General features: G+C 41.0%; 6 protein-coding genes and 1 long non-coding RNA gene across 11 annotated transcripts; 4 read left to right on the forward strand and 3 right to left on the reverse strand.

Moving 5' to 3' along the window:
- Positions 1-28,783: 28,783 nt before the first annotated feature.
- Positions 28,784-49,065, reverse strand: ndufa9 (NADH:ubiquinone oxidoreductase subunit A9). The gene is made up of 11 exons (NM_001011432.1): positions 49,006-49,065; positions 47,423-47,593; positions 46,077-46,174; positions 44,555-44,646; positions 42,596-42,737; positions 42,002-42,104; positions 33,380-33,447; positions 32,620-32,696; positions 31,287-31,382; positions 29,903-29,969; positions 28,784-29,070 (listed from the first exon to the last, which is right to left on the reverse strand). The coding sequence occupies exons 1-11, from the start codon at positions 49,052-49,054 to the stop codon at positions 28,900-28,902; spliced, it is 1,134 nt and encodes a 377-aa protein (NP_001011432.1). The 5' UTR covers positions 49,055-49,065; the 3' UTR covers positions 28,784-28,899.
- A 2,993-nt stretch (positions 49,066-52,058) lies between these two features.
- On the reverse strand, positions 52,059-59,281 carry armt1 (acidic residue methyltransferase 1). Of its 3 annotated transcripts, none has more exons than XM_031897811.1 (6): positions 59,221-59,281; positions 57,840-58,102; positions 57,624-57,729; positions 55,938-56,179; positions 55,526-55,691; positions 52,059-55,118 (listed from the first exon to the last, which is right to left on the reverse strand). In XM_031897811.1, coding segments are annotated over exons 2-6 (1,287 nt in total). In that variant the 5' UTR covers positions 57,842-58,102; positions 59,221-59,281; the 3' UTR covers positions 52,059-54,347.
- A 185-nt stretch (positions 59,282-59,466) lies between these two features.
- Positions 59,467-72,624, forward strand: rmnd1 (required for meiotic nuclear division 1 homolog). Of its 3 annotated transcripts, none has more exons than XM_004912806.4 (12): positions 59,467-59,538; positions 60,425-60,847; positions 61,715-61,823; positions 61,957-62,032; positions 63,158-63,197; positions 64,030-64,130; positions 64,850-64,956; positions 65,977-66,041; positions 66,865-66,941; positions 69,607-69,727; positions 70,392-70,508; positions 71,111-72,624. In XM_004912806.4, the coding sequence occupies exons 2-12, from the start codon at positions 60,440-60,442 to the stop codon at positions 71,141-71,143; spliced, it is 1,254 nt and encodes a 417-aa protein (XP_004912863.1). In that variant the 5' UTR covers positions 59,467-59,538; positions 60,425-60,439; the 3' UTR covers positions 71,144-72,624. The 3 variants fall into 3 exon arrangements, with proteins under 3 accessions (XP_004912863.1, XP_004912862.1, XP_012815190.1); XM_004912805.4 differs by lacking the exon at positions 59,467-59,538 and adding an exon at positions 59,547-59,646; XM_012959736.3 differs by lacking the exon at positions 59,467-59,538 and adding an exon at positions 59,680-59,829.
- An 11,867-nt stretch (positions 72,625-84,491) lies between these two features.
- Positions 84,492-86,034, forward strand: LOC116409699. Its single transcript, XR_004221929.1, has 3 exons — positions 84,492-84,723; positions 85,332-85,366; positions 85,891-86,034. It is a non-coding gene; the product is annotated as an uncharacterized LOC116409699 (long non-coding RNA).
- Positions 86,035-89,642: 3,608 nt separating this feature from the next.
- LOC116409698 (myosin-binding protein H-like) lies at positions 89,643-91,164 on the forward strand. The gene is made up of 2 exons (XM_031898713.1): positions 89,643-90,140; positions 90,446-91,164. The coding sequence occupies exons 1-2, from the start codon at positions 89,832-89,834 to the stop codon at positions 90,512-90,514; spliced, it is 378 nt and encodes a 125-aa protein (XP_031754573.1). The 5' UTR covers positions 89,643-89,831; the 3' UTR covers positions 90,515-91,164.
- Positions 91,165-99,622: 8,458 nt separating this feature from the next.
- LOC100486078 (polypeptide N-acetylgalactosaminyltransferase 10) lies at positions 99,623-100,822 on the reverse strand. The gene is made up of 3 exons (XM_002945191.5): positions 100,710-100,822; positions 100,482-100,631; positions 99,623-99,841 (listed from the first exon to the last, which is right to left on the reverse strand). The coding sequence occupies exons 1-3, from the start codon at positions 100,809-100,811 to the stop codon at positions 99,674-99,676; spliced, it is 420 nt and encodes a 139-aa protein (XP_002945237.1). The 5' UTR covers positions 100,812-100,822; the 3' UTR covers positions 99,623-99,673.
- A 17,152-nt stretch (positions 100,823-117,974) lies between these two features.
- On the forward strand, positions 117,975-126,093 carry LOC116409473. Its single transcript, XM_031898127.1, has 11 exons — positions 117,975-118,011; positions 119,420-119,557; positions 120,166-120,200; positions 120,731-120,800; positions 121,347-121,386; positions 122,360-122,447; positions 122,658-122,720; positions 122,944-123,003; positions 123,698-123,816; positions 124,667-125,069; positions 125,375-126,093. The coding sequence occupies exons 1-11, from the start codon at positions 117,975-117,977 to the stop codon at positions 125,441-125,443; spliced, it is 1,122 nt and encodes a 373-aa protein (XP_031753987.1). The 3' UTR covers positions 125,444-126,093.
- The last annotated feature ends 6,449 nt before the right edge of the window (positions 126,094-132,542 follow it).

Below are 132,542 nucleotides of genomic sequence, written 5' to 3' on the forward strand. Positions count from 1 at the left end.
AGAGGAAAGGAGCTTCCATTTGAAGCAGCGTAGGTGGTTTTTCACGGTGAGGGCAGTGAGGTTATGGAATGCTCTTCCTAGTGTTGTGGTAATGGCAGATTCTGTTAATGCCTTTAAGAGGGGCCTGGATGAGTTCTTGATCAATCAGAATATCCAAGGCTATTGTGATACTAATATCTACAGTTAGTACTAGTGGTTGTATATATAGTGTATGTATGTGAGTGTATAGATTGGTAGGTGTGGGTTAAGTGTGCTGGGTTTACTTGGATGGGTTGAACTTGATGGACACTGGTCTTTTTTCAACCCTATGTAACTATGTAACTATGTAACTATACAAGCGCCTATGGGAGACAGACCATTCTACGCTTCTCTTTCCAAAAGTAAACATTACCATTCACGTAGCCTATTCCATCTGCTCACATTCACTGAATTCCTCCCTTTTGTTCCCTTTGACATCATCCCCAGTCCAACGAGGACATAAAATGCGCAATTCCAGCTTGAGAACAAATAGCATTAACCGCTGGATTACAAAAATGTATCTTCATCTGCTCATTATCCCAAAGGAATCCAGGTCATCGGGAGAAATCTCACTATAATTACGCATAGCAATGCAGCTTAGCCACTGCCTGGAAAGTTAATTATTTGGGAAAAACCTGAGATGTTACACTGGGATAACACTGGGGCTGGCAATCTGGGTGCTATGGCAAATGCCACAGGGCTGCTGTAAGATGTCATAGATTGTGGCCTATGGCGGCTGCTGTTCCTCAGAACGAATGCCAGGACATACTTAAATCTCAGTCCAGGAATGGTGACAACTGCTGGTTTTTCATAAATGCGCTCCCTTATATAAACAGACCTTCATCACATTCCTTCCCCTCGACAGTCTGTGAGAATTCTTTGATCTCCTAACTTATGGGCAAAAAAAGCAGTAAATTAGGCGTGTAGAAGAAAAAATAAACTTTCAGCTTGCCAAATGGCAGCAATATGATTGTTGCCCACCCCTCTGCCAACAATTGGACTCCCCCCATTCAATCCAACATAGAAATGGCTAAATAAGTCAGAAATCTGACCTTACCAAACATGCACATATGTAGTTCTATTTGCTTTTGTTTCTGTGATAGAATAGCATATTTTCAGGATATCAGTGCCATAAGGAAACAGCTTGTGCCTGCCATACATTAATGACTTCCCTGTGGCCTATATTTTTGGGCCTCTGGTGAGTTGCTTTACAGCTTTGCATCCTTTGTTAAATGTAGCACAGTGCCGAGCAGTGACAGAAGCAATTCTTGGTGTGCCATGAGCCTATACAGGGTGGGACTTGGCCACTGAGAAAAATCCTGGTGAGCAGTGGCATTTCTGGCACTGCAGCTGCCTGATGCAGCAGCTCTGATGCTGCCCCCTCTCCAGCTCCAAGCTAACAACTTTAGCATCAGAGCGGGTCCAGTTAAGGCCACACTGCTAGTGCAGAGACTGCTAATGCACTTTTGTTTTAAAAGACGGAAATTTCACTTTTAAAGTTACCAGAGGCGGCATTTTGCCATCCCTGCTAACTGACCACTTACTGCCGTCTGAGGCAAGTTTCTCTGTTGGACCCGTGCCACCTGCCCGCAAGTTAGCCCCAGCCACCACTGCTACCCACTTCGCTGCTATGTGTTCTACGCATGGCTATCTTAATTTTTTAACAGCAAGTAAGTAGCGCAGAGGAATGGGAGCGGCAGTGGCTGGAGGTGAAGCAGGAGTGGGGAGTGGCAGTGGCTGGAGTGGAGCAGGAGTGGGGAGTGGCAGTGGATGGAGGTGGAGCAGGAGTGGGGAGTGGCTGGAGGTGGAGCAGGAGTGGGGAGTGGCAGTGGATGGAGGTGGAGCAGGAGTAATTGAGTGGCAGTGGCTGGAGGTGGAGCAGGAGTGGGGAGTGGCAGTGGCTGGAGTGGAGCAGGAGTGGGGAGTGGCAGTGGCTGGAAGTGGAGCAGGAGTAGTTGAGTGGCAGTGGCTGGAGGTGGAGCGGGAGTGGGGAGTGGCAGTGGCTGGAGTGGAGCAGGAGTGGGGAGTGGCAGTGGCTGGAGTGGAGCAGGAGTGGGGAGTGGCAGTGGATGGAGGTGGAGCAGGAGTGGGGAGTGGCTGGAGGTGGAGCAGGTGTGGGGAGTGGCAGTGGCTGGAGTGGAGCAGGAGTGGGGAGTGGCAGTGGATGGAGGTGGAGCAGGAGTGGGGAGTGGCTGGAGGTGGAGCAGGAGTGGGGAGTGGCAGTGGATGGAGGTGGAGCAGGAGTGGGGAGTGGCAGTGGCTGGAGTGGAGCAGGAGTGGGGAGTGGCAGTGGCTGGAAGTGGAGCAGGAGTAGTTGAGTGGCAGTGGCTGGAGGTGGAGCAGGAGTGGGGAGTGGCAGTGGCTGGAGTGGAGCAGGAGTGGGGAGTGGCAGTGGATGGAGGTGGAGCAGGAGTGGGGAGTGGCTGGAGGTTGAGCAGGAGTGGGGAGTGGCAGTGGATGGAGGTGGAGCAGGAGTGGGGAGTGGCAGTGGATGGAGGTGGAGCAGGAGTGGGGAGTGGCAGTGGATGGAGGTGGAGCAGTAGTGGGGAGTGGCAGTGGCTGGGTGGTGGGCCCTTTGGTAGCTGGGTGGTAGGTCCTTGAATCGGGTATCCAGTGGGCTCAAGGTACCCTAGTCTGACCCTAGTGAGCACCATTATTTTGATACCAATCTAGGCCTGGTATAACCCATTAAAGGCAATGCGATGGATTCAGATTACAAGATTATACACAATGTACACACTCCCCAAGAATAATTGCACATCTTTATAAATATGCCTCAAGGGGCTTAGATTCAGTCCAGCTGAACATTAAGGGGGGCATTTACTAACCGGCTGATTTTTTTTTCCGATTCTGATTTTTAGCACTAAAAGTCACAAAGTTTAACTTTAAGTGTGAATGAATTTTTGAATGAATAGAACATGGGTGAGGCTTTATGTATTAAGTTGTATTTTTTAGCCTTTGTTAAAACCATTCTCTTTGTGTTAATAATTAAATTATGGGAAACATTGCAGCAACGCGCATGCCATCCCACCGGCGATTTACATTCTAACTGGTGGGATGGCATTGCGGGGAGATTAGTCGCCCGATTTGTTGTAGGGTGACTAATCTCCCCGTGTGCCACTGCCCTTAAACTCCCATTGTTAGTAGTTTTTGAGATACAGTTTTAGGCTACTCATACCAAGTTTTAAGCTCAGCAGCTAGAGGGACATTTATAAACTCTGGGCAAATTTATACTTTGCAACCAATCAGATGGTTGCTTTCATTTTCTACCTGCAGTAAAAAAAATTAATCCCTGATTGGTTGCTATGAGGCCACTGCCCAGGTGCATATTTGCCCAGTGTTTACAAAAAAAGTTCCAGTAAGCAACCCTAGGGTCACTGACACTCTGACCTTGAGAGAGAGCTGAGCTGAAATCCTGCTATAAAACTGCTAATATCTCAGAAACTGCAAAAAACAGGAACTTTACCCAAAAACTGTGTTTTGCATGATGAATGTGAATGTAATTCTGAGCAACTTTTCAATATTTAATGCTTGAATGGTAACTGTAAATGTAACTGCTATTAAAATCAGTATCTGGCTGGCTGTTTACATTCTCTACACTGCTGACTCTGACTCCTGAAAGCATGTAGAAGAAGCAGGCAATTGAAAGACATGGAGGAGAGCTGACTTCTGCTGCTTTTTTTAAAGGTATATAGTAGCTAACCCTAAACGAATTAAAGGCAAGGCAATGGGTGCTTTCAAACGCCAAATGCATAGAAAAATTGGACGTCCAAGCACCCGTGCTCTTGTCTTTATGGGAAAATGTATCGAAGATTGAAGATAAAACAGGGTGGCTTTTGATTTAGGAACCAACACATAAAACACATTGAAATGAAGGTCTGATTTACATTAAGTTGGTGCACATGAAAGGGGCACAGGGAAAAGCTGCAGTGAATAGAAATGGCAACTAGAAAGACATTCTTGGGCTGTAAACAAGAGAGGGGGCAGCGGTATAATGACAGTGACGTGTAAGGAGGAGCAGAGGAGTGCAGAGCAGTGAATAATTGAGAGGCAGGAGAAGGGTATTTAGGAGAAAAAGAAATAGTTTCAGCTGCAGCTCTCAGAGAAGAAGGAGGGAAAGATCTGCAGCAGATGAAACAAAAGAAATCTATGGCAAGTGACAATGATCTTTCCAGGTGCCGCCATAGGCCTATCATTTCCATAGTGATTTCTCATTGCCCATTGTTCTCTGAGCTGCTTCACATGTCAGAAGGATGCAAAACCTAAAGTAGAAATAAAGTCCACGTGCAAATAATTCACATGAAAAAAAGCCCTTCCAAGTCCCCCCACCACGCAATGCATGCACATTACTGGAAGCTGATAGCATGTCCATGTATACTGCAAGTATGGCTGAGTGACAAAATCCAAGATGGCCTTGACCAAATCGGTCTCCTAAGTGATGGTCAAAATGGGGGTTCAACTTTTCCTTTGCTCAGTGAGGGCAACGATTCGATTACGGTACTTCCCCAGTGATGATGTCTGCAGCTCATGGCAAAGGCCCTCCTCCTTTTCAATAAGTTGCAGATATCATCCATGGGCAGTTGGATTTTTTTAGCCTGCAAAAATGGGACAGATTTTAGTTGGAGAGTCAGCAACCTATTGGTGGCAACCTATTGGCCTGTATATTAAATGGACCAATTAAATGGACCAATTAGGTTCCAGCTCACTCAAGAGTTACACCTGTCTTTCAAATAAATGAAAGGTCTTCATGCAGGGAGCATTATGATTGGCCAAGTCAGTAATTTTCAACAGAATTGGGCCAACACAATTTTGTGTATAGAGTCCATCAAGAGTTGGACAAAAAACATGCTGTTGGCAGACTTTGAACAATGACATCTCATAATTCATAATTCAGCTGCTCCCCAGGCACAAACATGGGATCATGGTAGGATACTGACTGATGGACCCTTGTGCATTAAGTGGGCAACTGGAGAGCCTAGAGACTTGGTAAAAAATTATTGATCAGTCAGAATCAATCCTTTATGTTGTTGGAATACAGGCTGTAAAAAAATTGTACACCTTCAAATTAAGTTTTAGTATAATGTAGAGAATGCTATTCTGAGACTATGCAATTGATCTTAAGGGGCGGTTCACCTTTAAGTTAACCTTTAGTTATAGAATGTCCTATTCCTAGAAACTTTGCAATTTGTCTTCAATATTTGTTTTTTTTTTTATAGTTTTTGCATTATTTCCTCTTGTACAGCTTTCTGGTTTTCCAATGGAAGTCACTGACCCCGGCAGCCAAAAACTATTGCTTTGAGAGCTTAAGATTTCATTATTATTGTTACTTTTTAATTTTTATCTTTCATTTCAGTCCCTCTGCTGTTCATATCCCAGTCTCTCATTCAAACCACTGCTTGTTTCTAAGGTAAACAAGACCCTAACAACCAGATAGCTCCTGAAATTCCAAACAGTAAAGCTGCTAAAGGAAACGTTAAATAACTGGAAAATCACAAAAAATAAAAAATGAAAACCAATTGCAGTTGGTCTCAGAAACTGAATGTCTATGTCAATTTTGGCTGCTGAGGACAGTGATCCCTTTTGAAACTTGGAAAGAGTTAGAAGAGGAAGGCAAATAATTGACTATAAAAATTAAAGAATAATTGAAAAGATGCTAAGATGTAACATACTATGATATAACACGCTAAAACTGAACCTGAATGTAAACCACCCCTTTATATCCTTGATAATTAGTTGAAGTATTCTGGGAGTTGTAGTCTGGAAGCCATACATTAATACCTAATATCATAATCAAAACTGTAATATCAAATATCATGAAGAATCAATGTACACTGAGCAGCCCCAGTCTCTCAGGTTTAGCCCCGACCCTTTTGCAGCTCATCTTTCCTACTGTCTTTTTTTGAGCTTATCTTTTTCTTCTCTAAATTTATAGGGAGATAGATTTCTCCTTCCTCTATAATTAATGCATTCCTTTAGCCTTGCGTTTGGCATTCTTAGACATGCAAAGCAGCATATAAAATGAGATGTGTGGGATTTTTATGGGTTTCTAAGAGCTTATAGATTGCCACATAAGGCATAAGGCTTACATGTAGATAGAATTAAGGTTATACAGAAAGGTGAAGGGGAAGAGTGGGCTAGAAAGATAGGATACGGAGGGATAAACAGAAAGGAATAGATACATAGATAGACAAAACAGGAAAATAATTTTAAATCAATATATAAACTTGTGCCTTTCCAATGTCATGATGAATATACCAGGACAAGGTGTGATAAGAAAACAACTATAGTATATGTCCAGGACTGAAAAGCAGGCAATAACCCAACAATTTTCCCTTTTTTCAATCCCTATATAATAGCCCCCTATCCAGTGCTAGGAATCACTATTTCTGCAAGAGAAATAAAAGCTGAGCAGGCAGTAACCCTTCCAACACTTTCCCCTTGTCTTCATCACTCTATAATAGGCCCCTGTCTAGTGCTACCAATCCCTTTTGTCTGCAGGGGAAATTTAATTTAAGCAGAGCAAGCACTAACACATTCAGCACTTGCTATTTCTCCCAGGCTCAAAGGACCATAACAAGGAGTAGGTAGCCATGCACTTGCGGGGAGGGGTGTGCAGGGCCAAGATGGCTCGCCAGGTTGCCTAGGACCAGTGTCTGAGTGGCATAGGGAAAAAAACCCCTTCCATATATAATACCCCAAAACACATGCCCCATAAATACAGCGCCAGTTCCACATGTAATGCTCCAGAAGACATGGCAGGATAAATACAGTGTCGGTTTCCAGTCAGATCCAACTCTAAGGGGCACATTTACTAACCCACAAACGGGCCGAATGCGTCCGATTGCGTTTTTTTCGTAATGATCGGTATTTCGCGATTTTTTCTGAAAATTTTCGCGACTTTTTCGTTACCAATACGATTTGTGCGAAAAAAACGCGAGTTTTTCGTAGCCATTCCGAAAGTTGCGCAAAATCTTGTGATTTTTCGTAGCGTTAAAACTTGCGCGAAAAGTCACGATTTTTTCGTAGCGTTAAAACTTGCACGAAACATCGCGCCTTTTACGTTTTACCGCTACGGAAAAGGCGCGACTTTTCGCACAAGTTTTACCGCTACGAAAAAATCGCAAGATTTTGCGCAACTTTCGGAATGGCTACGAAAAACTCGTATTGGTAACGAAAAAGTCGCGATAATTTCCGAAAAGTCGTAAAGTCGCCGAAAAAATCGCAAAAAATACGAAAAAGTCGCAAAATGTTCGTTTTCCAATCGGAATTTTTCCAATTCGAATTCGTGTCTTAGTAAATCAGCCCCTAAGTCATATGTCAAAATTTGCGACCGATGGTTGGATGATCCTTAGAATTCGGAATAATGTCTGGCAGTTTAAAACTGTTTCCCACATTTATTTTTCATTGCTTGACATTACCTGACTTGACTTGCCTTTGAATATATCCATATACACACATGCACATAATACTTTTGTGCCATTTCATTCATTCATTCATTACCCAGCACTGTCATATTATATTTACTAAAGCCTTTTGATTACATGTTAGATGCAGCTGTGAGGCACATCTGTATGTCCATAAGGAAAGCCAGAAATGGAACTAAAGCAGAGTGCACAAGTTTCTTTACCCGTTGAGTTATGCCCCTTGGCACTCTGCTTCTGCACAGCTTCAGTCTTAAGGAATTCCCATTCTATGTTCCCACGCTGTCAGACCCTTAGCCAAGCTGAATATAAAATCATGTCTTTGCATTGTCAATCTCTGGTTAGATCCTTCTTTCTAAAGGGGAACTCAACTCACATTGCATTTGTATACTGAAATAATTCACTAAAATATAAAAGAATTTCTTTTCATTATATATTAATATATTTTGGGATGAGTTCCCATTTAAGTGAAAATATTCTTGGGAAAGTTGGCCTTCTCAGATCTTTTATAGGCTCAACAGGCTCCCAGAGACATAGCACACAGAAAGCATCTTCCTCCCATAGGCTGGAAATCGTTCACCCATAAAGATCACTGGGCGGTTGTTTATCCTCATCCTCTCTCAGAGTAGTACAATTCAGCTAACTCACTGTCAGTAGGTGGTATGTGCCTCAGTTTTCCTAAAACACACTGATGGAAAAAAAACTTAAGAGGTAAAGAGAATGTACTAGTGTAACATCTTTAGGATTTTGGAAAAATATATTTACTTTGGGTTTAATTAAGAAGTTACAGTCGCCCCTTTCTTGCATTGAAAAATGTATTTCATTAAATATCATTATTATTAGGGCATTCAAGTTAGCTGGGACAGCAGAAACTTTCATCAGGTACAAGGAAGCAAATAAAGCATGCAAAAAAACTATCAGGCAAGCTAAAATAGAGATGGAAAGGGATATTGCTGCTAGGAGTAAAAAGAATCCAAAATTATTTTTTAATTATGTGAATAGTAAAAAAATGAAGCAAGAAGGGGTGGGAACTTTATTATCACGGGGGGGTACGTTGGTTGATGAAAACGGGGAAAAAGCTGAAATTTTGAACTCTTATTTTTCATCTGTCTATACATCTGAGGAGCCAGATAATGAAGGCTTCCCTTGTAATATGCCCAGTTCTAGTAATTTAGCTACTGACGCATGGGTCACTCGGGAGGAAATTCAAAAGAGACTTGAACATGTAAAGGTAAACAAAGGTCCAGGGCCGGATGGGATTCATCCCAGGGTATTAAATGAGCTGAGCGCTGTGATTGCCAAACCTCTTCACTTAATTTTTCAGGATTCATTGAGGTCTGGCATGGTGCCAAGAGACTGGCGGATTGCTAATGTGGTGCCGTTATTTAAACAGGGATCCCGTTCTCAGCCTGAAAACTATAGGCCTGTTAGTCTTACATCAGTAGTAGGAAAACTTTTGGAAGGGGTAATAAGGGATAGGGTACTTGAATACATTGCAGTTCACAATACTATTAGTTTGTGCCAGCATGGTTTTATGCGTAACAGATCTTGCCAGACTAATTTAGTTGCCTTTTATGAGGAGGTGAGCAGGAACCTTGATGCTGGAATGGCAGTTGATGTCATCTACTTGGACTTTGCTAAAGCGTTTGATACAGTACCTCACAGAAGGTTAATGATCAAATTAAGGAATATTGGCCTAGAACATAATATTTGTAATTGGATAGAGAACTGGCTGAAGGATAGAGTACAAAGAGTGGTTGTAAATGGAACATTTTCTAATTGGACCAGTGTGGTTAGTGGAGTACCGCAGGGGTCAGTCCTTGGGCCTTTGCTGTTTAACTTGTTTATTAATGACCTGGAGGTGGGCATAGACAGTATTGTTTCTATTTTTGCTGATGACACTAAATTGTGCAAAACTATAAGTTCCATGCAGGATGCTGCCGCTTTGCAGAGCGATTGACAAAATTAGATAACTGGGCAGCAAACTGGAAAATGAGGTTCAATGTTGATAAGTGCAAAGTTATGCACTTTGGTAGAAATAATATAAACGCAAACTATCTACTGAATGGTAGTGTGTTGGGGGTATCCTTAATGGAGAAGGATCTAGGGGTTTTTGTTGATAACAAGTTGTCTAATTCCAGGCAGTGTCATTCTGTGGCTACTAAAGCAAATAAAGTGCTGTCTTGTATAAAAAAGGGCATTGACTCAAGGGATGAGAACATAATTTTGCCCCTTTATAGGTCCCTGGTAAGGCCTCACCTTGAGTATGCAGTGCAGTTTTGGGCTCCTGTCCTTAAGAAGGATATTAATGAGCTGGAGAGAGTGCAGAGACGTGCAACTAAACTGGTTAAGGGGATGGAAGATTTAAACTATGAGGTTAGACTGTCGAGGTTGGGGTTGTTTTCTCTGGAAAAGAGGCGCTTGCGAGGGGACATGATTACTCTGTACAAGTACATTAGAGGGGATTATAGGCAGTTGGGGGATGTTCTTTTTTCCCATAAAAACAATCAACGCACCAGAGGTCACCCCTTTAGATTAGAGGAACGGAGCTTCCATTTGAAGCAGCGTAGGTGGTTTTTCACGGTGAGGGCAGTGAGGTTATGGAATGCCCTTCCTAGTGATGTGGTAATGGCAGATTCTGTTAATGCCTTTAAGAGGGGCCTGGATGAGTTCTTGATCAATCAGAATATCCAAGGCTATTGTGATACTAATATCTACAGTTAGTACTAGTGGTTGTATTTATAGTTTATGTATGTGAGTGTATAGATTGGTAGGTGTGGGTTAGGTGTGCTGGGTTTACTTGGATGGGTTGAACTTGATGGACACAGGTCTTTTTTCAACCCTATGTAACTATGTAACTATGTAACTATGTAATTATACACATGAAGAGAAAGAAAGATTGCCAGCGCTTAGTTTGCCTTTAAAAATAATTTTTACAAAAAATGAGGTGTTAGTACCACACTTTGGCCAAAATATGTAAGCTCACGTGCCACGTCAAGGCCCCTCATTGTACGTGAGTCCTACACTGTCTAATGACTTTGAGTCTGTGATGACACATGAAAGGGTCTTACTACTCAGTCACATTGTTTGCTGGGGGACTTTTTTTTTTTTAATTGCATCACAGACTCAATGTCATTAGACAGTGTAGGACTCACATACAATGAGGGGTCTTGACGTGGCACGTGAGCTTACATATTTTGGCCAAAGTGTGGTACTAACACCTCATTTTTTGTAAAAATTATTTTTAAAGGCAAACTACCGTATATACTCGAGTATAAGCCGAGTTTTTCAGCACACAAAATGTGCTGAAAAATTAACCCTCGGCTTATACTCGAGACCCTCCTGACCCCCTGCTGGTAATTCCCGCTGCCCCGGCCAACACGACCTACCCTCAACCAACTCTAAAGCCCCACATGCACACACGCTGCACGGACAAAAACTCCTGCAAACTAAGTTGCAGTTTTACATACCGGCACTTAAAGTTCCCTCAGTCCTGCTCTCTGCCTATGTCAGCTTCCCAGAACCACCATCCTCCTAACTGTGCGCTCTTCTGCTCTGCTCGGCGCTCTTCCGCTGTGCGCGCTTCTGCTCTGCTGGGCGCCGCAGTCGCGCCAGTGACGTCACGCGCCCCCTTCAGTTACCTATACCTTGTAAGATGAGGCCATGAGTAACTGAAGGGGGCGCGTGACGTCACTGGCGCGACTGCGGCGCCCAGCAGAGCAGAAGCGCGCACAGCGGAAGAGCGCCGAGCAGAGCAGAAGAGCGCACAGTTAGGAGGATGGTGGTTCTGGGAAGCTGATTTTGGCTACACTGCCTGACCACCTTGGCATGTATGGAAAGTTGGCTTTACAACAGATAATTCTGTGATCCCGTTAATAGAGGTTTTATCTGTCATGATGGAAATTTTTAATCGGTTTGTAATGGAACTGCCCATAACTGGTAGATCCTCAATAAGTAAAAGGGGACTAGGAAGGCCTTTACTGCAAGAAGAAGGTATGTAGCAAGTCAATGTGAGGAACCAAGGCAGAATTTATTGAGAGCTTCTCAAAGTTGTAGCAAACATGCTGCAGTACTGGTTGCTGGCTCCCCTATATCTCTGTCATGACCAGCATGCAGTGCATAAGCCTCTGAACTGTCACTATAGCTCCACTAGGTTCCCAATAATTTAATCCTAAACACTCTAGTTCCCTAACTGGCACTCAACTGCCTTGGGTCTCTTCCCCAAATAATCCCTCTTCGATGGGACAAACTGTCCTTATACCCTGGCTATCTTGCACCCCTAGAGTGACATAACATAAATCTCCTAACCCACTTCCTAGAACTAACATGGTACTGCCTCCCACCTGGTCTGGCTCTGTGGACATCTGTCGTTTTGCTTGACGTTCCTAGGCCAAAGAGGAAGTCTCTAGCTACTGAACTTTCTTATATACATGTAAGTTCATGTAGAGGAATTCCCCACAGGCCAACTTGTTACACTCTTGTCTAACTATTGCCTATTATACACTCTTGCATCTCTATTTAAGTGTGGACTTTGTGAAAACTCGGGTATATAGGCAGCAGCAATAGGTTAATGTCAATATGCTTTCTGCTGAGAATGGGGGGATCTATGCCAGTTATCTATTATCAGTTCTCAAGCAATATCGTGTAACAAGATTATCCTGCTGTACTTCTTGTGCTTCGTGTGCTGGCTCGCTCGCACCAGCCCTACTGGTGACACCCTAGGCTTATACTCGAGTCAATAAGTTTTTCCAGTTTTCTTAGGTAAAATTAGGTACCTCGGCTTATACTCGGATCGGCTTATACTCGAGTATATACGGTAAGCACTGGCAATCTTTCTTTCTCTTTGTGTATAAATAATGGCTTTTTATCATTTCTAGCAGCTGGTCAACTGCAGAATGTGGGTTGGACCGAGCACTGGCACAAGCCTCATGATACACATGAGACTGCCTCTGCTTCCTATCACTAAAAAAGACAGCAGCCCTATACACCAGAGGTAGTAGCTATAGATTTAGCAGGAATGTGCACTTACATTTGCAGCTTTGCTGGCTGGAGTGGCCTGTGAGGCTGGGTTGAAACCAAATGCACATTTCTATTGCTGACTGCAGACAGTAGTTACTGTATATGACAGAGAATACCTGAAAGTTCAGCGGTGATACCCCTACTTACCCCTGATTTACAAAGTTTGATTTTTTTTGGCTCCCCCTTCAAATCCAATTCCACAAATAAATTTACCTTTTTTCTTGTTCTTCACTTTTCCATGCTTTCTTTCAGGTTTTCTTCCCCTCTTCAATTTTACTCTTTACCATCTTTATTTTACCTCTTTCTCATAGGTTTTACCTTCTATTTTTCTGATCCCCAATCTTCACTCCCTTTTTCCAATAATTCTACTCTCCTCTTTTCTCCACTTTTCTTTTTTTTTCCTCTGCTTTTCTCTCTCCATTTTTTATTTCTCTTCCACCATTCTCCAGTTCACTTAACCTTTAAGCTTCTGCCTCCAGTTTTCTTTCTCCTTTCCCAACTGCAAGCCTCTTTTGTACTTTGGTTAACATTATATGCCCTTCCCTAACTTTCCTTCTTTGTTCTGCTATTTTCTCTACCCATTGCCTTTCTTTCCTGTTCTTCCCCTTTCTCCCCTTACCTTCACATCACATGCCTTTTCTTCTGTTTTTCTTTCCATTTTATCTTCCATTTTATACTCTCAATTTTCATTATTCTGCTGGCACATGTCCTTCAAGGGCAGCCACCTGAAGCCTGTAGTTGCTAGGGGGCATAATACAGCAGAGAGGGGTTGGAGCTAGGGCCGGGTAAGGGAAGGGCTAGGGCACTGCCCAGTGCCTATACCAGTATAGGCTTTGATCCCTGTCTACTCTCTCCTTTAAGTTTGTCACTCAATTGGCGCTGGCACCAAACATAGTTTGGAAGCTCTACAAGGCATGTATGTATGTATGTGTGTATAACTTTATTTATAAAGCAATCCAAGGACACGCAGCGCTGTACAATCTTGCAATATATACAAAATTACACGCAGAGAGGACAAGTTTTATAATAAATACAATAAATAAGTATAAATACACCGAGATTAAGTGCCATGTGATATGAGACACAGTAGGAAGGAGGTCCCTGTCCCATAGACCTTACAAGTTTTTTTGTGTTTTAGTATGTTCACTGGGTATGTCCAACATGCAGCCCTCTGGCTGCTGTTGAACTGTAACCTTCAGCATCCCATAAATAGGCAGTGTGGCTTTCCTGTTGATTGCTCAGTCGACATGGTGTCATCGCTGACCCCTCCTTGTGTGTCTTGATCCACTGGGGACAATTTGTTACAGCGTGACAGCGTCACAGTGTGACTTCCCTTAATCGGAGCTGGGAAGTGGCCAAGTCTGATGGATTTAGCAGAGTGGAAAATGACTGAATAATAAACACAAATAAACAAAGACAGAATACAGTATTAAGAAGCAAGGGTGTAACACTGAACCCTTACAATCTCCACTATTGTTAGGGTAGCTACTGTACAGCTGCCTATGAACACCAGCCCTGTTCAGCTTACATCCTAAAGATAATAATAATAATAATGATACCAAGAAAGAAGGTATGGTGAATAAGGTATAACATGAGTAAATGTTCTATGCCCTAGCAATAAGACTATTACAATAACAGAAGCACCAGTTTCCCCTAGCTCAGCTACAGATTCAGGGAAACCTGGTTACTTCTTTTTATTAAGGGTGTGTTGGCTTTTTTATTAACATACAGTATTGTGTCTCCTTTTGTCAACAGCAAGATGGCTGACATCACTGGTAGGCATGTGGTTATTAGAAATAATTTGGCCACTACATGTAAAAACACTGTTGGTTCCCCTCAGGCAAAACAGTATGAGTGCATAGCTATTATATACGACATATAGAACATTATTGGTCTGTACATTTGCATTTATACAGGACCAATATAGGTGGTCATCTGAGATCCATAGAGCAAAGGGAGAACAGCGTCTGTAGGGTGAAGTTTCAGTGACCTGAGGTGGAGCTTGAGTGGGCTGGGGGGGAACTGGGGAGGCAGCAGCCATTTTCCTCAAATCTCAGTGAACAAAAATAGATTGTACAGTTTTACTGAAATCCATGGGAGATACAATGGCTTGCAAAAGTATTCAGCCCCCTTGAACTTTTCCACATTTTGTCACATTACAGCCACAAACATGAATCAATTTTATTGGAATTCCACGTGAAAGACCAATACAAAGTGGTGTACACGTGAGAAGTGGATCCGGTAATGTTTGGCCAACTTGAGTCCAACAATCAGGCAAGCAAATCCCCATTATGTCAGTTCTGGCAGGCTCATAGTAATTGGCTGTTTCAGCTTATCTGGCAATGGTTGTAATAAGCCACCAGCAGGAAGGGAATTTCTTAAAGTAAATTACTATATCAGGAGTACTAAACTAACCATAGTAAATGAGTGCATAAAGAAACACCTAGAATCAAACCAAGGGGAAAAAATGGAGACTGAGTATCCCATTCAATAGTTAAAAATGTTCTAAAGTCCCTGGATAGGGTCTTTTTCCTCCATGAGGTAATATGGGCTTGTTGCCCTCTGGACCTTCTGGAAACTATTAGTCCATCTGGCATCCCCAGGGGAATGTCTATCTCCATGAACTGTTCTGGAATGTCTCAATATTTCTTCATTTCCCATGAATATATTACACTGAGTCAGGCCATTGTTCCTAAAGGACCATATACCTCTGCCCTAATGATGGGCAAAACCATAGCAACCAATATATATTAACCAATTAGCGCTGCAAGAAACCAAACAGAATACTGGCAATTTACTTTCTGCCATGGAAAGAAGGACATATGAGGTGACCCAGTTTCTAAGAATCTAGCTGTATTTAGTGGCATGTGGTTTGGCATGACAAGCTGGATATTAATAATGTTAGGTGGTGACCATGGTAGCATTACCAAAGGAATGGGAAAATGGCAGCAATTTGTAGCCTGCTCACAGAGATATAAAGGTAAAGTTAGACATTCAAGCAAGACTCCATTGGTTGTAGGCTGGATGGTGCTCTACAAGAGATTTCTTAGCCTATTGCACAACCCAAAGACTCCATAGACTTCTTTGATTGACGTAATGTGTTCCAAATCATGGGGGGCCTGGCCTACCCATGTTTTCTTTGGTTTGCCATCCCCCTATAGGGAAAAGGTTGGAATCCCTGCTTGGAATCCCCAAGGCAGTGACGTCTGCACGGCAAGCATTCTATTCAATATGAAACTATTATATTCAGTTCCGTTATGTTACAGTTACACCTCTGTATGCCAGAAGGCTCTCTCAGCAGGATGGAAAATACCATTGAAGGTAAAGCTAAAAGCAGCTTTCTTTAGGTGAGCTGCCATCTCACATTAGATCACGGCTTGCTACGCTGTGCAGAAGACTTGCTACCTCCTGGGACTTTCAGAGTACTAATATTCTGCACAGCAACAAGCAGCCAAAAAAGCAAATATAAATAAAGCTGATGATGAGAGAAAATGGAAAGAGCAAGCAGAGGATAAAATGATTTCATCTGACAAGGGAAACTGACACTTTTTTTAGGCCTACAGCAAGGAGGATGCAACTCCGTCTCCTTGCCATGTTATGGTTACGTCAGTGTTTTACCTTCAGGCTTTTATATTAAATACACTGATGTTTGTACTGGTGACAAACATTTTGATTTTTATTTATTTCAACTGGATTACACTTATTGGGAAGGGACTGTGGAATAGCAGACATAGTAAGGAAAGATGGTGCCTAAAGTAGGAGTGGCGATTATAGATTTTGGGAAGGGACTGTGGCTGTGGGATAGCAGACATAGCAAGGAAAGATGGTGCCTATAGTAGCAGTGGGGATTATAGCTTCTGGGAAGGGACTGTAGCTGTGGGATACCAGGTATAGTAGGGAGAGATGGTGCCTATAGTAGCAGTGGGGGGATAATAGCCTCTGGGAAGGGACTGTGGCTGTGGGATAGCAGGTATAGTAGGGAGAGATGGTGCCTATAGTAGCAGTGGGATAATAGCCTCTGGGAAGGGACTGTGGCTGTGGGATAGCAGCTATAGTAGGGAGAGATGGTGCCTATAGTAGCAGTGGGGGGATAATAGCCTCTGGGAAGGGACTGTGGCTGTGGGATAGCAGGTATAGTAGGGAGAGATGGTGCCTATAGTAGCAGTGGGGATAATAGCCTCTGGGAAGGGACTGTGGCTGTGGGATAGCAGGTATAGTAGGGAGAGATGGTGCCTATAGTAGCAGTGGGATAATAGCCTCTGGGAAGGGACTGTGGCTGTGCCCCAGTCTGATGCTGCGTGATATATAAGCACTGTTGCTCAATCATGACCTATTGAGATGTCACTGGTCTACAGCTTCCAACATACTCCATGATATTATGAAGGGTTAAAACATGTTCAAAGCAACCAACATCAGGGGTGGATTTTTAAGCAACAATGCTCAGTATAGCTTTCTTCATAGGGGTCTGTAGCCCAGGCAGTATGAGAAGATTCTCCAGTCAGAATCCTACAGGCCCCCTTTTTTTCAGCAGAAGGTATTAAACACATTTTTTCTAGCAATAAACCTTACTTGCCCAAAGACTGTCCTTCTGATGTTTGATTACAGGGCTAATGAACATTTTGTATGCTGTCTTTGATAATATGTATCAGCTACATGGCTAACATAGCACTGGTAGACAGAATTCTCATTGAACGATCTTCTTGGGTCTGTAATTATATGTGAGTTGCCTTCAACAGAGATTGACAGATCATCTTTATACTATTTTTTAAATGAAATAAGAGGGGGTAGGTGTGTAAAATAAGCTTAAATTTGAGCACAGTTGGTGTTCGAAACGTTGGATCGTTTTCATTAAAAAAAAAATTGTTTTCTAACAAAGTCCCTGCGTGTGCGGCTCATTGTCTTGCTATATACATGGTTTTTGCAAGCACCTGGGGCATATGATTATACATACTATTTTAAACTGGCACACCACTTTTTTAAAAAAATTGTGACTTTTATATTAAACGCATTGTACAAAAGTCCATTTTTTTAAAATGGTATGGTAGTTTAAAATAGTTTTTTGTATATTCAATGCACCCTGACATAAACTATTTTTGCATTTGAGTGCAGATACACTAAGGACTGATATACAGTACAGGTATGGGACCCATTATCCAGAATGCACGGGACCAAGGGTATTCCAGATAAGGGATCTCTCCGTAATTTGGATCTCCAAATTACTGTTCTACTAAAACATCAATAAAACATTAATTAAACCCAATAGGATTGTTTTGCATCCAATAAGAATTAAATATATCTTAGTTGGGATCAATTACAAGGTACTGTTTGATTTCCTTTTTCTCTGTAGTAATAAGTTTTAAAATTCTGAATTATTTGATTAAAATGGAGTCTATGGGAGACAGTCTTTCCGTAATTCGGAGCTTTCTGGATAACGGGTTTCCGGATAAGGGATCCCATACCTATATATATATATATATATATAAAACAGTCCACACGACAGCACCACACTCCAAAATCTGCTGCTCTGCAGCTGCCCCTGTGCACGAGATATCATATAAATATCAAAATAAAACAGCCAGCACCAAGGGTACACAAGAGATTTTTTGAAACACAAAGACCCTTGGTGCTGGCTGTTTTATTTTGATATATATACTAAGGACTGTCAATTTGAAGAGATATCTCCCAGCAGCCAATCAGCAGAACAATGGGAAGGGAGCAAGATAGTAGCTCCCAGTAGATATTATAATAGCATTCAATAGTAAGAAATCCAAGTCTGGCTTGGGACTCCTCCAGTTACATGGGAGTAGGAGAAACAATAGGTTACCTGAAAGCATGGTGCCTACACACCAATATTACAGATAAAAAAATAAATTTATTGGTTCAAGAATAAAATTCTAAATGGTATAGTGAACTATTTGCTATGTAAACAGTTTAATTTAGAAATAGAAAGTACACCATAAAAATCTTAACAGTATCCCTTTAAGGACTTTTAATACAAAACAGGTTTCTATGATGTTGGATATAAACCTGTGACATTGTAGGCATGGCAGTGTGTATTGATTGTAGTCTAATGTCACTTTACATTTAGGAGGTTTAGTTATCTTGCTGCATTTTATTACAGTCTGAATGAGTCTAAATGAGATATTTGCAGTGCCAGTGCCAGAGCTAGGCTATTGGCACCCTAAGCATAGGATTCCCCCCGGGCACCTTTCTCTGCTCTCTTCCTTTGTAATACTCACATGACTCCTTGTGCCTTCACCCCCACATATGCAGGCAGATGAATCCTCGAGCTGCTACTATCTCTACTTATGCAGGGTGTATACCTGTGTCCAGCAGCAAATGATGGATTCACCTGGATGAGGAGACAGCAGGGAAAACAGGGCCCTTGTGATTGTGATTTCAAAGAATGGGCCTGAGACTTCTGCTTCTTTTACCCACCCTAGTTCTGGCCCTGGATATTTCATAGGTCACAAATAATATTTGTATAAACTACAAAATTACCCTGTTGTGACTTCACAGCCACACTTGTAACAAAAGTTGTAAATGAAGGATTTTCAAATATATTTTAAAATGTAAATTGTAGTACGTATACAGTATGCTCCACCTCGGAAACCAACATGATTACAAGATGTGTAAGGATTTATATAAAGTACATGGTCTACAATTTGGTAATTTCTCCATGACCCATACTCTAAATTATATCCTCAGTGCCTACTAATATCACAGAACTGGTCAGAGACTTCTAATATCCTTATAATTTACAGTGGGGGATACATTATCCCTTATAATAAATGAGTGATACTCAGAGCCTGCAGCCTTGGGCCTTTATAGGCCGCCCCCATGCTAAACACCCCCACCCCCCGCACGTGCGCATTTGAGCTGGCAATTAAACTCACATATGGAGCAGTGGGGAGAGGTCCGTATGAGAGCTAAATTTCCTTACATTAGTTATATGTATAACTCAGCCTGCAGCCTTGTGCCTTTATATGGTCACAGAACCCCTCAGTGACTTCTAATATCCTTATCATTTACAGTAGGGGGTACATTATCCCTTATAATACATAAGTGATACTCAGAGTTCCCTGTATAACTCAGCCTGCAGCCTTGTGCCTTTATATGGTCACAGAACCCCTCAGTGACTTCTAATATCCTTATAATTTACAGTAGGGGGGACATTATTCCTTATAATATATGAGTGATACTCAGAGTTCCCTGTATAACTCAGCCTGCAGCCTTGTGCCTTTATATGATAACAGTACCCCACCCCCAACCACTTCTAATATCTTAGTAACTTACCGTAGGGGGGTACATTATCCCTTATAATACATGAGTGATACTCACAGTTCCCTGTATGTCAGCCTGCAGCCTTGTGCCTTTATCTGGTCACAGAACCCCTTAGTGACTTCTAATCTCCTTATAATTTACAGTAGGGGGTACATTATCTACTATATAGGTATTTTTCAGGGATGGAAACATTTGATTTTCTTTAATAAATGTTTATTGACAAAAAGGCCAGTAAGCAAATATTTCTGAGATTCGTCTTTCTATTATCATGCAGCTATAATATCTCAGCCCAACCTCTTTGGATGGGGGTCATTTATAAAATCAGTGCATGTTAAGTACAACCATTGTTGCCGTCACTCATTAATGAGGAATATAAGGAAAAAAAATCAATCAACAAAAATTGTGATAAAGATTTGTCATACGACCAATTTGTATATGTTGCATCAGCAGTTTATTGAGACTGCCCAACCCAGGCCAACCAGTCTACAGACACTTCACTGTGAGGTTTTTAGTCACAGATAAAACAACTAAAAGCTATTTCCTCGTATGGGTCCCTTTAAGATGGCACAAGTACGTGGCCGGAGCATGACTGGAATGCATTCTGTCGCTGGTCAGTTGGGGAAGGTGGCCAGTCACAGCATGAGGCTAAATGCCAGGAATGAAAGAAAGGATAGAGGTGAAGATGATCCCTTAGCAACAGGTTGGGATGTTTTGGTTTATGTTATTGTAGTTAAGGCCAGCTACAGGAATGGAGGCCAGTCAATCAGTTGGGTTTTAGGCATTCCCCAAGGAACACCCAAACTGTCATGGAATCTCTCCAATTCCTTTGAAGTTGTGTCTTTAATAGTGAGGAGTTTGTATAAAATGAAAGAAATTCAGTTCCCTGTGGCCCCCTAATGATGTTCCCTCCAGCAGACTGAATACCAAACAGGAGTTGATTTCTCCATTTAGAAACAAGTAAACATACCAAAGGTCAACATTTAGCCATTTCTTATAACGTGTAGCGACTGATCAGCAAGTTATAATGACTGGTCTGCTAGGGGCTTATGAGTACAGAAAATCAGAGGAAACATAATGATGTTCATTAGAGCCAGCATCCAATCCAACAAGCAGTTGTTACATGATATGGGTGGCTATTGGGGAAAAGATTACAATAATGGGGGAAATTGAAGCCCACTGTGAGGCCCACAACAAGTGTTGTAAAACAGCAATCTGGAAGGCAAAGATAAAAAACTTTTTGAGGTTAGTCTTGGCCTCTGCCGCAATGCGCTCCTCATTTTCTATGTATATTAATAGTAAAAAGATGCAGGTTGAGGGTGTAGCTCCATTGAGTTATAGTTACAATATGGTTACAGCGCATACAGAAAAGGCAGATGTGCTTAACCAGTTCTTTTCTTCTGTGTATACAGTAGAGGAGCCAGAGGGCCAAGTCCCACCCAATAGCTGCACTGTTGCCTCAGCTCCAACTATACAGTGGTTGGCACAGGATATGGTGCTTAAAGGATTACACACGATAAATGTAAACAAGGCACCTGGGCCAGATGGAATACACCCTCGGGTACTGAGAGAGCTAGGGTCAGAATTACAGAGGCCCTTGTTTCTGATATTCTCAGACTTGCTTTCATCAGGTATGGTACCTAGGGATTGGAAGAAGGCGAATGTCATTCCTATATTTAAAAAGGGAGTAAGATCTCAGCCTGGCAACTATAGGCCTGTAAGTTTGACATCCGTGGTGGGCAAGTTATTTGAAGGCTTGTTAAGGGATCACATACAAAATTATGTACTGGAGAATGCCATTATGAGCAGTAATCAGCATGGCTTTATGAAGGACAGGTCATGTCAGACCAATTTAATTGCCTTTTATGATGAGGTACCCGTATAAGCCGATCCGAATATAAGCCGAGGTACCTAATTTTACCTAAGAAAACTGGAAAAACTTATTGACTCGAGTATAAGCCTAGGGTGGGAAATGCAGCAGCTACTTTTAAGTTTTATTAAGCAAATACCAATAAAATTACATTAATTGAGGCATCAGTGGGGTATGTTTTTCAATATTTATTTCAAAGAAAAACAGTAAACTCTGTAAGCGGAGAAGAGGGTCAACAAAAACAATATGAGTACTACCCCACGCTCATTGCACATTGGCAAACTGGCAGCAGACCCAGTCCCGGAGGAGATGTAAGGGAAAATAAGTATTGCTAGTGGGAGCCTAGGCCAGGGAACTGGAGGGTCTGGTTGCAGGTGGCCTAATTTGCATACAAAGGAGAGAGGGTGCTAGTCTAGAGTGACCCATGGCACCCGAATCGTGTATAAGCCGAGGGTGACTTTTTTAGCACATTTTGGGTGCTGAAAAACTAGGCTTATACTCGAGTATATACAGTAAGTAAGAAGCTGGACAGTGGGGATGCAGTAGATATAATCTATTTGGATTTTGCCAAAGCATTTGATACCGTTCCCCACAAACGACTGCTTTCTAAGCTAAGGTCTATTGGTCTTAGTGAAGTCGTTTGCACATGGATAGAAAACTGGCTACAGGATCGGGTACAGAGGGTGGTTGTTAATGGTACATTCTCTACTTGGAATAAGGTTCTCAGTGGGGTCCCTCAGGGTTCTGTACTGGGTCCACATTTGTTTAACTTGTTCATAAATGACATGGGGGAGGGTATTATAAGTAATGTATCAGTGTTTGCAGATGACACAAAACTCTGCAGACCAGTCAGTTCTATCCAGGATGTGGCATCCTTGCAGCAGGATCTTGACCAACTGGCAATCTGGGTGGCTAAGTGGCAGATGAGATTTAATGTGGATAAATGTAAGGTCATGCACCTGGGATGTAAAAATATGCAAGCCACTTATACCCTTAATGGGACTGCACTAGGCAAATCCATAACGGAGAAGGACCTTGGAGTCCTTGTAGATAATAAACTTGGCTGTAGCAAGCAATGCCAGGCAGCAGCTGCAAGGGCAAACAAGGTTTTGAGCTGTATTAAAAGGGGTATAGATTCACGGGAGGAGGGGTTATTCTTCCCTTTTACAGAGTGCTGGTAAGGCCCCATCTAGAATATGCTGTCCAGTTCTGGTCTTCAGTGCTCAAAGGAGACATTATTGAGTTAGAGAGGGTCCAGAGAAGGGCAACTAAGTTGGTAAAGGGTATGGAAAGTCTCAGTTATGAAGAAAGACTGGCCAAGTTGGGTCTGTATACACTGGAGAAGAGGCACTTAAGAGGTGATATAACTATGTATAAATACATAAGGGGATCATATAATAACCTTTCTAATGCTTTATTTACCAGTAGGTCCTTCCAACGGACACAAGGGCACCCACTCCGTTTAGAAGAAGGGAGGTTCCGTTTAAATAGTCGGAAAGGATTTTTTACTGTGAGAGCTGTGCTGGCTGATACATTATATAACTTTAAGAAGGGGCTGGATGGATTCTTAGCAATTGAGGGAATACAGGGTTATGGGAGATAGCTCTTAGTACAAGTTGATCCAGGGACTGGTCCGATTGCCATCTTGGAGTCAGGAAGGAATTTTTTCCCCTCTGCGGCAAATTAGAGAGGCTTCAGATGGGGTTTTTTTGCCTTCCTCTGGATCAACTAGTAGTTAGGCAGGTTATTTATAGGCATTATGGTTGAACGTGATGGATGTCTTTTTTCAACCCAACTTACTATGTTACTATGTTACTGTTGATTCTGACTCTTGAAACAACATAGCAGAGGAGCTGATTTATAGACCAGCGAAGAAGCATGCAAGGAATTGTAGGAACTGCAGTCTTGCCTAGAAGAGAGTTGACTTCTGCTCTATCTTTACAGAATCAGCATTGCACAAAAGGGACAAACACATACTGCTTTGCATCGCACTGAATTGTAGTGTAATGTAAAGCACTTACCACAATACAATACAATCTGTGCCAACCTGCATTCACTTGATGATGACACATACAGGTGGGACATGCCCGCCCCCAAATCTGACCTACCAGTGCATGTCTTTTGCAGTGCATTCTGTGGATTCTGGCAAATGCCAGGACTGCTTTAAGATTCCATAGACAGTCACTATTTATTGGGCTGGGGGGGATGGGGGGCTGATTGGGCCTCTGTGTACTTGGAATGCCATGACCTATTTCGAATCCCAGCCCGGAACTGTAGCAGGGGTGACTGCTATCTTTAACTTTATGAGTTAAAGGATAGGTAAACCTTTAAGATAAGTTGATGTTAAATTGATGAGAGTGCTTTAATGAATTTACATTCATTATTTCTTTTATAATTCCAAGATATTATGGATGGTTTGCAACTATCCTATTTAGCAATACCTTCCTCTCCCTCCCTCTCTAAGAAATAAGTATATTTGGGGTTTATTTTAGGAAAAACTGAACCCTGCTTAAACCCAGCGTACAAGTGGCTTCCTTGGCTAGAAAACATTCTTGGTAAATATACAAAGTGCATATTGTTATAATGTTCTGCAGCTGTTTCAGGAAGCAAGTTAACAGGAAATGTAAAATTTCTGATTGGTCTATGCCCAACAGGAATTATTCTCATAAAATATTATTACTGTAAAGATTTCTGTGCATTTTAAATAATGTTTTAATGGTATATTGCATATATACCCCCACTGCAAAATAAGGATGTTTCATGTCCAGGAGACATTTTTGCCAATTATTCTAAGCAAGGGGAAAATAAGGATACACACAACTCTTAACACGTCCAGTAGAATACAAAGGGAAAGATAAGAAATAGAAGTAAAAGGGGCCCTTCATTCTTAAGAATGTCCACAATGCAGCTGTTCTATCAATTATCCATGAGCTTAATGAGATGTGAATTTCTCTCCAGAACAACTTCGTTAGGTGGAGCTGGAACAGATTTCAAAGCACACATCATAAAAATGAACGGAAAATCACTGTTTTGAACGCCAAAATAAAAATTGGAGGCCAAAATATATATGGCTGCATGGGTATCTGGCATACCTGCGACTAGAAGCTTTTATTGGCAAATCTCATGAGCAAAACAAATGAAAGGGATCAGAAACAATCAGTGCATATTATTATATAATTATTAATATTAAGTTATAGGATACCCAAAAGGTTTAAAGTATGGGGCAAGGTAAAAATGGGCACAAAGTACCCTGATGTTTTTTGCTGGTTGTGCCCTAGGTGCAAAGGGCTAAGCTGTACTCTATAGGCAGTGCTGCATACATTCAATACATGCAGCACTTTATACAGTGGGCTGCACCTGGGGGGTCCCCTGGAATACCCCTTAGCTTGTGTGTCATTCAGAACAAGAAATCTGAGAAATACTGAAGGATGCAGCTGTGCTCTGTACTTTGCAATGTATTTAAAATGAGACTTGTTCCCAACAATGTTCCCGGGGTAAAGAGGGATGCCACAAGGAATTGTGGAGCCCCATACAACCACATGCATATGCCCTGGATGCCATTTTGCCACCCATCTGACTAAAAGTTACTCCCAGTAGACTCCAACTCTTTAGTAGCAGTCCCCTGCTTGAACCTGACCCCTAATAGATCTCCAGCCAGTGCTCCAAACACGAACTCTCCCTGTGTGGCCCTAAAGGGTGCATAATTATGCTCCATTGGGTCTAAACATGGAGCACTTGCACTTGTGGCATTGACAAGTGCAAGAACGCTTTTAATTTGCAGCCATAGCCTTGGTAAATAGTCCCTAAGGTCTTAATGGGAAATTAAGAGGTTAAGAGCTGTAGTGCACCTACAACATCCAGGTTGGATTCTTAAAGCAACACAGCTCAATTAACCTGTTTTTCGTCATACAGTAAACAGACAGAGGTGTGTCTTACACCCACACATCTCTCCCTTCCCTGCTCTCCAAGGCCAGTGCCCCATTACTGTGTGAGGATCTTCCAATAAGAATCCAATAGACTTTCAGGCCAAAATTGGGTATCACTGATATATCGATACTGTCTTCATCTTGATTGATGTTCACAGCCAAGGAATGCCTCAATGCTACAATAAACCCACCTCACAGGACCGCTTTGGATGCACTGCTCTGCTGTTTTGAATTCATTGTACAAACTGAATTGGTGACAAGCCTTCATTCACGAAAGCTGATTTAAATAATAAAAAGTCAAAATGTCTATAAGGACAAGTTAATATTACACATCATTTTAGTAATCAGCAGATAAACAGAGGGCCATTTGTTGGTTAATTGACCACCTGCAGGCAGCCTGAATTGCCCCATGGAGGGGCATGTAATCACAGGGAAGCTCTCTTGACTAATAAATCACTCAGGCTATTTTTATTATGCAAGTGCTTAATTAATATATTCTTTTTTCAAAGGATGAGACCTTTCTGACAGGGAGATGTTAAAAATTACACAATGTTAACTAGAATATAAAACAGGCAGACATTCTGTATAATTAAAAAAAAAAAAAATGATATATAACACTATTTTAACATTAGATTGGTTGGAGAAAGGACATTCCTTCAGATCTTGGCATGAAAGAATTTCATTGAGATAACATTAATATCCCCACCTAGTGTTGAACTTCAGTCTAAGAGGTGCAGAATGAATAGTATACTGTACAGAGTTTATATACAGAAGAGAGACACAATGACTTCATGCAGTAGGTGGAGTCATGTTTTGATTGACAGTTAGGGTCAGATTTTTTGCACCTTTGGGGGGTCGTATTAGACCTAAGTTCTGCATAAAAAGAGAATGAAGAAAGACAGGTTTAGCGATAGTTCCCCTTTAAATTAAAATGGCCTTGCGCATCAGTGTCCTAAAGGGGTGATTTATCCTATATATTACAGGAGTGGGAGGAGCATGCAGTAGCACTAATGTCAGTTCATATAAGCAAATGTAAAAAAAAATGTGAAAGTTAGAGATTTGGAGGGCAATGCTTTACATGGCACTTATTTTTGAAACTGTACAGCTCTCCTTAGGTGCCTACAGTGGAGTTTGGCACCTTTTACTGGCAAAACTGGACAGAAAACAAAGCTAGGCTTATCATCAAGGTGCAAATCTGCCTGTAGTTGCAGTGAAAGAATAGCCAGCAAGCCATCCGGCTTGTTTTGAGCATATCTTATTTACAAATTTCTTGCCCACCTCCCCCCCAGCAAATCTCTACTTTTTACTCTCTACTTTGGACAATTGCTTAGCTTACTAAGTAGTTGAACTACAATCTTCAGTGCCCCAGTCCGGTTCCAACATATTTATATTATTTACTTGAGTATCATCTTCAAAGACTACCCCTCTGAGCATCATCTTACCACACTTCCTTCTGCAGACTGCCTAAGCAGCTGCCACTCAATAATGTCCAGTGGAGACTACAATCTTCAGTGGGGCAATGAAAATTGTACTTCAACTACTTAGTAAGCTAAGCAATTGTCCAAAGTAGAGAGTAGAAATTTAGTTTTTTCTAAGCAAGATGGCAGTGCCCACTAACACAACCACAACCATGAATAGAAACCCATGCACATGTATGGTCACTAAACATGTATAAGAGACAAAAAAAAGCCAGATTTAAAAATAGGGTATATTTTGCTAGTGAGGCTTCTCTGATTTTATCACTGCTCCAACCTGTCTCTTCCATTTTTAAAACGGAAGTCTCCACCGGACATTATTGAGTGACAGCTGCTTAGGCAGTCTGCAGAAGGAAGTGTGGTAAGATGATGATCAGAGGGGTAATCTTTGAAGATGATACTCGAGTAAATAATATAAATATGTTGGACCCGGTCTGAGCCATCATTTTTAATCGCTTAAATTACCTCAGGGACAGAAAAAGAAGAACACAAAGAAGGCCCGGACTGGCGGAATGCATTAGCTTGTCTCACCGGATCTGAATGTTCCACCCTGAAAAGAATAGTAGCAGAGTTGGCAAAGGACCTGCGGAAGTTGGCCAGCTGGCCATCTGGAAAGAGCTTCTTCGGATCTTTGAAACTGTAACTTAAGTATTAAAGGGGACAAAGCCTGTTTCACATCCCCAAGAGAAAATGCAAAGGCTAGCACTAAGCAATAATTCATGTTATATTACACACTGCTATTATGTGTCAGTAAGTTGGATCATTCTAAGGAACATTTATTCACAAGACTGGATAGTTCTGCTGCTAAACTTACAGCCTGTGACTCTGTCATTTAACACGTTAGGAAAGTGCCCTTGTGTTTTAGAGCAGCGGTTCTCAACCTGTGGGTCGGGACCCCTTTGGGGATCGAATGACCCTTTCACAGGGGTCGCCTTAGACCATCGGAAAACACATATTTGCAATGGTCTTGGGAATAATTCTATGGTTGGGGGTCACCACAACATGCGGAACTGTATTAAAGGGTCGCGGCTTTAGGAAGGTTGAGAACCACTGTTTTAGAGGAACATGCGACTGGGGTGACCAATTGAATTCAATGTCGCAACTGAAATGAGAATATCAGGGTTAGATATGGGCAGGGACATGGTGGCACACTCAAAGCAATGGGAGATTTATTCCTTTAAGATAAAGAATGGTTCTTAAAATAATTATTGACCCTTTAACTATGATTCCAAAGAGCAGAAAAATAAATTTTCAACCCAAATCTCTCCCCAGTGGATGTCAAAGACGGAATTTCTGGTGTATCATGTAGAAGAAATCTCACCTTAACTGGCCTTGAAGCTAACCCTTTCCCAGCCACAGCTCCAGGTCCCCACATGAATGCAAGCTCCACAGTTTGGAAACCATTGCTTTAGTGCAATAGTACACAGTGCTATTGTCACTTTTGCAACCTGCATGATTTGAGCTCGGTGGGAGGAAAATCACTCCCAGCATTGCTTCTCCGGTGACCTGAATGGTAATCGCCTAGACCTTGCCAGTACACTCACGAGTCAGGTAATTGCCATATAAGTCAATGGCTATTCTGAGCTGGAAATAGCACGTACCATTACCCTTGAGTGCTAGGGACAAGTCAGAAAACAGCAAGCATGTTCCGTCATGATGTCTGCCAATACAGAGGCATATATTTTATTTAGCTGATGAATAGACTTACACCTTTACAGGATTGTTTGTGGCTAATAATATCTCTTCTACCTAAATAAATGAAAGTAGGACAGATCATATAAGATTACTTTATTTATGTACACAAACGGTGTAATCAGTCTGCTCAACCTCTCGAGAAACAGCAGAACAAGCTCACAGATTAAGAGGTGCTTTGTATTTTCAGTTACTTGCTAATGGTTTACTGTGTTTGCAGGTTTGGCTTCATCCAGATCAGCCTCCAGCCAGCGGTATCTGCGGTGGCGGCGCAGCACCTCTATCCCCTTTTGCTCCACAGATGTTGGAACGATGCCAAGATCCTCCAGTCCAGGAAGGTCTGGGAACTTCTTATCCGTAGTGTGGAACTATGAAGGAGTATTAAAAACCCAATAGGTCTTAATAGTTTTTACCCGGCTTTTACACAGCTCAAGTCATGAATGTGGAACAGGAGCACCCCCTGTTGTTTTGTTTGGACACAGATCTGGTAGCATGGCAAAAACATCATTTACTCATGCAGTAAGGGTCTTTTGCTCAGTTCTATTATGTCAGTGTTATAGGAGATGAGATTCTTTTGCGGTTTTTCTCAGACCAAACAGCAAAGGGAGCTCCTGTTATTCATGCTGTAAACATGCTAAAACTGGTTACATTATGAAAACAAAAAACAATTGTTTTTAATAAATGTTAATATTTATTCTGTGGATATATATCCCTTTTTAAAACACAAAAATTCTAGGAGAAATTATTTCTCCTAGAATTAATTCTTGCCAGTTTAAGGATATCAAGCATTTAAAAAGCCACCCAGTTACACAGCACAGTCTCAAATTTTTCATCTCTGCAGAGGAGTACGTAAAATTTTTCAGGGAGACCGTACCACCTTAGTCTGGTATTGATCTCATTTGGAGGATATGGTGTTGATAATGATGGGGAAAAAAAAAACGCACAAGGTTAATAAAAATGCACCAGCACAAGTGGATCACCCCACAGTCTGAATACATTCAGCAGAATGTGGTTTGGTGAGATTGCACCACAGGCGGATCAGCCAAATCAATCATTTTATAGGCCCCCCACATAAATATGCTTATACAGTTTGGAAATGTCTGTTTGCATGGTCAGGTGTCCTGGCTTTATTTATAGAGAGAGAGAGAGAGAGAGAGAGAGAGAAAATGGATGTTGCTTCCATTGTCCTCTTGTACTTACGCGATCAACCTTGTCCCGCGTTGTCCATGGTTCAAAGGGATTGATCTCAAAGAATCTTGAAATTAAGCTAGGTGTTGGAGAAAGGTACAAATAATATTGCTGTATTTAGGCTAATCACACAGAAATACACTATTGTTACTCTGTAAACTCTTGTTGATCAAACTATTGTTAGATCCCCGTGTTATAAATTAATGTAAAGCACTGTGTAATTTGCTGGCACTATATAAATAATTGATGATGATGTACACCAGCCCTACAGAGTAGATATAATATATGACCGAATAAGCCTATTGATTTTAGTCTTTTTGGGTTTTAGCTTTATAAATGCAACAGTTCCACTTTAACCCCTGTACAGCTCTGCAATGGAAAATATACAAGGACAGTAGAATCCCCCACCCTCTATGTTAAACAGTTGTAGTCTGGTTTCTGTTCCACCAAAGGGCTACTGTCAGCTTAACCCCCTCCCTTATTTACCCAGAGGACTTGTTCTGGGAACCCTATTTTATGTTTGGAAACAGAAGACATATTTGGTAGATGGATTCTTAAAGAAGTGGTTCACATTTAAGTTAATTTTTATTATGCTATAGAATGTCCTGTTCTTAATGTAGCAACTTTTAGATTGGTCTTCATTTTTTATAGCTCTGCTTACCTCTTTGGTTTCTTTCTATCTTCCAGTTAGGGGTCACTGACCAAGCCAGCAGAAAAGTTATTGCTCTGTGAGGTTAAAATCTTATTGTTATTTCTAATTACTTGGCTTTTCAGGCCTCTAGTTCAAATCCTTGCCTGGTTGCTAGAGTAAATAGACTATTGTATTCATTATTGTTGTCTGTATTTATCTATTTTTGTAATGACCTCCTGTTTGTTTATTAATTTACTGTTCTGCTGTACAGCGCGGCATACACATGTAGCACTATATAAATACAAATATGCATACATACTAGCAACCAAATTGCTGCTGTAATTCCAAACTGGAGAGATGCTAAACAAAAAGCTATATAATTAAGATAGAGCTAAAATGGATTACTCAGCATCTCAGATTACCACTGTCTACATCCTACTAAAAGTTAATTTAAAAGTGAACCATCCCTTTAAGAAGCTTAATTTTCTACAACACCTACACTATTTATATTTCGTTATAGTCCTTAAAGGCCTTCCCAAGTATTCTCCTTGCAGCAGGACACATACAAAAAGCAATACAAAGCTTGGGAAGGCTGCAAGGGCTTAGTACAAGGACAAACAAGAGGAGCTTTATTTCATTGCTGCCTCCTAGTGGAAGTTCCTTAACGGCATGGTGTCCATCCCATAAGTAAATAGCAGGAATGCCCCATGGGGTATGATGCAACATGACTTCTTTACTTGTATCCAGGAAGACATTTAAACTTACCGGTAAAGTGGACGAGGTATTGGATAAGGGACAAAAGGTCTATGGGTAACGGCAAAGATGTACTCTACCAGATCATGGAGAAGGTAGCGGTTAGGACTGCAAACAAAGCACAAAGATAAAAGCCAGTAGCACCATAAGAGAGCACATAAAAACTAAAGAAAGGGTACATTTTGGTATTTGTTTTAGCATCTAACCTTGGCTACAAATTTAAGTGTGAAGCAGAGGTCAGCGAATTAGAACTCTAGTGCTTAAGAGATCGTTTCAATATAATTACTACAAATTATTAAAACATATTTCTGTTTCATGGGACCGTCATGCAGATTGCACTAATGGGCATGTAGAGAAACAGCCTAAGTACACAGCAAATGGCAGAATGATTGTCTCATACCTGAAATACTGGAGAACCCATGTGTAGCTTAGCCCAAACATATGTATCCTAAATCCATAAATGTTCAGTATAATGGCCTTCTAATGAGCTTTTATTTGCTTGCGTCTATTGGCTTTATTTTAGCAATCTCTAGCTGAAAGTCAAATGAATATGCTGTGCCCATGTATTCCGTCAGCTGCTTTTGGCCTCCCTCCACCTACTCTTCATTAAGAAGAGCAGTATACATTAATGCAGTATAGAGTAGCAGACCACCAAGAACCAAACAAATGGTGGCAGCTTTCCTTTGTATAAATTTTCTTTGTGAAATGCCTGTTTCTCTTCTGCACCCAGTTTAAACTCTCCATATATTGCAGAAGTGTTTAGTATTATTGACAGGCTTGTTCAAGCTTGAGGCCCTCCAGTCTGGATGTGGTCCTACAAGAGATTTTGAGCATAATGTACTCCCTATGAAAGGCCAGGTGATTAAATGCTGTTGATAGAAATATAAGGTTACTTCTATTTTACAGCATGGGCAGATTATTTCTTTTAATAAGCTGCTATAGGGAAGGAAGTGATCACAGGGCTCATTTGCACCCTGCCTCCACCATTGTCTAATTGTTTGTCTAAATGCAGGTGTGACAGGGGAACCCTATGTGCCCCCTCCCAGCCCACCTCTCATAAATACAGTACTACCAAATGCAGGTAGAACTGTATTCATGTAAAAAGTTCAAGTCCTTGTGCCTATGGGCGCAGGGCAGGTGAAAAGTAAAAAAATATGGTTGCTTGCATTTTTTTTTTTTGCACATTTTACTCTTTCCTACCATTCATAAATGAGCCCTAGGGGACGCAGCAAGCCTGCAGTGTAACTTAGTATGGCATTATTAGCCATAGTAAGAGACCTATCAAACAAATAAGCATTCCAGCTAAATGTGTGATAAGAAAAACCAAAAATGTACTGTAACTCACCCGACCAAAGCATATGTTTTTCCTTTAGATTCAGGATCATGGATAGCATTTAGAATTGCCTTGGCCACATCGACCACCTGAAATTATTTTATACTGTAAGTTTAAGAACATGGGGTGTTCCTGTAGAATCTTCCCAACTGCCGTATATGTTCATTCTGATTTACCAGTATGTTTTCTTCCATAAAAAAAACTCTTTCCCCCCTTCACATTGTCTCATTTTCACTAAATAATAAAAAGGTTATTTGAATATGTTTTCATGAGAAATAAAATGAAGTTTTATCCAGGTTTTTGATAAGAATCTATTGCTTTGTCTGCTTCGTTTGGAACCACTGACTGAATCTGTTTCTCATGTTTCCCACAGGATTGTTTAGTGTCTTCTTACCACAAGCTTTCTCATCTTTCCCAAAACCCAGTTGTCAGTCTGATACTTTTGTAACATGTTACATGGGAGAGTCGCCTAATGACACTGGATATAGGGTCAAAGATGGCGGTATCCAGAGACAAATTTGAACTCGAACAAGCATAAAATGCAAGGCTATTGTGATACTAAAATCTACAGTTAGTATTGATATTGGTATATATGGTTTATGTATGCGAGTACAGTATAGGTTTGTGTGTGCTGGGTTTACTTGGAAGGGTTGACTTGATAGACAGGCCTATTGTGCTCTAGAACTGCCCCTTCAACCTTGCCCAACACCAGGCACCCTCAGTGCCCTGTAAAACCCTGAAATGAAAATAGATCTTAAAAATAAATACTTACATAAACTGGCTGTTTAACGGACTTCTTTCCAAAGGCGATGAGAGGCACTCCACCAAACCATCGCATGTCTGCAAGAAAAAAAAAACCAATGTCATCCAGTATACAACAGGACAGTCTTATGCAAACTCACTGGCACCTGACTGTTAACCTGTTGTAGATCATAGGATCTGAAATGCTGCCAGTCATGCTCTCTGTTGCACAGTATACACACAAAACCACTGTATTTATGGTTCATTTGTTGCGCATTTGCTCTAGATCTGTATAGCAACTAATCAATAAATAGCGTGTATTGGTCTAGTAAGGGCAAACTCAAGAAATAAATAGAGCACTAGAGTAAATTAGCATCTAAACAATTTTTTTCCCCTCTGTGGCAAATTGGAGAGGCTCCAGAGCTGTTTTTTTTTGTCTTCCTCTAGTTAAACTAACAGGCAGGTTTTATATAGACATAAAAGATTGAACTAGATAGATGTGTGTCTTTTCAATCTTTCTGTTTTACTATATTATTGGGGCCATAAAGTACAAGTGAATGGTCAAAAAGCCAAGGAGGAGAATGGACTGAGAACAGGATAGGTGATTTCTCCAATTATTTGGCTGATGTTATTGTATTTGTGTTGTAAATATTTTAATGTTTTTCATTACTACTGGGTCTAACCACCTTCTTCAATTTGATTACACAGAGATCTCAGAAATGGATAACAATAGGTGTTCACTTGTTTGTGAGTTACATTTACTCATCCTATAATACATACAGTGGATATAAAAATGTCAGGTTCATGTGCTGTACAAAAATGAGACAAAGATACATCATTTCAGAACTTTTTCCACCTTTAACCCTTTAAGTGCCAGCCGAATTCGTCATTTCGGTTCCCCCCAGTGCCAGACGTTTTTTAAGCATTTTGTACTCATTCGCTTTAACAATGTTTTTTGGTAGGAAAACCTCCATGAAACTAGGGAAATTATATATCGGTTTTTTCGTCACTAATTGGGCTTCGACATACATACCAAATTTTATAACTTTTCTGGAGATATGATGTGTATTTTGGGTGAATTATGTAAAAAAAAAAAAAAATTATGAAAAATTTCTGTATATTTTGAGTTTTTTTTCCATAGAAAAGTTAATTTTACACACTTTTTTTTGTTGTTTGTAAAAGCTCTGATACTCCCAAGTCCAACGATACCAAATATGTGGTGGTACCCCACAGTTCCTGTCCAGAAGTAACCCCCAAACTAAAGAAATACTTTGTACAATATCACACCAGAACAAAGCGGAAAGGCGCTTGTAACAGTTGATGCAGCATAACTTATATGTAAATCTAAAATATCCCCTCATGTTTGGTATCTTTAGAAACTACAGACCTTCAGGTTTCTAGGTGCAATGTAGTTTTCACTCAAAAGCCAAATACCTTTTGTCAGTGCATTGTGAAATTTGGAAGTTTTTTTGACATTTTTTTTTTTTTTCTAAAACGTAAACTTGGACGCATGATCAAATGTGGATTTGACAAAAAAAAATCTCATAAAAATTTTCTAACAAAGGCAAATTTGAAAGACAAATTTCTACTGAATAAAATGATGCCCCATATGTATGGGTACACATAAATACATGGGCACCAAACACTCCAAAGCAGGGGCAATGCACAAGGGCAATTACAGCTAAAAATGTGGGTGCTGTGCTCTATGTGCACTACCTGCAGTTTTTCAGTGCTAACCCCCCCTACTTGTGAAATAACCCCCACAAACTATATATTTCTGAAAAGTGCACACCTTCAGCTATTCAGAGACACCACTCTTCTCTTTCTACATAGAAAATTGTGGCCGCAGTCCCTTGCAGAAGTCAGCGCTTTGGTCAGAAATCGAGGAAAAAACTGATAAAAAACCTAGATTTCTCCCCAAAATCTCCATGGCAACCACCAAAAACTTACTAAACATCAATCTGCAAGTTCCCCTGAATAAAACGATACCCCATATGTATGGGTACACATAAAGACGTGGCCACCAAATGCCCCAAAACAGGGGCAATGCATAAGGGCAATTTCAGTTGATATTTTGGGGGCTGCGCTCTATGTGCACTTCCTGCAGGTTTTCAGTGTTAACCCCCCCTAACTGTAAAATAACCCCCACAAACTATATATTTCTGAAAAGTGCAAACCTTCAGCTATTCAGAGACACCACTCTCCTCTTTCTACATGGAAAATTGTGGCCGCAGTCCCTTGCAGAAGTCAGCGCATTGGTCAGAAATCAAGGAAAAAACAGACACAAACCTAGATTTCTCCCCAAAATCTCCATGGCAACTACCAAAAACTTACTAAACATCAATCTGCAAGTTCCCCTGAATAAAACGATACCCCATATGTATGGGTACACATAAAGACGTGGCCACCAAATGCCCCAAAACAGGGGCAATGCATAAGGGCAATTTCAGTTGAAATTTTGGGGGCTGCGCTCTATGTGCACTTCCTGCAGTTTTTCAGTGTTAACCCCCCCTACCTGTAAAATAACCCCCACAAACTATATATTTCTGAAAAGTGCACACCTTCAGCTATTCAGAGACACCACTCTTCTCTTTCTACATGGAAAATTGTGGCCACAGTCCCTTGCAGAAGTCAGCGCTTTGGTCAGAAATCAAGGAAAAACCAGATACAAACCTAGATTTCTCCCCAAAATCTCCATGGCAACTACCAAAAACTTACTAACCATTAATCTGCAAGTTCCCCTGAATAAAACGATACCCCATATGTATGGGTGCACATAAAGACGTGGCCACCAAATGCCCCAAAACAGGGGCAATGCATAAGGGCAATTTCAGTTGAAATTTTGGGGGCTGCGCTCTATGTGCACTACCTGCAGTTTTTCAGTGTTAACCCCCCCTACCTGTGAAATAACCCCCACAATCTATATATTTACGAAAAGTGCACACCTTCAGCTATTCAGAGACACCACTCTTCTCTTTCTACATGGAAAATTGTGGCCGCAGTCCCTTGCAGAAGTCAGCGCATTGGTCAGAAATCAAGGAAAAACCAGATACAAACATAGATTTTGGTCAGAAATCAAGGAAAAACCAGATAAAAAACCTAGATTTCTCCCCAAAATCTCCATGGCAACTACCAAAAACTTACTAAACCTCAATTTGCAAGTTCCCCTGAATAAAACGATACCCCATATGTATGGGTGCACATAAAGACGTGGCCACCAAATGCCCCCTAACAGGGGCAATGCATAACGGGGGGCTTTGCTCTACCTGCAGTTATTTAGTCTAAACACCCCCATACCTGTGAAATAACCCCCGCAAACTATATATTTCCAAAAAGTGCACACCTTCAGCTATTCAGAGACACCACTCTTCTCTTTCTACATGGAAAATTGTGGCCGCAGTCCCTTGCAGAAGTCAGCGCTTTGGTCAGAAATCAAGGAAAAACCAGATACAAACCTAGATTTTGGTCAGAAATCAAGGAAAAACCAGATAAAAAAACCTAGATTTCTCCCCAAAATCTCCATGGCAACTACCAAAAACTTACTAAACCTCAATTTGCAAGTTCCCCTGAATAAAACGATACCCCATATGTATGGGTGCACATAAAGACGTGGCCACCAAATGCCCCCAAACAGGGGCAATGCATAAGGGGGGGCTTTGCTCTACCTGCAGTTTTTCAGTGTTAACCCCCCCTACCTGTGAAATAACCCCCACAATCTATATATTTACAAAAAGTGCACACCTTCAGCTATTCAGAGACACCACTCTTCTCTTTCTACATGGAAAATTGTGGCCGCAGTCCCTTGCAGAAGTCAGCGCATTGGTCAGAAATCAAGGAAAAACCAGATACAAACCTAGATTTCTCCCCAAAATCTCCATGGCAACTACCAAAAACTAACTAAACCTCAATTTGCAAGTTCCCCTGAATAAAACGATACCCCATATGTATGGGTGCACATAAAAACGTGGCCACCAAATGCCCCCAAACAGGGGCAATGCATAAGGGGGGTCTGTGCTCTATGTGCTCTACCTGCAGTTATTTAGTCTAAACACCCCCCTACCTGTGAAATAACCCCCGCAAACTATATATTTATGAAAAGTGCACAGCTTCAGCTATTCAAAGACACCACTCTTCTCTTTCTACATGGAAAATTGTGGCCGCAGTCCCTTGCAGAAGTCACGCTTTGGTCAGAAATCAAGGAAAAACCAGATACAAACCTAGATTTCTCCCCAAAATCTCCATGGCAACTACCAAAAACTTACTAACCATAAATCTGCAAGTTCCCCTGAATAAAACGATACCCCATATGTATGGGTGCACATAAGTACATGGCCGCCAAACCTGAAAATGCATAATATTGGGGCTGCACTCTATGCACCCCTTTTTTTTTTGCCTGCACCCGAATGAATGGAATACGCTCGGGTGCAGGCACATGTAGCCGATATACGCATGAAAAAGCGTGAGAATGCAAAGTCTCGCGTTTTCATGCGTATATCGGCTACATGTGCCTGCACCCGAGCGTATTCCATTCATTCGGGTGCAGGCACAAGTAGCAGGCGTAGGGCTGAATTTTCGGCAAGCGTTTTTCCACTTGCTGAAAAAATCAGCCCTACGCCATGTGTGGCATCAGCCTAACCCTTGGCAATAGAAACTACCAGAACAATCTTAGCACCTCTGGACCTTTCTAGAACAACTGAAATCAAATGAAGTTAAAATGGAATAAAACCACTAAAAGCAATCAAAGAACAATAATTGCAATGAAATCGGTGGTCAGAGCCCTGGATCCACCAATGTCACTGCAAAAGCAACCTTTTTGGGGCACTAAATACACAATAAAGAACAATGCAAAGATAAAACACCATAAAATCAGTAAATTCAAATAAAAACCACTCAAACCAACAGAAGAACAATTATTGCAATGAAATCGGTGGTCAGAGCCCTGGATCCACCAATGTCACTGCAAATTCAGCACCCAATAGCAATACAAAAGTTATAGTGCAATAGAATAATTCAAAAACAGAAATCAATTATGAAAATGCAAAAAAAACACTAAAATGCAACCAAATAAATCAGATAATTATAGAGCAAGATCAGAAATAAAGTTTTAGTAAAAAAAAAAGACTGCCAGAGAAAGCAAAGAAAGAAAAGAAAAGAAAGAAAGAAAGAAAAAAAAAAAAAAAAAGTGTAAGTGTAAGTGTGTGTGTAAGTGTCTGTGTGTGCTTGGGAAAGTTGTAAATAAGTGTGTATGTGTGTAAAAGTGTAATAATGACAAAGATAGAAGAAGAAATGGAAAAAAAAAAAAAAAACATTTTAGACAGTTGAGATAGAAATAAGCAAAATAAACAGTGGTTAGAGAGTTGTAGTTCAGCTTACACAATGCAGGCAGGCGATCAGGGCGACCAATCTGGCAGGAAGGCAGCAGGGGGGCTCCAGCAGTCTCACGTGGCAGCAGGAGTGAAGAGGCGACGGCGGGGGCGGCGACAATTAAAGGGACAGCAGTGGACACGTCATCAATGCGTGTCCACTGCTGTCATTGGCTGAGGACCCGGATCGGCGGCGCTGGGGGACCCGGATCGGTGAGTATGTCCTTTCTTGCTCGTTGCCTAGGGGGTTGTGCAGGCTTTACAAGCGCTGCGCTGCTTTAAAAGCGAGCGCAGCGCTTGTAAACCCGTTAGTGCTGTAGGACGTAGATTCTATGTTCTATGGCACTTTGGTCCCTTGGTACCTAGGACGTAGAATCTACGTCCTATGGCACTAAAAAGGTTAATGTGGCCTATAAACTGTACCACTCAATTGAAAAACAAACTGAAATCTTTTGGGTGGAGGGAAGAAAACAAAAAAAAAACTAAAATAATGTAGTTGCAGAAGTGTGCACACCCTCTTCTAACTGGGGATGTAGCTGTGTTCAGAATTTCACATTCAAAATCATGTTAAATAGGAGTCAGCATACACCTGCCATCATTTAAAGTGCCTTTGATTAACCCCAAATAAAGTTCAGCTGCTCTAGTTGGTCTTTCCTAAAAAAATTTTTAGTCAAACCCCACAGCAAAAGCCATGGTCCACAAAGAGCTTCCAAAGCATCAGAGGGATCTCATTGTTAAAAGATATCAGTCAGGAGAAGGGTACAAAAGAATTTCCAAGGCATTAGATATACCATGGAACACAGTGAAGACAGTCATCATCAAGTGGAGGAAATATGGCACAACAGTGACATTACCAAGAACTGGACGTCCCTCCAAACTTGATGAAAAGACAAGAAGAAAACTGGTCAGGGAGGCTACCAAGAGGCCTACAGCAACATTAAAGGAGCTGCATTAATATCTGGCAAGTACTGGCTGTGTGGCACATGTGACAACAATCTCTCGTATTCTTCATATGTCTGGGCTAAGGGGTAGAGTGGCAAGACGAAAGCCTTTTCTTACGAAGAAAAACATCCAAGCCAGGCTACATTTTGCAAAAACACATCTGAAGTCTCCCAAAAGCATGTGGGAAAAGGTGTTATGGTCTGATGAAACCAAGGTTGAACTTTTTGGCCATAATTCCAAAAAATATGTTTGGTGCATAAACAATACCAAAAGAACACCATACCCAGAGTGAAGCATGGTGGTGGCAGCATCATGCTTTGGGGCTGTTTTTCTTCAGCTGGAACTAGGGCCTTAGTTAAGATAGAGGGAATTATGAACAGTTCCAAATACCAGTCAATATTGGCACAAAACCTTCAGGCTTCTGCTAGAAAGCTTAACATGAGGAGGAACTTCATCTTTCAGCATGACAACGACCCAAAGCATACATCCAAATCAACAAAGGAATGGCTTCACCTGAAGAAGATTAAAGGTTTGGAATGGCCCAGCCCAGACCTGAATCCGATTGAAAATCTGTGGGGTGACCTGAAGAGGGCTGTGCACAGGAGATGCCCTCGCAATCTGACAGATATGGAGTGTTTCTGCAAAGAAGAGTGGACAAATCTTGCAAAGTCAAAATTTGCCATGCTGATAGACTCATACCCAAAAAGACTGAGTGCTGTAATAAAATCAAAAGATGCTTCAACAAAGTATTAGTTAGGGTGTGCACACTTATGCAAGCACATTATTTTAGTTTTTTTGGAAAAAGTTCTGAAATGATTTAATCTTTGTCTCATTTTAGTACAGCACAGGAACCTGACATTTTACCAAGGGTTTGTAGACTTTTTATATACACTGTATATAGATATATAGATAGATATATTGATATCTTGTACAACTATTCCAAATCTTTATATAAATATGCATCTCTTCGGGTCTGTTAAATTTTCATTCAAATGTCAGCAGTGATGCAGACTGAATGGCAAAAATAATTTATAGGGCTGCAGCACAAAATGTAACCTTGTAATTGGTTACATGTGTTTGCCAGAGAGATGTTCTGCATTAGTTGCAACTGTAAGAATGATAAGGCTGATGCCACACCAGGCGTAGGGCTGATTTTTTCGGCAAGCGTAAAAACGCTTGCCGAAAATTCAGCCCTACGCCTGCTACTTGTGCCTGCACCCGAATGAATGGGATACGCTCAGGTGCAGGCACATGTAGCCGATATACGCACGAAAACGCGAGACTTTGCATTCTCTCGCGTTTTCGTGCGTATATCAGCTACATGTGCCTGCACCCGAGCGTATTCCATTCATTTGGGTGCAGGCACAAGTAGCAGGCGTAGGGCTGAATTTTCGGCAAGCGTTTTTACGCTTGCCGAAAAAATCAGCCCTACGCCTGGTGTGGCATCAGCCTAAACCAGGCCAAGAACTGAAAAGCATACAATATCCGCAGAAGGACTTATCAATTCTAATGATTTGTTCTATTGAAAACAGCTAGAAGTGATTTGCAGACGCATCATTTTCTTCGTTTCAATGCACAAGCAAAGCATAAAACAAGAACAGAAATGATTTCAATCTAAAAGATAAGCATCTGTACTACCCCCATTTGAATGTTGTGAGAATTTATGTACACAGATGGCATCTTTCATGTGACTCTGCTGGAGTCATAACTTAGTGTGTCAGTTAGCATTTTATCTGCCATAACCGAGGATGCAAAGGCAGAGGAGAGGAATATCTGTGTCCTATGGAACAATGGGCCAGATATTAGTGCAATATAGCCATTTGAGTAGGGTGACCAGATCACTTAAAAATTCAGGGCCATGTCTAGAAAATTCAATTTAAAGGGCTATACTGATTGCAATTAAATGTAAATGCCTGTAACATGCATTTATTAGATATGTCCCTGAATTTTCAAGTGATCTGGTCACCTACACTTGAGCCAATGCAATGCAGAATGATGTGCCAGGTTGGCAATATAATTACACTTGTTCAGGTAAATGGCAATAATCCAAATAATCAGGTCATCAGATCTGTGAGGTGTTGGCATGCATTTCTAACATGTGCACACAGGGTCTCCAACCAATATGGTCTTAGATTCACCATCTAAACGTTTCGTACAGGGACAGCATCAAAACAGTTAAAAAAACAGGCTTGGAAGATAATTCAGGGCAGCATCAAAGCATATCCAAGTGAGCTATAAACTATACTTTGAGCATACTAAACACACTTTATTTTTTTAGATTTATTGTCAAGTAAAAATGCAAAAGGCAAAGAGACCTTCTAAGCACTGGTAGCTACCCAAATTCTTACTTGCATAATGATTGAAGAATCTGTCCTCCCTGCCGTATATTTCTGAAGGCTTCATGATGATTGCGTCTGGGAAAGCCTCCCTAACAGCATCCTCTCCAACAGCCTGAGTGAATCAGCAAAACATTGATCAGCTCTAAGGGCTCTGGCACACGGGGAGATTAGTCGCCCGCGACAAATCTAAAATGTAAGTTGCTGGTGGGATGGCACACGCTGCGCAGGCGATTTCGGCAAATCGATGAAAGTGCCATTCCACCGGCGACTTACATTTTCGCCGGTGGGATGGTAGTTCGGGGAGATTAGTCGGCTGTGACAAGGGAGATTTGTCGCGGGCAACTAATCTCCCCGTGTGCCAGAGCCCTAATTAATGATTGTGCAACACAGAAGGCTTGCTTTGTTCTATAACAGAGATATACCCCAATAAGCATTTAAAGATGAACCAGCAACAAGCACACAGCGACAGAACAAACAGGAAAAGCCCGGGCCTCCAAAATTTGCTCCCCAAACTGTCACTAAAAGCATCAGCACAACTAGGAGAACTTCCCCTAACAAATATATCATAGTGTCCCCCAGTGTCTCCCCTACTTTGCTTCTTACCTTATTCCTCAAATACTTTGACGGGCTTTTCAGGTCAGCGTTAAGATGGGACATGTGGATAAATTTCTCTACTCCAGCCTCCCTTGCTAGGAGTGCAAGATCTCTCGGAATATTCACGAAAACATCTTCATAACTAAAATTCCTTAAAGTAACAAAAGGGAAACATGTTCATACCCAATGAATACAAAAGACAAGTGAAGGCAAAAAAAAAAAAAATGTAGTCAGTAAGCCCTACTAATCCTAATGAAGACCAGGCTGCCTTGATTGGCATATATATAAACATATATAATTGTATTCACTTTACTGCCTTCTGCTGACTAATCAGCTCTTTATATGAAAATGACAGTAGGTATCAATGTATTTATCTAAGGCTGCCTATAAATTACAGGTGGATATATTTTATAAATAGATTTTCACAGGCAAAAAAAGAAAATCATAAGCTGGAGAAACAGTGCTTACCCAAGTGATTTCAAATCACTTCAGTTCCACTATAGAATGGGTGGGCAGTTTGGCCAATTTCAACCATACTGCTCGACCATTTGGGAATTTATAAAAAGTGGGAGAGCCATTTAGAAAGAGAATCCTGTGACCTTTTTATTGGTTGGCCATGCAGAAATGAAGAATAGCAGCACGTCCTCTTCACTTTCTGCTGTCTGTCTAATGGGATGAGATGGCAATGTGGCCTATCAGGTAAGCAACACAGTGAGCCTGACATTCTCCCATTTGGACCCAGTCTTTACCTGAACTTTTTGCTTTGATTCTTCTATTTATTCATTATATGAACTACTCAATCTCAGCTCCACTGCATTGCTACATAACTGCAGCCTGCTACCTCAACCCTAACTAATCTTAATGTGGGCATACACAGGGAGATCCATTTATTTCAAGATGCTGTCCAGTTAGTGACTCTTTACTCTTCTACACAACCAATAGTGGCAGTGTGCCGGCTTTACTCTCCTTCACAACCAATAATGGCAGTGTGCCGGCTTTACTAGCCTACACAACCAATACTGGCAAGTGTGCCGGCATTACTCTTCTACACAACCAATAGTGGCAGTGTGCCGGCATTACTCTTCTACACAACCAATAGTGGCAGTGTGCCGGCATTACTCTTCTACACAACCAACATTGGCAGTGTGCCAGCATTACTCTCCATATTTCAACACAAATTTTGTTTTCTGTTTTACTTACACTTAGTTTTATTGCCACCTGAGGATGTATAGTTGCCAGGTCCTTCTACTCTGCTACACTAAAAGTATTTACCAGTCTCAAACCTGACTGTATAAAGGCAAAGCACAAGGATAGCAACTGCATTTCTCACAAGGCCTGTAGGGATAAAACAAACCCTGCCTACAACACATAATGCTGTAATATTCTTAATGGGGAAGACTGTTAATAAAACTAAACAGCTAGTTTACCTTTAAGCTAATGTTTAGCATGCTATAAGTCCACTTTTAGCAACTTTTCAGTTGGTCTTGAGTGTTTGAATTACAATTTTTGAATTTTACGCCTTCCTCCAGCAAGTTTACCTTTAAGCTAATGTTTCGCATGCTTATAAGTCCACTTTTAGCAACTTTTCAGTTGATAGAGATAGAGCATTCTGAGCCCAGTGGCAGATTTGAAAACCTTTTTTTCCCACAAAAAAATGGATCATTAAAAAATTTTAGCCAAAAATTTGTAGAGGAGCACTTTCTATACAAATATAATTTTGACAAACCTTTAGTTTCACTTTAAAGCCTGATTGATTTCTTGGAGTTAATTCTATAAATAGAATACTTAGATTATTTATCTGACACATTATTCACAAGCAAGGACTCTTTATGGGAGATCACGTGCAGCCTGTCAGGCACACAGTTGACTTCAGAGCATGACACATTGCTTGGTGGAAAGTTCCATGCTAAACATATGGTTGGGATTGAACAGTACAGTTGCGTGGAGTCACAACAATTAACAGCTTACTTTGTTTCCCACTCTTTTCCGATTAAGTTAATGACAACGTTGGAGTTTTGCAAGGCTTTTCTTATGGTGTCTTTGTCCTTTGAATCCCAGTCCTGAAATTAAAAGAGAAATCAAACATATTAATTTCTGAGCATTATAAGTTTTGCATTCAAATCCCAAAAACATTATTCACAAATCTACAAAATATTACTGTTGTGTAATTTAATCTGTGGGGCATTCATTTTATTGCTCTTGAATAATAATATACATAAACCATGGATTAAATTGCTTTGGTAGATTTATGTTCGCCAATTATAATACATATGTGCCAAAGGTAGTCATTAGCCAAATTAATATTCTTATCGGGATGATACTGTGATCCTAAAATATCTTAAGTGCCCCCATACACGGTTCAGAGTAACATGCTCCCCCAGTAAAGATACCTACTATTGTATAAACAAAAAGCCCTGACCATGTGTGCCAGTATTTGATTGGGCAACTCTGACCATACTGTCTAACCTTCTGGGTATGTATTTCAGCTCACAATTGGGATTAAACAGCCCATCATGCAAATGAGTCACAGATAATATGTCTGAAAATTTCTTTTGCTGATGCATGGTGCATCAGTAGATGAGGAAGAGAAGCTCAAAAGCCCTGTTAAATCTTGCAGTTCTGATTGTTTGGGCTGTCACCTTAGATCAGGGGTCCCCAACCTTTCTTACTTGTGAGCCACAGTCAAATGTAAAAAGACTTGGAGAGCAACATGAGCATCATAAAAGTTCATGGAGGTGCCAAATAAGGGCTAAGATTGGCTATTAGGCGGCCTATATGCACACTATCAGCTTACAGGGGGCTTTATTTGGTAGCAAATCTTGTTTTTATTCAACCAAAACGTGCCACCAAGTCAGGAATTTAAAGATAACTCCATGGTTTGGGGGCACCGAGAGCAACATCCAAGGGGTTGGGGAGCAACATGTTGCTCACGAGCCATTGGTTGGGGACCACTGCCTTAGATGAACAGAACAATGGAAGGTGGTCGAGCCAGTGTATGGCCACTTACAAGTTAACCGGGTGCCTAGTTAGATATGTTGGAGGATAAACCGCTTTAACACCAGTCCTGAATGCAGTGGGCAAAAAAGGGGATGACTGAAGAGCAGCCACAGGACAGTTTAGAGATTGTTAGTTTTGCAGTGCCACTGGGCTGTGGCACCTCCTGAAACAGACAGTCCCTTTAGAAAGATATTTAAATATACATGGACCTTTTTTGTCCATGTACAATTTTGGGACTCCAGATCTCTCTTCTCACCCCAGCTGCTATGTTTTAACAGGTTTGATATCTGGTTTAAATAATTAAGATGCCTGTATTCGCTGCAGACTTGGCGACTCTTAACCAAGTATGGGCCCAAAATAATATACTGATGTATACTGATGTAAAATGTATGTATTAATGAGTGCACAAAGCTAATGCCCCACTTGCTCCTTTCAGCAGTGATGTGCGAACTCAACAGTGCATTTTCAGGTACTTAATAGAGGAAATACCTACCATAAATATTAACTGTCCCAGATCTCCCATTGGCCGAAGGTACATGATGTCATACGGATCACAACGATAGGGTATAATAACCTGAGAACCAATGCGCCCTAGAATTGGAACAAAAATGATGTTTTTAATTAATAAACAATTCTTTCTGTTCTAAATAAATGAGGTGTTGATCTTTTTAGTGAGTTTACATAAGTGGAAAAATGTTAGGGATCCCTAGGTTAGATATGACTTACTTAAATACCTATAAGATGTACCAAGCTAGATTAATGAAATAATATGGTCCAGCTGTGTCCAAATGGTGTATTTCATAATGCATTTTTCAATACAATTTATACTGTATTACAATGTGTAACAGCACTGTACAAAAGGGTTTACACATGAAACAGCACAGTGGCTCAGTGGGTATAATGTCTTCCCTTTAAAGCTGGGCTCCTGCGCTTGATTCCAGTTCCAGTCTGCAAAGAGAACATCATTTTCCTCCCACACTCCCCAAAAAGCATACAGACAGGTTAATTGATATGGACCTTAGACTGTAAGCTCCATTGGGGCAGAAAATGATGTATAATCACTTACATAATGATGTATAATAACAGATAATAAATTAAAAATATGAAAATATGCAGATTATTTACAAGTATTGACCACAAAACAAGGTAAAGAGGGCACCGGCTCAATAGAGCTTACTATCATCTAAAAACAGGTATGACATACAAGGTGTAGGGTTAGATGTCAGTTCAAGACCGTTTTTAATTTGAATTTTGCAATAAGTCTTGAGAGAGAAGCATGTTTCATCAGAATATCCTTTCAATTACACTACACACCTTCCAGTTGAATACTTACCCCCTTATGCAATAAATAAAATCCCAAAGTTATAGTAACCAATAAGATGTTTGTTTGGCCAGTAAGTGTTACCTGCAGATTGGCTGCTATAGGTAATTAGACCTGTTGCAAGTTTTACACCTTTTATTAAAGAGACACATTTTTGCACTGACCACCAAACTTCACTTAGTTGTTACTAGAAATCTCAGAATTACTTTCTGCCATTCTAACAGACTGACCACATTATGTAGCCACATACTTTGATGACCAGATGGTCCAATTCAACAGTTCAGTCAATGGGCTAAACCAATGGACTGCTAGAGAACTCCCCCTAACTTAAGGTCTGACTATGGCCACATGCATGTTCTCATCAAACTGTCTGTTAATTAATGAATTTTTGATCAATCGATTGGGATATGATTGCATCTCTGGACAAAACAGTGTCTCTTTTTGTTACACCTTTTGTGCGAAGGCTATTGTACATAATATAATGTAGGGTTTGTAGGCTAAAACTACTGTTGCGTTACCCAGTCTGTTGACAACATATCGGCCAAGAAAGCCCGATGCTCCAAAAACTGTAGCAACAACTCCGCTCACAGCAGAACGACCAGGTTTCCCGTGTGGAATAACAGCATGGTGCACTTTCCTCTGCTGCAGGACAATGGGGAGACACGTCGCCACGGATGTGATCTGGGGACCTAGAAAAATAAAGAGAATATTTAAAGTAGGAGAACGGTGACTTAGCCATGAGACATTTTTTTTGATGAATTTTTCCCATTCCCCTCCTTTCTGGTAAATTATTTGCTGGTCTCTAAAATTGTACCTTTTCAATTCTGTGATTCCTGATGTCCCATTTGCAGTCACCAAACACCTGGGGATTAGTATAGCTATTTATCTTGTTTGACCTATGTTTACAGTGACCATTTTTGTGAAGCTGAGGTTGAACCCCTGTATAAACCAACCACTTCCATCAGCCTTTGTTATGAGTGTTGTAGCTTACATAGAAGCAGAAAGTCATTTTAAAGGGGAGCTTTATCTACACGCTGGTAATCAGGTCCAACATTGCCCCCAGCCTATTTTATATAAACTCAAATTACTTTTGGAACCAGTGCTGTTTTGGTTTATCTTGTGTGTTCCTTAAGCTGGCCATACATGGTGAGCAGTGATACACGGGTTGGCCTACACTGCACTGTACCCATCAATGAAATCACTGGAAGGTACAGGGAAAGCATGGTTATATAAGTAGCACTCATTAGTGGGCTGGGACAGCGTGTGGAGGTCAGAGAGTGGCTGGGCTGATTGCGAATAAGGCCTGCCACACACGTGCGACATGCATCTGGAGGAAATTGGTTGGACAAACCCAGCTGGCCAGCGCATCGCTAATAACAAAATCTCCTTTATATCTCTGCCTGATTTGGGCACCTACAAGATGGCTAGGAGCCAACAATCAGATAATAAAGCAGGACCACGGAGACCCATTTAATAATAACCCCATCAATGGGATTTTCAGACCTGCCCATAGGACAGTTGGACAATCATTGGCCAGATATCAGTTGTGCAGAACCACCTGAGATATTCATATATAGGGCCCATAAGCTGCCAGCCGAGTCTGGAGGAGCCAAGTCAGCAGCTTGTCAGCCAGTGTATGGCGAGCTTTGGACTAGTTTCCCTCCCAATGACATTGGACAGAAGAGTTGGTAGTGCATAGAAAAGCAAGCCCTAAACATAGAACTAAAGTTAAAAACAGAAATTGGTCACTTGACATCCCTTATTAGTATAATAATAACAATATCTAATGACTGGCAATAACACATTTCACTCCGTGGTTCATATGACCTCCCGCCCCCTCCTAAGCAGCCTTGCCTATATACCTGTAGAACTGACGCTGCATACAGGGCAGAGTTTCTCAAACTTGGGGTCCCATTAAAACATGTAAGCTTGATAAAGTCTAATCAATTGAAACCAGAGCCCCAAGCGGCAGGTCGGTGCAAAGATACACATTATTATGTATGTACGGCATCACAGATATATCCCCTGCCTGATCCAAACTGGCATTTACACAACAACTCCCAGACCCCAGTCTGGTGGCCCACTGGTTCACTTGACTTACGTGACATTGCTCGGGCTCCGGTCACCCGGCAGAAGGTAACAGCAGCCATCTTGATTCCGAGCTTCCACAAGCCTGCGCTGTATACGGGGACAAGAACAGTCCAAACCTCATCGCGTACAGGAGAACGCGTCTAACTCTTGCGCGCCCTCTACTGCCGTAACTGTGTAAATAAAAGCATCTTCTTCATGTTGCAGACCTTAAATCCCAAAAGGTGATTATTTTACATTTGTTAAGGTTTCAAGTTGAAAAAGCTGTAAAGCAAAATACTGTATATAATTTTGCATAAAACAGCAAATGTTTCATTTTGCAATATATAATATTTACACATTTCCTTTATAGTTATTTGTTAAAGTAATCTATTTTAAAAGTAGTTTCTGGATGTCTTTTGCTATTCATGGCAATGCTGGTTCAGACAACACCTGCCCCCCCCCCCCAAGCTATTAAAGACCACTGCCTACATGGGCCCCTTATTGGTGGAACTGTCATCTGAGTAGAATGGGGCCCCAAAGAAAAAAAATAGTCCAACTAAATTGTCTATCTGTTCCCCACTCCATGCAGACACAACCATATTTATATATACAGTATATGCCTATTTAGAGAAAGTATTTTATATAAAAGAATTACCTCCAGTTCAGGCAGAGCCAAAGGAGAGGACGAAGTAACTCTCTCATCTATAATTGGCACTAATTGCACTGTCCTGAACATGTACCAATCAGTGACATTAAGGGGTTAGCAGAGGTTCTAATTACAGCCCCAGTGGTGTACATATGTGGTGCCAGGCCCTCCCACATAAAAATCTTAAGAGGGGCCCAACCACACATCCCTTTCTGCCCGCCTGCTCGTGTGTTACCTGGGAACGTGCAGGAAGCGAGGACAGCTTCCTCTGTAGTTAAAGCCCTACCCCTCTATTGTGGGCCTGCAAATTAAATCTTGGTGTGTTTGAAGTCCTCCCTCTGCCATTAGGGCCGTGACACGGGGAGATTAGTCGCGCCGCGACAAATCTCTGTTGTCACGGGAGACTAGTCTCCCCGCAATGCCATCCCACCGGCTAGAATGTAGATAGCCGGTGGGATGGCATACGCGGCACCGCGATATGCCAAAGTTGCCTCTGAAGGCATTTACAATCTAGCCGGTGGGATGGCATTGCAGGGAGATTAGTCGCCCGTGACAATGGAGATTTGTCGCGGCACAACTAATCTGTGTGTCATGGCCTTAAGGGTGAAGACACACAGAGCTACTAGTAGCAGCTACTTGTCCTGGCTACTAATATAGACAGTGCTGATCATTTACTGACAATTGTCTCTATGTGTGTTTTAGCAGAGGCAATTCTCAGTATAGACTATGGCAGGGTATTTTCTGGAGCTCAGTAGCCATGAAAAAGTAGCTCTGTGCGTCTTCACCATAAGACCGACTCCTCACTGTACCCTGCTGATGGTGGCCTGCCACCAAATTCTTGTCTAATTAGTCCCAGCATCCAGACAACAGCAGAGGGGGTGCTAGGAATTTTAGGTTTACAAAAGTGCAGGATTCCTGTCCAATGATTTGGACCATAGGTCCTCCTCAGTCCATTAAACCCACTGAAACTTAACTCTTGGGTGCCCCCAAAGCTTCTGGGCTTCAATTGCAATGAATATAACTCCACCCTTGCATGTAATGCCTCATTAACACATAGTGCTTTATAAATTCCCCTCCAAGCACACTATGCTAAAAACACAGATGCCAATTTCTGTATAATGCACCAGCCTCACGTCGTTGTTACTCAGTGGCTAATAATACTTTCAGAATTGTCCAACATATTATCAAGTGAAGTGGCATCCTTTGAGCTGTAGTTGAGCGGTGAATCATCAGAATTAAGAAAAAGTTTAAACTTTTAATGTTGTTGCTTTAAGATCCTTCTTTGACACTGCTGGACTACAGTTTTGAGTTTGCTTTAAACCCTGATAATATGTATACCAGTATGGGGGGAGTTGGAATGTAGCAAGTATGAGCAGTACTAGTGCCCACATGGGCACAAAATTACACCTATTTACACAGCATTTGTGTCTGGGGTATCGCTACACTCTGTACCTAGCTCCAGTATAAAAATCTGGTGTGAGGTGCAAGGCGCAGTGTTGGTGGGCCACTGAACATCGTTCTAGAGAGCAAAGACCTTCATCCATGGAGCACATTGAGGGGCAGCCTGCAAATGAGCATAAAACATAATGCTTTGCCCCTTGTTTTTTTGCACTTCTCACTATAATGCTTAAATAACATCTACTCTTCAGCGAGACAAATTTCATATTAATTTCCCAATTAGATAGTAGCACTGGAAAATCCACTTGCATCTATTATTAAGTTTGAGGACACTGGCTTTGGAGTGCTATAGGAGAGTTTTATGTTGGGTTACATCATCTCTATTTTAATGCAAGGGAACTTGTCAATGAGAATCTTGCCTGCATCAATGTACACCCAGCTATCTAGTTGTTTGATCCATGCAGCTCTTTAGCTGCATGGATCAAACATTACACACACATTGTTATGTTTTTACCAAGCAGCAACAGTAATTTATTGCCTTTTCAAATCATTACACCAGCTGACATGACCACAATTTGGCTGGTGTTAGCGCTCAGTGCTGCTGTCAAAACTGTAACCTACAAAACAGAATGTTATGATTATTTTCTACATATTGGACTTGATAAAGGGCAGCATTGCTCAAAACATGTTGTGTAAATAAACACATTTATTAGCAGCTAGATCTGCCTATTGTCTTGGTTTCCAACATTTTTTATTTTTCCTGTCTGGAAAAAAGGTGCTTTTAAGAAGGTTAGTGAGAGAGTACATCAGATCCATGTCAGATCAGTGGCAGGACCCCATGTTTTGCATGTAGTTGGCATAAAAGCCTGTCAGGCTGTGAAAAATGAGCCCTTTCCCTCCACGGAGAGAGAGACTTGGTATCAGTGTGGCCACTTCAGTTGGAAGGGGCCAAGTCAGCAGCCTTTATCAGCCCATAGCCTTGCACATTCTGCTGATTACCTTTTGCTTACATATTTAAAAAAAACAAAAAAACAAAAAAACACTTTTTCTATAATTTTATTTTTTTTAACAAATGTCATGTTTCATACAGATCACAGCATTAGGCAAGCAGCAGCTCTAGAAAAACATCAGACATGCAAATCTGATTGGATACTGCAGCTGATAAGCCAGCAGAACATAGGGGCAAGTTTGCCATAGAAAGATTAGAAGCAAGATGGATGCTGTATGCAACTTTCCCCATATTTGAAACTATTCACTAAAGCTGGAAATCAACACTGTGGCCCCTGTAGCCTGCAGCTTCTATATCCTCATCCTCAGCCAGCAAACAATTACAGTATAATTAAAAGGCATCTTACTTTTATTAGAGTGTTGCCCAGGTCTGGACTGGCAATCTGTGGATTCTGGCAAATGCCAGAGGGGCTGCTGTTAGATGCCATAGACAGTCACTATTAAGTGGGCCTGTCTGGGGCTGTTTGGGCCTCTGTCTACTTGAAATGCCAAGGCCTATTTTGAATTTTTCTGATTTGCTTTCTCTTAGACTGAGGCTCCACTGTTGCTGCAAGGCCTGGACCAACTCATGTCTTTATCATAACTCTCAGCATTTTAAAATCAAGACAAGGTAGGCCATGGCCTGATCAACAGGTCACATTCAGTTATGCCCAGAAATTTCCAGATTCACCCAAAATCCTGCTCATGCCTAGTAAACCCTGCTATTTTTGGCACTGTGATTTAGGGCCATCCTGCCTAAATACAGCAGGCATAACTCCATTCCTGAAGTGTAAAATACCCCAAAGAACCTTGGCGCTTTTGATAGAAGATCTTGAAAACCAATGCAACTTCTATGTTGTAAGATTGTACAAACGAATCTGCAGCTCCTTCTTTAGGTAACCCCTTTGAGTGGGTCTTGGAAATTTGTGCAGGTGTGTCAGTAGGAGCGCATGTGGAACATGTGAAATAAAACACAAAATACAAATAGACATATTGCACTATTAAATTATAAACAGCCACCATGTGCAGCAGACATAATTTGTGAAAAGTTCTCCCACATGTGTGATCACACTAAATGCTCACCAGATGTACTCAAGCCAAACTATATCTTGTCAAGTCAACAATTCTTAATCGTAGGTCTCTGCTTCTTCTTTCTACTGCATTATACTGAGGAGCCCGGCATCACTGCAAACTGAATTCACTCAAGATATTGTTTGACTTGAGTACATTGCCATCTGGTGAGCAATTTAGTGTGATCACACATGTGGGAGAACTTTTCACAAATTATGTCTGCTGCACATGGTGGCTGTTTTTAATTTTTAATTTAATAGACGTATTGCGCTATTTGTATTTTGTGTTTTATTTCAAATGCGCTCCTACTGACACACCTGCCTGAAGTGTAAGTGTTGCAGACAAAAAATAGCCTACAACGTGTACATCCAGCAGTATAACCATTTACATAGGCCTCAAACACTCAGTACCTTTGGTTACACTATTCCTGCACCTTTAGGGCTAAACTACAAGAGAAATTTTGTAGGATGGCGTCATATTGACAGAACACATCCTTTAAGTCGGGTATAGTTTCATGGGTCAACTCCATGAAAGATTTGCTGTCTGATGTAACACCACATGCCTGTTGGAAGGGAACGCTGCATGCTGTGTCTGCATCTGGAAAAATAAAATCGGAGGGTGTCTGAAAGACTTTTTCTCTTTTCACTGAAATACACCGACTGGCGGATGTAGATGCAGGAACAAAACCCACCATCTGACTCTTTGATTTAAACTTACATTACAGCACAGTGGGATCAGATTTTGTAGTATCCCACAAAATCTTGTGCTGCTGCATGACAAGATCAGATTAAGTCTGACTAAATCAGATTAAAATCACCTGTGTAGTTTAGCCCTTACTTAGTGCTACATACAGGTCTACACTGGCAATCAGTAGATTCTGGCAAATGCCAGAGTGGCTACTGTAAAATGCCATATTTGAGGGCCCTACCACTGTTGCAGGGTCTGCTGCACAGAATTTATTCCACTGCGAACAACAGAATTGTAACTATAAGGTGCAATCTTCATAGGCTGCTTTAGCTAGTATAAATTCTTGATCATATGTGTGATCCAGTAACCTAAGTCTTTTGCTGTGAAATTTCTTTCTCAGGACAGCATATGAACTGTTATTGTACATACATGCAGCAGAACACGCATACATTAACTCCCAAAACATTCTGTATTGCTGTAGATTAGTGCATTTTTAAGGGTACTGTGTTGTTTCCAATCACAGCACCAAACACGATTACCATGCAGGCAGGCTCTGTTGCAATTGGCCACTTGTGCTACCCCAATCACACTGAAGTTGACAGCTGAACCACCCCATATTTCCCACTGATCATCCAGTCAGGCTCATTGGAAGAAAGTTGCTCTCCAACACCTGGTTTTAAACCAACCTGCACATCGGCTTTCAGAGTCCTTATACTACACAGTGGGGCAGGATGGAATGTTGTGAGAGCCTGAAAGAAAGGAACAGTGAACTCCCACTTTCGATCCCCAGTAAGTTTCCTGTAGTTTAGATCCCCTTTAAATATAACCAAATCAGATTTCTGCAGCTCTGAGTACAAATCAGGAGCAGTCTGAGCCATCATGCAGAACTCATGGGGTAAAGTCCAGAAAAGATGCTCATGATAAATCCAGCAGCTCCTCTGTAAATTCTCCTTCCAGTTTACCCCGCACTTTGACATCCATTTGTGATTGGCTGCTTGAAGATGCTTGATTGTCCAATTAAAATCATGCTTTGTAGTATCTGAAACAAACCACGGCATGCACTTGGCATGGAAATGCACTTCAGAGGCAAGCCGAAGAGACAGCAAGGCATCGGCTAATACAAAATCAGTGATTAACTCAAATCCAGCGTTGTCTAGGACAATGTCAACTCTTTTCATTAACTCTTTACCACTCTCTAGGTTTTTGCTCCCCGATAGCACAGCCCACACTGACTCCATGTCATTAACTAGAATAAAAGGCATGAAAGATTCTAGAGAGCTCAGGATACTGAATTTCTGTGAATTGTCCAGGCCTCCTGATATAGAAAGGTCACACTTATTGCCCCATAAACAAACCTTTTATGGGAAAAGAAAAAGAAAAAGTTGAATGTCAGAACTTTGTTTCATACACAGGTGAATGTCACACTGATATCATGTACGTGTGTCTGTATCGCACCTGGCTGTATTAGAACTATACTATCATCCGAAATGGCATAAAACTGACTTGTCTGTGAAGCCTGGGCTTTGCATCTTGTGCTGAATCCAGCAAGAGGTGCACAATGTAGTGCTGTTGGTACAGCATAGCCCTTTCCTTAATGCCTGCAACAGACAGGTGGTAAGTACAGGACCCTGTAGCACCTTGTGTCCATTGTTGCTCCCTGGCTAGTGACACACCAAAACTTGTACCAGAGGGTGCTAAACATAGGGTAGGGTGCAAGTTTGCATCAATTTGTATTTTGACAACCAGTAAAAGGGATGCTTACCTGGAGAAGCTTAGAAAGCTCTTCTTTCTTTTGATTTTCGCTCAGGTTGGCTACATTATTTTTGAGCTCCTGAAGATAGGTGCAAAGAGCTATGATGGCTGGCTGGGATTGAAAGAAACTTTCAGTCTTCCCTTCCCTAAACACATCATACTCTGAGATCGGAGGGCTGCAGAAAAAAAGAAAAAACTATTGAGCAATAATTCTCTCATAAGAAGCCAGCAGAGGGGGTAGCCTATCAGATCAAAGGATAGTGTGCAATCTCTGGATGCAAGGCCTGGTGATCTTGGCTGGTAATGAAATAAACCAGACATGGCAGTAAGGTGGCCATACACACTACAATTAAGATCTTTCCCATGACCATTGCACGAAAGGGTGAGAGTTAACAGTCTGATAACAGAGTAGGGATACGTACCTCAGTACAAGGCCTTCCTGAATCCGCCGATACATATAGCATTCCACATAGAGCCATGGAGATTTGAACCAGCTGGGTGTCTCCCCTTTATTTAAAAGTGTTTTCTGATAGTCCAGGTACTGGTTCCAGAGCTCTGTATCAGACTGGTTATCAGTCAGAGGAAGCACAGGTTTATCAGTCTGTATTTCGTTGCGCAGTTTGGAAAAGAAAGACAGTGCCTTCTTTTCTGCTTCAACACCTTCCTGAAATGAACACAAGTTTATTAATACCACTAGTTAACAATGTAGGATATTGTATCAGAAAACATGAAAGGCCTTATGCAGCTCTCATATAAGTTCAGACTTTGATATTTATGTCCCATATTATTCCTCTAATATTGTTGTACCTGTTCCTATGTCTGCTGCCTTTTTCCCTCTTTTTCACTTCTCATTTCAGGTCACTAACCACAACACATTTGCCTACACAATATCGACTAAACAGTAAAACGCGTAAGGCTCTCTGTATCATGTGTTAAATAAAAGGTTTTTTATTTTACTTTTACCTCTCATGAACAATTGCTATTCATTTTTGACTATACCGGAGTGCCTGCCTTCGTTCTATATCCGAAATGTATCCATGATGGCTCCCTTTGGCTGAAGGTCTGGGGCATGAGCACCTGGGCCCACCTATACTACGGGTGAGATCTATTCCTATGAGCATATGTACAATTACAATATGTTATTTGTTAATAGGTTCACAGATTGTCACCACACCTGCATATATTAAATCAGGGATCCCCAACCTTTTCCACTGGTGAGCCACACTCAGGTGTAAAAAGTGTTAGTGAGTCACAAGCATAAAAAAAGTTATTTGGGGATGCCAAATAAGGACAGTGCTTGGCTATTTGGTAGCCCCATGTGGAATGTTAGCCTGCAGGAGACTCTGCTTGAAGTTTAACTGTGTCTCTGTGCTTCCAAGACTTGCCTCTAAGTCAGAGATATAAAAATGAGCAACTACTTTGAGGCCACTGGGAGCAACATTCAAGGGGGTGGTGAGCAACATGTTGCTCACAAGCCTCTAGATGGGGATCACTGTATTAAATGCTGCCTCACAATAAGATAAAAAAAAATCAAGATAAAAAGTTTATTCTACTATCATTAAATTTTAAAATATATCCAACCTTATAATGTCACTTCCTTCCATTCACCTAACAGCTCCTTTTATTCTTCTCATGAGTACTCCTCAAGGGTAAGATAACCTCCTATTCAGGTTAAGAGACTGGACCAGGGAGGCTTGCCTGTATTTTTGCCCTCAGACATTGGTTCCATTATTTAAAGATGGCAACAGAAAGACAAATCTGATAAACATGCATCTCACTAGCCTATTTAAAAACCTTTGTGGTGGGTGTAACAGGAGGTCTAGTCTGGTAGCCACCAGTATGACTTTATCAGACTTGAATCTTATACAATTTTTTAACTAATGCTCATTGACATATAATGAAAAAAATTACCAACATGTCTGACTAGAACCTTCTTAGCCACCTCCTTCTAGAGTGACACGTGGACGTTTGGACTAGTTTGTGTAAACTGTCCATTCATCTACATTATGTGCATGAATGTGACCTTACTCAGCAGGAAAGGAAAGGCATACAGCATTATTTAGTACAGATTAATTAAGGAATACAACAAATAAGGCAAAAATAATCACCTCTCCATTGTCTTCAAAGAATTTATTTTTATTTCGATGAACCGTGTCAATCACTTTAGTCAGAATTTGTGGCAATCTGTCTCTAATTGTCAGGTATGCAAAGGACCTAGATAGGAAACAACGGATTAGCATTTGTTCCCACTTAGAATTTATTTATAATTAAAAATGGAGCTCAGCTAAAACATAACTTTTATTTACAACAAAGGCAAAACTAACATGGTAGCTGTAGCTAAGAATTCTAAATAGGGAGACCACCAGCATTCATTTAATAGAAGTGCAAAATGCAGTGCTGTTGGGGGTTCTTGAGTAGAAGGCTCTCCTGCACCATGCAGCCCCTGGTGCTCCTTAGCCTTCGCAGAAGCTGAGAGGTTGTGTTGTGCTGTGTTCAGAGCAAGGCACACCTCTTTGCTCTAGGACATACCCTTCAAATCTGGCTGAGAGTGAGCAGGGAGGGTCCATCTTGCTGATTCACTAAGGCACTGCAAAAGAAAACAAGTTTTGCATTGTTTATTAAGAGTACTTGCAGTCCATGCAACAGGAATCTGCAGGGAGGCTGATTTCATCCACATTTATACAACTGGCACAGCACTCAATATATAGCAAAGTGGTTTGCAATGTATTCTTTTGTCTCCTTCTACCTTAGACATTTATATGTCTACATGTATTTCAACAACATTCTAGCAATGCTTCAACAGTGGGAATAACGCCATAAGATTGGGCACATGTGCTGTATATCATTTTAAAAGAATTAAATGCATTGTATCTTCAGCAAACTGATTATTATTATTTCAATGATAGGGCTGTTAGGCCCTATGTGTTCTTGAAATGCCAGGGACTATTTTTAATCTCAGTTGGGGCCTGGAGCTAGTCTAAAGAATGAGATTTTTACGGTAAAATGATGCACAAAAGTCAAACATCAACATGTGCAATACCCAGCATTGGCTGGAGTGGTGCAAAGGTCTGCAGCACTGGACTGTAGAGCAAAGTAAATGGGTTCCCGGGAATAATTATTCAAATTTCTCCATTTGGCAGACAACATTTCTGGTCTGACTGATGCTAGGCTGTTTAGGGCTAGGGTACATGATTCCACTGAAAGAAAAGCCTAAGGATACTTTGTGGAACAGTTTGGGGAAGATACTGTTTCAGTACAATAATGCCCCCATGCACAGTGAGATGGGAGAGAAAGAACATCACAGGCCTGCACTGAGCCCTGACCTCAACCCAACTGAGCAATAAAGAGCATACGAACTTCCTATAATCAACACCCTTGATTTTAGAGAAAGCTGATACTTCTATCCACATAGTGCATCTGTATGGCAACCTTATGGGTGGCCTTTAAACACACAGCATCAGCAACTGTAAATTAACATTGTAGCAAGGGCTTAAAATGCATAATCCACCAATGGAGAGATGTTAAGTGGGCGCATGTAGGAATTATGCAAAGCTGCCTACTACAAGGATTCAACAACCTGTTGTTCAATTACAACACAGTTACACCGTCACGCAGTTACACAACACCCCCGGAGCTGCAGCTCAACTCTAACTGGACGGCAACATTCCGCTAGTTGTAAACAGAACTACACGCAGCCATACTTACACGCTCCGACTTCACTTTCAGCACCAAACTCTTTCCCTACCCGGAAGTAAAATGACAGCTCTTGTGTAAACGCACTCACTAAAACACATACGCACATTCCTTTATTTTCCACGAAACTGAAAATAAAACTAAATTTTTTATTCCGTAGGCTAAAACAGCACCAAACGGAGTATAAAAAAAGCTGTTTTACTTTAATAGAGAAAGGTTTCAACGTAGCTGTAAGATTTGGTGTTATCGCAAATCAGCTGCTGCGAAACAAAAGGAATGATCAGACGTGTGCGCCTGCGCGCTGGGTGTCAGTAAGTTACAGGCTGCTAGGTGAGTTTTGGAAGCCATGCAGTGTAATGCGTTTAAAAGACAGATGGGGGCTGGGGCTACGATGGAACACGTGACGGGGCGGGCATTGCTTGGTAACTAAATTGACAGGTAGGTGCTCTATTTATTTCTTAATGAAGGTCATGGGTTCGATTCGTCTTAGAGGTCACTCGCCACCAGACCGGCTAAAATGAAAGAGCTGGTTATCAGATCGCACATTGTGCTCTTAAATGTCCTATATATTCATTAAAGAACACATCGAGTCCTTTTTTTAGGATTCTCAATTGAAGGAATGTATGTTCTATTTCTCAAAGCTTCTCTTCATAATGTGGTGTTAAGGGGTTATCATTTTTTATTTTCTAGGGGGTTATTAAACAAATATGATCAATGGGACATACAAAATGTTGTTTTATTCTTTCAGTTAATCCAGAGCTAGTAAATGACATACTTGTTATATTTGCCTTCTTATCCCCATATCCATATGCAAGCCTGGATGGCAACCGGTGGATTCTGGCAAATGCCAGAGGAGCTGCTGTAAGGCCATAGACAGTTACTATTTATTGGGCTGGTTGGGGCTGTTTAGCCTTTGTGTAATTGAAAGGCCAAGACTTATTTTGAATCCCAGTCTTGTCTATGTGTAATAAAAGGTGCTAAGTTTGACCTGGTGTCGTAACCCATAGCAGCCAATAAAATGTTTGCTTTTAAACAAGTGACCAAGTTTCTTCATTATAACATTGTTGTTTTCACCCTTTCTGGACTAGGCAGGATTAAGTGAAACTGGGTATGACCTGGGTGGTTAGATCATTCTAGGGGGTGTCACCTCTCTGCATAATGCAAATGTCAAATATTCATATTTCAATATCTAATGGTTTCTTTCTTTGTCTTTTAGTTCAGAGATCAAATCATGAGAGAAATAATGAGGAGAACAGTCTGGGTGGTTACGTGCATGTGCAGGACTGACACCCTAATGAAACCATTTAGCAAATCACAAAGTAGACTCTTCACCAAACCTAATACCATTGGTGTTTGTTGTACAGCAGCAAAGTGGATTTCAACCAGTGTAACCAACTCATTTGTACACCAAAGACTACCTGTTGGGCAGATGCATGCTGCCCATTTTCCATATAAATTCAGCTTTCGGAGCACAGTTCGTGCACATCGGAGGACAGATATAATTAATCTGGCTAACAGATTATATTCGGTTACACCACCAAAACAAGTAATGCCAGTATCGTTAACCAAGCGACCACCAAAATCTCCCAGGTCCAAACAGCCATCCAGAACAAACCAACCACTTCTGTCAGAGACTACGGTAACACATTTCTGCATCTGAACCCCAAAAAGTTTCTTGTGATATTTTGAATTTCATTGTTACATTCCTTATTAAATGTAGCATAATTCCCACAACCAATTCCAGTAGCAGCAGGGCCACCATCATGAAATACTACTAAATTACAATACAGGTATGGGACCTATTATCCAGAATGTTTGGGGCCTGGGGTTTTCCAAATAAGGGGATCTTTCTGTAATTTTGAACTTTATTATTACAGAGAAAAAGGAATGTAAATTATTTGATTTTAATGGAGTCTATGGGAGATGGCCTTCCTGTAATTCAGAACTTTCTAGATAACGGGTTTCTGGATAATGGGTCCCATACCTGTACTACTAAATTACCAGGGGGCCCCAATTACTAGCTCATTGATCACAGAGGCCCCTTGGGCTCAGGTATATGCCAAGTGCCTCACCAGAGATAAGCCAAATGGCAGCTTTCCAAGTATTTATACATTGCAAATATGCCTGGAAGAAATGTGCGGAGTATATTGGCCTGTATTTTTTCATTTGTTGTTGTCTGTTTAAAGCACTGATCCAATACATCTGCCCGTCCATTCAGTTATTATTGTAGGAAGGGTTTTCTTTTCCTCTTTCTCTCTCTCTTTTTTACTAGGTAGTTCAAATTAAAATAGGTGGATATGTTATATTACCATTGGTCTGATTTGCTACTAATTGGTTCTTGCCCTGCCCAGTTTAACACCCAGGTAAAATGTGATTACTGGTGAAAAGTGATTACAGAAGTTACTGTAATAAATGGTACTTCTGCAGGTTATTCTTACTCTAGTTTTCCAAGCATTAGGCATCCTGTTTCTTCCTCTTCTAATTCACTGTAATCCCTGCCTTTCAGGATCTAATGCAGTGCACAGCCTTTGCCACGGCTGATGAATATCATCTGGGGACCCTGAGCCACGACTTAGCATCACATGGCTACTTGGAATTACCGAGCCTGCCAAGAGGTACTGTTTTGATATTAGGCACATATATCATGGAGGTCCAAGAGGCTGCAGTATTTGTGCATTCATTTAGTCAGTACCCTGGTGTTTACATTGCTAATTTGAATCTTCCATCTGAACATTTATTTATCCTCAGATGCATCAAATGTATTGCTCTTTGAAGTGGACAATGGTGCCAAAGACACTGATTCAGGGACGGTCTTTTTCTTCAGGTAGGTAACTGAACCCAAACTGAATGCTGGTCCTTTTTCCACTGGTTACACATCAGATAATGTTTCATTAACTAGGAAACTGCATTGATTTGATTATCATGCTTTACCTTTACATTGTGAGCAACCTCCATAATCAGGCTCTGATGTACATGAAACATTTGATGTTTGAAATTCCTGAATGTGAGATGCCTTTTTCTTGTATTGTATTTGGTGTTTCTTTGTTTTTAATGTTCCCACCCCTTGTATTTTATTGGTCAGTTTGTATTTTACTCTGGTGGGTTTTGGGTATACTTGTTTCAAAACCAATTATGTTTAGCCTATGATTAAGTGCTTTATGTAAGAAACCCGTAAGTCTATGTCTACTGTTGGTCTATAGTAAAGTTTGCAACTTTTTTTTTACACAAGCCTGTTCGTGGGATCCATGAGTGCCTGCTTTTTTGGTTGTGGTACAATCCTCCTCTTGCTGCAGGCCTGGACCCCACATATAATTTGGTTAGATGAACTTGTACATTTATGGGACATTACACTAGAATGTTTGAAATTAAATTTCTGCTGTACATACCATTATAAAATTAGCAGACTTAACGGAGAAGTAAAGCTACAAGGAAGATAAAAGGATGATTGTTTTAGCAGTCTGATGGTTTTGTACTACATAGCCCATGCAAGACTACAGCTATCGAAGAAGCTGCTCTCCCTTATACAGACATTGACGTGTCAACTCACCCATATTTTTAGGGAGCCAAGCCCCCCAACCCAGTCACACACAGTAACAAATCCCATTATTGAAATGTCTACAATCGTCATCCAAACTATTTCAAAACAGTTCAAAGCATTGGGATGGGGTGGGTCCAGGGGCATGGCAGACGTGGCCAAAATGCACCCACTTTGGATCTGGGTTGGCATCTCTGCTGACAGTAGAACGAGTAAGTGTTATGTTTGGCACGTCAGAAAAAGAATTTTGGCATTTTGCAAGTGTTATTGCTAATCCAGTGTTCCCCCTAACTTGTATTTTCATTCTTCACGCAGTGTTAGTGTGCTTTTAAAGTATGTATTGGCATTTTCTACAGAGGCAACAAAAGAAAGAAAAACGAATAAACTCAAATAATAATAATGTGATTATTTTAGGGAAGGAGCCGTTGTATTTTGGAATGTGGAAGAAAGAATTGTGAGTATCACATAATGGAAATAACCATATTTGTTTCCCTTAGATAGTAGCTTATGAGGGCATCATCTGTTTTATGCAGTTTCTGCATTTACACATAGAAGTGTGACATGCTATACTGCTTGACTTCAAGCACATAAACAGTCATAAACTGATTGCACTGTTCTACTAATATTTTATGAGGATTTCTCAAGTCAGGCAAGAAAAAGAGGTCATTGTTTTTCTGTTGGGACCCCATTCTACTTGTTGGCAGGGCTCACTATTATTGGGCCAGGTGACTAGCAGGCTAATAATTGTATGGAACCCCCTTGAGAGGGGACCCTGCTTTCTTAATAGCATGAGGCCTTATAATCATATAGCCTCATGCTATTAAGAAAGCAGGGTCCCTTCTTCAGGGGGTTCTAGTATGATGGTAGCAAGACTGGACATATTAATGGCAGATCTTATAGTATTTTCAGATAATTCCTTACCTGTTAAATGCATTTATATATACCGTATAAATCCAGCAGAGCACCCTTAGTAATCACTAAAGGGGCTCTGCTGGATTTATACAGTATATATAAATGCATTCAGCAGGTAAGGAATGATCTGAAAATACTATAAGATCTGCCATTAATATGTCCAGTCTTGCTACCATCATACTCCAGCATACCAAAGATTGAAGTGTGTTGGGGATGTAGTCCAGCAACATCAAGGATAGTTTCTTAAAGCAAAACTTTCCAGATCTCTAGGGCCAGTGCTAATGAATACAATGTGAATTCTGCCTTCTCTGTGTCCCCTGTTATCTTTTATGTGAAGCATGCCATTTTGATGTTTATTTTTTTGTTTTGTTTAGATGAAGCATACACTTCAGATCCTAGAACGACATGAGATTCAGCCATATGAAGTGGCCTTGGTTCACTGGGAGAACGAGGAGATTAATTATAGCTTTGGAGAGTAAGATGCACAAGGTCTTTTGATATTGCTACCCATGCTGTATCTCTTTTTTGTTATCAATTACTTAAACATGAACATGTTTAAAGTGGACCTGTCACCCAGACATGAAAATCTGTATAATAAAAGCCCTGTTCAAATTAAACATGAAACCCAAATTAATTTTACATTAACACATCCAAACCCATTATAAAGGCATTTAAAAATCACAGCTGTCAATCATATATTGCTTGCCACGCCTCTATGCCTTAGGCATAGAGGCGGGGCAGACAATAACTTTAGCTTTCCGTTCAGTACTTCCTAGATGTCACTGCACATCTCACTTTTCCCCTCCCTCCTCCTCATCTAATTGTGTAGCCAGTGCATGGGCATGGGCATCTGGTCCCCTATTCTGGCACAAAAACAAGATTTTGGCATAATACAAAGCTTGCGTTAATAACAGTGTCCACAAAATGGAGCCTGCCTGCTTGCTTTGATTGAGTAATTCCAAGACGGAAGGAAACAAGATTTATATTATTTATATACAGTAAGTAAAGTTTATTTTGCTCAACTAACAATATAGAAAATAATTTGGACTTATTTCTTAGGGTGACAGGTCCGCTTTAAAGCCATGCCCAGTTATACTTATGCAAGTCAATACCTATACAACATTATAAAATAGTGTTGATAATATGCGCAAGGAATTTCGTCTTTTAAAAGCATTCTAAATTTATATTTTGCAGCGGACACACAAAGCTTGTTAAAGGGGAGATAGTGCTGAATACCCAGCTGGAATTGGAAGAAGTGATTTTAGAGAAGTTTGCCTTTTCCAATGCCCTCTGCCTTTCTGGTATGTTGTTCTGGTTGGATTTCAGCTTTACTTTAGAAAGAAAATAATATTAGCAAGCATTTTTAAATAGCCTCAGCAAAGCCCTTCACCAAGCCTGCTAGGTAACTTACTTTTCCAGGGTAGGGTGGATTGGTGCTTTTCTTCAGGTCCTCAGAAAAAAATTTTGATTGAAACCGGTCCGTGATGTAAAAAAGATTGGAGACCACTGGACTAGATAATGTATATCATGACCTGGATGAATGAGAATCTTCATAGCCGCACAGCACACTTGTATATCAGTGTTTTAAAGGACAAGGAAAGGTTAATATAAATTAAAAGTAAGTCTAAAGGCATTCTTTTTAAGTACTTACTGCACATCTAAATTCCCAGATCCCTGCTTGCTTCTCTGAGATATGGTGCTGGCAGCCTACAGCAGTGTGAAGACTACAGTGACATCACTGAAATCTCTCTCCCCTTCCTGTAGGCTGCCTTCAGTAGCAATGCACATGTGTGTAACTTGATCCTGTCTCCTGTTCTGAGCTACACATGCCCACCAGCCAATCAGAAGCGGATCTGCCAGAGGAGGGGAGGGGGGAGGGAATGAAACACATGTGCAGTATGAAGCAAGGAGGGAAAGGAAGGGGGAATACCTTTTTAAAGATGGCTGTCTGTTCAAGAAAACAGAAAATGTGAAGTAAGTGTGACTGAGTAAATATTTGATTAGGCGAGCCAAAAGTGTGGCGTTTTTACTAAACAATAGGAGGACTATTGGGCAGTATGCTTTTTAAATTTTGACTTGCATTCTCCTTTAAGAGGATCAGTCAACTCATTCAGGTGAATGGATAGTGCTGTCGCAGGTGTATTGCTAGCTATGTACCAGTCATAGAGCCATAGAGCACAAAGCTACAGTTTAACAGCAAGGAACCAGATTCTCCTCAGCCATATGAAGCACTGTCACACATAATATATACTGTTAGCAAAACTGGTACCTCCTTTATTCTTCTTGTGTAGCATTAATATATTTCCTTTTCCTTTTTTCAGTAAAGCTGGCAATTTGGGAGGCCACCCTTGATACCTTTGTTTCATCAATTCAATCAATCCCAGAGGTGAGGCAATTATAGTACTTCATTGCTCTTTTTCTAAAAGGACAAAATATGCATATTCACTTTTGCACATATAAGCAGAACAGCTTTTTTGCTTACCTCAGCAGAGGTATTCACTATAGACTGAAATGCACCAGCACCCCTAGTGCTCATATATAAGTGGTGCTGGTTTTAGATGTATTTTGAAAATTTTTGCCAGGGTAAGCAGTAATGCCCTTATTTCTGTCTAATGCCAGATGAGCTAAGAGTTGTATAAGAATATGTTGTTTTCCATGTTTGAACTATACTCTGCTTTTAAAAAATTAATTAACCTATGAATTATATTTGTTCATTCAAGCCATGGCAACCCCAGACTGGTCATTTATATGTAGCTTTGATAGTTGTAGCACTGTTAAGTTATGATGGCCTTACAGGAACCAACTTATTCTACAGATATTGTCTGCATGTGCAACCATAGCATTGTTCAACTTGTTTGGAATAGGGGAGAGCTATGGTGCTTTACACATCCAGATATAATCACCCTTTGTTCATACACTACTAAAGTTCCCAAAGATGTGCACTGGCCAAACACTCTTGCGGAAATGCTGAATGTGAAAAAGTGGTGGTTCATTTTTTATCTCAATTTAAGTATGTTATAGAATGGCTAATCCTTACCAACTTTTGAATTGGTCTTTATTTTTTATTGGTCTTGATTTTATATTTCTTAAGAGTTTTTGAAATATTTGCCTGTAAGAAAATAATCTTATTGAATATAAATTTCTGATTTGTGTCATTGGCATGAACGACTATCTTTTTAATGCTCAATATGCATCCCTAAATTTAACAGATGCTGAAAGCAAGAAAAAAGGTCAAGTTGTCCCACGATGATGTTATGCAGAAAATTGGAGAGCTGTTTGCGTTAAGGTAAAACTTTGGTGGCTCATTTCTTTCACTTAATATAAAGTATAATGTGTAGGAATGGCTTTTTGTGAACGCAGAACACTCAACATACAACAAAGCCACTCTCCATAGACTTATACTCAATGACCATATATTGTGTTGTGCTTAAGGTAGCTAAACTGATATTTTCAGTGCAAACAAGGTTTGTGTGTCTGGCCATTGCTCTGGTTCAGACATTTAAGTTTACTGGAATATAGAACATACACAAAATAAACCAAAATACACATTTTTCCTTCAACAGGTTATACAGCAGAGTAAAAGCATATATTCAGGTTGCTCAGTGAAGTCACACAATGATAACAGTCTTTATACAGTTTCCAGAATCCATAATTGCCATACCTTCATGTGGTGTTCAGGGGTACTATTATGCTGAGCTATCAGCTCGATCAACATTGCACAATTCTTGTACTGCTTTTTCCCAAGCAGAGTATGTGGGGGGGGGTTGGCCATTTCCACATCTGTGCTGAGTCTGCCGGCCTGCAATACTATTGGGTTGGTGGGTCCTTGCCCAGTAGGTACCACCTGGGATTGAGAAGGAGGTTGAACCCCCAAAAGTTTATTAATACGAACATGTATGGCTGTGCAAAATGCTTGCAGTTCTGTGCAGTAACAGAATGTATTTGTTAGAGTACCCTCTGTTGTGTTACATCTTAAACAAGTTGCACATATTTGGATTAAGTTTTTGTAAGTTTGTTAAGTTTTTTATATATATATATATATATATATATATCAGTCCTGATGGTGTCTGCACTCCAAAGCTTTTAGTATTCTGTGGGGTGCACAGCCAAAATCTGAGTATTTAGCATGAAATAATCCATGGCCGGCACACCCTTAAAATTCAAAAAATTTTTTTTATTGAAAACTCATTGTTTAAAAACCAACGTTTCGGTCCTCATTAGGACCTTTATCAAGGATCCTTGATAAAGGTCCTAATGAGGACCGAAACGTTGGTTTTTAAACAATGAGTTTTCAATAAAAAAATTTTTTTGAATTTTAAGGGTGTGCCGGCCATGGATTATTTCATGCTATATATATATATATATATATATATATATATATATAGGCTCTATGTATTAAATATAATTGTAGCAGTCTGTATTTGTAAATGGGGGAAAGCCTTAGTGGGGACTATAATATTTGGGACCATTGGTCATCGATTATTGGTTCTGTGGTGTGCTTCCACTGATCCCTAACTTTCAACCAAGTTCTCTGCATGATTGAGTTCTGCAAGCCTTTATAGAACATAGATAATGTATGCTTAGGACTAGCTAGATGATATCTCCATCACAGGCTACTTGAAGGTAATTAAATTTGATCACTTTGTAGTGCCACTCTAATTTTATGGTAAGTAAACCAGTGAGAGGTGAGAATGGCATATGTTTCATTCTCTGGTCTGACCACACCTGGTCCACTGTGAGCACTCCAGCCTTTAGCTGGAGACTGAAATGGAGCCAACCTGCTGTTAAGCCATAGAGTTATTTGAATGGTGGTTAGTTCTACCAGGAACAAGTCTTCGGGAAGCTAATACTGGATTTCTTTTAGTTATAAGCTTGTGCTGAGTTTTGGCAAACATATCATAGAGTGGGGGGAGATTATCTGACACAAGATGTCCCCAAGTGTAGATTACTTCAGTGTCCGAATTTGTGAGAGTTGTGATGCCAAGCAGTAGAGGTACTTGTCCAGTAGGGCCCTACCACCATCTCCTTTGGGTCTTTGTAGTGTTACCAAGAATAATCAAGATTTGACCTATATACATTGCCAATAATATTTTAACAGGTGCATGCTAGAGGATGTATTCATGCAGTTTTATGCATTCTGTCTTAGCAGGAGCAATTGCCATGCCTGAAATGTATTATGGGTCCATTGTAACAGAGGGATAACGCTAAGGTCAAAGTAAGATATTACTGGTAAAGCTTCTTTGACTCCTAAGTATATAAATTGCCTTTTCCAGTGGGATATTGGCAATTCCATATGGGTTGTGCTCTGGGTCTGTTAGGAGAAGAGTGAATTTTTACAGCTAGGGCCAAATTCCCAATGGTGAGTGCAGAGAGCAAGGGTGACAATAGGCACCCCTGCCTCATACCCTTTGTGAGAGCAAAACTCTTTTTCTGAGAGAAGATGAGTCTAAGGGAGGCACCTAGGGCCCTGTATAGCAGCTCAACAAGAGAGGTAAAGTTGGGACCCATGTCCTGTGCTTTTACTTAGTGGAGCGGATTTTAGCTAGCAGTTCAGAGAGTAAGTGTTCTGGGGTCTCTGAGTGGTTCAGAAGAGTTTCCGCTATTGGTGAACATGTACCCGGAGGTGAGACCTTCTTAGGCAAGTTTCTCAAGTTTAGCTGCAGCCCGTTTTGCCCCAATAATTCCCTCTGAGGTGGTTGATCCTCTTTATCAGTGGTTTGTGGTTCTGCAAAGTAAAATCAGGGTACTTTAGGAGTACAGAGACAAGAGCTCAGATCAAGTGCAAGCTCTTACATCCAGCTGGTTGCCATGCCACCCTGTCTACAATTTAACTGGTTTGATCACACATGCTTGGCCCAATATGTTGCAGATCCAGCTGTACTTACTCTGTGTGGCTGTTCAGCTAATGTATGAAATGACTGCCAACTCAATTACTAACTGTTCTCTTTCAGACATCGAATAAATCTCAGCTCTGACCTCTTAATAACTCCAGATTTCTACTGGGATAGGGAGAACCTTGAGCACCTATATGATAAAACCTGCCAGTTTCTCAGCATAAACCGCAGAGTGAAGGTATGCTTCTTATTGTGACTGGGGGTGCAAAAAGTCCTTTTTTTATTGCGGATAATTTGGGAGTCAAGAGCACAAGAATTAAATACATAACATACTGTAGCTTAAAACAAAGGGCTGATGAAGATCTGAAAATATATACCTTTCCACCTAACTTTTCCAACCAAAACCTGTGAACGCTTCTGTTGCATACACAAATATTTCTCCCATAGAGTGGTTTTTAATTAAACAATTCAAAATTTTAAAACATATTTTATTTTTCTCTGTAACAATAAAACCGTGCCTTGTACTTGATTCTAACCCAAGTTAAATTAATCTTGAATTAATCTACTGGATTTAAAATTGGGTTTTATCAATGATTTTTATTATTAAAGTATGAAGATCCAAATTATGGAAAGACACCTTATCTAGAAAACCCCAGGTCCCCAGCATTCTGTATAACAGGTCCTATACCTGTACAACTCTTTATACAATACACACAACAGTAACTAATTTGTGCTTAAAAAATTAGGATACTAGAAGTCATATTGGCATTCCAGGACCAGGGAAGCCATAATCTGAGGGACTCTGCAAATACCAGGGCCCAGTAAAACATATTAAGCTCTATTCAGTCTATCACAAGAGAATAAAAAGCCAGCAATGTGTACATGTTAATTGTGTTTTTTAGGTAATAAATGAAAAACTTCAGCATTGCACAGAACTGACAGACTTAATGCGTAACCATTTAAATGAGAAGCATGCGTTGCGATTAGAATGGATGATTGTCATACTGATCACTATTGAGGTAATGATCTCTTTTTTTTGCAGGGAAAGTCCTTACTATTGATCCCATTATGAAAGGACAAAATACCCTGTGTTTACTGCAGGAGGTTTCCTTCATGCTTAATGGCAACCCTACTCATTTATAATTATTATCATCCCTTATTTTGCATTGGCATGTTTATTACAGACATTGCTGGTCAGTCCCACCAGTCTTTGTCCCAGTATAGCTTACTATATAAGGTTCCTATCTAGGGATGCACCGAATCCAATTTTTTGGATATGGCCGAACTCCCGAATCCTTCATAAAGGATTCGGATTCAGTTCGGCTAGGACCATAGATTTGGCCAAATCCTGCCAAAAAAGGCAGAATCCAGAACAGAATCCTGGATTTGGTGCATCCCTGTTCCTATCACACCCACACAAACTAGAGTGAGTTCTTCTGCAGTACCCAGGTTGGGTTGTTAAAAATTCTTCCTGAGCACCTCATACTTGCTGTGGTTCTCAAACAATAACCCAAATACCTTCTAGACTGCCCAATCATATTGCTCTGTAAAAGACTACGTGCAGGTATTGGCTATATTACAGACTTGCTAATGTCAAATTTCTTTTCTTGTTCTCACACAGGTTATGTTTGAGCTTGCAAGAGTCCTGTTTTAAATGAAGGATGTTGATTTCAAATTTCTCATAAAAACACCAAAAAGCACCTTATCAGATGTGAGTGAAGATTGGATGGCGTATTTATGAAGCTCATTATAATTTGATGAAAATTATTATTTGGGACTTTAGATTTATTATTATGTATCATGGTGTACAATTAATTTAGTTTATATTTAAATTCTCTGGCCAAGCAGGAAAACATCTGCTCATTTGCAATATCTTTGCCTGAGTTGGGCCACTATGACTGTATGGCCCCAGGATCATCATATCACCTACACAGACAGCATCAGCTGCATTTTAAACCAGATAGACATCTGATTGATAAGTCAGGCAATAAGATGCCAACTTGGTCTGAAGGGGCCAAATTGGAAGCTATTGTCAGCCTATGTAAGGCCAACTCTTAATTATCGGTGTTACAGATTCCAAGGAAGCTTCCAACTCAGTTTTCTAGTCCAACCCACTTATTGCGTCTGTGACTTCAGATCTAAACCTATAAATGGTGTTAACTGTGATCCATGAATTTATTTCATCTAGATGTGTAGAAGCCCAAATAATGGTGTTGACTAGAACACTTTAATGCAGCTTACAAGTAGAATGCAGGGAATCTTTAAACTATATGGAACAAAGGATGGGTTGATTGCTGGAGTCCTCTCAGAGGATCAAAATACACTTTCCTGGGGACTGGTTTTCTCTTATATGGGAAACACACTGCTCCACAGCAAGTTCAGACAAAAAACACAGGGGGCTCATTTACGTACCTGTTATCTTAAATCAGTAATCCCCAATCAATTGCTCACCAACCCCTTGGATGTTGCTCTCAGTGCCCCCAAACCAGGTAGTTATTTTTGAATTCCTGGGCAAGTCTTGGTTGTATAAAAACAAGATTTCGTACCAAATAAAGCCCCCTGTAAGCTGATAGTGTGCATAGAGGCTGCCCAATAGCCAATCGTAGCCCTTACTTGGCACCTCCATTAACTTTTATGGTGCTTGTGTTGCTCTCCAAGTCTTTTTACATTTGACTTGGCTCACAAGTAAGAAAGGTTAGGGATCCCTGTCTTATATATTCTTAAAAATATAATGGGGGAGGCTGTTAGGATAATGATTTTATAAATGATAATGATTTTATAAACCTGTATCCTTGTTATATAGGTCATCAAACCAAATAGAGGGCTAAACAGAGGGCTAAAGATTGGTACACCCTTCCTAGTAGAATTTAGCTAATTCACCTTGCTGTCCAAATGTTCTCTAACAAACAGGCTCTGGTTGCAAACGGCATATCATTATTTGAGTATGTCACATGGTACAACTGAATAAGTAAAGGTAAAAATCCAGATATAAGGAACAATATTTGATGTGTATACATTTTTTTTTTTTTTTTAATTCCTATCACCTTTCAGGTTCTAACTGCAGGGACCAGATATCTTTTATGTTCTATTGTTTGTATGTGCTGAAATAAAAATCAAATTTTTTTAATAAAGGTATGAGACATGGCAGCTTTCTTCCCCCCCCAAACCTCATTCAAAGTAGGTCCTCAAATTTCTCAATGAATTTCAGAAGGGAACTCTGCAGCTATGTGCAACCGACTTCTATATTCCAAGGGTGACTGCACATAGGACCAGTCTCTTGTGCTATTCCATGTGCTGATCAGTTGGATATTTATTTAGAACTATCTGTTATTTTATTATGTAGCCAGATTTAATCAACAATAAGGTCTGGCTGGCCAGCTTGAAGTGGAACTGAACCATTTATAGGTTTCACTTGAGATTGTAGACTATCTTGCAATTCCTGTACTTTAGCTCTGGAAAGCAAGTCTCTTTAGGGAACTTACTGTAAATGTACTGAAGGCTTAGACTCAGGGGAAGAGTTACAGGATAAGTTTACATTTTTATTTAAATAACTGCATGTGTAATATAGTAATAATTAGAAATGTTACTGTAATGAGCATGTGCAAGCTCCTGGGCAGTCAAAAGGGCCAATTAGAAAATGCAGAAGGTGGCGGCGAGCTGCTGTTATTAGTAAAATTTGGAATTGGGCAATTTTTAGTGAAGATGAGAACAAGGCTGGGAAATAAGGTCATGGATTGTAATTACCCCAGAGATTTTTAAGTTGCTTGTCTTTTAACCCTTTCACTGTCAGAATATTTGGTCCTTTTGGTATGTGCCAGTCAAATTTTGAACATTTTGTCGCCGATAATGGAAGCTAGTTTTGACCACTCCCCTTTGTAAGCGACATCCACTTCAAACCACACCCATGTTATCACAAGAGCTTTTAAGACCATACACACATTAATGATGGTAGCTCAGCAAAAATCTAAATGGTTGGTACTCACTGCAGGGATATCGCTTTTCAATTATATGTGAAAGATGTTTATTGTGTCATATTAAGACACACCCTTAAATACATATGGCTCCCCTGTGGATAGCACAGCAACACGTAATTACACACCTCAGGAAACATATAATTTTTAAATGCTAACAAAGTCCCAGAACAATCCCCTGCCAGGTTCACCTCCCATAGGCAGCATAGGGCAGGCAGAGTATGGCACACATAGGCAGGGTAGGGCAGGAAGAGTATGGCACACACAGGCAGCATAGGGCAGGCAGAGTATGGCACACACAGGCATCATAGGGCAGACAGAGTATGGCACACACAAGCAGGGTAGGGCAGGCAGAGTATGGCACACATAGGCAGGGTAGGGCAGGCAGAGTATGGCACACACAGACAGCATAGGGCAGGCAGAGTATGGTACACACAGGCAGCATAGGGCAGGCAGAGTATGGCACACACAGGCAGCATAGGACAGGCAGAGTATGGTACACACAGGCAGCATAGAGCAGGCAGAGTATGGCACACACCAGTTGGACAGCACTGTTTTAATACATAAAAGTACAATTTATTTGGAAAGTCCCATATCTCCTGAACATATCAATACCAAATATGTACAGTTTAAAGCAGACCTCTAACTTGTACAGGCCAAATCTAGGATTATCAAAGCACCACTCTAGAAATCTGCATATTTTAAGTTTCAAGGCCCAAAATTCCACTAACAGTAGGTTCACCCTAGGAAACCATACAGTTTTGCAAATAACAAATTCTGCCAATTTTAAGCATGCAATATAAACTATTGGTAGTTTAGAGTAGAAATATGTATTTCTACTCCAAACTACCAAAAAATGTATATTTCTAAAATCTCCTTCCATGTCATTGGGTACCAAGGTAAGCATCCTAACATGAATTCCAGGGCTCTGCTGGACAGGTGGATCTATTATTTCTGTTATTTCAGTTATTGTAAAAGCTACATATTTACTGCATTTTATGTGAGTTGAAGCCGTAAAAACATGCATTCACCTCAAAAAGCCGTATATTTTTGGTAAACACATTCTTTTGAACAACAAAAAATATATATAAAAGCATAATTAGCTTTTTCAGGGGGAAAGAGTTAATTTAGGACTGGGGCAGGGGTGTTAGGGATATTAATTATGCCAGGCGACAAAAACTATTTAACTATTTCAGCTGGTGATTCAGCCTTTAGAACATATACAGTATAGTACCTGTGGGAGTGGGATAAAATCTGCAGCAAAAGATAAGAGTTGGTAAAGGTTCTAAGGTAACGTTTACAGCCTACAGATTCTTCCTATCAGTCTTCATTTTTGCAGTTCCTTCAGTTTGTAATGTCTCCCCAGCCCTGCCTACTTTTGTGCCTTGATTGGTCAATGTTACTGTCTGTCAAGAGAGCTGTGCTCTGATTGGAGAAGTATGTTTAATGGAAACTACACTCAGTAATACATTGTATTTTGCAGCCTATGTTTACAACTAGTATTTAAATGCAGTGCCAACTTTTTTCTTAAGGTGGCCATACACGGTAAGATTTTCCCTGGATATGCCCACCTTGGGTAGGCAATATTGTGGTAATGAGATTGTTTGGCCCTAGGGCCAAATGATCACATTATAATGCAGGGGCCAAAAGTCAGACCAAGGAGCGCATCAATAAGCTGATGCAGTCCTTGACCCGACTGCCATTTTATTCTCCTCTGGGTATAGCTGCTGCTATATGAAGCACCCATGCTGTCATCACTGCTCCCCCAACAAACACAGCTCTATACAGATACTGATATGTAATATACTGACTGCCCAGTAAAGGGGAGTGCTGGGAACTGTAGTCCAGTTGTAGCAGAATCTTTAAGCCAAGCTCCCCAATGTGGACAACTGAATGACCCCCACCCCTCACCCCAATGCTTCATGCCTTATGTTGGGTGGCCCCCCAGTGTTACTCATCTGACAGGCTGCAGCCTATTGCTTCTCCTGCATACACCAGCAGCAGCATTTTCCCTAGGTTTAAACTGATACTGACCTGGGATACTCCTGCACTGAGTACAGAACACACTGGCCAGTGTACTGCACATCCCTTCTGTGCCAGTCTATCTTCAGCAGTGTGCATCAAACCATGGGAGAACAGAGTTCCAGTCTTTTGTTTTTTAATATTAGGTTTATTGAATTTTAACAATACATGGAAATGTCATAAAAGCAAAGATACATTATTAGCAAATGTCAGTTTAATTACAGCATTTAAAAGATAGTCCCAGGGTACAGGATGACACAACTAAAGAGCTAATTTACAAATTGCTTTATTTTCCCCATTTTTCCCTTTCCTGTTTCATACTCTAATATACCTGTATATAAAGTGCTATTTATCACTAAAGTTTGCACCCTGAGCCTTGGGTGCTCACCCACACCCTAGTTTTTGAACCCCTTCTTATTGCCCTTTGGCAGGTGGTAAATACCTGACTGCTTTGTGCCAGTGGCACTGCCTTATGCCCTTATACAGAACAAAAAATTCTCTCTTAAAATCTTCACATAAATTTTTTTTTTTTTTAAATATCTTCTGCGCCAAAATCCGCTCTGTGTGTCCCACCCAGGCCAACGCTATTCCCATAGATGCAGGAACATCATAGGCAGAGGGGGGTAAATCAGTGCAGTTGTGTTGGCAGGAAATATAAGGTTTAGTGATACCTTTGACACAAATCTCCTCACAGTCAGTAGCACATAAAGGTACTTACGCCATCATGTGCTCTTGCAGTATTGTATAGTTGTGCTTGGTGCTGCTGCCTGCCTCCTGTTTGGAATTGAGGCTGACTGCGCCAATTGATGCAGGGGAACCACCTCTGAAGCAGTCAGTGGCTACCAGGGTTGCCACAGAGCCCTGCGTCAATAGGCACAGTCTAAAAGAATCATTTACAGATGTCATTTTGCTAGCGAGTGGTGAAAGTGAAGCCATCCTGACTTTTTAGAGCAATTGCACACTCACACAGCCCCCCTACCACTTTACTCCTAGGGTTTTGCTAAAAATGGAAGCACTAAACATTTAGGAAAGTAATGTGAGCGCCCTCCTAACTTGTCTTCTAGTCCCATGTTCCTCAGCCGGTGGTGCTTCCGCGATGAGACTACAATTATGATGCTTGGAGAATAATATACCCTTATCACCTTTCCCTAAGTATTTACCCTGGACAATGGGCCCGCTCTCAGAACTTTAATTCCTCCTCTACTCCTTCAAACTCTTTATTATCCTAGTCTCTTTTCTCTACATATTATACTCTATTCTTCCATCTAACAAGCTTCCATGTTCCCATGTATAAATAGGGAATGACCATGATATAGGCTAAATAGATAGAAGCAACCCTGACACCTGGGCCAACCGGGAGTTTTCCTGGTATCCTGGTAGGCCAGTCCGACACTGGAGGTGGCTTTTTGCCACCCCTTGTAACTGGCCGCTCACTGCCACCTGAGGCGAGGAGCAGCCCTGATGTAAAAGGCCACATGTAAAAGGCATTTTCAGGAGACTTATCACCGCTGTAATGTAGTTGTCTAATGGGCGACAAATCTCTTTGTGTGCCAATGTCCTAAAGTAAATCATGTGTGTATAAACTGGATTTGTAAGATTACCTCTAAAAATAATTAATTGTGGATTGTTCAAGCGCTCAGCCTGTCAGACCAGATGCATCAATCCTCCAAATGGCTATCTGCAAGCCAAAACAGCGCAGAGTACTCTGTACCTCTAAAAAGAAGTTTCCCAGATGATAGGGCTGATTCACTAAAGTGTGTTTTAACGTGCGCTATTTTTAGCGTGCGTTAAAAATTTTATTGCGTCTAAATTTTCGTGACTTAACGCATGATTTACTATAAGCATACTTGCGTTAATTTACGCGCGATATTGCATGCGTTATTTAACTCGCGAAGACTATTTTCGTTCGGTATTTGACGGTACATGCGCTAATTAACGCCCGCGTATAGTCACCGCAAATAGATAGTCGCTGCATATGAATTGTCGCCACATATAAATGGTAGCATATAAATAGTAGCATATAAATGGTAGCATATAAATGGTAGCATATAAATAGTAGCATATAAATAGTAGCATATAAATGGTAGCATATAAATAGTAGCATATAAATAGTAGCATATAAATGGTAGCATATAATTAATAGCTGCTTATAAATAGTAGCCGCTAGTGATGAGCTAATCTGTTTGCAAAACGGCAAAAATGTTGTGCGGCCAAAAAAATTGTTGCCCCCGACTATTATTTTTTGACGCCTGCGGCAAATTTTTGCGTGGCAAATTTTTCATGCGTTTTTCCATTGGCGGATTGGTTTGCGAAACGCATGAAAAAATTTGCCGCAGAAAAATGTGCCACACGTTCAAAAACTAGCCGCAAATCCATGCCATGTCGAAACATTTCATCAATTGTAGCCGCATATAAATAGTCATGTGAATAAACGCACGCCATGTTAGTCATACATGCCAGTATTTTCGTAAAATTACTGTATTAAAAATGCCCATTTCGCTGCAAACTGGAGGCTGCATCACTCTAGGGGGAACACATACTTGAATAAATAACACTGCAAAGTCCATATTTTATTGCCAAAAGCTCATTTACTGTACTTTTCTATAATTATCGCCTGCCTCAAGTAGGTGTTATTTTTCGCATAGCCTAATGCGATATTTAGCGCGCCTAAGTGTTTGTGAATCATGCGTTAGTATTCTTTTCAGCGCGCTAATTAACACATTGTTGCGTCTATTTTAACGCAAAAAACGTTCGATAAAATTTATCGCACTTTAGTGAATCAACCCCGATGTCCCCGAGATGACTTTGGCTTCTGGGCGAAATAGAGGGCCCGGCACAAGACCGGAGTACCCCATGGGGGTCTCCCTCAGTAAAAAAAACTGCCAGAAAAATCCAATTGATGAATTCATGTAAATCACCAGCACAAAGGTCGTTCTGAAGGCTTGTGCCTGTATAGGGAAGAGAATAAAAAGGATAAAAGGTAATATCAGGGATAATGCATTTAGCACTTAATATTTCCTAAAATATACAGAGGGAAGGCAGAGATCTGGCTATTTTACCCACACATCATATATTACTGTTGTCAATGATGATTCTTGTCTCCAATTCATGGAAAGGCCCATTGATTTAAAATTTTAGATTCCCACCAGCAGCTTAGTAGTTTACACTATTTAGGAATGCGCCATATCCTTCATTTCAACTGCACTTTTCACTTTAAATAATACAAATGTAATATCTGATTGCTAAGCTCCTTGGCCATAGTAACAAGGCATTTGTGTGTCAGAATGGAGTATAAATAGATGGTTTGTATAGAAAGATAAGCATTAAACAATGCTAACATTGGCAACAATTCCGCCCAGCCATTGGATTGGTTTGCAGTTGCCAGGGCTACTCACCCTAGCAACCAGTTGGTATGTTATGTTTCACCTTGAAAAGTAGGCAACTTAAAAGAGGAAATAATTTATAAATTTACTTTAACAAGTAGAAACCAACTACAATGTTGCTCTGAAAGATAACTCAGGCATGAATTCTACTTTACCATAGATATAGCATTAACTAGGAGACTAAATAGGTGCAAGGGCTCATTTACCAATTTAGGTGCCTAAATGCAAAAGTGCAGTTGCCAGTAGCAACCAATTAGCATTAGCACTGATTTACTCTGATTTACTGATTTGCTCTGTAAACTCATGTTTGTTCAGTTATTTTAAGTTCCCTGTTCCTTATAAATTGTGCTGCGTAATTTGCTTGTGCTCTATATAAATAAATGAAGATGATTTAGATTTACCGACCCCCAACTAATTGTAAGAAATAGTTAATCAGGCCCTGTGTCCGTAATAAGTGAAAAGTGACTGCTGGAGGCAGAAAGGGCAAAATACAGTTGGGCTCATTTATCAATGGGCAAGATTGCCACTTCAGATAGAACCATGATAAGAAGTGCATGTCAGTCTATGGCAGATGTGAAATTGTTATGAGGATAGGTAAACGCAGGGTCAGACTGGGCCACCGGACACCGGGAAAAACCCACCGGCCCAGACCTGATGACAGCTGCCCTCTCTCGTGGCCCCTGCGGGGGGTGTGTAGGACCCCTGGGGCAGCAACGCCGGTGGCCCCGCACACACCTAGTCCGACCCTGGGAAAACTACTACCAGTTAGCAAAAATCCGCAACTCTTGCAACAGTGAAACACTGGCTTATTATCCTGAGCCAATCCTGAGCCAAGTACCTGGACTTTGGATGTGTAAATTAATATAAACACCAAAGCACTGCACCCAGCTATTAATTAAATGTTCAAATAAGTAATTAAATAATAGAATAATAAATATATTAGCCACGGTGCGGTACCTTGAAGTTATATTGGCCCGAGTGTATATACCCCAGTCCTTTTGCTGAGTGCATCTAGCTCCAGCACTGAGCACCCAGACCACACAGCGATGGCGGTGAGTAATATTTCACTGTTTGACGGTTCACTGGTATGCAGAAAGGTGTAGCGGCAGTTGAAAGATCACTTAGGGCTTATGAAGGATATGAGGGACCTCCAATACAGTTTATCCTTGAGTTGTTAGGATTATGTCTTAAGTTAAATTATTTTCACTTTGAAACATCTTTTCATGTACCAATTTAAAAATAAATTTATTTTGCCCAGATGTGGTCAGAAAATATTATTGTACAAAACATTTCTTGTCCATGGTGATAGAACTTAATCAATGTACCGAAGATATCAAATTTATAGCAACATATGATAGGGAGGTGCAGTTTCTTGATTTACAGTTTAAGATTAAGGGTACCAGGATTGGATACTCTCTCTATAGAAAAGTGACTGATCGCAACACATTGTTGCATGCCAACAGTGCCCACGCACCCACTCTGAAGCGTTCTCTCCCTTTGTCACAATTCTGTAGGGTTTTGCATAATAATTCAGATGCTTCTATTTGTGAACAATAGTTGGCTGATATGAAAACTATTTTTCTCAGTGTCCCAGCAGCCAAGTCCGACCCTGACTAAATATAAAAATTAATCCCAAAAACTAGAGCAGTCTGTACGGGCTAATTAGGCAATGATTAAGGCTGATGAAACCATGGGTAAACTATGTCCTAATACCCCTGTGATGGGGTACCATAGGGGCAAAAGTCTACATAGATCATAGATAGATGACCTACTGATGGTAAGTGATCTGGTAAGGTGTTATATATGGGAAATTGGATCATCCTCATGGCTACCTGCTAATAAAGTTAAAGGTTTTAGATGTCCTTTATTTACCTCTTGTCAGTATATGACACCAGGGACCAGTTTTGCCCAACCCCGCACGGGCCGGCGAGTTAAGATTAGGCATCATATAATGTGTACCACTACACGTGTGATCTATTTGATCACTTGCCCTTGTGGGTTGTCATATATGGGCAAAACTAATCTTATGTTGCATTTATCCATAGATGCACATAGATCAGCGATTAATACGGCATATCGTGACCAAAAATCTTCGAAACCAGGAGCTAAACATTTTTTGGAGGTGGGACATAGGTTGCCAACCTTCAACCTTCATATACAGCGATTGATCATGTGCCAATGCCGAAACAAGGTGGTGATAGATCGCTGCTTTTGCAGTGCAAAACATTCTGGATCAAGAAATTTGACACTTTGTCACTCAAGGGCCTTAATGAATATTGCTCTTTTAATTGTTTTCTTGATGTTCAGTGACTTGTGTGAGCTTTGTTATTATAATATTCATACAGTGTTTGGTTTGTACATTATCCATATGATTATCAACTTAACTTTGACCCCCTTCCCTGAGTTGCTAGGTTGCTATGGCAGCCGGGTATGCTTGGGACTTGGGGGATGTGGGGTTGGTAAATTGATATAAATTCGGTGCTTTGGACTATGTACCTTTTAAATAGTGAAACTTTATGTGTGATGATTAGGGTTACACACCTTGATTAAGGTTCTAGACCCGAACCGAAACATCAGTGTTGTAAGCTATGCAATGGAATAAAGATTGGAGTGTAAAAAGTTATTATGAATTGATATGTTATACAACCTTGTGCAGCACCTGGATGAAAGTTGTTTAGACTATATATATATATTCACCAAAAAAAAGTGTCAATTCTGTTTTTTTCTGGGTGCAAACGGACTATGCTCGCATAGGATCACATACAAAAATACACCAAAAAGTCCTGCACTCCCAATGCTTTATTGTTAAAAAAGTGCACCAAATGATACATATTAATGGAGACAGGGGGAGTCATAAATTAAGGGTTCCCTAAGTTATGGCGGTTTCTGTAACATGTATGGCATATTGTGTTACTGGCATCAGTCTGGATTATTATTATCATTAGCATTTATTTATAAAGCGCCCACATATTCCACAGCGCTGTACAATAAGTGGGTTTCAAACACAGGACATACAGAGTAACATATAAAGCAATCAATAACCGATATAAGAGGTGAAGAGATCCCTGCCCAAAAGAGCTTACAATCTAGTCACTTCCTGTTTCCCCAGATGCAATAGTTTCTACTTAGAGAATAGTTTAAGGCCCAACCAGCCAAACAGCCTGGTCACTGCCAGAGTAATGAATGATTTGTGCTGCTGATCTGCCCCCCCTTACTAGAAGAAACCTGTCCCATACATACCTTGTATATACCATTTCCCCTACTAAGGTCAAAGCCCTTTCTATTGTTGCAGCTAAGTGTAACCCCCCTCTCTACCCGCTATTCAGGCTAAGGAAGAGACACCCTACAAGCTAAGGACCCCCCCTTCACCTTCCTGGTTACACAGACTTAAGAGCAGCAGCAGTGATTGAAACCATGGCTGATGAATGAATGGATCTTTGCTACTGATATGGCAGCACAGTAACTGCACTGACTCAATAGGCCACGCATACAAAGCCATGCTCTATGTACATAATCAGCTATGTATGTACTGCACATCTAAGGGAAAACAAATGCCATATAAACCTTACTCATAAACAGGGTACACTTCCCCTTTAAGAGGGACACCTGTCATGTGATGAGAGTTGACTTCATACCCATGGACGTGACAGTTGATACAGACCGTTGGTTGGCATTGTGGCGAGAGGTAAGCATACATCTCCTCTGATAGATTTATTACCCTTATTTTAGTTTAAAAAAGATGGAAAATAGTTGGGTGACACCCCACAGAATAGCAGATGTTGTTCTTATAACTGATATAAGTGGTTTTGGAGAATTTTCCCCTAAAATGGGCTTTGGAGATGCCTCTAATCTTAGCACTAGTTGGGAGACACAGACGCCATATTTGGCAGCTATGCAGGACTTTCAGCAAATATACACTTTTTTAGCTTGGGCCTGCGTAAAAATGTAGCATTTGGGGACCCCTTAGCCAAACCATGAAATACTTAATTTTTTTCCCAGAACTGACAGGTTCTTTAGAGTTTTGCCCCTCTACCCCGGGTATCTGCCCTGCTCTATGTACCAACCTTAACATGTAACTGAATTTAGCTGGATAAATACCAATACAGAATAAAGTGTATTAGTATATTGCACGCACCTCAAAATACCCCACCTGTGGGGGCAATAGGGAAAATGGTAGGGGCATTATGGAATAAAATATTATTGAATTGACACTCCTACTACCCAGAAATATCCAGAAAATATACAGCACTATGGCCATGTTGGCCCTTGAGGCCACATGTATGTGTGTATAACTTTATTTATAAAGTGCCACAAGGATACGCAGCGTTGTTCAATCTTACAGAATACAAAATTACACACAGGGAGGACAAGTGATATAATAAATAAATACAATAAATAAATATATATATATATATATATATATATATATATATATATATATATATAAAAATGCACAGGTAATAAGTGCCAAGTGGTATGAGACACAGTAGGAAGGAGGTCCCTGCCCCGTAGAGCTTACAATCTAAGTCACATTCTTTGTGCTCTCAGCCCCCTAACTAATCTCATTTTGGGTTTATTTACCTCTCTACCCTGCTTTAAATTATTTCTATGGCAGTGGGCATTTATGAACACGTAGTGAATCTGCACCGGGGCAGTAATCCATGGCAGCCAATCAAATGCTTCCTTTCTTGGTTCTATCTGAAGCTGGAAATCTTGCCCATTGATAAATAAGCCCAACTGTATTTTGCCCTTTCTGCCTCCAGCAGTTACTTATTACGGACACAGGGCCTGATTTACTATTTCCTACAATTAGTTGGGGTGGGAAATCTAAATCATCTTCATCTATTTATATAGAGTATAAGTACATTACACAGCACAATTTAAAAGAAACAGGAACTTACAATATTTAACAAATATGAGTTTACAAAGCAAATCAGTGGTTCTGGGTTTGCTATTTGGTTGCTAATGACAACTGCACTTTTGCATTCAGGCACCTAAATTGGTAAATGAGCCCTTGCGCCTATTTAGTCTCCTAGTTAATGCTTTATCTATGGTAAAATAGAAGGCATGCCTGAATAATCTTTCAGAGCAACATTGTAGTTGGTTTCTATTTTTAGTACATTTTTATTATTTCCTTTTTTAAGTTGCCTACTTTTCAAGGTGAAACATAACATACCAACTGGTTGCTAGGGTGAGTAGCCTTGGCAACTGCAAACCAAGCCAATGGCTGGGCAAAATTGTTAGCATTGTTTAATGCTTATCTTTCTGTACAAACCATATATTTATACTTCATTCTGACACACAAATGCCATGTTGCCAGGGCCAAGGAGCTTTGCAACCAGATGTTACATTTTTATTATTTACAAAGTTCAATTGATATGATGGATATGGTGCATTCCTGCTATAAAAAGTGTATTGTGTTACTGGCTACAACTTACAGATGGGAATCTAAAAATGTAATGGGCCTTTTCATGAATTGCGGACAAGAATTATAATTGATTAGCAAAAGTACAATGTGATGTGTGATCTGTATACTTTATAGGAAATATCAAGTGCATTATCCCTGATATTACCTTTTATCCTTTTTATTCTCTTCCCTATACAGCTGTTGTGCCTTCAGAGCGATCGATTTGTGCGCTGGTGATTTACCTGCTTTTATCTATTGGATTTTTCTGGCTATTCCCTGTTCAGATTTTCCATTCTTTTCTGAACGAGTGTAGGGAATAGCCAGCTTTTATTGAGGGAGACCCCCTTGGGGTACTCCGGCCTTGTGCCGGGCCCTCCATTTCGCCCAGAAGCCAAAGTCATCTCAGGCTTCTGGTCCCAAGAGACATCATCTGGGAAACTTCTTTTTAGAGGTAATCTTACAAATCCAGTTTATACACACATGATTTACTTAAGGGCAATGGCACACAAAGAGATTTGTTGCCCATCAGAAATCTACACTACAGCGGTAACAAATCTCCTGAAAATGCATTTTACATGTGGCAATCGCAAAGTAAGTTAATGATTTTGAATAATATTTTTAGGAGATTTGTCTTGTAGGGGACTAATCTTTTCATGTGCCATTGCCCTTACAGCACGTCTGCCCTAAGTACAATAGGGGTGCCATTTTGTTAGGTCACAGCGGCATAACAATAGAGGAGATAGGGGATTTCTAGGTGAGGGGGCAGGGGGACAGGCTGGGCCCCTCTGAAGATTTTTTTTGTGGGGGGGGCCTAATGCAGTAGTTATGCCACTGTTAGGTCACTTATTGCTTTCCTGGGCCTGCACTCCTCTTCTTCAATAAGTTACCTGGCCCAGGGGAGCTTATTGCAGGCAGCCCATGTCTTTAACGTACTTCCTTTTGCTGAATAATATATAAACTGCAGCCTATAAGCACTGTAGCATTCCTGTCATAGTCTTGAATCTTTCCCTATTGCTATTCCTGATATAATGCTCATTTGTACCTCTTGTTTGCCTTTAGGTTGCTGTAGTGCAAGGAAAATGCCATTCCTTCAGGTAATTTCTTTTCTAATTCCAAAATAAGGGAAATTGTAAAAAAAAATACTCTCGCTTTTACACAAGTTTAATTGAAAATATAGCCTGAAGAAACATATAGTCTGAAGAAACAACAGGCATCTAAAGCAAGCGGTATGGCAGTACTCACTAATATTAGGGGAGGTGACAGGAGGAGAGGGGCTAGTGACAAATACAATGCCCCATGTACCATAGCCCTTATGCCTGTCATGGAGTTCACATATGCACATGCCCCTGAGGAAGTCACTTGATGACAAAACGCGTTGGGCCTTATTGATTGATACACTTATTGTACTGCAACAAAAACAAAAGTGCAAATTTTATGTATTAAACTATTTACTTTTGATATTACACTATGGGAGTGCGCCTCTCTGTTTTCATGTGTATATGCTGTAGAAGTTGCCAACCCTTTTCTGTCACTATTTTTCTCAAAGCCAGACTAACTGTGAGCAGCATTTATATCCATTTAGCTTTGTGTCTCTAATACTATTTTCTTCCACTTACAGTTGCTGTGCTATGCCCTGGAGGACTTCAGGGAAGAAAATAACAATTTTGACCACCTGCTTTCCTGTTATGGTAAAATTCTACATTAATAATCATTTCCTTAATCATTAATTCTTTAATTTCTGCTTGTCAAGTGAATATGAGGTTATAGCACTCTGTATTAGGGATGCACTGAATCCAGGATTTGGTGCAGGATTTGCCCAAGATTCAGCCTTTTCCAACAGGATTCAGATTCAGTCGAATCCATGGTCTTGGCCAAATCCAGATCCTTAAAATAATGTGACTTTTTGTCACATAAACACAGAAGCTGAGAACTGTTCACCATGCATGCAGTGCGTGGGTCTTTCGGATTCACTGTACTGAATCCAAATCCAAGGATTCAGATTCAGTACAGTATTCATCCGAATCTTTTACCTCCAGTGTTCTAGACTTTCTTTTCTGTAAGCTCCAGTGTCTCCCCATGAAATGGGAGGAAGTCTACAAAACACGATACTTTAGCCCAAAATGTAAGAGATGTCAAAATGCCAACATTGGCCAAGGTTGCACTTAGTTTATTATATATGAATTCCATTCCCTCCTTAAGCTCAGTGTTTAATAAAAATGTACTTTTCTCTGCAGAACATCGCTACAGGAAACAATTTGGAAAGCTGAAAGACTTGTAAGTAAAACAAAAACTCTTATTACATTTTAGTAATTGATTGCCATTGCCCCAGGGGTAAGTACAAGGGTGGAAAATGCCATTCCCTAGGGCCCATGCCCTTTTTGATTGTTCTGTGTAGGCTGTGCTCTATAAAAGTGGTCCCCAACCTTTTTTGCACCACGGACCAGTTTCAAGCAAGGCAATTTTTCCAAGGACCGGGGTTGTGGTTGGTGCAGCCAATGCATAGTATATAATTGAATTATTACATATATGATGTAAATGTAATTATTATTGCACTTTATTTTTTTATTATTATTATATTATAAAATATAATACAGCTCATCATAATGCAAAGTCAGTGGGGGACCTGAGCTTGTTTCCCTGCAACTAGATGTGCCTGGCACCCTTGCTTTTCTTACTCCCACCTAAGGGTTGACATCCTCTGATACTTAGTATGGAACTTTAAGTACTTTGGCCCTTGTCGCAATCAGTAGAAAGCTTCCAGGGCTTCACATTGCTGTTGTCATGGCTGTGTAACACATTGGAGAATTGAGATATCAGGTATTTAGGACCAGAGGTGGCCCAATTCAGCACAGCCCACGGCCCGGCACTGGTCCCTGGCCCGGGGGTTGGGGACCCCTGCTCTATACCTTGTGTCAGATTAAGAATTAGCCATAAGATGCAAAACATAGCTCTGACAAGCTGCAACTTGTGGCCCCTGGAGTGCGCTACTTTGTGTATCTGAATAAAGTAAAAGCTGGGAGTGTTCCAGGGGACACAAATTCAGCCAGTGTTACATTCAGAGAAAGGGGACGTTTTTTGATCATACATGGCAAATGAGCCCCCTTGTGTTTTATTGGCTATTTCCTTTTATTAATGCTCAATGGGAATTTTTTTTCAGAGAACATTTTCTCGTGTGGTATGATGACGAGAATAGTCTTGGCGGAGGGAACAACGTCGCCAACTATCTCACGATGATCCAACATCTGGTAAGAAAGAAATCCAAAATATATGTATAGATAAATAGGGAATAAATGATATTTATTATTTGTCCCAGTATTTTATATGGCTGAATATTTGCTCCACATGATGATATGGCACAAGGCCCAGGCAATATAATTGGATGCTGCTTTGATAGCTATTAATTGGACTGAATTCTAGATTCCTTTTTCACATTGCTACTTTCTTTTATGTTACAGGAAGATCTGGAAAGTCTTGCAGTGACATATCGGGTCCTGTATACTATGGATTCTTGGCCAATTGTAAGTGCCCATATTATTAATAATGTAGGAGAAGTTATTATGTCTTGCTCCCCTGGGGGGATTCTAAAGTCACCCACCTAAGTAAAATTTCCACAAGCAACAAAACTCCTTAGCACCTGTTGCAATGCATTATGGGGTTATGCACAGAGGCTGCAGAGAGTTTTGTTACAAGGGGCCACATAGGTACAAAGCAGTGCTTAACATTGACTCTCTGCTTCCACAGATGACACCAGAAGGACAAGTGCTGAAGGACCGATACAGGGACCTTGTCGAATTCCATCAAGTAAGTTGATGCAGTCCTTGAGTATTTATTGAAAAATGACTCGATAAAATGAGCGCTACTTATAGCATGCATTAAAAATGTTATCACCTCTTTTTTTTGCGACTTAACCCTTGATTCACTAAAAAGGACACTTGAAAAAATCCGACTGCAAACTCCATGTTGTGTTGCCAAAAGCTCATGAACCGCAATGTTTTTTAAGTTCCGCCTACCCCAAGTAGGTGTTAATATTTGCACAGATTAAAGGAAAATTTTGCGCGTTTAACGCTTAAAATGTGTTTGTGAATCGTGCGTTAGTACTATTTCTATTCTCTAATTAACGCATTGCTTTAGAAATTACGATTTGTGATGATGTTTTTTTTTGCGCATGCGATATGCGGATTAACGCATGCGAAATGACTTTGACGAATCAGTACTTATATATCGCATGCTTTTTAATGCAAAAAGCATGCGATAAGCATTATTGTCCTTCAGTGAATCGGCCCCTTAATGTTTTTCAGACTATAGGTAACATAAATCTCTGAACTGTGGGTTTGTGCCAATATTAATGTCATTAATAGAATCTGCCACCACAGCATCACCCGGCAGGGATTTCCACACCCATACTGCCCTCACCGTATAAAGGAACTATTGGCACCATCTATACAGGCATAATCATAACTGTCTTCTTTCTCTTCCCTTTGCTCCTATCCTTGTGCCTCCCCCGCGCTCACAGACTATAACATCAAAGCTTGAGGTACTCAAGATGAAGATTGTGGAGAAGGAAGAGGAGCTGGAGGAAGAGGAGCTGAAGGAAGAGGAGCTGGAGGAAGTTGCTGGGTATGTATTTTACAAATGATGTTTCATCATTACAGTTACTGACACACAAGAGCAATGTATTAAATAAAATACATTTGATGTCTTGAAGGGACAGTATACGCCTAAAACACCTTGAGTTTTTTTGAATTACAGTCTGTTGTTTTAATTTAAAAGAAATCCATATTTTCCCATTTATTGCTTACTCCACCAGCTTCCTTTATAAAGAGGGCAATTCGTTCAGAGCTACCTATGCAGCTAAAACCCCTACCATACCTAAACCCCTACCTTATCTAAGAAACAGCTTTTGAGCAGATCATTATCCAGGGCTTCTCTGTGGACTCTGTGTAATTCTTTTTATCATCTCCTTTGAAGTTCTTTGGGATCAGGAGGTGACAGGAAGTGCTAAAGTAAAACTGGCTTCATAATCTTGTTTAGTGCTAGAAATAACAGAAATCATAGAGATTTCATACTTAAGGGCTCTGGCACACGGGGAGATTAGTCGCCCGCGACAAATCTCCCTTGTCACGGGCGACTAATCTTCCCGAGTTGCCATGACCCGCCATCCCACCGGGGAACATGTAAGTCGCCGGCGGGATGGCACACGCGGCGGCGCGATTTCCCGAAATCGCTGAAAAAGACTCGCGAGTCAATTTTTGCAATATGTCTTTTCCAAATGTTGAAAGTCCCTCTTTCTTGAGGTGAAGCCTATCCCTACAGCTGTGCACATAACCTACTCTGCCCATATTTGTTGTAGTAGGGGCAGGTTAATACTTAGGTAAAGGTGATAAGGGTATATTATTCCTCCAATCATCATAATTGTAGTGTCAATGCTCAACACTGATTCATTTTTTTATTTTTTTTCTCTTCAGGACCAGTGAACATCAAGGAGAGCCTCCTGTCATAGAGGAGAAAGTAGAAGAGCCTCCTACTGCAGAAGAGGGAGTGGAAGAGCCTCCCACATCAATGGAGGAAGAAGTGCCACCTGAAGGGGAGGTGGAAGAGCCTCCCCCTTTAAGGGTGGAAGAGGCAGCGCCATCTACAGAAGGGGGGGAAGTGGCAGAGCCTCCCCCTTCAAGGGAGAAAGAGGAAACACCATCTGCTGAAGGGGAGGTAGTGGAAGAACATCCGGCTTCAAGGGTGGAAGAGGCAGCGCCATCTACTGAAGGGGAGGAAGTGGCAGAGCCTCCCCCTTCAAGGGAGAAAGAAACACCACCAGCTGAGGAACATCAGACCCTTAGAAGGCGGGTTAGAAAGGCGCTCCAGAGAGTTTGGGTAATATATGTATTTACTTGCAATATCTTTTCATTTGGCAATGCATCATGTTGGTCAGTGCAGTTCCACTTCACTTCCTGCGGTCCAGTTGTTTAGACTGTAAAAAAAAGTGGAGCAGCCATAGCAAGTATACCTTTGAAAATGAGTTTTCCCACTGACAACTAGACTGGTGATCAATATAATACTTAAAGGTGCCATTCTATGTAACTAATATGTAAACATAGATTAAACCTTTATATCCTAAAAAGCAAGCATTTATGTGTAATTTATTGTTTGTTCAACGTTTTATTTCTTCTTCTTTTCAGAAGTCCACCAGAAGATTCGTGAGGGAGGTATGTTGTCACCGGAGGTATGTTGTCACCGCTGCTCCCTGATTGCCTCCCATTCTTTCACTCAAGTACCTGCCCACCTCTCGACTCAAGTGCCCACCTACCCACCTCTTCCACACAAGTGCCTACATAGCCACACAAAGCCCACCCATCCACCACTTCTACACAAACAACCACCATACAATCCAAAACTCTTCCATACAATCGCCTACACAAGCACCTGACAGCCCACCCAGCAATACACAAGCACCTGTCCACCCACCCCTCTACAAATATACACTCACCCACTTTAGCCCTCTACACATAGAACATATAAAGCCATGATCCAGGGTGTAAAACCGACTGCCGTTTCTAGGAGTCAGAAAGGAATTTTTACCTTCAGTGCAGATTGGCAAAGCGCACTGTAGAGTTTTTTGCCTTTCTTTGGATCATCATGGCTCCCATGCAGCAAGCTGTGGCCCCCAGGATTACTTTTGCTCTGTGCAGGCCTAGCCATAAGGAATCATCACACCCCTAGGGCAGAGCTAGAGCCAATTCTCGCACAAGGAAGGGTAGGGAGAGGGAGATGGTTGGTTAATCCCTGCCCTACTATTGAGCCTACAAAGTGTTTTGGGAGCCACAGGTCGTTTCAGGGAAAGCCTAACCACCTTTTGGCTTATTAATAAATCCTGTTACCCCAACAGATTTCTCATAAATATGTCTCTGTGTTTTTCTTGAATCCCATGGTGAATAATGAGGGGAAGGATTTTATTAAGGTAAACAACCAGTTGTGTGATGGGTTAATTAATACCTCTGGTGGCTGCTCAAAATTGGCAAGGGCAGTGTGGGTTAAAACTGAGTGGTATTCCTGGTAAAGAGGTTTAGTTGAAGAACGAAATGGGTTAATATTTCTGCAGGGGGTTGTTAGAGTGGAACTTGATTGGCTAATATGTACATGATGAGACTGAAAGATACAGGGAGGATATCCCACATACCATATTGTTTTACTTAACATCAATTATTTGAGGATATTGCTTTACTCCATGACCACAACCCCTGAAAATTGTACACCGTGAATGCTAATGTAACCATTAATGCCTTTATATGGGCTCTGGATGACAATGACCCTAGTATGTTGGATAAATGTACAATGTGATATGGACCTTAGATTAGAAGCTGCACTGGAGCAGGGACTGATGTGAATAATTACCAATCTGTATATAAAGGCTAACAATAACAACAATAATATATAGTCATTGAATTCCTTGGTGACTTCTGATATCCTACAAAATCACAAGAGCCATCAACCTGCAAAGTATATCTTATAAACTGTGCTTAGTGACGTGGTCAGTTATAAACAGTGGTTAGTGATGTAGCTTGTGTTTCATGATATTAGATGCCATTATGTGCATTTGACTTGAATGGCCCCCCGTGCCACCCACATTCATGGGCTCCATGCCCATCTGCCCTCATAAGTCCTCAATGTATTTACTGGGGGGTGGGTAGATGTTCAAAGGCTGCTAGTGGGCCCCTCTCTGAATTCACCACTGATAAGAAATCCCCTCAGGTTTTCATGATCCCCATGTAGAAGGGAATTTGTGCCTAACAATCTCACACGTGTGTGTGCCTGTGCATGTGTGTGTGTGCTTGTGACTGTGTGTGCCTGTGTTTTTGTGTCTGTGTGTTTTTGTGTCTGTGTGTGCCTGTGTTTTTGTGCCTGTGTGTGCCTGTTCATGTGCGTGTGTGTTCTTGTGTCTATGTCTGTGTGTGCATGTGTGAGGCCAACTGTGTATTAAACCTTACATGACAAAAGTAACCTCTGTTTTGCCTGAAAAAGAAACTTCAGATTTTTAGCTGTTTCCGTCAATGCTGTTTCTGATTGCAACCCCCTGCTGTGAGGCCAGGGCATCTATCAGGGCAAGTTATTGCTGGGGCTCTGACAGCCCATACTGATTTCTGTTTGCTTTGGCACAGGTGGCCCAAGGGTTATACTAAGGCTCATGCCACACAGGGATGAATCTTGGCCTGCACAAAAACAAATCAGTCACTTGCCTGTGCCTGGAACCTCTGTGTCAGACCACGTGCTGACACATTTAGAGATCAAAATCGCTCCCCCCCCTCCAAAAAAAAAAATTGCAATTTCATATTATAAAATATTTTATTGTATGGACACAAATACAACTCATTCTGAACGCTTCATGTCTCCCGAACGTGCCAATACCTGATAAAGTAAAACCCCTAATTTTAAGTTTTTCAGGGGACCAGAAAAAAATGGTGCGAAATCCGGGAAAATGTAAAATCAGAGGAGGTTGTTATGTGTTATATATTAGTGGGACCACAAAACAATGGTGCAAAATGCAGGAAAACTTACAATCAGGGGATGTAAAATTGAGGTTTCATTGTATGTATAGTTTTATGGAGATTTCTGACTTCTATAGATCAAAAACTCCCAGCAGTAAATTACCAAATTTTCAAAGCATTACAGCAGAATACGGCATACTTTATATTCCAAAGCCAAAAATTCTGGAACATTAGGTTTACCCCAGGAAACCATACATTTTTGAAAAGTACAAATTTTGCCGAATCCGAAATGGTAACTATGTCTTCCTACTCCTAAGTACCAAACAGCACTGCTTTCCTGAATTTAGCAGTTTCCATAAAAAATTATGACAATTCTAAAAAAATCACCTCAAAGCTTTCAATTTCAAGCATCTTATCTCCCACATAACATTGGGTACCAAGAAAAAACACCCTAAATATGAAAGCCAAGGGTCCGCTGAACAGTATGATGCCCAGTGTGCATAGGATCACCAAAGTATCTGGTATTTAGAGAACCCAAAAGGAAGTTGTGCATTCAAATTTTATGGCAAATATTGGGAAAGTGGCAAATAAGTAAGTCAAAAACCTCATACTTTTAGAAAATACACATTCTGCCGAATGTAAAATGGGTCAATACATCTTTGTATGGCAAAGCCACAAACATCAAAGCTAGGCTAAATGTAAAGGTTTTTAGGTAATTTCTGAAAATTGTCTCAAAGCTTGCTCAAAGTACAGTATGCACCACATTTTGTAATGTTCCAGCATAAAACATCCTAAATATAAACCTACAAACCTACTGAACAATTTTATGCCCAATATGCATAGATATAATAAACTATGTGATGTACAGAGGCACCCAAATCGATATATAGCAGACAAAATATCCATGTAACAAAGAACAATGTGGAATGCAATAAATTCACTAAAATCGCATAAAACCCTCTAAAATCAATGCTTTTTTTTCACCCAGTGTAATCAGAAGTTAGAATGACAGGTTGAATATTTTAGCTTGGCTAAATATGTATTACAGACAAAAACAAGCAAACAACACCTGTGAAGTACTGAAAATGCAATAAAATGGCTAAAACTGCACCAAAAATATAATTATAATGACAGAAATAACATAGAAACGGTATTGCATGGTGTAGTTAGCGAATACGCTATTCACAATGGTAATAAAACAAACACAAAAAAAAAGATGCGCTAAAAAAGCCACAAAATTATGTATGTGTATTATGTACATGTATGTGTACGTGTGTACACTTGGCAAATTGCGTGTTATGTGTGTGTGAGTGGTGTAAATGTGAGTGTGTATTAGTGCAACAAGAGTGGTTTTGTGTGTGTAATTGACACAAACCTGCGGTGTAATGGCTTGAAAATCCATCTGTAGGAGGAGGAAGGCTTGTAGAAGATCCACACAGCTCTGCTCACATCCGGGTCAAGGGTGGCACTGGGGGGGGGGGTGGGGGGGGGGGGTCCAGGAATTAGGAAATGTTGCAGAATGTAGAATTATTCTATGTTCTGTGTCAGTTAAAGGGTAAATGCGTGTTCATATTTAAAGGAGAACTAAAGCTGTAACAGTTATGATCTAGGCTTTAAAAGTTGTTCATAGCAGTTCCCTGTCTTGAGAGTTTGTGATGCCATCCTTTGCGTGTCAGTGGCTCTGCACATTATTATTATTAACATTTATTCATTAAGCGCCAACATATTCCGTAGTGCTGTACAATAAGTGGGTTTCATACATTGGACATACAGAGTAACATATAAAGCAATCAATAACCGATACAAGAGGTGAAGAGAGCCCTGCCCAAAAGAGCTTACAATCTACAAGGAGAAAGGGTTGAGACACAAGGTGTTGGAGCGGGCAAGACCAGAGTTGTGAGAGGTGTGGCACAGGGTATTGCTTTTAGCAGCACACTGAGGTCATGTTAAACTAGATTAGGGTAAGCTTCTCTAAATAAATACGTTTTTAGAGATCTTTTGAAGGCAGAGAGATTGGGAGAAAGTCTGACAGATTGTGGGAGTGAGTTCCAGAGAAGGGGGGCAAAGCCTCGAATGTGAGCGTGTGAGGAGGGAATGAGAGAGGAGTTGAGGAGCAGGTCAGTAGAGGAGCGTAACAAGCGGGTTGAAAGGTACCTAGAGATGAGTTCAGAGATGTAGGGTGGGGCAGAGTTATGGACTGCTTTGAATGTGAGAGTCATTAGTTTGAATTTTACCCTGGATGGTAGGGGAAGCCAGTGCAGGGATTGGAAGAGTGGCATGGCAGAGGAGGAGCGGTTGGAGAGGTGTATGAGCCTGGCAGCAGTATTCATTATGGACTGGAGAGGGGACAGTCTTTGGAGGGGAAGGCCAATTAACAGGGAGTTACAGTAGTCCAGGTGAGATATAAGAGAGTGAATAAGAATTTTGGCAGCATCTTGGGTGATAAATGATCGTATTTTAGAAATTTCTTAGGTGAAAGTGACATGATTTGATAAGTGACTGGATATGAGGAGTGAAGGACAGGGCAGAATCAAGGATAACCCCAAGGCCTGGGAAGATGGGGTGATGGTAGAATTGTTAACCGTTATAGATACCTCAGGAACAATGTGGGCGTTGAATGGGGGAAAGAGAACCAGTTCAGTCTTAGAGAGGTTTAATTTAAGGTAACGTTGGGACATCCACGTAGAGATAGCTTAGTGTGCTCTGGGCGATGAGAATCTGAGCTTAGGGATCTTTAGAAATCAGCAAACCATTTGCAGAAAGCGAGGTTTTATCTGTCATACGAACTGATGCTACAGGGCTGATAATTGTAATGCAGACTGTTCTAGGTTGTCATGTGATGCGAATCTATGGAAATTACTTATCTGCCTCAATTACTAACGTTGAGGTAAGTGACTGCAGCCCAGAGTATGTGCTGTGAAGAAAAAGAAGATGGGGAGCTACTGGGGGCAATTACAGGCCCAGATTTGTGGAAAGGCCACAAAGGCCCGGGCCTAGGGCAGCACAACTTTACAGACAGCACGCCGCCCATCCAGTACTGGGGGCATGCAGGAGATTTGACAGTTCTTTATATCTTCCGTACACTAATCCCCAGTGATCCAGGCGCGAGAAAACAAAAAATACTATGCGCATACGTTTGGTGTGGGGAGAGGGGCAATGATAAAATGTAAATCCGCCCGTGGGCATCTACAGAGTCACCGACATTTACCCTAATATTCTACCTTAATATTTGCTGAGCATTAGTTCCCCTTTAAAAAGTAATGTGAGAAGCTATGGGAGTAGGAAAACCCAATGAAGGGTTTGTATATAGGGATGGGATTCATCCCAGGGTATTAAATGAGCTGAGCGCTGTGATTGCCAAACCTCTTCACTTAATTTTTCAGGATTCATTGAGGTCTGGCATGGTGCCAAGAGACTGGCGGATTGCTAATGTGGTACCGTTATTTAAAAAGGGATCCCGTTCTCAGCCTGAAAACTATAGGCCTGTTAGTCTGACATCAGTAGTAGGAAAACTTTTGGAAGGGGTAATAAGGGATAGGGTACTTGAATACATTGCAGTTCAAAATACTATTAGTTTGTGCCAGCATGGTTTTATGCGTAACAGATCTTGCCAGACTAATTTAGTTGCCTTTTATGAGGAGGTGAGTAGGAACCTTGATGCTGGAATGGCAGTTGATGTCATCTACTTGGACTTTGCTAAAGCGTTTGATACAGTACCTCACAGAAGGTTAATGATCAAATTAAGGAATATTGGCCTAGAACATAATATTTGTAATTGGATAGAGAACTGGCTGAAGGATAGAGTACAAAGAGTGGTTGTAAATGGAACATTTTCTAATTGGACCAGTGTGGTTAGTGGAGTACCGCAGGGGTCAGACCTGGAGGTGGGCATAGACAGTATTGTTTCTATTTTTGCTGATGACACTAAATTGTGCAAAACTATAAGTTCCATGCAGGATGCTGCCGCTTTGCAGAGCGATTTGACAAAATTAGATAACTGGGCAGCAAACTGGAAAATGAGGTTCAATGTTGATAAGTGCAAAGTTATGCACTTTGGTAGAAATAATATAAACGCAAACTATCTACTGAATGGTAGTGTGTTGGGGGTATCCTTAATGGAGAAGGATCTAGGGGTTTTTGTTGATAACAAGTTGTCTTATTCCAGGCAGTGTCATTCTGTGGCTACTAAAGCAAATAAAGTGCTGTCTTGTATAAAAAAGGGCATTGACTCAAGGGATGAGAACATAATTTTGCCCCTTTATAGGTCCCTGGTAAGGCCTCACCTTGAGTATGCAGTGCAGTTTTGGGCTCCAGTCCTTAAGAAGGATATTAATGAGCTGGAAAGAGTGCAGAGACGTGCAACTAAACTGGTTAAGGGGATGGAAGATTTAAACTATGAGGTTAGACTGTCGAGGTTGGGGTTGTTTTCTCTGTAAAAGAGGCGCTTGCGAGGGGACATGATTACTCTGTACAAGTACATTAGAGGGGATTATAGGCAGTTGGGGGATGTTCTTTTTTCCCATAAAAACAATCAACGCACCAGAGGTCACCCCTTTAGATTAGAGGAAAGGAGTTTCCATTTGAAGCAGCGTAGGTGGTTTTTCACGGTGAGGGCAGTGAGGTTATGGAATGCCCTTCCTAGTGATGTGGTAATGGCAGATTCTGTTAATGCCTTTAAGAGGGGCCTGGATGAGTTCTTGATCAATCAGAATATCCAAGGCTATTGTGATACTAATATCTACAGTTAGTACTAGTGGTTGTATTTATAGTTTATGTATGTGAGTGTATAGATTGGTAGGTGTGGGTTAGGTGTGCTGGGTTTACTTGGATGGGTTGAACTTGATGGACACAGGTCTTTTTTCAACCCTATGTAACTATGTAACTATGTAACTATATATAGGTGTATATAGTGGTTGGGCCAACATGCAGCACATTCACACAGTGCAATAACCATGAAAGATCACAGCCAGAGGAAAGAATCCTTTTCAACTTTATTCAATTTAAATACAATATAAAATAACATTTTGCAGCCTTTTACAACCCAAGCAATACGTTGTATCACAAAAGTCATTACGGATTATCAAGGCTGCTAATGTTAAAGTGCTGAATCCTCCCAGTCTTGTCAATCAGAAATACAATGTTGGAGAAACAAGAGGGGCCTGGCAATACAGGAAAGGTTGGTGTCTGTATCGTGCCGAGTATGAAAGTTTCGGATTCATTCAAGCTTCATTATCGTGACTTTCCTTGGGCCAGGTTGGAGCTGCAGAGTGCCATTGAGCCCTATGGGAGACTTTCCTTGGGCCAGGTTGGAACTGCAGAATGCCATTTGATTCCTATGGGAGACTTTCCTTGGGCCGGGTTGGAGCTGCAGAGTGCCATTGAGCCCTATGGGAGACTTTCCTTGGGCCGGGTTGGAGCTGCAGAGTGCCATTGAGCCCTATGGGAGACTTTCCTTGGGCCGGGTTGGAGCTGCAGAGTGCCATTGAGCCCTATGGGAGGCTTTCCTTGGGCCGGGTTGGAGCTGCAGAGTGCCATTGAGCCCTATGGGAGACTTTCCTTGGGCCGGGTTGGAGCTGCAGAGTGCCATTGAGCCCTATGGGAGGCTTTCCATGGGCCGGGTTGGAGCTGCAGAGTGCCATTGAGCCCTATGGGAGGCTTTCCTTGGGCCGGGTTGGAGCTGCAGAGTGCCATTGAGCCCTATGGGAGGCTTTCCTTGGGCCAGGTTGGAGCTGCAAAGTGCCATTGATTCCTATGGGAGGCTTCCAAAATCGTGCACAGAAGGATCAAAGTCGGAAAGGCTTTCCCGCTGTTTACAACCGTTCGGTACAAAAAATTTCGGATCGCCAATACGATATTATCGTGACTAATACAATTTTTTCGTAAGCATTTTCGTGATATTTGCGATCTTCAGAATATATCGTATCCAATCCGAATTTTTCTCATTCGGGATTCGAACTCGTGATTTCATGAATGAAGCCCTTGGTGTTGGCATCAGGATTTGTTATTCAGTAAAATGTGAGAATCAACCAAGGGTCTGACTACATTTGTAAGGCACTTTAATAACAAATTATGATGCAAATTTCAAGTTAAGCTCTGGTTCTTCATCTCTACAAGGCTGTGCCACATTTCAGCAGCTGCATATAATAACCAGGCCAGCTGCGGCTCCCTACCTAAAAGCTCCAAGGGATTTCTTCCATCATAATTTTGATATAACCCAGCCCCTTGATGTTAGGTAATCAGCAAATACAAATAAAAGTTGGCTCTATGGCTAAATATTTACATATGACACTTTTATATAAGCCACACTGGAGGATTTTGGGACACTAATGCAGGCAGATATGTAGGTGTGCGGCCCCACATCTTGCTACAGTTTAACCTGTGACGTGTTTGGCTTCCTCTCTAATGAATGCCCACCTAGCACATTAGAATTTGAATTTGTATAAGGAGCCTCTGCTAATCTTTAGCAAACCGACCAACTGCCAATTTGGTAATCAATAGCCATGTTTGGCCAGTTGCAGAAATACAGTGCTCAGAAAAGCAAGATCCTGGTGTAAGGAAGGACCCAGTAAGAAACATTCAGCATGTGGCACATGTTAGCAGGCTGTTTGCTATGACCTGAGTAAATAAAACAAAAAATATGAATGTGGAGCTGAACAGGGTTAGAATAAACAGGAGAGTATTGTCACTTGCTGTCTCTCACAGTCACTGGGAAGAAATTCTAAATGACAGATCATTTTAACAGTTTGATTGGTCAAAGCATGATTAATAACACAGCCAGCCTGCACCAATGACTCCAAAATATCCCTTTATCCAACACTCACATATAAAAATCTTCTTGCCCCCCTCAAAAAAAACCCCAACCAGTAAAAAATATAGATTTAAAATATATATATTCCTATTTATATCTGTATATTTCTCCCTCTATTATAAGTCCTTGTTTCTGTTAAAGGCCTCTAGTATAGTGGAATTGATGTGTTCAAAAGTCCATTGTTGCGTTGGGGAGGAGGGGTTGCACTTATTCATGAAGATCTTGTACTCGCCCTCATTGCAATCCATGCAGCTGTTGCTAGTCGGATGATACACAGTCTTATCCTAAAAGGGAAGCCAAGAAAAGCATTAGATCTCCATACGACCCCATACAAACGCTGAACTATCCCAATATTAATTCATAGCCAATAATAGGCACTTGCTAGAATTTACTAAACTCTGCTAAACTAAATTAAAGGGGCGGTTTGCCTTTGTGTTAACTTTTAGTATGTTATAGAATGGCCTATTCTTAGCAACTTTAAATTGGTCTATGTTTTTCATAGTTTCTGAATTATTTGCTTCCTTCCTCTGTGGGGGTCCACTGACCCCAGAACCAAAAGACTATAGCTCTTTGAGGCTACAATTTTACTTCTTTCATATAAGTGACTGCCTGGTTGCTAGGGTAAATTGGATCCAAGCAACCAGATAAATACTGGAGAACAAGAAACTGAATAATTCAAAAAGCACAAAAAATAATAAATGATGGCAAATTTTCTCAGAATATCATTGCCAACATCATACTAAACATTAAGTTAAAGGTAAACTACCCCTTTAACAGCAGTGCTGCTGGCAGAGAAGCTGTAGGCACGGAATTTGTTGCAAAGAAAACATATAAAGTGAGTACAAGACCTTTAAAAGAGCAGTAATTTAAACAATCAACATGCTGACACATGTAGGCTTTTGTAGCCTTTCCTGGGCATCTCACCCTTCTGTATTTCCACAGTTGGTTGCCCTTCATGCCATGACAGTCAAAGAGGGTGACAGGGCTAGTTTGCGACACGGCATCGAAGCAAGACTTCATAGTGTGCTGTGGGATCCCAGGGCGTATATCTTCTCTCCAACCCAGAGTGAACACCTGCACAGAAAAGCAGTGTAAGGAACTGTGCGTTTGCACAAACTAGTGCCCCAGTGCGGCTAAGAGTCACCTTCATACCTGTCTGGCTCCCCACGTATCACTATTGCGTCCTTTGTTACAAGCTTCCAGGCGGATTTCAGTGCCAGAAGTGACATGCTTTATGCCCACACACATGTCCATCCTTACATTACGAATCTTCAAAAAAATAAGATGATATCAGAATGCTGCCAATAACATGGGCACCAAACACTGTTGGTTTAACTCTGACTAAACAAGAAATATCTAGGTCTGTCACAACACCAGATAGCAGTTGGAGCATGATTATTTACATGAGAAGTAGTGCAGTAGATTGGTCATTACTCACCTAACTGAGGTGGAAGCCAGTTGACATTGGCTTCACAATGAGAGTCCAGGAAAGTGAGGACCTCTCCTGAGGCCACAGTGGCACCCAACATGCGAGTTCGAATCAGCCCTTCCCTTTTCTTTGTGCGCACAATTTTCACTTTGGGGAAGTTAGCCATGTACTTTTCCAGGCGGCTCTTCAAATGGGCTGTACAGGACAGAAAGGAAAGGTCAGTATATATGGGTCAATTAAAAAATGCATTCTTCTTCTCCAAAAATGATCTGCCAGTGTGATCTGTTTTTCCAACATGGAAGCATAGCTGAGAGAGGTTTTTATTTGCAGTGATTTGCAGAAATTTAGCCCATTATGCTATTCTCTGTGACAAATGAAAAATAGGCACATATTTCAGTGTGTAGATTTCCAGTAGAAAGGGCACAAAAGTTTAATTGGTCGTGTTTAGTACTGGAGATAGCTATGCACAGGTTTATGGAATACCCCTTGTACAGTTTATGAGAAAACCAAGAGTTGTCCTACGTACAAAAATACCATTTAAGCTTTGCTTGACAAACCACAGGCACCCCCGTTAATAACATACCACACCCCCTGTCTTTCAGGTCTTATTTTCTTTGCATTCTACAGTACTGCAGCAGATATTTTCACATATCAGTGAAAAACTGCCAGAAAGTGATTCTGTCAACTACAGTTAACTTAAATGGTACTGGCATGCTTTAGCTCTTGCTGGAAAAGCATATTCTCTATGTACTATAGCTATCTATGGGCTTCTCAGCTTTCTACTCTCAGCACTTCCTTGTTCAGGGTCCAAACTCTGTGCCAAAAGAAAAACTTGGGAGTAGGAAATTGTTTGTATTCCTGTAACTTTAGTTAACCTTTAATTAGATTTTTGCAAAATAATAAATTATTGTAAGGGATAAGCTACTTCTAAATGACGTGGCCTGCATAAAGGGCTCTCAAACTGCAGAGTCGGACAAGTGTATATTCACAAAGTGCAACAACATTTATTGTTATCCTTGAGTTTATCTTTATTAAAGGATAATTCAGTTCCAGCGTGCTTTATGGGGCAGTGCTGCAACAAAAGGTCAATTTAAAAGGTTTTTAGAATTCCTAGGACAGAATAGTCCTGAACAACAGTGGCTGTGTTTTGGAACATCACTAGGCATTGCAGGGTAATGGAAGAAACTAGAAAAAAAACCCTACTAATGTTTTATTTACCAGTAGGTCCTTCCAACGGACACGAGGGCACCCACTCCGTTTAGAAGAAGGGAGGTTCCATTTAAATATTCGGAAAGGATTTTTTACAGTGAGAGCTGTGAAGTTCTGGAATTCCCTCCCCGAATCAGTCGTACTGGTTGATACATTATATAGCTTTAAGAAGGGGCTGGATGAATTCTTAGCAAGTGAGGGAATACAGGGTTATGGGAGATAGCTCTTAGTACTAGTTGATCCAGGGACTGGTCCGATTGCCATCTTGGAGTCAGGAAGGAATTTTTTCCCCTCTGCGGCAAATTAGAGAGGCTTCAGATGGGGTTTCTTGCCTTCCTCTGGATCAACTAGTAGTTAGGCAGGTTATATATAGGCATTATGGTTGAACTTGATGGACATATGTCTTTTTTCAACCCAACTTACTATGTAACTATGTAACTATGTAACTATGAATAAGTTAAATGGAACCGTTGTGATTGGATGTCTGTGACTGTACTACCCTCAAGGATTTAAATGCCCGGGAAATCCCTACCTCTCAGTTGGACAGAAGAAGCCACTTGGATGAGTGGTGAAACATTTTCAAGAAAAGTCCAGTTGTTTTAGACTTAATTCTACTAGATCAGGGGTCCCCAACCACCGGACCAGGGACCAGTGCCGGGCCGTGGGCTGTGCTGAACTGGGCCACCTCTGGTCCCAATTACCTGTGATCCCAACTCCATGACAACAGCTATGTAAAGCCCAGAAAGCTTTCTACTGATCACTAAAAGGACCAAAGTACTTAAAACTCCATACTAAGGGGGAGATTTATCAACGCACAAACGCTCCGAATGCGTTTTTTTGCGTAATTGTCGTGTTTTTTGCGACAATGTCGTACCTAGCATGACTTTTTCGTCGCTTTCACTACTTTTTCGTACTTTGCGACAAAATTTGCGCTACAAAATCGTATTGTCGCGCTGAGTACGAAAGTTTCGGATTCCTTCAAGCTTTGGTATCGTAACTTTCCTTGGGCCAGGTTGGAGCTGCAGAGTGCCATTGATTCCTATGGGAGGCTTCCAAAATCATGTACAGAAGGATCAAAGTCAGAAAGGTTTTCCTGCATTTTACGATCATTCAGATAAAAAAATTTCGTGACTTTCGGATCACCAATACAATTTTTTTGTGACTAATACGATTTTTTCGTAAGCATTTTCGTGATTTTGCGATCTTCAGAAATTATAGTATCCAATCCGAATTTGTCCCATTCGGGATTCGAACTCGTGTTTTAATGAATCGGCCCCTAAGTGTCAGGGGATGTTATCACTTGGGAGTAAGAAGAGCAAGGGGCTGGGTGTGTCTAGTTGCAGGGAAACAAGCTCAGGTCTCCCACAGATTTTGTATTACGATGAGTTACCACCCCTGGTCCTCAGAAAAATTTTTTGATTGAAACCGGTCCGTGATGCAAAAAAGGTTGGAGACCACTGGACTAGATAATGTATATCATGGCTTGGATGAATGAGAATCTTCATAGACGCACAGCACACTTGTATATCAGTGTTTTAAAGGACAAGGAAAGGTTAATATAAATTAAAAGTAAGTCTAAAGGCATTCTTTTTAAGTACTTACTGCAAATCTAAATTCCCAGATCCCTGCTTGCTTCTCTGAGATATAGTGCTGGCAGCCTACAGCAGTGTGAAGCCTACAGTGACATCACTGAAATCTCTCTCCCCTTCCTGTAGGTGCCAGCGGCAGCCTTCCTATTCTCTGAGCATGTGTGTAACTTGATCCTGTCTGCTGTTATGAGCTACACATGATCAGAAGTGGATCTGCCAGAGGAGGGGGGGGGGGAGGGAATGAAACACATGTGCAGTATGAAGCAAGGAGGGAAAGGAAGAGGGAATACCTTTTTAAAGATGGCTACCTGTTCAAGAAAATGTGAAGTAAGTATGACTGAGTAAATATGTGATTAGGTGAGCCAAAAGTGTGGCGTTTTTACTAAACAATAGGAGGACTATTGGGCAGTATGCTTTTTAAATTTTGACTTGCATTCTCCTTTAAGAGGATCAGTCAACTCATTCAGGTGAATGGATAGTGCTGTCGCAGGTGTATTGCTAGCTATGTACCAGTCATAGAGCCATAGAGCACAAAGCTACAATTTAACAACAAGGAACCAGATTCTCCTCAGCCATATGAAGCACTGTCACACATAATATATACTGTTAGCAAAACTGGTACCGCCTTTATTCTTCTTGTGTAGCATTAATATATTTCCTTTTCCGTTTTGGCAGTAAAGCTGGCAATTTGGGAGGCTACCCTTCATACCTTTGTTTCATCAATTCAATCAATCCCAGAGGTGAGGCAATTATAGTACTTCATTGCTCTTCTTCTAAAAGGACAAAATATGCATATTCACTTTTGCACATATAAGCAGAACAGCTTTTTTGCTTACCTCAGCAGAGGTATTCACTATAGACTGAAATGCACCAGCACCCCTAGTGCTCATATATAAGTGGTGCTGGTTTTAGATGTATTTTGAAAATTTTAGCCAGGGTAAGCAGTTATGCCCTTATTTCTGTCTAATGAAAAAAATGCCAGATGAGCTAAGAGTTGTATAAGAATATGTTGTTTTCCCTGTTTGAACTATACTCTGCTTTTAAAAAATTAATTAACCTATGAATTATATTTGTTCATTCAAGCCATGGCAACCCCAGACTGGTCATTTATATGTAGCTTTGATAGTTGTAGCACTGTTAAGTTATGATGGCCTTACAGGAACAAACTTATTCTACAGATATTGTCTGCATGTGCAGCCATAGCATTGTTCAACTTGTTTGGAATAGGGGAGAGCTATGGTGCTTTACACATCCAGATATAATCACCCTTTGTTCATACACTACTAAAGTTCCCAAAGATGTGCACTGGCCAAACACTCAGTGTATGGCTACCCATAAGTAGGAAGGAATAGCACTTTTGCGGAAATGCTGAATGTGAAAAAACTTTAAAGCGGTGGTTCACTTTTTATCTCAATTTAAGTATGTTATAGAATGGCTAATCCTTACCAACTTTTGAATTGGTCTTTATTTTTTATTGGTCTTGATTTTATATTTCTTAAGAGTTTTTGAAATATTTGCCTGTAAGAAAATAATCTTATTGAATATAAATTTCTGATTTGTGTCATTGGCATGAACGACTATCTTTTTAATGCTCAATATGCATCCCTAAATTTAACAGATGCTGAAAGCAAGAAAAAAGGTCAAGTTGTCCCACGATGATGTTATGCAGAAAATTAGAGAGCTGTTTGCGTTAAGGTAAAACTTTGGCGGCTCATTTCTTTCACTTAATATAAAGTATAATGTGTAGCAATGGCTTTTTGTGAACGCAGAACACTCAACATACAACAAAGCCACTCTCCATAGACTTCTACTCAATGACCATATATTGTGTTGTGCTTAAGGTAGCTAAACTAAAATTTTCAGTGCAAACAAGGTTTGTGTGTCTGGCCATTGCTCTGGTTCAGACATTTAAGTTTATTGGAATATAGAACATATGCAAAATAAACCAAAATACACATTTTTCCTTCAACAGGTTATACAGCAGAGTAAAAGCATATATTCAGGTTGCTCAGTGAAGTCATACAATGATAACAGTTTTTATACAGTTTCCAGAATCCATAATTGCCATACCTTCATGTGGTGTTCAGGGGTACTATTACGCTGAGCTATCAGCTCGATCAACATTGCACAATTCTTGTACTGCTTTTTCCCAAGCAGAGTATGTGGGGGGGACGGGGTTGGCCATTTCCACATGTGTGCTGAGTCTGCCGGCCTGCAGTACTATTGGGTTGGTGGGTCCTTGCCCAGTAGGTACCACCTGGGATTGAGAAGGAGGTTGAACCCCCAAAAGTTTATTAATACGAACATGTATGGCTGTGCAAAATGCTTGCAGTTCTGTGCATGTATTTATTAGAGTACCCTCTGTTGCGTTACATCTTAAACAAGTTGCACATATTTGGGTTAAGTTTTTGTAAGTTTGTTAAGTTTTTTATATATATATATAAATATATAATAGGCTCTATGTATTAAATATAATTGTAGCAGTCTGTATTTGTAAATGGGGGAAAGCCTTAGTGGGGAACATTTGGGACCATTGGTCATCGGTTATTGGTTCTGTGGTGTGCTCCCACTGATCCCTAACTTTAAACCAAGTTCTCTGCATGATTGAGTTCTGCAAGCCTTTATAGAACATAGATAATGTATGCTTCTAGACTGCCCAATCATATTGCTCTGTAAAAAACTACGTACAGGTATTGGCTATATTACAGACTTGCTAATGTCAAATTCCTTTTCTTGTTCTCACACAGGTTATGTTTGAGCTTGCAAGAGTCCTGTTTTAAATGAAGGATGTTGATTTCAAATTTCTCATAAAAACACCAAAAAGCACCTTATCAGATGTGAGTGAAGATTGGATGGCGTATTTATGAAGCTCATTATAATTTGATGAAAATTGTTATTTGGGACTTTAGATTTATTATTATGTATCATGGTGTACAATTAATTTAGTTTATATTTAAATTCTCTGGCCAAGCAGGAAAACATCTGCTCATTTGCAATATCTTTGCCTGAGTTGGGCCACTATGACTGTATGGCCCCAGGATCATCATATCACCTACACAGACAGCATCAGCTGCATTTTAAACCAGATAGACATCTGATTGATAAGTCAGGCAGACTGTTGGTATGTCCCCATACAAGTGCCAATAAGCTGCCAACTTGGTCTGAAGGGGCCAGATTGGAAGCTATTATCAGCCTATGTAAGGCCAACTCTTAATTATCGGTGTTACAGATTCCAAGGAAGCTTCCAACCCACTTATTGCGTCTGTGACTTCAGATCTAAACCTATAAATGGTGTAAACTGTGAATCCATGAATTTATTTCATCCAGATGTGTAGAAGCCCAAATAATGGTGTTGACTAGAACACTTTAATGCAGCTTACAAGTAGAATGCAGGGGATCTTTAAACTATATGGAACAAAGGATGGGTTGATTGCTGGAGTCCTCTCAGAGGATCAAAATACACTTTCCTGGGGACTGGTTTTCTCTTATATGGGAAACACACTGCTCCACAGCAAGTAGTTCATACAAAAAACACAGGGGGCTCATTTACGTACCTGTTATCTTAGATCAGTAAACCCCAACCAATTGCTCACCAACCCCTTGGATGTTGCTCTCAGTGCCCCCAAACCAGGTAGTTATTTTTGAATTCCTGGGCAAGTTTTGGTTGTATAAAAACAAGATTTCCTACCAAATAAAGCCCCCTGTAAGCTGATAGTATGCATAGAGACTGCCCAATAGCCAATCGTAGCCCTTATTTGGCACCTCCATTAACTTTTATGGTGCTTGTGTTGCTCTCCAAGTCTTTTTACATTTGACTTGGCATGAGTAAGAAAGGTTGGGGATCCCTGTCTTATATATTCTTACAAATATAATGGGGAAGGCTGTTAGGATAATGATTTTATAAATGATAATGATTTTATAAACCTGTATCCTTATTATATAGGTCATCAAACCAAATAGAGGGCTAAACAGAGGGCTAAAGATTGGTACACCCTTCCTAGTAGAATTTAGCTAATTCACCTTGCTGTCCAAATGTTCTCTAACAAACAGGCTCTGGTTGCAAACGCCATATCATTATTTGAGTATGTCACATGGTACAACTGAATAAGTAAAGGTAAAAATCCAGATATAAGGAACAATATTTGATGTGTATACATTTTTTTTTTTTTAATTCCCATCACCTTTCAGGTTCTAACTGCAGGGACCAGATATCTTTTATGTTCTATTGTTTGCTGAAATAAAAATCACATTTTTTTAATAAAGGTATGAGACATGGCAGCTTTCTTACCCCCCAAACCTCATTCAAAGTAGGTCCTCAAATTTCTCAATGAATTTCAGAAGGGAACTCTGCAGCTATGTGCAACAGACTTCTATATTCCAAGGGTGACTGCACATAGGACCAGTCTCTTGTGCTATTCCATGTGCTGATCAGTTGGATATTTATTTAGAACTATCTGTTATTTTATTATGTGGCCAGATTTCATCAACAATAAGGTCTGGCTGGCCAGCTTGAAGTGGAACTGAACCATTTATAGGTTTCACTTGAGATTGTAGACTATCTTGCAATTCCTGTACTTTAGCTCTGGAAAGCAAGTCTCTTTAGGGAACTTACTGTAAATGTACTGAAGGCTTAGACTCAGGGGAAGAGTTACAGGATAAGTTTACATTTTTATTTAAATAACTGCATGTGTAATATAGTAATAATTAGAAATGTTACTGTAATGAGCATGTGCAAGCTCCTGGGCAGTCAAAAGGGCCAATTAGAAAATGCAGAAGGTGGCGGCGAGCTGCTGTTATTAGTAAAATTTGGAATTGGGCAATTTTTAGTGAAGATGAGAACAAGGCTGGGAAATAAGGTCATGGATTGTAATTACCCCCAGAGAGTTTTACTTTGCTTGTCTTTTAACCCTTTCACTGTCAGAATATTTGGTCCTTTCGGTATGTGCCAGTCAAATTTTGAACATTTTGTCGCCGATAATGGAAGCCAGTTTTGACCACTCCCCTTTGTAAGCCACATCCACTTCAAACCACACCCATGTTATCACAAGAGCTTTTAAGACCATACACACATTAATGATGGTAGCTCAGCAAAAATCTAAATGGTTGGTACTCACTGCAGGGATATCGCTTTTCAATTATATATGAAAGATGTTTATTGTGTCATATTAAGACACACCCTTAAATACATATGGCTCCCCAGTGGATAGCACAGCAACACGTAATTACACACTCAGGAAACATATAATTTTTAAATGCTAACAAAGTCCCAGAACAATCCCCTGCCAGGTTCACCTCCCATAGGCAGCATAGGGCAGGCAGAGTATGGCACACATAGGCAGGGTAGGGCAGGCAGAGTATGGCACACACAGGCAGGGTAGGGCAGGCAGAGTATGGCACACACAGGCAGCATAGGGCAGGCAGAGCATGGCACACACAGGCAGGGTAGGGCAGGCAGAGTATGGCACACACAGGCAGGGTAGGGCAGGCAGAGTATGGCACAAACACTGGCAGCATAGGGCAGGCAGAGTATGGCACACAGGCAGCATAGGGCAGGCAGAGTATGGCACACACAGACAGCATAGGGCAGGCAGAGTATGGCATACACAGGCAGCATAGGGCAGGCAGAGTATGGCACAAACACTGGCAGCATAGGGCAGGCAGAGTATGGCACACTCAGGCAGCATAGGGCAGGCAGAGTATGGCACACACAGACAGCATAGGGCAGGCAGAGTATGGCTTACACAGGCAGCATAGGGCAGGCAGAGTATGGCACAAACACTGGCAGCATAGGGCAGGCAGAGTATGGCACACACTGGCAGCATAGGGCAGGCAGAGTATGGCACACACAGGCAGCATAGGGCAGGCATAGTATATCACACACAGGCAGGGTAGGGCAGACAGAGTATGGCACACACAGGCAGCATAGGGCAGGCAGAGTATGGCACACACCAGTTGGACAGCACTGTTTTAATACATAAAAGTACAATTTATTTGGAAAGTCCCATATCTCCTGAACATATCAATACCAAATATGTACAGTTTAAAGCAGACCTCTAACTTGTACAGGCCAAATCTAGGATTATCAAAGCACCACTCTAGAAATCTGCATATTTTAAGTTTCAAGGCCCAAAATTCCACTAACAGTAGGTTCACCCTAGGAAACCATACAGTTTTGCAAATAACAAATTCTGCCGATTTTAAGCATGCAATATAAACTATTGGTAGTTTAGAGTAGAAATATGTATTTCTACTCCAAACTACCAAAAAATGTATATTTCTAAAATCTCCTTCCATGTCATTGGGTACCAAGGTAAACATCCTAACATGAATTCCAGGGCTCTGCTGGACAGGTGGATCTATTATTTCTGTTATTTCAGTTATTGTAAAAGCTACATATTTACTGCATTTTATGTGAGTTGAAGCCGTAAAAACATGCATTCACCTCAAAAAGCCGTATATTTTTGGTAAACACACATTCTTTCGAACAACAAAAAATATATATAAAAGCATAATTAGCTTTTTCAGGGGGAAAGAGTTAATTTAGGACTGGGGCAGGGGTGTTAGGGATATTAATTATGCCAGGCGACAAAAACTATTTAACTATTTCAGCTGGTGATTCAGCCTTTAGAACATATACAGTATAGTACCTGTGGGAGTGGGATAAAATCTGCAGCAAAAGATATGAGTTGGTAAAGGTTCTAAGGTAACGTTTACAGCCTACAGATTCTTCCTATCAGTCTTCATTTTTGCAGTTCCTTCAGTTTGTAATGTCTCCCCAGCCCTGCCTACTTTTGTGCCTTGATTGGTCAATGTTACTGTCTGTCAAGAGAGCTGTGCTCTGATTGGAGAAGTATGTTTAATGGAAACTACACTCAGTAATATATTGTATTTTGCAGCCTATGTTTACAACTAGTATTTAAATGCAGTGCCAACTTTTTTCTTAAGGTGGCCATACACGGTAAGATTTTCCCTGGATATGCAGACCTTGGGTAGGCAATATTGTGGTAATGGGGCCAAATGATCACAGTATAATGCAGGGGCCAAAAGTCAGACCAAGGAGCGCATCAATAAGCTGATGCAGTCCTTGACCCGACTGCCATTTTATTCTCCTCTGGGTATAGCTGCTGCTATATGAAGCACCCATGCTGTCATCACTGCTCCCCACAGATACTGATATGTAATATACTGACTGCCCAGTAAAGGGGAGTGCTGGGAACTGTAGTCCAGTTGTAGCAGAATCTTTAAGCCAAGCTCCCCAATGTGGACAACTGAATGACCCCCACCCCTCACCCCAATGCTTCATGCCTTATGTTGGGTGGCCCCCCAGTGTTACTCATCTGACAGGCTGCAGCCTATTGCTTCTCCTGCATACACCAGCAGCAGCATTTTCCCTAGGTTTAAACTGATACTGACCTGGGATACTCCTGCACTGAGTACAGAACACACTGGCCAGTGTACTGCACATCCTTTCTGTGCCAGTCTATCTTAAGCAGTGTGCATCAAACCATGGGAGAAAAGAGTTCCAGTCTTTTGTTTTTTAATATTAGGTTTATTGAATTTTAACAATACATGGAAATGTCATAAAAGCAAAGATACATTGTTAGCAAATGTCAGTTTAATTACAGCATTTAAAAGACAGTCCCAGGGTACAGGATGACACAACTAAAGAGCTAATGTACAAATTGATTTATTTTCCCCATTTTTCCATTTCCTGTTTTATACTCTAATATACCTGTATATAAAGTGCTATTTATCACTAAAGTTTGCACCCTGAGCCTTGGGTGCTCACCCACACCCTAGTTTTTGAACCCCTTCTTATTGCCCTTTGGCAGGTGGTAAATACCTGACTGCTTTGTGCCAGTGGCACTGCCTTATGCCCTTATACAGAACAAAAAATTCTCTCTTAAAATCTTCACATAAAAACACAAACTAAGTGGAACATGTACACATACAGTTACACACAGATAAACAGGCACATGTACACATACAGTCACACACAGGCACATGTACATATACAGTCACACACAGGCACATGTACACATACAGTCACACACAGGCACATGTACACATACAGTCACACACAGGCACATGTACACATACAGTCACACACAGACAGACTGGAACATGTACACATACAGTCACACAAACACAGGCACCTATATACACACACACACACACAGTCACATGTACACATACAGTCACACACAGGCACATGTACACACACAGGCACATGTACACATACAGTCACACACAGGCACATGTACACATACAGTCACACACAGGCACATGTACACATACAGTCACACACAGGCACATGTACACATACAGTCACACAGAGACACTGGTACATGTACACATACAGTCACACACAATCCGAGACACAGGAACATGTACACATACGTCACAGACACAGACGCACAGCGAGGGGGCCCGCTAGCAGCCTTTGGACATCTACCCCCCGCTCCCCCAGGAAATACATTGAGGACTTATGAGGGCAGGGTATGGGGCCTTTGGGTGTGTGAGGCATGGGGACCATCCAAGTCAAATGCACCCAATAGCATCAAATATCATGACATCACTAAGCACAGTTTATAAGATATGCTTTGCGGGTTGATGGCTCTTGTGATTTGGTAGGTTATCAGTAGTCACCAAGGAGTTCAATGACTATATATTATTGTTGTTATTGTTAGCATTTACATTACATTTACATTAACAATTATTTATAAAGTGCCAACATATCCCGCAGCGCTGTACAATAAGTGGGTTACATACATTGGACATACAGAGTAACATATAAAGCAATCAATAACCGATACAAGAGGTGAAGAGGGCCCTGCCCAAAAGAGCTTACAATCTACAAATTTATATACAGATTTGTAATTATTCACATCAGTCCCTGCTCCAGTGCAGCTTCTAATCTAAGGTCCCTATCACATTGTACATTTATCCAACATACTAGGGTGATTGTCATCCAGAGCCCATATAAAGGAATTAATGGTAGACCTTCATAGTGTACGTTTTTCAGGGGGGGAAGAAAGTATTATTAGGCAACTAGAGAGGCAACATGATCTAAGACTGGCAGCTAGTAATGCTGTTGTATTGTGGTCGATGGAGTAAAGCAATATCCTAAAATATTTATTATTATTATTATATGTTAATTTTTAAATGGTAAAAATTCCTTCCTGACTCCTAGAAAGGGCAGTTGGTTTTACACCCTGGATCATGGTGTTATATGTTAAATGCGTAGAGGGCTGAGTGGGTGGGTGAGTTTGGTCTTGTGTAAAGTGGTGAGTGAATGCTTGTGTAGGGGTAGGCGGACGCTTGTGTAGGGGTGGGTAGGCAGATGCTTGTCTACTATGCTAAGGACTGGGGAGCAGGCAGTTTTGTAGAGGTGGGGGGGCAGGCGCTTGTATAGAGGTGGGAGGGCAGATGCTTGGTTAGGGCTAGGTGGGCGGGCACTTGTGTAGGGGTGGGTAGTTGGGCACCTTCGTAGGTGCATGTGTGTTTGTGTTTTTGTGTGGAGGGAGTGGCTAGGTGGCCACTTGTATGGAGGTGGTGGATAGGCGGGCACTTGAGTCAAGGTGTGGGTGGGCAGGCACTTGAGTGGAGAGGGGTGGGCAGGCACTTGAGTGGAGAGAGGTGGGCAGGCACTTGAGTGGAAAGAGGTGGGCAGGCACTTGAGTGGAAAGAGGTGGGCAGGCACTTGAGTGGAGAGAGGTGGGCAGGCACTTGAGTGGAGAGAGGTGGGCAGGCACTTGAGTGGAAAGAGGTGGGCAGGCACTTGAGTGGAAAGAGGTGGGCAGGCACTTGAGTGGAGAGGGGTGGGCAGGCACTTGAGTGGAGAGAGGTGGGCAGGCACTTGAGTGGAGAGAGGTGGGCAGGCACTTGAGTGGAAAGAGGTGGGCAGGCACTTGAGTGGAAAGAGGTGGGCAGGCACTTGTGTGGAAGTCTGGGAGGCAGGCCCGGATTTGTGGAGAGGCCACAAAGGCCCGGGCCTAGGGCGGCAGAAGCTTAGGGGCGGCATGCCGCCCCGCCACAAGAAAATTTTTAAATTTGGCTCCCATACGCAGCAGTCGGGACCTCTCCTCATTGCTCCGTATGGGAGTTTAAAGCATGCGCATGTGCATGCGCACTCGCGGCTGCGGGGAGGGGGTTGTCGAACGTTTGCGCATGCACACTGGGGGGGTCGTGCATTTGCGGCTGAGGGAGGGGGGTTGTCACGCGTTCGCGCATGCGCACGGGTGGAGGGGGGGGACGACCAACAGGGGTGGCCTCGGGGCACCCAGAAGAGAAATCCGGCCCTGCTGGGAGGGAATCAGGGAGCAGGGGGAGGACGGTGACACTGAGAACAAAACGAAAACATTGAACTAGATAAATGCTTGTGTTTTAGGACATACTTCAGTAACACAGAATGGCACCTTTAATTATTATATTGATCACTGGGCACCAGTTTAGTTGCCAGTGGGAGAACTCATTGTCAAAGTTGGATATCTAACTCAGAGCTACAGCAGCCCTATGAGAGTTACATACCCCCCCCCCCCTCACTGGCATACTAGAGAATGAGCAGTAATATATGTAGACTTGGCCAGATCTCTACTCACCAGCCTAGTGCAACCTAAAGGTGGCCATAGACCAGCCCCTGGCTCATAAGCCTGGAGGCTAAAGAGGCATACAGGGGGCTATATTTGCTATTGTTGCCTTTCTATTGCTCCAATTCTTTAGGCAGATGGTCTAAACAACTGGAATAGCAGAAAGGCAAGTGTAACTGCACTGGCCAACTTGATGCATTGCCACATGAAAAGAGATTGCAAGTAAATAAATATATTACCCAAATTCTTTGGAATCTCTCTGTGAGCACCCTCCTAACCTGTCTTCTAGTCCCATGTTCCTCAGCCGGTGGTGCTTCCTCTTCCTCCCTTGAAGTGGTTGGCTCTGCCACTGCCTCCCCTTCGGGTGCCACTTCTTCATCCATTAATGTGGGAGGCTCTTTCACTCCGTCTCCAGCAGTAGAAGGCTTCTTCTGCTGTCTCCTCTATGGCAGGAGGCTCTCCTTGAAGTTCACTGGTCCTGAAGCGAAAAAAAAAGTTAGTGTTGTCATTCATTTCCAAAGCGACTACAGTTATGATGCTTGGAGAATAATATACCCTGATCACCTTTCCCTAAGTATTAACCCTGGACAATGGGCCCGCTCTCAGAACTTTAATTCCTCCTCTCCTCCTTCAGACTCTTTATTATCCTAGTCTCTTTTCTCTACATACTATAACTCTATTCTTCCATCTATCAAGCTTCCATGTTCCCATACATAAATAGGGAATGACCATGATATAGGCTAAATAGACACTGACACCTGGGCCAACCGGGAGTTTTCCTGGTATCCTGGTAGGCCAGTCCGACACTGGAGGTGGCTTTTTGCCACCCCTTGTAACTGGCCGCTCACTGCCAGCTGAGGCAAGGAGCGGCCCTGATTGCCACATGTAAAAGGCATTTTCAGGAGACTTATCACCGCTGTAATGTAGTTGTCTAATGGGCGACAAATCTCTTTGTGTGCCAAGGTCCTAAAGTAAATCATGTGTGTATAAACTGGTTTTGTAAGAATACCTCTAAAAATAATTTTTTTAAATAATTTTTTAAAATAATTGATTGTGGATTGTTCAAACGCTCAGCCTGTCAGACCAGATGCATCAATCCTCCAAATCTGCAAGCCAAAACAGCGCAGAGTACTCTGTACCTCTAAAAAAAAGTGATCCGGTAAGGTGTTATATACGGGAAATTGGATCATCCTCATGGCTACCTGCTAATAAAGTTGAATGTTTTAGATGTCCTTTATTTACCTCTTGTCGATATATGACACCAGGGACCAGTTTTGCCCAACCCCGCACGGGCCGGCGAGTTAAGATTAGGCATCATATAATGTGTACCACTACACGTGTGATCTATTTGATCACTTGTCCTTGTGGGTTGTCATATGAGGGCAAAACTGATCTTATGTTGCATTTACGCATAGATGCACATAGATCAGCGATTAATACTGCATATCGTGACCAAAAATCTTCTAAACCAGGAGCTAAACATTTTTTGGAGGTGGGACATAGGTTGCCAACCTTCAACCTTCATATACAGCGATTGATCATGTGCCAATGGCGAAACAAGGTGGTGATAGATCGCTGCTTTTGCAGTGCAAAACATTCTGGATCAAGAAATTTGACACTTTGTCACCCAAGGGTCTTAATGAATATTGCTCTTTTAATTGTTTTCTTGATGTTCGATGACTTGTGTGAGCTTTGTTATTATAATATTCATACAGTGTTTGGTTTGTACATTATCCATATGATTATCAACTTAACTTTGACCCCCTTCCCTGAGTTGCTAGGTTGCTATGGCAGCCGGGTATGCTTGGGACTTGGGGAATGTGAGGTTGGTACATTGATATAAATTTGGTGGGTTGGACTATGTACCTTTTAAATAGTGAAACTTTATGTGTAATGCTTAGGGTTACACACCTTGATTAAGGTTCTAGACCCGAACCGAAACATCAGTGTTGTAATGGAATAAAGATTGGAGTGCAAAAAGTTATTATGAATTGATATGTTATACAACCTTGTGCAGCACCTGGATGAAAGTTGTTTAGACTATATATATATATATATTCACCAAAAAAAAGTGTCATTTCTGTTTTTTTCTGCGTGCTCGCACAGGATCACATACAAAAATACACCAAAAAGTCCTGCACTCCCAACGCTTTATTGTTAAAAACACCAAGCGCACCAAATGATACATATTAATCGAGACAGGGGGGAGTCATAAATTAAGGGTTCCCTAAGTTATGGCGGTTTCTGTAACATGTATGGCATATTGTGTTACTGGCATCAGTCTGGATTATTATTATCATTAACATTTATTTATAAAGCGCCAACATATTCCACAGCGCTGTACAATAAGTGGGTTTCAAACACAGGACATACAGAGTAACATATAAAGCAATCAATAACCGATATAAGAGGTGAAGAGATCCCTGCCCAAAAGAGCTTACAATCTAGTCACTTCCTGTTTCCCCAGATGCAATAGTTTCTACTTAGAGAATAGTTTAAGGCCCAACCAGCCAAACAGCCTGGTCACTGCCAGAGTAATGACTGATTTGTGCTGCTGATCTGCCCCCTCTTACTAGAAGAAACCTGCCCCATACATACCTTGTATATACCATTTCCCCTACTAAGGTCAAAGCCCTTTCTATTGTTGCAGCTAAGTGTAACCCCCCTCTCTACCCGCTATTCAGGCTAAGGAAGAGACACCCTACAAGCTAAGGACCCCCCCTTCACCTTCCTGGTTACACAGACTTAAGAGCAGCAGCAGTGATTGAAACCATGGCTGATGAATGAATGGATCTTTGCTACTGATATGGCAGCACAGTAACTGCACTGACTCAATAGGCCACGCATACAAAGCCATGCTCTATGTACATAATCAGCTATGTATGTACTGCACATCTAAGGGAAAACAAATGCCATATAAACCTTACTCATAAACAGGGTACACTTCCCCTTTAAGAGGGACACCTGTCATGTGATGAGAGTTGACTTCATACCCATGGACGTGACAGTTGATACAGACCGTTGGTTGGCATTGTGGCGAGAGGTAAGCATACATCTCCTCTGATAGATTTTTTACCCTTATTTTAGTTTAAAAAAGATGGAAAATAGTTGGGTGACACCCCACAGAATAGCAGATGTTGTTTTTATAACTGATATAAGTGGTTTTGGAGAATTTTCCCCTAAAATGGGCTTTGGAGATGACTCTAATCTTAGCACTATTTGGGAGACACAGACGCCATATTTGGCAGCTATGCAGGACTTTCAGCAAATATACACTTTTTTAGCTTGGGCCTGCGTAAAAATGTAGCATTTGGGGACCCCTTAGCCAAACCATGAAATACTTAATTTTTTTCCCAGAACTGACAGGTTCTTTAGAGTTTTGCCCCTCTACCCCGGGTATCTGCCCTGCTCTATGTACCAACCTTAACATGTAACTGAATTTAGCTGGATAAATACCAATACAGAATAAAGTGTATTAGTATATTGCACGCACCTCAAAATACCCCACCTGTGGTGGCAATAGGGAAAATGGTAGGGGCATTATAGAATAAAATATTATTGAATTGACACTCCTTACAATTACCCAGAAATATACAGCACTATGGCCATGTTGGCCCTTGAGCACTTACTGGCCACATGTATGTATGTATAACTTTATTTATAAAGTGCCACAATGATACGCAGCGTTGTACAATCTTACAGAATACAAAATTACACACAGGGAGGACAAGTGATATAATAAATAAACACAATAAATAAATATATATATATATATATATATATATAAAAATGCACAGGTAATAAGTGCCAAGTGGTATGAGACACAGTAGGAAGGAGGTCCCTGCCCCGTAGAGCTTACAATCTAAGTCACATTCTTTGTGCTCTCAGCCCCCTAACTAATCTCATTTTGGGTTTATTTACCTCTCTACCCTGCTTTAAATTATTTCTATGGCAGTGGGCATTTATGAACACGTAGTGAATCTGCACCGGGGCAGTAATCCATGGCAGCCAATCAAATGCTTCCTTTCTTGGTTCTATCTGAAGCTGGAAATCTTGCCCATTGATAAATAAGCCCAACTGTATTTTGCCCTTTCTGCCTCCAGCAGTTACTTATTACGGACACAGGGCCTGATTTACTATTACCTACAATTAGTTGGGGGTGGGAAATCTAAATCATCTTCATCTATTTATATAGAGTATAAGCACATTACACAGCACAATTTAAAAGAAACAGGAACTTACAATATTTAACAAATATGAGTTTACAAAGCAAATCAGTGGTTCTGGGTTTGCTATTTGGTTGCTAATGACAACTGCACTTTTGCATTCAGGCACCTAAATTGGTAAATGAGCCCTTGCGCCTATTTAGTCTCCTAGTTAATGCTTTATCTATGGTAAAATAAAAGGCATGCCTGAATTATCTTTCAGAGCAACATTGTAGTTGGTTTCTATTTTTAGTACATTTTTATTATTTCCTTTTTTAAGTTGCCTACTTTTCAAGGTGAAACATAACATACCAACTGGTAGCAAACCAAGCCAATGGCTGGGCAAAATTGTTAGCATTGTTTAATGCTTATCTTTCTGTACAAACCATCTATTTATACTTCATTCTGACACACAAATGCCTTGTTGCCAGGGCCAAGGAGCTTTGCAACCAGATGTTACATTTTTATTATTTACAAAGTTAAAAAGTTCAATTGATATGATGGATATGGTGCATTCCTGCTATAAAAAGTGTATTGTGTTACTGGCTACAACTTACAGATGGGAATCTAAAAATGTATGGGCCTTTTCATGAATTGCGGACAAGAATTATAATTGATTAACAAAAGTACAATGTGATGTGTGATCTGATACTTTATAGGAAATATCAAGTGCATTATCCCTGATATTACCTTTTATCCTTTTTATTCTCTTCCCTATACAGCTGTTGTGCCTTCAGAGCGATCGATTTGTGCGCTGGTGATTTACCTTTTATCTATTGGATTTTTCTGGCTATTCCCTGTTCAGATTTTTCATTTTTCATTCTTTTCTGAACGAGTGTAGGGAATAGCCAGCTTTTACTGAGGGAGACCCCCTTGGGGTACTCCGGCCTTGTGCCGGACCCTCCATTTCGCCCAGAAGCCAAAGTCATCTCAGGCTTCTGGTCCCAAGAGACATCATCTGGGAAACTTCTTTTTAGAGGTAATCTTACAAATCCAGTTTATACACACATGATTTACTTAAGGGCAATGGCACACAAAGAGATTTGTTGCCCATCAGAAATCTACACTACAGTGGTAACAAATCTCCTGAAAATGCATTTTACATGTGGCAATCGCAAAGTAAGTTAATGATTTTGAATAATATTTTTAGGAGATTTGTCTTGTAGGGGACTAATCTTTTCATGTGCCATTGCCCTTACAGCACGTCTGCCCTAAGTACAATAGGGGTGCCATTTTGTTAGGTCACAGCGGCATAACAATAGAGGAGATAGGGGATTTCTAGGTGAGGGGGCAGGGGGACAGGCTGGGCCCCTCTGAAGATTTTTTTTGTGGGGGGGGCCTAATGCAGTAGTTATGCCACTGTTAGGTCACTTATTGCTTTCCTGGGCCTGCACTCCTCTTCTTCAATAAGTTACCTGGCCCAGGGGAGCTTATTGCAGGCAGCCCATGTCTTTAACGTACTTCCTTTTGCTGAATAATATATAAACTGCAGCCTATAAGCACTGTAGCATTCCTGTCATAGTCTTGAATCTTTCCCTATTGCTATTCCTGATATAATGCTCATTTGTACCTCTTGTTTGCCTTTAGGTTGCTGTAGTGCAAGGAAAATGCCATTCCTTCAGGTAATTTCTTTTCTAATTCCAAAATAAGGGAAATTGTAAAAAAAAATACTCTCGCTTTTACACAAGTTTAATTGAAAATATAGCCTGAAGAAACATATAGTCTGAAGAAACAACAGGCATCTAAAGCAAGCGGTATGGCAGTACTCACTAATATTAGGGGAGGTGACAGGAGGAGAGGGGCTAGTGACAAATACAATGCCCCATGTACCATAGCCCTTATGCCTGGCATGCTGTAGAAGTTCACATATGCACATGCCCCTGAGGAAGTCACTTGATGACAAAACGCGTTGGGCCTTATTGATTGATACGCTTATTGTACTGCAACAAAAACAAAAGTGCAAATTTTATGTATTAAACTATTTACTTTTGATATTACACTATGGGAGTGCGCCTCTCTGTTTTCATGTGTATATGCTGTAGAAGTTGCCAACCCTTTTCTGTCACTATTTTTCTCAAAGCCAGACTAACTGTGAGCAGCATTTATATCCATTTAGCTTTGTGTCTCTAATACTATTTTCTTCCACTTACAGTTGCTGTGCTATGCCCTGGAGGACTTCAGGGAAGAAAATAACAATTTTGACCACCTGCTTTCCTGTTATGGTAAAATTCTACATTAATAATCATTTCCTTAATCATTAATTCTTTAATTTCTGCTTGTCAAGTGAATATGAGGTTATAGCACTCTGTATTAGGGATGCACTGAATCCAGGATTCGGTGCAGGATTTGCCCAAGATTCAGCCTTTTCCAGCAGGATTCAGATTCAGTCGAATCCATGGTCTTGACCAAATCCAGATCCTTAAAATAATGTGACTTTTTGTCACATAAACACGTAAGCTGAGAACTGTTCACCATGCATGCAGTGCGTGGGTCTTTCGGATTCACTGTACTGAATCCAAATCCAAGGATTCAGATTCAGTACAGTATTCATCCGAATCTTTTACCTCCAGTGTTCTAGACTTTCTTTTCTGTAAGCTCCAGTGTCTCCCCATGAAATGGGAGGAAGTCTACAAAACACGATACTTTAGCCCAAAATGTAAGAGATGTCAAAATGCCAACATTGGCCAAGGTTGCACTTAGTTTATTATACATGAATTCCATTCCCTCCTTAAGCTCAGTGTTTAATAAAAATGTACTTTTCTCTGCAGAACATCGCTACAGGAAGCAATTTGGAAAGCTGAAAGACTTGTAAGTAAAACAAAAACTCTCATTACATTTTAGTAATTGATTGCCATTGCCCCAGGGGTAAGTACAAGGGTGGAAAATGCCATTCCTTAGGGCCCATGCCCTTTTTGATTGTTCTGTGTAGGCTGTGCTCTATAAAAGTGGTCCCCAACCTTTTTTGCACCACGGACCAGTTTCAAGCAAGGCAATTTTTCCAAGGACCGGGGTTGTGGTTGGTGCAGCCAATGCATAGTATATAATTGAATTATTACATATATGATGTAAATGTAATTATTATTGCACTTTATTTTTTTATTATTATTATATTATAAAATATAATACAGCTCATCATAATGCAAAGTCAGTGGGGGACCTGAGCTTGTTTCCCTGCAACTAGATGTGCCTGGCACCCTTGCTTTTCTTACTCCCACCTAAGGGTTGACATCCTCTGATACTTAGTATGGAACTTTAAGTACTTTGGCCCTTGTCGCAATCAGTAGAAAGCTTCCAGGGCTTCACATTGCTGTTGTCATGGCTGTGTAACACATTGGAGAATTGAGATATCAGGTATTTAGGACCAGAGGTGGCCCAATTCAGCACAGCCCACGGCCCGGCACTGGTCCCTGGCCCGGGGGTTGGGGACCCCTGCTCTATACCTTGTGTCAGATTAAGAATTTGCCATAAGATGCAAAACATAGCTCTGACAAGCTGCAACTTGTGGCCCCTGGAGTGCGCTACTTTGTGTATCTGAATAAAGTAAAAGCTGGGAGTGTTCCAGGGGACACAAATTCAGCCAGTGTTACATTCAGAGAAAGGGGAAGTTTTTTGATCATACATGGCAAATGAGCCCCCTTGTGTTTCTACTTCTATAATAGATGGGCTCCACCCAAGTGCCCTATTCATAAATGTTAAATATAAGCTAATAAGTCCATTTTTCCTAATTTCGTCTTTATTGGCTATTTCCTTTTATTAATGCTCAATGGGAATTTTTTTTCAGAGAACATTTTCTCGTGTGGTATGATGACGAGAATAGTCTTGGCGGAGGGAACAACGTCGCCAACTATCTCACGATGATCCAACATCTGGTAAGATAGAAATCCAAAATATATGTATAGATAAATAGGGAATAAATGATATTTATTATTTGTCCCAGTATTTTATATGGCTGAATATTTGCTCCACATGATGATATGGCACAAGGCCCAGGTAATATCATTGGATGCTGCTTTGATAGCTATTAATTGGACTGAATTCTAGATTCCTTTTTCACATTGCTACTTTCTTTTATGTTACAGGAAGATCTGGAAAGTCTTGCAGTGACATATCGGGTCCTGTATACTATGGATTCTTGGCCAATTGTAAGTGCCCATATTATTAATAATGTAGGAGAAGTTATTATGTCTTGCTCCCCTGGGGGGATTCTAAAGTCACCCACCTAAGTAAAATTTCCACAAGCAACAAAACTCCTTAGCACCTGTTACAATGCATTATGGGGTTATGCACAGAGGCTGCAGAGAGTTTTGTTACAAGGGGCCACATAGGTACAAAGCAGTGCTTAACATTGACTCTCTGCTTCCACAGATGACACCAGAAGGACAAGTGCTGAAGGACCGATACAGGGACCTTGTCGAATTCCATCAAGTAAGTTGATGCAGTCCTTGAGTATTTATTGAAAAATGACTCGATAAAATGAGCGCTACTTATAGCATGCATTAAAAATGTTATCACCTCTTTTTTTTGCGACTTAACCCTTGATTCACTAAAAAGGACACTTGAAAAAATCCGACTGCAAACTCCATGTTGTGTTGCCAAAAGCTCATGAACCGCAATGTTTTTTAAGTTCCGCCTACCCCAAGTAGGTGTTAATATTTGCACAGATTAAAGGAAAATTTTGCGCGTTTAACGCTTAAAATATGTTTGTGAATCGTGCGTTAGTACTATTTCTATTCTTAGAAATTACGATTTGTGATGATGTTTTTTTTTGCGCATGCGATATGCGGATTAACGCATGCGAAATGACTTTGACGAATCAGTACTTATATATCGCATGCTTTTTAATGCAAAAAGCATGCGATAAGCATTATTGTCCTTCAGTGAATCGGCCCCTTAGTGTTTTTCAGACTATAGGTAACATAAATCTCTGAACTGTGGGTTTGTGCCAATATTAATGTCATTAATAGAATCTGCCACCACAGCATCACCCGGCAGGGATTTCCACACCCATACTGCCCTCACCGTATAAAGGAACTATTGGCACCATCTATACAGGCATAATCATAACTGTCTTCTTTCTCTTCCCTTTGCTCCTATCCTTGTGCCTCCCCCGCGCTCACAGGCTATAACATCAAAGCTTGAGGTACTCAAGATGAAGATTGTGGAGAAGGAAGAGGAGCTGAAGGAAGAGGAGCTGAAGGAAGAGGAGCTGAAGGAAGAGGAGCTGGAGGAAGTTGCTGGGTATGTATTTTACAAATTATGTTTCATCATTACAGTTACTGACACACAAGAGCAATGTATTAAATAAAATACATTTGATGTCTTGAAGGGACAGTATACGCCTATAAAACACCTTGAGTTTTGTTGAATTACAGTCTGTTGTTTTAATTTAAAAGAAATCCATATTTTCCCATTTATTGCTTACTCCACCAGCTTCCTTTATAAAGAGGGCAATTCGTTCAGAGCTACCTATGCAGCTAAAACCCCTACCATACCTAAACCCCTACCTTATCTAAGAAACAGCTTTTGAGCAGATCATTATCCAGGGCTTCTCTGTGGACTCTGTGTAATTCTTTTTATCATCTCCTTTGAAGTTCTTTGGGATCAGGAGGTGACAGGAAGTGCTAAAGGAAAACTGGCTTCATAATCTTGTTTAGTGCTAGAAATAACAGAAACCATAGAGATTTCATACTTAAGGGCTCTGGCACACGGGAAGATTAGTCGCCCGCGACAAATCTCCCTTGTCACGGGCGACTAATCTCCCCGAGTTGCCATGACCCGCCATCCCACCGGCGAACATGTAAGTCGCCGGCAGGATGGCACGCGCGGCAGCGCGATTTCCCGAAATCGCCGAAAAAGACTCGCGAGTCAATTTTTGCAATATGTCTTTTCCAAATGTTGAAAGTCCCTCTTTCTTGAGGTGAAGCCTATCCCTACAGCTGTGCACATAACCTACTCTGCCCATATTTGTTGTAGTAGGGGCAGGTTAATACTTAGGTAAAGGTGATAAGGGTATCTTATTCCTCCAATCATCATAATTGTAGTGTCAATGCTCAACACTGATTCATTTTTTTATTTTTTTTCTCTTCAGGACCAGTGAACATCAAGGAGAGCCTCCTGTCATAGAGGAGAAAGTAGAAGAGCCTCCTACTGCAGAAGAGGGAGTGGAAGAGCCTCCCACATCAATGGAGGAAGAAGTGCCACCTGAAGGGGAGGTGGAAGAGCCTCCCCCTTTAAGGGTGGAAGAGGCAGCGCCATCTACAGAAGGGGGGGAAGTGGCAGAGCCTCCCCCTTCAAGGGAGAAAGAGGAAACACCATCTGCTGAAGGGGAGGTAGTGGAAGAACATCCGGCTTCAAGGGTGGAAGAGGCAGCGCCATCTACTGAAGGGGAGGAAGTGGCAGAGCCTCCCCCTTCAAGGGAGAAAGAAACACCACCAGCTGAGGAACATCAGACCCTTAGAAGGCGGGTTAGAAAGGCGCTCCAGAGAGTTTGGGTAATATATGTATTTACTTGCAATATCTTTTCATTTGGCAATGCATCATGTTGGTCAGTGCAGTTCCACTTCACTTCCTGCGGTCCAGTTGTTTAGACTGTAAAAAAAAGTGGAGCAGCCATAGCAAGTATACCTTTGAAAATGAGTTTTCCCACTGACAACTAGACTGGTGATCAATATAATACTTAAAGGTGCCATTCTATGTAACTAATATGTAAACATAGATTAAACCTTTATATCCTAAAAAGCAAGCATTTATGTGTAATTTATTGTTTGTTCAACGTTTTATTTCTTCTTCTTTTCAGAAGTCCACCAGAAGATTCGTGAGGGAGGTATGTTGTCACCGGAGGTATGTTGTCACCGCTGCTCCCTGATTGCCTCCCATTCTTTCACTCAAGTACCTGCCCACCTCTCGACTCAAGTGCCCACCTACCCACCTCTTCCACACAAGTGCCTACATAGCCACACAAAGCCCACCCATCCACCACTTCTACACAAACAACCACCATACAATCCAAAACTCTTCCATACAATCGCCTACACAAGCACCTGACAGCCCACCCAGCAATACACAAGCACCTGTCCACCCACCCCTCTACAAATATACACTCACCCACTTTAGCCCTCTACACATAGAACATATAAAGCCATGATCCAGGGTGTAAAACCGACTGCCGTTTCTAGGAGTCAGAAAGGAATTTTTACCTTCAGTGCAGATTGGCAAAGCGCACTGTAGAGTTTTTTGCCTTTCTTTGGATCATCATGGCTCCCATGCAGCAAGCTGTGGCCCCCAGGATTACTTTTGCTCTGTGCAGGCCTAGCCATAAGGAATCATCACACCCCTAGGGCAGAGCTAGAGCCAATTCTCGCACAAGGAAGGGTAGGGAGAGGGAGATGGTTGGTTAATCCCTGCCCTACTATTGAGCCTACAAAGTGTTTTGGGAGCCACAGGTCGTTTCAGGGAAAGCCTAACCACCTTTTGGCTTATTAATAAATCCTGTTACCCCAACAGATTTCTCATAAATATGTCTCTGTGTTTTTCTTGAATCCCATGGTGAATAATGAGGGGAAGGATTTTATTAAGGTAAACAACCAGTTGTGTGATGGGTTAATTAATACCTCTGGTGGCTGCTCAAAATTGGCAAGGGCAGTGTGGGTTAAAACTGAGTGGTATTCCTGGTAAAGAGGTTTAGTTGAAGAACGAAATGGGTTAATATTTCTGCAGGGGGTTGTTAGAGTGGAACTTGATTGGCTAATATGTACATGATGAGACTGAAAGATACAGGGAGGATATCCCACATACCATATTGTTTTACTTAACATCAATTATTTGAGGATATTGCTTTACTCCATGACCACAACCCCTGAAAATTGTACACCGTGAATGCTAATGTAACCATTAATGCCTTTATATGGGCTCTGGATGACAATGACCCTAGTATGTTGGATAAATGTACAATGTGATATGGACCTTAGATTAGAAGCTGCACTGGAGCAGGGACTGATGTGAATAATTACCAATCTGTATATAAAGGCTAACAATAACAACAATAATATATAGTCATTGAATTCCTTGGTGACTTCTGATATCCTACAAAATCACAAGAGCCATCAACCTGCAAAGTATATCTTATAAACTGTGCTTAGTGACGTGGTCAGTTATAAACAGTGGTTAGTGATGTAGCTTGTGTTTCATGATATTAGATGCCATTATGTGCATTTGACTTGAATGGCCCCCCGTGCCACCCACATTCATGGGCTCCATGCCCATCTGCCCTCATAAGTCCTCAATGTATTTACTGGGGGGTGGGTAGATGTTCAAAGGCTGCTAGCGGGCCCCTCTCTGAATTCACCACTGATAAGAAATCCCCTCAGGTTTTCATGATCCCCATGTAGAAGGGAATTTGTGCCTAACAATCTCACACGTGTGTGTGCCTGTGCATGTGTGTGTGTGCTTGTGACTGTGTGTGCCTGTGTTTTTGTGTCTGTGTGTTTTTGTGTCTGTGTGTGCCTGTGTTTTTGTGTCTGTGTGTGCCTGTGTTTTTGTGCCTGTGTGTGCCTGTTCATGTGCGTGTGTGTTCTTGTGTCTGTGTGTGCATGTGTGAGGCCAACTGTGTATTAAACCTTACATGACAAAAGTAACCTCTGCTTTGCCTGAAAAAGAAACTTCAGATTTGTAGCTGTTTCCGTCAATGCTGTTTCTGATTGCAACCCCCTGCTGTGAGGCCAGGGCATCTATCAGGGCAAGTTATTGCTGGGGCTCTGACAGCCCATACTGATTTCTGTTTGCTGTGGCACAGGTGGCCCAGGGGTTATACTAAGGCTCATGCCACACAGGGATGAATCTTGGCCTGCACAAAAACAAATCAGTCACTTGCCTGTGCCTGGAACCTCTGTGTCAGACCACGTGCTGACACATTTAGAGATCTAAATCGCTCCCCCCCTCCAAAAAAAAAAATTGCAATTTCATATTATAAAATATTTTATTGTATGGACACAAATACAACTCATTCTGAACGCTTCATGTCTCCCGAACGTGCCAATACCTGATAAAGTAAAACCCCTAATTTTAAGTTTTTCAGGGGACCAGAAAAAAATGGTGCGAAATCCGGGAAAATGTAAAATCAGAGGAGGTTGTTATGTGTTATATATTAGTGGGACCACAAAACAATGGTGCAAAATGCAGGAAAACTTACAATCAGGGGATGTAAAATTGAGGTTTCATTGTATGTATAGTTTTATGGAGATTTCTGACTTCTATAGATCAAAAACTCCCAGCAGTAAATTACCAAATTTTCAAAGCATTACAGCAGAATACGGCATACTTTACATTTCAAAGCCAAAAATCCTGGAACATTAGGTTTACCCCTGGAAACAATATATTTTTGAAAAGTACAAATTCTGCCGAATCCGAAATGGTAACTATGTCTTCCAACTCCTAAGTACCAAACAGCACTGCTTTCCTGAATTTAGCAGTTTCCATAAAAAATTATGACAATTCTAAAAAAATCACCTCAAAGATTTCAATTTTAAGCATCTTATCTCCCACATAACATTGGGTACCAAGAAAAAACACCCTAAATATGAAAGCCAAGGGTCCGCTGAACAGTATGATGCCCAGTGTGCATAGGATCACCAAAGTATCTGGTATTTAGAGAACCCAAAATGAAGTTGTGCATTCAAATTTTATGGCAAATATTGGGAAAGTGAGGAAAGTGGCAAATAAGTAAGTCGAAAACCTCATATTTTTTAGAAAATACACATTCTGCCGAATGTAAAATAGGTAAATATATCTTTGTATGGCAAAGCCACAAACAGCAAAGCTAGGCTAAGGGGCTGATTTACTTACCCACGAACGGGTCGAATGGAGTCCGATTGCGTTTTTTTTTGTAATGATCGGTACTTTGCGATTTTTTCGTATGTTTTGCGATTTTTTCGGATTCTTTACGAATTTTTCGGATCCAATACGATTTTTGCGTAAAAACGCGAGTTTTCCTATCCATTACAAAAGTTGCGTAAAAAGTTGCGCATTTTGCGTAGCGTTAAAACTTACGCGAAAAGTTGCGCATTTTTCGTAGCGTTAAGTTTTAACGCTACGAAAAATGCGCAACTTTTCGCGTAAGTTTTAACGCTACGCAAAATGCGCAACTTTTTACGCAACTTTCGTAATGGATACGAAAAACTCGCGTTTTTACGCAAAAATCGTATTGGATCCGAAAAATTCGTACAGAATCCGAAAAAATCGCAAAACATACGAAAAAGTCGCAAAATATTCGTTTTCAAGTCGGAACTTTTCCAATTCGGGTCGGATTCGTGGGTTAGTAAATCAGCCCCTAAATGTAAAGGTTTTTAGGTAATTTCTGAAAATTGTCTCAAAGCTTGCTCAAAGTACAGTATGCACCACATTTTGTAATGTTCCAGCATAAAACATCCTAAATATGAACCTACAAACCTACTGAACAATTTTATGCCCAATATGCATAGATATAATAAACTATGTGATGTACAGAGGCACCCAAATCGATATATAGCAGACAAAATATCCATGTAACAAAGAACAATGTGGAATGCAATAAATTCACTAAAATCCCATAAAACCCTCTAAAATCAATGCTTTTTTTTCACCTAGTGTAATCAGAAGTTAGAATGACAGGTTGAATATTTTAGCTTGGCTAAATATGTATTACAGACAAAAACAAGCAAACAACACCTGTGAAGTACTGAAAATGCAATAAAATGGCTAAAACTGCACCAAAAATATAATTATAATAACAGAAATAACATAGAAACGGTATTGCATGGTGTAGTCAGCGAATACGCTATTCACAATGGTAATAAAACAAACACAAAAAAAAGATGCGCTAAAAAAAGACACAAAATTATGTATGTGTATTATGTACATGTATGTGTTGGCAAATTGCGTGTTATGTGTGTGTGAGTGATGTAAATGTGAGTGTGTATTAGTGCAACAAGAGGTTTTGTGTGTGTAATTGACACAAACCTGCGGTGTAATGGCTTGAAAATCCATCTGTAGGAGGAGGAAGGCTTGTAGAAGATCCACACAGCTCTGCTCACATCCGGGTCAAGGGTGGCACTGAGGGGGGGGGTCCAGGAATTAGGAAATGTTGCAGAATGTAGAATTATTCTATGTTCTGTCTCAATTAAAGGGTTAATGCGTGTTCATATTTAAAGGAGAACTAAAGCTGTAACAGTTATGATCTAGGCTTTAAAAGTTGTTCATAGCAGTTCCCTGTCTTGAGAGTTTGTGATGCCATCCTTTGCGTGTCAGTGGCTCTGCACATTATTATTATTAACATTTATTCATTAAGCGCCAACATATCCCGCAGTGCTGTACAATAAGTGGGTTTCATACATTGGACATACAGAGTAACATATAAAGCAATCAATAACTGATACAAGAGGTGAAGAAAGCCCTGCCCAAAAGAGCTTACAATCTACAAGGAGAAAGGGTTGAGACACAAGGTGTTGGAGCGGGCAAGACCAGAGTTGTGAGAGGTGTGGCACAGGGTATTGCTTTTAGCAGCACACTGAGGTCATGTTAAACTAAATTAGGGTAAGCTTCTCTAAATAAATGTGTTTTTAGAGATCTTTTGAAGGCAGAGAGATTGGGAGAAAGTCTGACAGATTGTGGGAGTGAGTTCCAGAGAAGGGGGGCAAAGTCTCGAATGCGAGCGTGTGAGGAGGGAATGAGAGAGGAATTGAGGAGCAGGTCAGTAGAGGAGCGTAACAAGCGGGTTGGATGGTACCTAGAGATGAGTTCAGAGATGTAGGGTGGGGCAGAGTTATGAACTGCTTTGAATGTGAGAGTCATTAGTTTGAATTTTATCCTGGATGGTAGGGGAAGCCAGTGCAGGGATTGGCAGAGGGGCACGGCAGGGGAGGAGCGGTTGGAGAGGTGTATGAGCCTGGCAGCAGTATTCATTATGGACTGGAGAGGGGACAGTCTTTGGAGGGAAAGGCCAATTAACAGGGAGTTACAGTAGTCCAGGCGAGATATTATAAGAGAGTGAATAAGAATTTTGGCAGCATCTTGGGTGATAAATGATCGTATTTTGGAAATATTTCTTAGGTGAAAGTGACATGATTTGAGGAAAGTGACTGGATATGAGGAGTGAAGGACAGGGCAGAATCAAGGATAACCCCAAGGCCTGGGAAGATGGGGTGATGGTAGAATTGTTAACCGTTATAGATACCTCAGGAACAATGTGGGCGTTGAATGGGGGAAAGAGAACCAGTTCAGTCTTAGAGAGGTTTAATTTAAGGTAACGTTGGGACATCCAAGTGGAGATAGCTTAGTGTGCTCTGGGCGATGAGAATATGAGCTTAGGGATCTTTAGAAATCAGCAAACCATTTGCAGAAAGCGAGGTTTTATCTGTCATACAAACTGATGCTACAGGGCTGATAATTGTAATGCAGACTGTTCTAGGTTGTCATGTGATGCGAATCTATGGAAATTACTTATCTGCCTCAATTACTAACGTTGAGGTAAGTGACTGCAGCCCAGAGTATGTGCTGTGAAGAAAAAGAAGATGGGGAGCTACTGGGGGCATTTACAGGCCCAGATTTGTGGAAAGGCCACAAAGGCCCGGGCCTAGGGCAGCACAACTTTACAGACAGCATGCCGCCCATCCAGTACTAGGGGCATGCAGGAGATTTGACAGTTCTTTATATTTCCCGTACACTAATCCCCAGTGATCCAGGTGTGAGAAAACAAAAAAAAAACTATGCGCATACGTTTGGTGTCGGGGAGAGGGGCAATGATAAAATGTAAATCCGCCTGTGGGCATCTACAGAGTCACCAACATTTACCCTAATATTCTACCTTAATATTTGCTGAGCATTAGTTCCCCTTTAAAAAGTAATGTCAGAAGCTATGGTAGGAAAACCCAATGAAGGGTTTGTATGTAGGTGTATATAGTGGTTGGGCCAACATGCAGCACATTCACACAGTGCAATAACCATGAAAGATCACAGCCAGAGGAAAGAATCCTTTTCAACTTTATTCAATTTAACTACAATATAAAATAAAATTTTGCAGCCTTTTACAACCCAAGCAATACGTTGTATCACAAAACTCATTACGGATTATCAAGGCTGCTAATGTTAAAGTGCTGAATCCTCCCAGTCTTGTCAATCAGAAATACAATGTTGGAGAAACAAGAGGGGCCGGCAATACAGGAAGGCTGGTGTCTGTATTTAAGCAGGGAATATTGACACACATCAGGGATATACAACCTGCCACCCTACAACTGTTCTGAACTACAACTCCCACAATCCTCCTCCTTCAGCCTTTAGCTTTCAGTGTCAGTTGAACAGCTGGAAGGCTGCTGGGTGGTTATCCCTGAAGAACATGTTCTTTTGTACTTTTATCAGTGCTGATCCCCAGGGCCAATGCTGATTCTGCCCTATTATAAAACTTGCCCTGCTGGGTGTGGTTAAATAGTCATGGAAAGTTTATAAATTTAATGAGAATCTGTTCCTAACGAGTTGTGGGGTAACAGACTGCGCAGCTGTAGTGGCGGCCAGTAGGGCAGAGAGCCTGCTAAGGGCATAAGGGCAGGTGGGGCTGAATCACAAGTCGCTCTCCCTAGTGCACTCACGTGGCTGAGGGACCATTATACCCATTAATAATTATCATTATAGCCTATAGATGGGTATTTTCAAGCATTCTGTTGATACTTGTGAGAGAGGGACTAGTCAGTGTATCGTAGAGATGTGAGAGAGGGACTAGTCAGTGTATGGTACAGATGTGAGAGAGGGACTAGTCAGTGTATGGTACAGATGTGAGTGAGGGACTAGTCAGTGTATCGTAGAGATGTGAGAGAGGGACTAGTCAGTGTATGGTACAGATGTGAGAGAGGGACTAGTCAGTGTATCATACAGATGTGAGAGAGGGACTAGTCAGTGTATGGTACAGATGTGAGAGAGGGACTAGTCAGTGTATCGTACAG

This window comes from Xenopus tropicalis, chromosome 3 (assembly GCF_000004195.4).
Source record: "Xenopus tropicalis strain Nigerian chromosome 3, UCB_Xtro_10.0, whole genome shotgun sequence".
Lineage (NCBI taxonomy): Eukaryota > Metazoa > Chordata > Amphibia > Anura > Pipidae > Xenopus > Xenopus tropicalis.

What these genes read in the sequence shown, in the direction of transcription:
- LOC116409698 (XM_031898713.1), top strand. Translation starts at nt 89,832, where the DNA reads ATGGAGGAAGAAGTGCCACCTGAAGGGGAGGTGGAAGAGCCTCCCCCT. An exon ending in AGGCGCTCCAGAGAGTTTGG is followed by an intron (nt 90,141 to 90,445) that starts GTAATATATGTA and finishes TCTTCTTTTCAG; the next exon opens with AAGTCCACCAGAAGATTCGT.
- armt1 (XM_031897810.1), bottom strand. Translation starts at nt 58,082, where the DNA reads ATGGACCCTCCCTGCTCACTCTCAGCCAGATTTGAAGG. An exon ending in CTCTCAGCCAGATTTGAAGG is followed by an intron (nt 57,730 to 58,044) that starts GTATGTCCTAGA and finishes TTTCCTATCTAG; the next exon opens with GTCCTTTGCATACCTGACAA. An exon ending in CAGGAAGGCCTTGTACTGAG is followed by an intron (nt 55,692 to 55,937) that starts GTACGTATCCCT and finishes TTTTTTCTGCAG; the next exon opens with CCCTCCGATCTCAGAGTATG.
- rmnd1 (XM_004912806.4), top strand. Translation starts at nt 60,440, where the DNA reads ATGAGAGAAATAATGAGGAGAACAGTCTGGGTGGTTACGTGCATGTGC. An exon ending in GGAATGTGGAAGAAAGAATT is followed by an intron (nt 63,198 to 64,029) that starts GTGAGTATCACA and finishes TGTTTTGTTTAG; the next exon opens with ATGAAGCATACACTTCAGAT. An exon ending in CAATGCCCTCTGCCTTTCTG is followed by an intron (nt 64,957 to 65,976) that starts GTATGTTGTTCT and finishes TCCTTTTTTCAG; the next exon opens with TAAAGCTGGCAATTTGGGAG.
- ndufa9 (NM_001011432.1), bottom strand. Translation starts at nt 49,054, where the DNA reads ATGGCTGCTGTTACCTTCTGCCGGGTGACCGGAGCCCGAGCAATGTCA. An exon ending in CAAAGTATTTGAGGAATAAG is followed by an intron (nt 42,105 to 42,595) that starts GTAAGAAGCAAA and finishes TGATTCACTCAG; the next exon opens with GCTGTTGGAGAGGATGCTGT. An exon ending in AAAACATATGCTTTGGTCGG is followed by an intron (nt 31,383 to 32,619) that starts GTGAGTTACAGT and finishes CTTTGTTTGCAG; the next exon opens with TCCTAACCGCTACCTTCTCC.
- LOC116409473 (XM_031898127.1), top strand. Translation starts at nt 117,975, where the DNA reads ATGGCCATGTTGGCCCTTGAGCACTTACTGGCCACAT. An exon ending in TCACGATGATCCAACATCTG is followed by an intron (nt 122,448 to 122,657) that starts GTAAGATAGAAA and finishes TTTATGTTACAG; the next exon opens with GAAGATCTGGAAAGTCTTGC. An exon ending in CTATGGATTCTTGGCCAATT is followed by an intron (nt 122,721 to 122,943) that starts GTAAGTGCCCAT and finishes CTGCTTCCACAG; the next exon opens with ATGACACCAGAAGGACAAGT.
- LOC100486078 (XM_002945191.5), bottom strand. Translation starts at nt 100,811, where the DNA reads ATGGACATGTGTGTGGGCATAAAGCATGTCACTTCTGGCACTGAAATC. An exon ending in ATACGTGGGGAGCCAGACAG is followed by an intron (nt 100,632 to 100,709) that starts GTATGAAGGTGA and finishes TTTTCTGTGCAG; the next exon opens with GTGTTCACTCTGGGTTGGAG. An exon ending in AACTGTGGAAATACAGAAGG is followed by an intron (nt 99,842 to 100,481) that starts GTGAGATGCCCA and finishes CTTCCCTTTTAG; the next exon opens with GATAAGACTGTGTATCATCC.